This window comes from Ruditapes philippinarum, unplaced genomic scaffold, assembly GCF_026571515.1.
Source record: "Ruditapes philippinarum isolate M1 unplaced genomic scaffold, ASM2657151v2 ctg862_1_1_1_1, whole genome shotgun sequence".
NCBI lineage: Eukaryota > Metazoa > Mollusca > Bivalvia > Venerida > Veneridae > Ruditapes > Ruditapes philippinarum.
Window position 1 is genome coordinate 313 of NW_026864928.1, and position 144,179 is coordinate 144,491.

General features: G+C 32.9%; 7 protein-coding genes, 1 long non-coding RNA gene and 1 pseudogene across 8 annotated transcripts in view; 5 read left to right on the forward strand and 4 right to left on the reverse strand.

The window, feature by feature from the left end:
• Positions 1–1,317: 1,317 nt before the first annotated feature.
• On the reverse strand, positions 1,318–7,750 carry LOC132727296 (polycomb protein EED-like; annotated as a pseudogene).
• Positions 7,751–7,786: 36 nt separating this feature from the next.
• Positions 7,787–63,045, forward strand: LOC132727303 (epithelial cell-transforming sequence 2 oncogene-like). The gene is made up of 24 exons (XM_060712734.1): positions 7,787–7,885; positions 14,095–14,401; positions 14,732–14,767; positions 15,112–15,351; positions 15,717–15,848; positions 16,484–16,568; positions 18,124–18,365; positions 19,237–19,385; positions 34,244–34,376; positions 47,912–48,027; positions 48,414–48,598; positions 49,221–49,310; positions 51,205–51,387; positions 52,040–52,143; positions 52,370–52,450; positions 52,751–53,038; positions 53,875–54,020; positions 54,390–54,458; positions 54,785–55,009; positions 55,484–55,640; positions 55,907–55,972; positions 56,641–56,732; positions 57,402–57,574; positions 57,917–63,045. Exons 2-24 carry the CDS (start codon positions 14,186–14,188, stop codon positions 58,042–58,044), a joined length of 3,336 nt encoding a protein of 1,111 aa, XP_060568717.1. The 5' UTR covers positions 7,787–7,885; positions 14,095–14,185; the 3' UTR covers positions 58,045–63,045.
• LOC132727305 (uncharacterized) lies at positions 8,646–10,380 on the reverse strand. The gene is made up of 4 exons (XR_009625332.1): positions 9,923–10,380; positions 9,292–9,369; positions 9,022–9,123; positions 8,646–8,793 (listed from the first exon to the last, which is right to left on the reverse strand). It is a non-coding gene; the product is annotated as an uncharacterized LOC132727305 (long non-coding RNA).
• Positions 63,046–66,561: 3,516 nt separating the features above from the next.
• LOC132727297 (uracil phosphoribosyltransferase homolog) lies at positions 66,562–75,934 on the reverse strand. Its single transcript, XM_060712729.1, has 7 exons — positions 75,714–75,934; positions 73,240–73,282; positions 72,904–72,973; positions 71,573–71,635; positions 70,810–70,971; positions 69,850–69,948; positions 66,562–68,987 (listed from the first exon to the last, which is right to left on the reverse strand). The coding sequence occupies exons 1-7, from the start codon at positions 75,839–75,841 to the stop codon at positions 68,881–68,883; spliced, it is 672 nt and encodes a 223-aa protein (XP_060568712.1). The 5' UTR covers positions 75,842–75,934; the 3' UTR covers positions 66,562–68,880.
• A 1,832-nt stretch (positions 75,935–77,766) lies between these two features.
• Positions 77,767–90,260, forward strand: LOC132727299 (iron-sulfur clusters transporter ABCB7, mitochondrial-like). The gene is made up of 15 exons (XM_060712731.1): positions 77,767–77,817; positions 78,357–78,422; positions 78,760–78,960; positions 79,473–79,602; positions 79,814–80,000; positions 82,253–82,334; positions 82,612–82,700; positions 84,849–84,936; positions 85,365–85,539; positions 86,554–86,711; positions 87,274–87,437; positions 88,170–88,299; positions 88,874–89,048; positions 89,517–89,620; positions 90,017–90,260. The coding sequence occupies exons 1-15, from the start codon at positions 77,767–77,769 to the stop codon at positions 90,257–90,259; spliced, it is 2,043 nt and encodes a 680-aa protein (XP_060568714.1). The 3' UTR covers position 90,260.
• Positions 90,261–95,031: 4,771 nt separating this feature from the next.
• Positions 95,032–97,197, forward strand: LOC132727308 (histone deacetylase complex subunit SAP18-like). The gene is made up of 3 exons (XM_060712739.1): positions 95,032–95,187; positions 96,020–96,126; positions 96,500–97,197. Exons 1-3 carry the CDS (start codon positions 95,110–95,112, stop codon positions 96,786–96,788), a joined length of 474 nt encoding a protein of 157 aa, XP_060568722.1. The 5' UTR covers positions 95,032–95,109; the 3' UTR covers positions 96,789–97,197.
• Positions 97,198–98,369: 1,172 nt separating this feature from the next.
• Positions 98,370–124,756, reverse strand: LOC132727307 (actin-related protein 6-like). Its single transcript, XM_060712738.1, has 11 exons — positions 124,638–124,756; positions 122,068–122,185; positions 121,539–121,607; positions 121,147–121,270; positions 120,722–120,860; positions 119,383–119,538; positions 118,903–119,023; positions 116,853–116,979; positions 115,379–115,454; positions 100,710–100,772; positions 98,370–100,031 (listed from the first exon to the last, which is right to left on the reverse strand). Exons 1-11 carry the CDS (start codon positions 124,706–124,708, stop codon positions 99,902–99,904), a joined length of 1,194 nt encoding a protein of 397 aa, XP_060568721.1. The 5' UTR covers positions 124,709–124,756; the 3' UTR covers positions 98,370–99,901.
• A 2,377-nt stretch (positions 124,757–127,133) lies between these two features.
• Positions 127,134–133,099, forward strand: LOC132727298 (zinc finger protein ZFP2-like). Its single transcript, XM_060712730.1, has 2 exons — positions 127,134–127,217; positions 128,055–133,099. Exons 1-2 carry the CDS (start codon positions 127,154–127,156, stop codon positions 129,764–129,766), a joined length of 1,776 nt encoding a protein of 591 aa, XP_060568713.1. The 5' UTR covers positions 127,134–127,153; the 3' UTR covers positions 129,767–133,099.
• A 2,419-nt stretch (positions 133,100–135,518) lies between these two features.
• LOC132727306 (bcl-2 homologous antagonist/killer-like) overlaps positions 135,519–144,179 on the forward strand; it is a 19,178-nt gene continuing 10,517 nt past the window's right edge. The window contains exons 1-3 of the mRNA XM_060712737.1: positions 135,519–135,637; positions 140,560–140,692; positions 142,943–143,118. Of these exons, the coding sequence (XP_060568720.1) occupies positions 140,630–140,692; positions 142,943–143,118 (239 nt within the window). The 5' untranslated portion in view covers positions 135,519–135,637; positions 140,560–140,629. The remainder of the gene's footprint in view (positions 135,638–140,559; positions 140,693–142,942; positions 143,119–144,179) is intronic.

Genomic DNA, 144,179 nt, shown 5'->3' on the forward strand with positions numbered 1-144,179 from the left:
GTCATCCCTTGGAAGCATTAAAAACAGCAAAATTACATGAAAATTGCAGACTTGGTTTGATTGAGTCTGTACATGAGGGATTATGAAAAAGTGCAACATCCCTCATGTCCCCTAGCATCAGCTTGAGTGGTACTAATTCTCAACACTTAAACATGCTGAAGTCAACAACATTAACTAATGGCCACAGACACCCCTTCTGGAAGACATGTACTATACAAAATGCTTGAACACAAAGGGCCTTTCAGTCTTAAACTATGAACTTTCAAAGAGATTTTTGCAGGTTCAAATAAAGATATTTCCTCTAGTATTAGCATCATTTATATAACCATTCCTATGTTAAAGACATGAAAAACAATAGTCCTAGATATAGCAAAGATAGTACTGATTTTTGTTAAAGACATGAAAAACAATAGTCCTAGATATAGCAAAGATAGTACTGACTTTTGAATGTTTGAACACTGACATTAAGAGATTCCTTAAATTTTCCATAATATAACAAATTCTTGTACTTCAAGTAGTCACAATGATCTTACATGTACAAACCATATCTTTAAAACTTGAAAATATGATGAACATAAAAATGAGATATGATTTATTTATTACCTTGGACAGCACAAAGTTGCCCCAGCCATCTTACACAGTCCACATAGTTTCTATGGATATCTCTTGTTGAAAAGTCAGGGAAGTTCTGGTTATGGTGTGGGAAATGGTCTGAAATATTAACAACATTGCCAATACTGAATGCTTAAAATTGCAAGAAAATTTAAATTGCATCAAGAGTACATTTTTAGAAGATAATTACTAATTTTCAATTAATAATTTTTTTATTCAATTTCATGTGCATTCCAATTACATATGATGATGATGATGTGAAAATATGTGCAACAAACCTTTACCCTACCTAATCTTGACCAAATTTATATTTCTGAAACATTACAACTAAAGTTCAAATTTTTTTCATGTTAGGGTTTTTAGTCACTCCAACACTGTAAAGATCAAATGGTGACTTTTTACCTTTACTGGTGCAGGAAGACCTGAGACCATGCCCCCATCCCTGAGCTTTACTTCAAGCACAAATGGGTAAGAACAACCTTCTGAAAACTGGTTTGATATTTTCTTTCATTGAAAGAATTCTTTGTCACTGGTAGAACTCCAATTTTGAAAGCAGTGTTAGTAATGACTTTTAAGTAAAATTACTGTTTAAATATAAGCATTCTAATATAGCTAGCAGGAAAATGCAGTACTTATTGCACTTTACAATTTGTTTGGATAACAATGAAAATTTCTCTGAACTGTTTACAACTTTTCAACACTTACACATTCATTTGTTTAGCATTATATGTGTAGGAAGCTTTCATGGCATCAAGTATACTTCTGTGTCTGTTTTCCACATCTTGAGAGAATGGTCCATACCACATGATATAAGTTTTGTACCATGTATGTTGAAATCCTGAAATATATATATTTGCTAATGCATTTACTGACAGCATGAATATAGGGAGCACACTGGTCCAGAAGTAACATTGTCTGGCAACAATACTAGCAGGTTGTGAGCTTGGTCCTACTACTTCTAAATAAAATGACCTTTTGATTTTGTACTTTACATTAAAGTATGTTAAAGAAGCAGTTATAATATTCTTTTTTTAAATGGAAAATCTTTGTACTATTTGCATAATCCTAAGAAAAAAAAATACTGTATTGAGAAGGCAACTTCAATGTGAGTAGATTAAATTGTCCTGTTAATGCATGGCAAATAAATGTAAAGCCAGTTTAAATCTTTTAACAGATTAATTGACAGGTTTTAGCTGTGGAGCAATAAATCTAATCGGTTTACTAACATACTAAAGGCTTCAGACTTGCCACTGGGGATTGTCACTTGTTTGAGTCGCAGCCATGGTTTAGACCTGATAGTGGTGTATTGATTCTCTCATGAGAATTCACACAAAAGTGTGCCAGTTTTTTATCAATTTCATTCACAAATTTTAGAAATATTACAAAACTGGTTTGTAATGAAATTGTTTTTAACCGCTGATCATTTTTTGAAATAAAAGTAAACTTTGTCTAATATGACAAATTATTAAAAGCTGGGTATATTAAACTTTTAAGCTGCATGAGTACTGTGTTTCATTTATCTTATCTATGGATGCAGGAATTTGTCAATGACAGGTTTAACAAAATAAACCATTTTGAGAGAAGAATGGTGAAAATGAACATTAATTGTAGAGTATAAAACTTACAGCACTAAGAACTTCATCTCTGTGGCCATCCACACCACCAAATATTATAACACAAGTTGACATCTTAACATTCCATAGTCGCATTGTGTTGTCTAAAAATTAGCATTAACATTTCTCATCATAAACATATATGTAAATAATAACTGTAACTTTAACACTATGCAAAAGCATATCAGTACAGCATTCCTAGAATATCTCCAATAAGCAGTTTGACAGTCTTTACCATCATACTCCTTCATGAACATATCCCACATGAACTGAAGAAATTTTCATATTGAAAATTTTTTAAATTAACAATGTGAATATTTCAAAATTCCAATCTAAATAAGTTCATAAAATTATTATAATAAAGTAAATAGTATCTTATTAACTTAAAATGATGACTGTACCACCTTGTTAAAAATAACATTAAGTTACTGTTAGTAAAGTTTTTCTGTATCTATGTTTTCTGTTATTAGTAATGACAATGTTTGGTGAGAATATACAGAAGAAAGACTACCTCTGGATACAGATAATAACATATTGTGATCATTTGGATGAACTTTCAACTCATTCACTGCAGCTCCATGACCAATGAAATGCTAAAAATACAGACATTTATAAATACCATTAGTTTTTCTTATTCAAATCACAATACAAAACCTGACAAAAAATCTAAACTCAGACCCTTGTAGTCTATAGACCTTGAATCACTAAAGTTGAAACCTCAATAAATGTTGACCCAGTAAATATTTTGAAGGGAAAACCCTGACTTTATTTTTACTAAATCGTGTACTAGGGTATATAAATCAAACTAAAAGTTATAACACTATGAACATATATAAATGTAGCAAGCTAGAGTGTATTAATAAAACTCTTTACCTTAATACATTGTTGTGCAATAGGGCTGATCACTCTAACAATTCCTCTCAAGCCTGCCACACAAATCAAAGGTTGCTGAGTTTCATCATCATAAGTCCATGCACCACAGTAATAATTCTCATCTTGCTTGAATTCAGAGTCAAGGTTTTTTGCTTCTGTTTTAAATTTTATTAATAACACCTACAGTTACCATCCATCACATTTTAGGTTGCATTTAAAAGGTTAATATATTCATCAATTTCACTAGAACTATAACAACAATTCCTATCCACTCGTTCTCTGCACAAAATTTTGTACATATAAGATAAATATGTATGGTCAGGGATTTCAACATATATGATCTAAAACTAAGCAAAGATACCTCAGCTAATATTTTCATTTCACAAAATAGTCTGCTGACAGAATGCATTAGGTAATTGATAATCATATTATACGGTATTTCACAATGAAAAAACCTCAACATGTAGTTGTGAGATTTATTAAAATAATCTGTAAAATAATTTATATTTTTTATTTAATTGATCAATTATCATAAACAAGAGGGCCATGATGGCCCTGGATCGCTCACCTGACACAACCACATCCAAGCAATGTCTTAAACAAGCATCATGACCAAGTTTGATGACAACTGAGTCAAACATGTGACCTCTAGTGTGTTATAAAGATTTTTCCATATTTGGGCAATGTGACCTAATTTTTGACCTAGAAATCATCAAAACAACCTTCCTGACCAATTTCCAGGAAATTTGGATCAAAACTGCAGCCACTAGAGTGTTAAAAAGATTTTTCTATTTTTAGCTCCTGTGACCTAGTTTTTGACCGGACATGACCAATCTTAGCACTTGACCCAGAAAACATCAAAACAACATTCTTGACAAATTTCCAGAATATTTGAATCAAAACTGCAGCCACTAGAGTGTAAACAAGCTTTTTTCTAATTTTAGCTCCTGTGACCTAGTTTTTGACCTGAGATGACCCATCTTCGAACTTGACCCAGAAATCATCAAAACAACCTTCCTGACAAATTTCCAGAATATTTGAATCAATACTGCAGCCACTAGAGTGTTAACAAGCTTTTTCTAATTTTAGCTCCTGTGACCTAGTTTTTGACCGGAGATAGCCCATCTTGGAACTTGACCTAGAAATCATCAAAACAACCTTCCTGATAAATTTCCAGAATATTTGGATGAAAACTGCAGCCCCTAATGTGTTAACAAGCTTTTCTATTTTTAGCTCCTGTGACCTAGTTTTTGACCGGAGATGACCCATCTTCCAACTTGACTTAGATATCATCAAAACAACCTTCTTGACAAATTTCCAGAATATTTAGATGAAAACTGCAGCCATTAGAGTGTTAACAAGCTTTTTCTATTTTTAGCTCCTGTGACCTAGTTTTTGACCTGAGATGATCCATCTTCGAACTTGACCTAGAAATCATCAAAAAAACCTTTCTGACAAATTTCCAGAATGTTTGGATGAAAACTGCAACCATTAGAGTGTTAACAAGCTTTTTCTATTTTTAGCTCCTGTGACCTAGTTTTTGACCGGAGATGACCCATCTTCGAACTTGACCTAGATATCATTAAAACAACCTTCCTGACAAATTTCCAGAATATTTGGATGAAAACTGCAGCCTCTAGAGTGTTAACAAGCTTTTCCTATATTTAGCTCCTGTGACCTAGTTTTTGACCCGAGATAACCCATCTTCGAACTTGATCTGTAATTTATTGAGACAAACATTCTGACAAAGTTTGATGATGATCCAATCAAAACTGTGACTGCTAGACTGTTAACAACCCAATTGTTAGAGTGTTAACAAGCTTTTTCTATTTTTAGCTCCTGTGACCTAGTTTTTGACCGGAGATGACCCATCTTCACACTTGACCTAGATATCATTAAAACAACCTTCCTGACAAATTTCCAGAATATTTGGATGAAAACTGCAGCCTCTAGAGTGTTAACAAGCTTTTTCTATTTTTAGCTCCTGTGACCTAGTTTTTGACTTGAGATAACCCATCTTCGAACTCGATCTGTATTTCATTGAGACAAACATTCTGACAAAGTTTGATGATGATCCAATCAAAACTGTGACTACTAGACTGTTAACAACCCAATTGTTGACGACGCACGACGCCGGACGCCGGACATAGCCCCATCACTTTACCTCACCTTGACCACTTCGTGGTCAGGTGAGCTAAAAAATGTAATTGTGTGAGATACAGGGTTCTCACTAGGACTTTTAAACATGGAGTCCATGGACTCCCAACCCTGAAAAAGTTGGAGTCCAAAAGCGCGTCGCAATTAATATGTTTACAGATTAGTCATTCAATTGCTGATATTTTGAATCTTCAAGAGACTTCCAAAGTTTATAGTTATTCAAAAGAAACTCTGAACTACATAGTATAATTATTGTTTTGTTGTTTTGTTGTTGATATTTATTATGAAATTATTTCATTATAATGCATCAACACATGGAAATCGTTTTTGTTTGTTTTTTTTTCCACTTTTATACCAAATTAAATTTCATTCTGGTTAAATAAGTCCACTCTAAAGACAAAAAGTTTATATTTGTAAAAAAAACGTAAATGTATATAGGCAGTGTTTAGCGGAATGAATAGGAAAATCGTGTACAGCTTCAAACAGTGTGTAAGAGATTCATCCGATCGACAATTATTTTAGCAAATATCTTCAAAAGGGGGCAAATTGAAGATCGATATTTAAAGATTTAATGTTGATTAAATAATAAAGGAACAATTCGTTCGCATGTTTGGCTTGGAAACCGAGAATTTTTGCGATGAAATCGCCGATGTACGGGATCAATTTTCGGATAGAATCTAAATATCAAAGAAAAGCGTAATGTGTATTTTGGTTTGTTGTCCTGGCATTTCGGCACAATATCTTAAATTCTAAATAGCCTTATCGAAAGTTTTTGCAAGAATGAAACTAAAGCAAAATTGTGCATAGAAAATGCCGAAAATATTCGACAATCATTCAAAATTACACTCATTTGTCATTTGAGAAACAGTCTTTAAACTTGCGGCGTAATTAGTCGATAATTTTATCCTTTTGTCGGTAAAATTTGCTAATTTCCAATCAACTGCATGTTGATCAAAGATATAAAATTATCACCTCGTGTTATATCTGGTAATTACATGTACTGTACAGCGCGTGTATACATTAGTCTGATCACTATTGCGTGATAAAGATCGTAATTGTTATCGCTGATTGGCTAATCGCTTCACGGGTCGATGTGCATAGGACCGCCTACCTATAGACTGACACGCGCTGACGCATTTGTGTATTGTTTCTGGTTGTAAACAATCGGTAATGTTTATGCGTCCCCAGGCAAAATTAAGCGTACGTGGAATCCTTGCTCTGAAATATTTGCGTCCAGCTGTAATAAACATGCGTACCGGGACGCCGAAATAAGCGTCCCCGAGAACCCTGAGATAGTATTGGTAAGGATACAGAAGGATCTGCATATGCCTGAAGTAGTTTGATATGTCCCTCTGGCTTACTTTCATACAATGTCACCTACAATAAAACATGTATTAATTAATATATCAATGAGTAACAGAAGTGGGCACAATGACACAAATAAGATGTTACACCTAATGTGTTTTGAACTACTAAAGGGCTGATCTTTAATAAAATATTACTTAAAATAACTACAAAAAAACTTGAAATAATTTTAACTAATGATAATGTTTTCAATCTCTATTGTAACATGTATTACTTACAATTTCATTTGCCTCAACATGACAGAAAATTACATTTACTTACTCTGTTATGTCCTACTGTAATAAAAAGAAGAGGATCTTTTTCTCCATGAAATGTGTTGAACAATACTCCAAATATTGGCTTTTTGTGATCCTCCTGAATGAAATAATCTTATTGTCATGTAAATTTTTCATTATTTTTAATATACCATTACTAGCTTCAACATACATTTTGTAATTAAATCAAATGAAAAAAAAAATGTCAACAAACATTAAGACTTTTATAGAAATTAATAAATAATCTAAATAAAAATTCATCTTAATAAGATGTATTTTTATTTAGATTATTTATTAATTTCTATAAAAGTTGCCACTTTAACCAATTTAAAGCTATTAATTATAAACCAATCTAAAGCTATTAATTATTAACCAATTTAAAGCTTTTAATTATATGTTTAAAAATGGATAAATTAATACCTTAAGCCAGTTTGAACATTTAAATTTAAGTTTTTGTTTTCCTTTCTTATTCTTTCCCGTTTGTTTAGAACCTGGTAAATTTGATGAATCAGACTGAGTGTCATCTTGTAGTGTGCTCACTGTACTAGAAACGTCGTCCTGAATAAAGGGTTCAAAGTAATCATTAGTAAAACGATATCACTATGGATCAATGTGTGTTAAATAATTTGGACCTAATTAGTTCGAGTACGAATCCATAAAAAATCATTTTCTAAGTTTTATAGAGTTTATAAAATACAAATAATATTATGGAGTATATCATCAGGAAGCTTAATCATTTGTTAGTACCGTATCATCTCCTGATCCTTCATTTTGCTGTAAAATAGACAGGCGTGGACGTTTGTTTATAACCGGCATTGTTTGAGAGTTTTCGCCTATGTCCGACATTTTGAACAGTATATTAGTCACGTGATTTGCATGTGCTTTCTAATATTTCCCGCCAAACGTTGCCAGCGGTGATCCGACACGCTACGCTTGCGCAGAAAGAAAACAATCCAATATGTCTGACACCTGTCAAAACAACAATTGTCAATAATCCGGTAATTGGGACAGGTGATTAAAATTTTATCCTTACATCTTTATTGAATTACATATTGTTGTTTTACTGGTTATTGAGAGTCTCATGTTGCAAATTATAGAGGGAGCAGTTCTTAAATTTAACTGCCTTGCACAAAAACTGATGAAATTGAAAAAAAAACTTGCCATTCATGATTGAGCAGTGTTGGGGATTTTGTATTAGGAGCTTATGTTTTAGAATTATAAGTTGCACTTAAAGGCTGACCATTGTCTTTATATGCAATATTGATTATGAATAATACTGATTAATATTTCCCTTATAAACAAGTTGCAGCTTGATTCATTTATTATATATACATGTCTAGCTAGGTTATTTAAATGTCTAACTTTCTAAGTCACATATCATAGACATGTATGGTTTTTTATAATGCAGGACAAATTTTGCACATGAGACAAATCGTAATTACGGAATCAAAGGACTCAAACATTACAATGAAGTAAAGTTTCAGGCTACATACTGCACTAGTCCTATCCCAGCAGGCACATCAACGTTGTTTCAACGTTGAATTATGGTCAGATTTCAACGTTGAAATAAGGTTGGATTTATATTCGGATTTGAAAGTTGAAACAACGTTGAAATTTCAATGTTGATACAACGTTGCAGCTTCAACGTTGGCACAACGTTGAGGTTTCAATGTCATTTCAACGTTGAAAACCCACCATACTTTAATTTTTGGATATAAAGCAAAGTAACCAAGTTTAACAAAATATCAAGACAATATTAAAAACTTCTTATATTTTATTTCAAAAATACAGTTCAAGTGCAGCTTAAATTCACTTTAATACTTTTAACAATTAAGTTACAATCTGTTCCAATCTTTTCTTCTAGGTCTTTCTGGGTATGTCAAGTGTTTGAGTACTTCTTTGGCTGTCTCTTACTGCTTCTACAAATAAAAATAAGAAGTTTGTAGTTAAAAGTGACTTGGTCAATCTCAAATTATACATATAATTACTCAACTTAGTGATTTGTTTTTATCTTAAAATGCTTTTCTCTAAGATTTACATCATAAAACAGCATAGAAATTGAAACATAGCTAAGTTTGATATTGACAGCAAATAATGTATATAAGACAACAAAATCTTTTTAAAAAGAAGCTATTTAAAAGTCTCACCTATGATTGGTAAGAAAAACTGCTCCCCGTCAGTTCCTTGCAGCATATGGACCCAAGAAATTAACATTCTAGGCTCTAGCTAAGACCATTTTATGCAGCATCCTGAAATCAACAAACATATAAATTTTATATTAATAATGTTACAGGAATATTCCGAAAAAAATATATTTTAAGATAAGATAAATATCCAGTAGTTGAAAAATTTATACTTTGTATTGTAAAGAAATTCAAATATATAAATTAATAAGAATAAATTTCAATTTAACAAACCTGACAGTCCTTTTCATGTTGAATGTATGGTGTACAGGCTACAGCTGCAATACTCTAAATTTCAGCCAGGACCAGGATCTAGAATATAAAATAATATCTAATTAAATAGAAATAGATTTATTATTCCCCTTAAATTTACGACTATTAAACTTTAAAGTTTAACACTCAAATTTGTTATTTAACTTAATAATAATCATTATAATGTGTTTTTATCAAACTAATTAACACTGTATTATACTATCAATAAAATATAAACATAGTTATATATATTGACGAATCGTCTTGGGACGTAAATTAAGTGGGCCAAACTACTTTATTGGTTTCAATTTTAAAATTGATTAAATTCTAAATAGGATATAGTACAGACAAATGTTTAATAATATGAAAAATAAATTAAAGAAAGACAAGATTTGTAAAATCATAAATTGCCAAGGACATCAATAACTTCATGCTTACTAGGCCTACTGAACCCAAATCATTCAATTAGGTCGCGAAAACGTGTTAAATCAACTCAATCATGTGTTTATATCTCTCATTTATTTCATAAAGTAAATTAAAGTAGAATTTAAAGAATAAATGATAATATTTTAGAAAATAATCAGTAAACTAAAGTAAAACATAACGGTAATACCTTCGAAATCCAAATAAATTGCCAATCGTGTTGTTTTCAAACTTTCCAAACTGCGCCACCATTTGCACGAACGATAATCATAGACAACAAACAAAATCATAGACCGCAACAATTACTTCCCCTGACCAGCGTTATTTTATAAACGGGGTTTTGACTAATACCAATTTATTAATTAATATTATTCATAAAGAACTAAAAAATAAAAAAACAAACAACAAAACATATTAACTAATATTTAAAGCGTTAATAGAAAGTGAAAAATTATTTCCAACTTTATTTGTTTAAGCGCTATTTTTGAATATACGGAAAAAGATTGTAACGCAAATTTTCCTGACAAAAATCACTTACAGACTAATTCAATAAAGGAATAATATCACAAAATTAGTGGTATAAAAGTTTATATAATGATTAAACTAAATGTAAAACTTCGACCATAAACAACGTTGAATCAACGTTGTATATATATTGGCAATATATCCGTATGGTCGTCCATATATATATAGTTGAATATTGGTTGAACAACGTCACGACCATATTTCAACGTTGTTTCAACGTTGCCTGCTGGGATAAATTTGAGATATGGCCAAAAATAAAATTGGTTTCCCCTTCCCAACCCATTAATATTAGGGTTGGGTAGGTAGGTAGGAAAATTATTTTTATGCCCCCGCCATGTAATGGCCGGGGCATATATATAGTGTTACCCTGTTCCGTCATTCCGTCCGTCCGTCCTTCCGTCATTCTGTCATTCCGTCATCATCAGTTTCCGTTCATTATCTAAGAAACGGTTGCACACATTCAACTCAAACTTGACATATGGATATGTCTTGAGAAAATACAGGTCAAGTTCGAATTTGGTCATGGTTCGATGATTTTTGGCAGAGTTATGCCCCTTTTACTTTGAAAATAATATGAAATTTTCAGTTTCTGTTCATTATCTCCCCAACTGTAAAACACATTCAACTCAAACTTGACATATGGATATGTCATCAGAAAATACAGGTAAAGTTCGAATTTGGTCATGGTTCGATGATTTTTGGCAGAGTTATGCCCCTTTTACTTTGAAAATAATATGAAATTTTTAGTGTCCGTTCATTATCTCCCCAACGGTACAACACATTCAACTCAAACTTGACATATGGATACGTCAAAGGAATGCGCAGGTTTAGTTCAAATTTGGTCATGGTTCAAAGATTTTTGGCAGAGTAATGCCCCTTTCACTTTGAAAATAGTATGAAATTTTCAGTTTCTGTTTATTATCTACCCAACAGTGTTACATATTCAACTCAAATTTGACATACAGATATGTCAAAGGAATGGGCAGGTCAAGTTGGAATTTGGTCATGGATCAATGATTTTTTGGCAGAGTTATGTCCCTTTCACTTTGAAATTAATATAGATACATCTTAGGAATAAGCAGGTTAAGTTTGAATTTGGTCGTGGTTCAATGATTTTGGACAAACTTATCTTTCCTGAATGTTGGAAAAATTTTGAACTTTCAGTTTCAGCACTCATACTTTTGTGGAAATGTATGTAGCCATTATTTTGGCTACAAATATGCAATATGCTATTTTCAAAAGGTTAAGACTGAATAATTTCAGTGCCTTGATTGTATGAAAATGGTTCAACTGTTTGTGTTAACATTGAAAAGTTTTAAGGGCTTTGAACTTAAAATGAAAAAAAAAAATTTGGAACTAAATATTATAACATCTGAAATTTTGGCTGCATGCGGGGGCATCCATGGCATGATGACACATTTCTAGTTTTTATAGTGCATAATAATAAATTATCTGCATATATGTATAATGAACTATTAAAATTAATTTATTAAGTACAATAGTATATGTACATGCATTACCATATTCACAACTGACATATGCAACAATTTATTAACTATGCTAGCTGTCTAAAATATCAGATAAGATTATACCTATTGTACTCTGAAAGAAAAAAATACTTTCATGGATCCCCTAAGAAGAAAAAAATCTTTTGGGTAGGGGCAAATTTGTTGGGTAGGTAGGGAAGGGGAAACAAATTAAATTTTATTTTAGGCCTTTTTTTTTTACTTACAAGCCCTATATTGGACTACATTTATTGGACTACATACTGCACATAATCTATTGTCCTTACATTGGCTCAGAAGCTCTTAAACCATGTCTTGGTATCTTCAATTTTCCCCCAAAGTGTCCAAAGAAAAGAATCCCATTTGATCAAGCTTTCATGCTTGCCTCTTCAACCGTTGTTGACCAGAATTCAGTTGTATAGGCTACCCCTCATCTATAAGTTTTACTATGGTTTGGTTGCTATCCCAATCAAAGGGTACTCTAAACGCATCCCTAAAGACATACCATAGCCATCCCCTGAGTGATAGGTTATTTACAGCAACTTCAAACTATTTCCCTATATATAAATGTATTCTATTAGAAATACTTACCAGTAAGGCCTCCACGGTTACACGTTTAAACGGATTCGTTTCGATTTTCATTCGTAAACGTTTACGATATTTTTTACTGTTTAATCGAAATGACCATATTGTCTTACAAAATCTTAATCATTGCCTGTAATCATGAATTCTATTAATTCTAATTGATTTATTCCAAAGTAAAAAAATGAAAATGGGTGTTTACATCACCCACACACACGGCATTATCGAGCAATAATCACTTGTGACATAATACATTTTTTGTAAAGTTGATTTTCCTTTGATCTTCAAAATGTGTGCCGACTCAATTGTAATGAGTCCTTAACATTATTTATTTGTATGTGTATTAAAATTAGAATATAAGTCATCATTTGGCAACTCGAATACATGGTGTAGTATAGTACATAGAAGTACCACTATTTAAACGGTATCGTTTCGGTTCTTAACAATCATGTAAACGTTTACAAAAAGTTTTAAACATGAGAGCCTAACTTACCACCCACAGTTTTTCCTTTCCCTACCCTAGAGCAGCTCAGACTGCAGCCATATCTAGCATTTAAAACATGTTCTTTAACTTGCTTGCAATTTTGACACAGAAACAAGGATACATATCTGCAAGGGATTAGATATTGCTGGGAGATATAATAATAATAATAGGATAGTAATAAAATATATTTTGCTACAACCCTTACTGTGATGTTTTAGATTAAGGATCAAAACCAAAACTCTATGTATGTATGTGTATGTGTTATGGCATAGAACAGTTTACTTATTGGGGCAAACTTTTTATCTTAGAGAGTGGGCATTCAATACTTGGCAGAGCCATACATTTATAAATGACACTAGTTGTTTTCTTCTTTGGCTTTGAGTGAATGGTTGTAGGATTGAATTTGGTCACTAAATGTAATATTACAGGTTGGGGTATCATGTTAACATTTCTATAAAATGATACTTCAGTGAAGCAATACTATAAAGGTAGGCTTGAGGCAAATTGCACATTATTATTGGAAGACATTTATTATATAAAAGACACATAAATAAAATGTTATTAATGGTGATTCAATTTTAATCTTAATAAAACTTGAAAGCTGTTCAATAATGCTTAAAATTACATGTATTATACTATTTATTTGATGTATTTAGGATAAATTAATAAAATGGGAGCGGGGGTGCACAAGTAATATTTTTTCTTTGATATATGTTTAATCACTGTATTGATTAATATTTGCTTAAGTTTCTGAGGCTGTCAAAGATTTTAGCAATTTTTTTCCTCTGGTATCAGAAATGCTGATGCTGCATTATTAGCTTTAATTATTAATGATTGTATACAGCATATCTTAGCAACATGACTCTACAGAGATTGTTGCAATAATTGAATCATACATATTAATGACTTTGATTATGATAAGAAACAGCAGTATCTACCTTACTGTATTGATTTATTTGATTTTATAACAGGCATGAAAATATACTACTATAAGTATATGTATGTGGATACTATTTTACTTCTGGAAATAAGTACTTAGCCGTAAGTTTAATTGTGTATATAAGAAGCTTGATTTTTAAGGTGCTGGGAAGCTTATGAATTATCAACTAAAATCAGGTAAAATGGACAAAAATACTTATTACAGATAAAAGATTTTGAGTAATGTGACAAAAAGAATCTTTAAGACTTTTTAAACTGTAACCAAACTTTTGCTTTTCAGAGGAAAAACAATATTTGTGTTGATGATTTTTTTTGTTTTCATTTCAGGTATATTAGAAGTTTCAGGACTTATACATAGGAAAAAAAGTAACAACTATTTATAGATATAAAGTTTGATAGATTTACACAAAACATCAAAATGGCTGAAATGTCAAGGTTAGATACACTGTTTAAAAACAGGCACAAAATGAAACATTCAAAGCTTGCCATTACTGGAGATAATTCTAAGGTGTTGGGAAGGATCACTGACATGCGGACGGAGAAAGTTCGGGACTCTGAGAAGTTTCATACCAACAAAATGAAAACACACAATAGTGCCTGGACTCCTATAGTGAATAAGGCATCAAATGAACAGGTACAGTTGATAGAAGCTGTTTTCTTTTTATAGGATAAAATTATTAATCCTCCTTATATATTGTTTGTATAATTGACTTGAAGTTCATATCTTATATTATAACTGTAATGTAATAATGCAATACAGTTTTATCGTTAAAAGTCTTTATGTCTAATTGACAGGCATTGAAGATATTTTGAAAACACATTGAAAGGACATTCTCAAGCAAAAGGATAAGTAACATATCAACAGACTTTCACATAAAAATAATCTAATCAATTAATGAAAAGGGTTGGAAAAAGGCCTCATATTGACAAATGCTGTATTTCTGTATCTTTTCTACTTTTTCAGATATTTTTAGAAAGGAGGGATCTTGTCTCCAACTGGGTATGTTCTTTTTACTTCTTTGAAATAATTTTATTGTTAGGTATGAGAGAACATATTGTTCAATTACTATAAATTTGACCTCTCAGACAACTGCTTCAGGGAATTGATTCTAATGATTTAAGCCAGTCGTAAAGATATGTTTTTCCTCCCATTACCCATGCCATGAAGGGTTGGTTTAGAGTATTTTTTGTTGTTGAAAATATTATTCTATATCAGAAGAATATGGATTTGAATGCTATATTTTATTACTGTCTCCAATATGGGGGGAGGGGGTAATGATTTGTTCTTGTGTAATACTGATATTGTTTGCTATTGTTTTATTTGTGTACATTTTATATCTCCAGTTTGATTTATGGACAGACTCTCAGAGAAAGCGATTCTTTGACCTTGTGTTCCGTCAGTGTTCACGTAGACAGTATAAGTTTATACAGGACTGGTTTGAGGAATGTGTGCCCCTACAGCATCTAGATTTCACTACTGTACTGCCCAGATTTCTTGCCCTCTATGTGATGTCATTTCTTGAACCAAAAAGTCTTAGTCGCTGTAGTCAAGTGTCATGGCATTGGAAGTTTCTTTCTGATCAGGTAATAAATAACACTTTTACAAAGCAATTATCTTATGAATGGGTATTTTCATTTACAAATAGTGCCCCTTTGTCAAAAATGTGTGTCAAGTTATGTAAAGGTGGTTATAAGGTTGCATGAATGTTGTACTTATTTCCATGTGTTACTATTATTGATCGTTTAAATACATTATTTCAATTTAATAAATCTATTTCAATATGATATTGTAAATATATGTTGTGTATATGTTGTGTACATGTTAACTGTTTATTCTATTGTAATTATGTTGTGTACATCAGCTCTGGCCCACATGGAAGATCAGGAAACCGAATTTGTAAGCCTTGTTACTTACTTACTTACTTACATGTATCATGTGACCATTTTAGGATGTATTGTGGATGCCAAAGTGTATGAAGTATGGCTGGTTCCTACCTTATTCACCATCAGAATATGACTATGGTTGTTGGAAGAGACATTATATAGCATGTGTGAAAACTATGGACTATGTCAATGCCAATGTAAGTTAGTGATATACCTTTATTTATTTTATTCGCACATTTAGCCGAAATGATAATTTCATAATGTAGCTGACTAATAAATTCATGAATCACACTGGGGATTTTGAATTCTTTATGTGAAAAAAGTGTGAGCTTACTTGCTTAGACCAGAAACTACACCTTGAGGTTTGCTTAAGAGTTTCCGCAACAGTTGAGAAGGAAAGTCAACATGTGTCAGTGTCAATTAAAATGCTACCAAGTAAACATGCACAGATATTATATAAACCTGTTATCAGTACAATCCACTTTTAGAAAGTATTGTTGAGCTGCCCTTGTTTGTTGTAAATGTAAGAGCTTGATATAATAATTCATTAATATAGCTTCTTTATTTTCTTTGTCCGCTTTGTAATGCAAACTTATATTAGCAAGTTGACATTGTGTAAAAGAATTTGTAAGGATTGTATTTTATGTAAAAATAATTATGTCAAAACTTTAAAATTGATTTTATATGATCATATTTAATAAGCAATATTCACAAAATTAAGAACTGAAGAATCAACTAAATTAAATATACAAAAGATTATTGCATTGAAAGTAAATACAATGCCTATAACAAAAATAATAGTATAATGAACATATATATATGTCTATGACAGAACTCTATGTATGGTATGAGAAGTGATGGAAGGGCATTGATGCCAAAGAAATCAACAAAGAAGGACTTAAGTCTTGTTGAAAGCAGTAAGTATCATAATGGAGAAATAACTGAAAATGACATAATTACGCCTTTAAAGGACAAAACTCTGTATAATTTATGTTTAGCAGAATACGAATAAGATTTGTACACACATGGCACTTTAAAATATTTTTAGAAGATTTTAGTGTTTTTATGCTCCCAGACGAAGAGTTTATAGTTGCCGCCCTGTCTGTCTGTCTGTCTGTCTGTCCGTCCGTTGTCTTGTCTGGAGCATAACTTGAAAACCCTTGGAGATAATTTGTTTAAACTTCACACAGTGGTAGAGGGCATTGAGGCGGAGTGCAGTGTCAAAGAACTGTAACTTTATTTTGCACCATTTTTGAATTATCTCCCCTTTTAGAAAAATCTTGTTCGGGACATTTTTGGAGAAATTGCCCTTTGTTCATTTTTACACTTTGAACTTTGTGCAGAACATAACTCTAAAATTATAAGAGATATCAACATGAAACTTTGTAGGTAGATAGATGTCATTGGGTAGAAGTGCAGTGCAAAAGAATCATAACTCTGTTATAACTCTGTTTTGCCCCATTTTTTGAATTATCTCCCGTTTTAGAAAAATCTTGTCCGGGATATAACTCTAAAAGTATTAGAGATATCAACATGAAACTTTGTAGTTTGATAGATCTCAATGAGTAGATGTGCAGTGCGTAAGACCCCTAACTCTGCATTGCCCAATTTTGGAGTTACTGCCCTTTGTTTATTTTTACACTTTGAACTTTGTCCGGAACATAACTCTAAGATTATAAGAGATATCAGCATGAAATTTTGTAGGTAGATGGATCTCATTGGGTAGAAGTGCAGTGCAAAAACCATAACTCTATTAAGCCCCGTTTTTGATTTATCTAACCTTTTAGAAAAATCTTGTCCAGGACATAACTCTAAAACTATAAGAGATATCAACATGAAACTTTTTAGGTAGATAGATCTTAATGGGTAGATGTGCAGTGCACAAGAAACATAACTCTGCCTTGGCTTATTTTGGAGTTATTGCCCTTTGTTCATTTTTACATTTTAAACTTTGTCCGGGACATAACTCGGATACCATAAGAGATATCAACAAGAATCTTTTTAGTTAGATAGATCTTATTTATTTGAAGTCCAGTGCAAAGAACAGTAACTCTGCCTTGCCTAATTCTGGAACTATCACATTTTGAACTTTGTTCAGGGACATAACTCTGAAACTACAAGAGGTGTACTTTCCTGTGTCAAAAACCTATTTGGGGAGCATCACCCGGTTCAAACTGGGCTCTTGTTTACATATTTGAAATAGGGGACAGGACAATATTCTATATTATCTTATGGGCATGAAAGCTTTGTACCTAGGATTTTTACAATGGATTATGATAATTTCAGATGAAAGTGACTTACATGTGATTTGAATTGTTTGCTTCTATATTAAATTTCTGTATTGTATTAGAATATCAGAATTTCTGTATTGTATGAGAATTTCTGTATTTCAAGCTGACAAAAAAAGAAAATTTGCAATTAAATTATCATTTACAATTAAGATTATCACTGCTTTTGTAACTTTAACCACAGATAAAATGTTGACGTCACGACCACCATGGAGTGGACCAGATTATCATCCCAAAGATTTAGACAAGAATATGTTTGCATTCTTACATGATTTTAATCCTAATGAACCGAGTATGCCCAAATCAGCTTTATTATTCCACAATCGTTGGGGTATACTAAAGAAGAAATCCAATGTAACGACTACACCAGAAATGGAACTTGGTCTGACAACACAGAGAAGGAGAGAAAGACATAGAGCCCTAACTGTAAGTTTAAGTATCATTGTAAGGGACTGAAAACTATAGAAGCTATAAGATGTTTTGATTTACAAATTGGATGGTTTACTCATTAAGTTTTAATTGTGAAACACTTTTATCACTAAGATGTTAATAAATTGTACATCTTAGACTGTTTACCGTCTACTAGAATAGCTTTTGCTTACGGAAACTTCATAAAGTGAATGCTGTTAACATCAATGTTTAAAGCATTATCAAGTTTTATGGTTAACATTTTCTAGAATTTAGAGGCACATTATGCCTCAGAAACAAGTTTTTTTATGCCCTCACAAAGTGGGAGCATATAGCGTTGCACTTGTCCGTCTGTCCATCCGTCCCGAAATATTGTGAACGCAACTCCTCTTAAACCGGATGGCAGATTTTGCTTAAACTTCCAGGAATGAACAACCTTAATGTGTAGATGATAGTAAAGGAAGAAATTTTCGCTGCGACCAAATTTAACAGAATTATGGCCCTTTGTTGATTTTTTCACTATATACTATGTAGAAATTTTGTGAACGCAACTTCTCTTAAACAGGATGGCAGATTTTGCCTAAACTTCCAGGGATGAACAACCTTAATGTGTAGATGGAAGTAAAGGAAGGAATTTAACAGAATTATAGCACTTGTTGATTTTTAGTTTTCAACTTGTGGCACATGTAGTCCAAAAAATATTTGACCTAGAGGGGCATCCGTGTCCTATGGACACATTTCTAGTTCCTCTCTAAAACGGCCAGACATGACTTACATAATGTTAAAGTAATGGTACTAGTCAATATAGTCAAGTTGGCATTGTATGGTTAAAATTTTCTGGAATTTTCTAGTATACCTAAAATCATTGACAAATTTTATTTTATTTCAGTCAGGAGAAGACTATGATTTACTACAGACAGGCAGGTCAATGACCTTGACAGAGAGTCTTAGAGATGATCTTGTCAATCTGAAGGAGCAAAGAATGAATGAACTGGTCAACACACAGTGGTATCCTCCTAGCAGAACTACACAGAGAAGGTAAGCTGAGAACTGAAAATAAAAACAAAAAAAATCTTCTTTGGGCATATTTTAAAAAGCTGAGGAAAAAAAGATATTTTTGCTTGTTTAAAGTTTAACCTAATATCCAAAGAAGTTAAATTGAAAAAAGAATTTTCATTGATATTTATAAAAAAAGATAAATGTCAATAGCTTATGTAAATAAACCCTAAATTGTTTTGTTTTTATTTTTTTCAATTGCATGTTTTCTTGCTTAGAAACATATTGAGAAAACGCAAAAAAAAGTCTAAATTTAAGATCATCAGATAGTATATGTTTATAAATCAAGTTTCATGTATACATTCTAAAGTTGAGTACAAAAGGTAAAGAATCTGAATAGTTTAAAGTGATTTCTAACCAACTCTATTAAAATCAGTAATTAAAGTTGTAAATTGACAGTTCGGATGCCGTAAGGTTTGTACCTATACACCAACCTGCATGTTTGTTCGGGTAAAAGTATATTCTGTTTCTTTCTGTAGTTTTTCAATAAGGGCAAATTTATTTTTGTATCTTTCTTGGTAACAAGGTCTGAATGATGTTTATGTTACTCTTGGGCTTTTACATAAAGCATTATATATTAAATAAAAACCAAGATGTTGGGTTCACTTCTAAGTTCTCTTCTTTATTTACATATCTGTCACAAGCAATTACAAATGATGGTTGACAGCTACTTGCAGTTACAACAACAAGTGACCTGAAAATACATTTCATCAACCAATTACTATATAATTAAAATAATGAATTACAAATACATATTACATGAGCAACATTTTAACAAGATCATCATAGTATGAGTAATACAATTAATTCCTCAAATGCTAGTGGCCAAAATACATTAATACTTAACCTTTCATAAATGTCACAAATCCTAATACATATAAATCACATGTCAAACCTGTATTCAACATAAACATAGTACAAAACATAACCACAACATGTACACTCACCAGTATATGGTACCAATCACATTACACTGCATCTGCATAAAACTCTCTCTCTCCAGTGTGTGCTGCTTAGTCTGTAAGTTAAAAATAAGTATTGTGCACAAAAGAAATATATGTGACAGTAGTAATAGTTAATTTACCAGATTATGCCATTTCAATTTCATGTACACCAAATGTGCAATATTACATATACGTCTAAAATATCGCCGAAAACAAAGAAACGAATGTAATACTCATTTCAACAGAAGCTCATGTAATACAACAAATACTAAATATACATACCAAGATATATTTCCTTATAACAAGAAGACAAACTTTCAAAAGTTTACCAAGACACAATCTCAACTACAGGTTACACAGAAAAACGTAGGCGGCACTGAAAACCCCGCGAATCAGCACGTGATACAAAGAAATTACTAACAACCAATCAAAACAGAGTATGCCAACAATAAAGTTCAAAGTGCATGGCAATGACTAAAACTCTTACAAAATACATTGAAATCACAGTCAAGACGGTCTGGTCACACACTCCCCCACCTTACAAAAATGACGTCTCGTCATTAAGTCACAGTCTTTAAGTCACACGTCATAAATATGTCATGTCAAAGAACAACTACACGACGCTCCTACTCAAAATACACTACCTTAACCTTATATACTATATACTAGATATATGAATCATACTCACCCAAATTTTACATAACCACTATCCATTAAGTTGTAACACACCTTACTCAGTTGACTTAATATCAATTCAAAATCAACAAAAAAATAACTTACCACTTTCCGCCCCCACAGTTCTTAATTGCGGCCTCGCAATTAGCATTATAGAAGCAAAATACAAAAGAATAATTACTTATACATTGTTATATAAAAAAATAAAGTAAAAACATATATCAAATGACAAATATATTAATTGACAGTATTAATGACATATACATATATTGACATTTTTAAATGACAATATCACTTAACGAAAGCTCTGACAATCCTATATGCAGTCACACTATCTACGTCGTCAAGGATTCCAGAATTCATTAATTTATCTAAAACCTGAAATTTATTGTCTCCTGAACACTGCGCCATCTGATTCATCTGGTATTCTCCATATCTGTCCGGTGGTCTTCTAGCTCTCCCAGTTCTTCGAGGCATTGGTACAGGTTTAACTTCATTATTAGTCTCATTATTTTGTTTCTCAGTTGCATCTTCTATGTTTGCACCATCTGTTGTATGTATTTCTATTTTAGAGGTATCACCAAGACCATCTGCATCTTCTTCATGACTGTGTATATCACCATCATCACCAGAACCATCTCCTGCAATATTTTCTTCTACCGTGTCCTCAACTTCAACAAAATCATCCTCTGCCACATTGTCTTCTACTGTGTCCTCAACATCTTCATCAACATTTTTCTTACTTGTGTCAGGATTACAGGCGTCCCCGTACTAGTCTGTTATAGAAACAGAGCTCTGTCCATCTTCACTTTCAGAATCATCACCTGTGACGTCACAGTTATCTTTCTTCACAACTTCATCGATCGCATTAGCATCAGACAACACATTATCCTTAATACTTCCATCATCCAACTCTTCATTAGTGTCTACATCATCTTCCTTATTATCCACCAGAAACAAGTGATTTCTGTGCAGAATTTTCTCTGTATGTGTTTTCTCGGACCTTACACGGAAAACAGGGATGTCTGGTCTTGGTTGTTCTTCCACATGATACAACTCTTCTTCAAACTTATCATCTATCTTATGCTTTCCATCAAATGCGAGCTTCTTTACCAATACCAAGTCACCAACCGTTATCTTTGCAGCTTTCGCCTTCTTGTCATAATACTTCTTCTGTTTTATTTTTGACCTGTCCAAATGCTCTTTAACTATCTTTTGTGTTCTTCTAATCCTATCCTTCATTTCAATAATGTAATCCTTTGCCTCTTTGCTGTTTATTTCCTTTTCAGTAGCCTTTTCAAATGTTAAATCAACTGGAAGTTTTGGTCTTCTAAGAAACATGATTTCGTAAGGTGAAATTCCTAGACTTTCATGTGGAATACAATTGTAAGCATAAACTAGAGGATTTATGTATTTCTTCCAATCTCTCTTTTGATGTGGCTCCAACGTACCAAGCATGTCCAAAAGCGTCCTGTTAAATCGCTCTGGGCCCGAATTACCTTGCGGGTGATATGGTGTTGTATGGCTCTTCTTGATGTTCATGATGTTACAAAGTTCTCGAATAAGTTCACTCTCAAAATTTGCCCCTTGGTCCGAATGAAGGCGGGTTGGAATTCCATATGGTATAATAAAATTATTGTAGAAGGCTTCAGCAGTAGTTCTGGCTGTCTGATTTTTAGTTGGGATGGCTACAGCAAACTTTGTATAATGGTCAGTGACAACTAATATATTTCCTATTCCACCTTTTGAAGGCTCCAAAGTTAAATAATCGAAGCATACTAGCTCTAATGGATAAGTTGTGTTGACGTTAACAAGAGGTGCTCTACTATGAACAGATGACTTCCTACGCAAACATCGATCACATTTCGTCACATACTGGTCTATATCAGTCGACATTCCTGGCCAATAAAAACGTTCTCTCACAAGACGAAGAGTTCTTTCTCGCCCCGGATGACCAACCTCACTATGGAGACCACGTAGTACCTCCTCTTTAAAACATTGTGGTAACACCAACTGTTCCACCTCTCTGTCCTCATCCTTGACATTCCTAAATAAAATTCCTCTTCTCATCTTAAGCTTCTGAAATTGCTTCTTCATGGTCAAGTCGTCCTTTGTCATATAAGTATTTAGTACTGTCCTATCAATTACCGCTTTTCTCCATCTCTCTATCAATGGGTCCTGTCGTTGACTTCTTCGAATCTCAAAAATTTCCTTCTGTGCCAATACTTGACTCTCATCATTAACATCAATTGTTTCCAATATGCTTAACGTAGCTACAGGCAACATCTCAATAAATGGTGATATTACAATACAACTGCATATAGCCTTCACAGTTTTGTCGTCTATTCGAATACATTCTTCAGCTCCCTCCAATAACTTCTCGTGTGGATATCGACTCATGCCATCCGCGTCTGCATTTCTTAATCCCTGCTCGATACTTGATATCAAATGAAAATTGTCCTAGTTGGGAAGCCCATTCGCGTTGACCTGTGGCATCTAATTTTTGCGCTGGTTAATATATGTGTCAAAGGATTATTGTCGGTTAAAACTGTGAAATGTTTTTCCACTCAGGTAATCTTTAAACTTGTCTGTGATGGCCCCATTTCAATGCTAAGTATTCAAGTTTGAAAGCACTGTAGTTCTGTTCAGCCTTGGTACAAGCCCTGCTGGCATAAGCAATCACCCTTAACACCTTCTTGTTCCTGGTACAATATGGCTCCTAACGCTTTGGTCGATGCATCTGTGTGAACTTCAAAAGGCTTGCTGAAATCAGGATAGGCCAATATTGGTGGGGATGACAGTATCTTCTTGAGATTATCAAAGACTTGCTGTTCCACTTCAGTCCACTTCCATTCCACTTTCAATCGCTTATGTCCCTTCTTGGTGGATGTAGGCGGCAGCAATTCTGACAGAGGTCTAATTAACTTGCTAAAAGTCACGGATGAATCTCCTATAATACCCAGCAAAGGCAAGAAATGATCGTAATTTCATCGGAGTTGGATGGAATTGGCCATTTTTGTACCTTATTAATCTTTTCTGGATCCGTCTCTATACCAGCTCCACTGACGACATGTCCTAAAAAATTTACCTTGGGTTTAAAGAAGAAACACTTCTCTGGAGCCAACTTCAAATTACAGTCCTTCAAGCGCTTCATGATAATGTCCAATCGTTCGAGATGTTCCTCAAATGTTTCTGAAAATATTATTAAATCGTCCAAGTATATGAGACATATCCTAGTATTAAGACCTTGTAGACATTCCTCCATTAAACGCTGATAAGTAGCAGGGGCATTTGTCAACCCGAACGGCATACGGTTATACTCGAAAAAACCAATTGACCCAACTGTAAATCCTGTGCGTTCTTTATGTAGACAGTCGAAAATTTCCTCTATTCTTGGTAAGGCGTAGCTATCTTTCACAGAACGATCATTCAGCATTCGAAAATCAACACATAAACGTAACTTGCCATTTCGCTTTCTAACTAAAACCACATTAGACGTCCAAGGTGACTTTGATGGTCTAATTATACCTCCAGCTAAAAGTTGTTCTATGTGTTGGCGCACCTCTTCCAACATGTTTGGCGGTATTCTTCTATGTCGTTGTTTGAAAGGAATACTATTCAATAATTCAATGCGATGTTTTACTTTGTTGCATAATCCAATGTCAGTATCACTGGTAGAAAATATGTCCTTGTGCCTTGTAAGTAACTTCTTTAACTGCTTAATCTGGTCGTCATCAAGTATGTGTTGTCGTCTATGTTCAAATTCGTTAATAATGTCATCTGACTTTTTGATCATCTTCTATCTTGTCAAAGACCTCTTCTGCCACAGTCACTGGTTGCAGTTCACAAATTACTTGCCCTTGGAGGTATGGTCAAAGTATGTGTAGTCAAGTTTGACACATTAATCTTCATTTCTCCATTATTGTGATAACAATATTGAACTACAGCAGGATTGATGTCTATATTCGATGATATGGTACTAAGCGGAGTTTCCTGAAGAATAGCAGTTGTAGAAGGATAATCAATCTCCTTATCTGTATAACCTTTGACTTCTAAAGTCTCATTTGGTTTCAAAATAATCTTCTGTAATGCTGCACTCCTAACTATGGCCAATCTATTCTTGTTCCTCCTATGTCCATTTTCTCTTATAACTATTGCCCTAAAACTCAAATACCATGGTGTAAACAAGTCCGCCTTCTGTAAAAATTGATCACCAAAGTTGTCTTTACATTCTTTAAGAAGCTCCTGTAGAATATTGGTTCCCAAAATTACTGGAGTTTTTGATGAATACTTGGTATCAGGTGTAACTAGAAGTAGGCATTGATGTGAATTTGATTTAGGTAATCCCTCTACTACATCCAATTTAACTTCAACGTATCCCAAATATGGTAACCTGTTTCCATCTGCGCATTCAATATTGAGTATGTCATTTATAGGTTTAATTGATGTACCGGTTAAAAATTCCTGTTGAAAAGATTCTGATATTACACTTACGCAACTTCCTGTATCAAGCAAGGCTGTGACTGGAGTATCTTCAATACAGATTTTAACTTCGTTGGTTTCACCTACTAATTTTGGATCGTTATACTTACCTGTGCCAAAGTTCGATCCTGTAACAGAGGCACTTACACTTTTGGGCAATCTCGTTGTCGGTGGCCTTTCTCGTTACACTTGAAACAGGTGATGTCTTTCAATAAAGTTGGGCAATCTCTCCTTAAATGTCCTGGTTTCCTGCATACATAGCATTCCCCTGGATTACTACTTCCTGTGTATGATCCTCTATATGCTCCAGTACCTCTATATGCTCCAGTACCTCTATATGCTCCATTATATGTTCCACTTCCTCTACCAGCATATCCGCGGCCTCTTGTCATCCCTCTTCCTCTATGATAACCTCGGCTGTTCATCCAATATCTCGGAACATTTGCACCTCCCACTGCTCCTTCCTCTTTCTGCTTCTCTAATAAGTCTATCCTATCATTCAACTTCTGCAGCAACTTCTTCACTTCTGTCATCTCATTGGACTCTGTATTCACCGCCACTTTACATGTCTTCTCCTTCATGTCCTTAGGGCTGCCACTATCCTTCAAGTCAGATTCAATCTTCCTCAATTCTCTTTTAAAGTCATTGAAGTCCTTAATCTTATCCATTTGGTATACTGTCATATGTTTAAGATCCTTTTAAAGTCCATTATGTAAAACTTCCTTCAAAATATCTGTATCTGTTCTTTTAAGTGATCCCAATTTCACGGCTTGATCAAAAAAGCTCTTCTAACCGGGAAGCATACTGTTCAACAGATTCTCCTTGTTTTTGTTTACTTGAATAAAACTTCCTCATCACACTTTTCTCTAGACTCGACTGTGCCATAATCATTTTCCAAGTTTATCCATAACTTCTTCAAGTGTTGCATCTGGTCCGAGTCTCCTGACCTTATCACTGGCACTCCCTTTCAACGCCCGTCTTATTCCATGTATATCTGTTCTTGCTTAAATATACCATCAGAACGATACGCATCTACCTCATATTTAAAACTATCCCATGTAACTTCACCTTTCCCTTCTTCACCAAAAAATATTGACAAACGTGGATATTGATACTTTCCTGACTTAGGTGCTGGCTCAGGATGTCCTGTTGCAGTAGCAGTATGCTCATCATCATCATCCTCTTTAATATCACCAAACAATTTCATAAATTTCATTAAATCAGTAGCTGATCCTAATTTGGGCTTAATTTTCAAAGTCCTCAAAGCTTCAATCAATTTAGCTTCGTCTGCAGTTATTTCCTCTCCCAAATCTTTCTCCTCTTCCTCAGGTGAGTAGGGATCTTCCTCAATGCTACTTAATGTCGTCATAATGAAAACTATTCACTATTCAATTCACAATGTCTAATTGTTGCTTCACAAATATCAGAAATCAATAGTCAATCAGTGATTTACACTGTAATTCACTTTAATTCACAATAGTATTACTTTTCAATCAATACACTATATCATATGAACATTCTCAAATAAAAAATCTCATATATATAATATGGACACTATATTGTAGAACTATAGTCACAGATCATCAGTACTTTGAATTATCTAACCCATATTAAGACATAGTAAAACCATCAATCACTTAACGTTAAGCCGCAGTAGAACCATTATCATACATATCCAAGTTCAAACCTTTAATTTAAATAGTCTTTAATTTACTTGTCTATACGGATGTTAAATTGTAAATTAATTAACAGTATGTTACTGTCACACTAGGTAAACAATCAAAAAGTAAAATTTAAAATCTTTAATGTCAATTGTATTAAATTGTAATTTAATCAATCAATGACAAATGAAAAGTTTCCAATATCAAATAAACTAATATCTAACTGTGTATTGCCTAAAGAAAAAAAATATAATAATGTTTACATAAAAAAATAAAGTATGTCAATCTGTTTAATTTTATTTAATTGACAGTAAATTAATTTAAAATTTCCTAAGTTTTTATTTATTTTTTTTTTAATGAAAACAAATAAAATGTCAATCAGAAATCAGGTCTAAACACTATATTTTCACACACAATCAATTAAATTATTACCGTTTGACCTTTAATGTTCGGGGTTAAGTATGGTTCAAGGTCAAATAAAGTTCAAGGTCAAATATGTTTCAATATAAAGTATGACAGGGACGTGCAATTCAATAACCCGAAATAAATTTCAGCTTTGATGACAATATATTTTATCAAGAAAATATTATATTTATTTTACATCTATTTATTTAAATCACAATACAATAATCAATATCTCCACAAACTATGCAATCATCTGTCAAATATATCTATGATGCTCAACTATGACTGAAAACAGCTGTTTTAAATTGTTTATTTATTTAAATATATATTTAATTTTTTTTTTTTTAAATCACAAAGGCCTTCTGAACAATATGGACACTAAATAGTACTTTGTCACAATATCAATCTGTAATCATGACACAGTTTTAGTAGCGACTGATAATTGTTACAAATTCCCTGTTACCTACCTTTCAGAAGAACAAGGTCACATGTTTTGGACGAAATGAAAGTAACGAAACCGAAAGTAGAACCAAGTGCAACTAACTGCACATATTTTCAATCAACAATAAACACTATTTACTCCTCGTACCTAAATATATACATAAACACTAAAGATTATTACTATCTAAATCTATTACAAGTACAAGCGCCGCAAAAAACTATCAAAATATTTACCTATTTCAATCCTGTCGTCGAAAATGTCAGAATGTAAACAATGTAAAGGTCAATGACATACACAAGGGCAAACGTGAATCAACGAGACTATGCCGTGTGTAATGAACTAAATTTAGCAAGAAAATGTATTACGTCAAAGCCCACAACCCGTAACAACCAATGAAATTGTAGAGATTTTTGGCGCGCTAATTACGCATTCATAAGACGGAAGAATACAGTAAAACGGAGCACCTGCTAAAGAAAATAGTCCCAAATACGAACAAAATATTGTTTACAGTCAGCGAATGAAAATCACGGACAATTTACCAAAAACAAATTATTATTCAACCAAATAAATCGTCAGAAACCACAGAGCAACCACTGTCAATATAATCAAGAGAAAATGACTCGATATAAAGTTAATGTAAGAGTCAACAAAAACCACGTGACTTATCGAATCAAAACAAACACATGTGCTTCTGTTAGAAATGAATATACATGTTTCAAAAAATGGAAATGAATGTTTTTATATCTGTTTTCTTTTTCCTATAAACTTTGTAGAGGAAAAAATCGAAATGGCACAATATTCACCAAATTAGATAGTTTTACTTTTGTTAAAAAGACTGAAGATAAAGAAAAAGATAAATAGATTTACTTATGTTAAGAGACTGCAGATAGTCTATTAGAAAAGCTTTTAGAGACAGAGTATTAAAGTGTGCAGTGAAATCTTTCACATCTTTACAATATCACACAGTATTACCTTTCAACAAAAACTGCAGTAACACTTTAATGATTAATAGAGAAAAAATATCAAAAGAATGAAATTAAGTAAGAAAACTTCTATACTTTACACAAAAATATAATCTATTACTGCAATTTATGTATGAAAATAAATGTTGTACTCACACACTCCTGAGAACTGTAACAAATTGACCTGGGTAAAGACTAAACCTTGAATATATGTTAAATGGCCACTAGCGCTTAAAGTTCCAAATTGATCACTAAATAAATGTCCCAATGTCCAGCACTGATAAGCGATATCCTGTGACAATTAACATCCTCCTCCTGCGAATCCTTGTAACATGTATCCTCTGATCCAAACGATAAAGAGTATCATCATGTAAAGACCCCGTCTACTTCTCTCCTCGGATCGTACCAATAAGTAATACTACAGCATGAAGTCCTCTCATCCTTTGATCCAAATGACAAAGGGTTAAAAGTCCACAAAATGACTGCTACCCAAAATAATTCCAATGTTCACGAATAATAGTTGAACATATATAAATCCACGCACAAAGAATAGTGCTCTTCACAATAAAGTACAGATAAAAATGTTAAGTTCCATACTGTATCTTTCTATAGGCAGCTAAAAACACTGTATAAAATCCATATGATACCACGTTGGGCGCCAAATGTTACTCTTGGGCTTTTACATAAAGCATTATATATTAAATAAAAACCAAGATGTTGGGTTCACTTCTAAGTTCTCTTCTTTATTTACATATCTGTCACAAGCAATTACAAATGATGGTTGACAGCTACTTGCAGTTACAACAAGTGACCTGAAAAATACATTTCATCAACCAATTACTATATAATTAAAATAATGAATTACAAATACATATTACATGAGCAACATTTTAACAAGATCATCATAGTATGAGTAATACAATTGATTCCTCCAATGCTAGTGGCCAAAATACATTAATACTTAACCTTTCATAAATGTCACAAATCCTAATACATATAAATCACATGTCAAACCTGTATTCAACATAAACATAGTACAAACATAACCACAACATGTACACTCACCAGTATATGGTACCAATCACATTACACTGCATCTGCATAAAACTCTCTCTCTCCAGTGTGTGCTGCTTAGTCTGTAAGTTAAAAATAAGTATTGTGCACAAAAGAAATATATGTGACAGTAGTAATAGTTAATTTACCAGATTATGCCATTTCAATTTCATGTACACAAAATATGCAATATTACATATACGTCTAAAATATCGCCGAAAACAAAGAAACGAATGTAATACTCATTTCAACAGAAGCTCATGTAATACAACAAATACTAAATATACATACTAAGATATATTTCCTTATAACAATAAGACAAACTTTCAAAAGTTTACCAAGACAACAATCTCAACTACATGTTACACAGAAAAACGTAGGCGGCACTGAAAACCCTGCGAATCAGCACGTGATACAAAGAAATTACTATCAACCGATCAAAACAGAGTATGCAAACAATAAAGTTCAAAGTGCATGGCAATGACTAAAACTCTTACAAAATACATTGAAATCACAGTCAAGACGGTCTGGTCACATTTAGGGACATTGATTTTTATAATGTGATGGAGCCATTCAGTTACCCTTAGAGAGGCCATGATGGTACTACCCTGGTACTTGCATGTACCTGAATTTATGCTGAAGTTGTGGATTTGACATTTAAAAAATGTTGCTCATTCATTAACGCAGTAGTCTCTATATGACATTTAAAATGTCAGTGGACCTAAATCAAACCATCAAGATAACCATCTGTTGTATTACTTGTTTATATATCTTGTAGATTTATTTTATCAACATTTTGACTACTTGATATTGTAAAATTAATCATCTTTATCTAGTCATGTATCAGGGCAATATATTTCTTGGTCCTGTGTCAATCATACTATTTACTAAAGCATTTATTCTAATGTAGACAAGAAGTAGAAAATTAACATATGTATTACATGAATTGTATTTGTGCAAGGGATAATAATTTGTAAGAAAAATTCTTACTAAATGTCAAATCCCTTGCATAAAACAGTATTTTTTGTTATTTTGAAACACACTTCGTGTTTTCAACTTTCTAACAACTTTTTCTTTTGTAGATTCAATCATTTACTTAACAAAAGTTTTGTTCAATTTTGTAGAATCGGTTATCATTGAATATAAAAAGTAGACAAAATATAAACCTAGTCACATAAATACATGTAGGATATGGTATATTGATTCAATGATTTTTAGCTCGACTTTTCTATGAAAAGGGGAGCTATCCTACTCGCCCCGGCGTCGGCGTCGGCGTCGGCGTCACACCTTGGTTAAGTTTTTCGTACCACCCCACTTTATTTCAGAAGTATTACAAGTATGGCTTTGAAACTTACCATACTTGTTCACCATCATAACCTCCATCTACAGACAAGAGTACATAACTCTGTCAAGGTTTTTGACAGAATTATGGCCCTTTTTTGACTTAGAAAGTGTATTGAGCTTGGTTAAGTTTTTTGTACCACCTCACTTTATTTCAAAACCATTGGAGGTATTGCTTTGAAACTGACCATACTTGTTTACCATCACGACCTTCATCAACAGACAAGAGGACATAACTCTGTCAAGGTTTTTTGACAGAATTATGCCCCTTTTTGACTTAGAAAATACATTGAATATGGGTAAAATCCACTTATTGCCTTAACCCTTTGAGATATTGCTTTGAAACTTTTAATGCTATTTCACATCATTACCCCCATCTGTACGCAAGAGAAGGTAACTCTGTAAGGATTTGTTTTAAAAATTAAGGCCTTTTATCGACTTAGAATCTTGGTTAAGTTTTTAGTACCAGTCCACTTTTTGACTGAACTGTTTGAGATATTAATTTGAAAGTTGGAATACTTGTTTACAATCATGATTCCCCAAACATGTCCAGGAGAAGGTAATTCTGTCAAAGATTTTATTTGAATTATGGCCCTTAACTGTCAATGTTTTGTATTATAGGCAAGCACTAAAAAACTTAAAAAATCTAAAAAAATTCTTCCTATCCACTTGTTCACTTTACCATAAATTATGTCATATAAACATTGCTGTAATATTCAAGGGTATCAAACAACTAGTTATTTTTCTCTTTTTGTACTTGAAATTAAAATCAGTAGTATATGCATATTTCACATTTTATCTCGCCTATTTGATTGGCACAATTCAGTAAAATAATTCTTCACTAAATATCTTAATGCTCATGGCCATTGTTCACTTTAAAAATACAGAGATTCTTGTATTGCCTTTTACTGCAAAAACTTTTTTTATTGGCAAGCAATAAAAAAGTCGAGCGCGCTGTCTTACGGACAGCTCTTGTTTTGTGTGTTTTTAGCTCACCTGACCACGAAGTGGTCAATGTGAGGTATAGTGATGGGGCTATGTCCGGTGTCCATCGTCATGCCTCGTTTGTTGTCAACAATTGGGTTGTTAACAGTCTAGCAATCACAGTTTTGATTGGATCATCATTAAACTTTGTCAGAATGTTTGTCTCATTGAAATACAGATCAAGTTCGAAGATGGGTTATCTGGGGTCAAAAACTAGGTCACAGGAGCTAAAAATAGAAAAAGCTTGTTAACACTCTAGTGGCTGCAGTTTTGATCCAAATATTCTGGAAATTTGTGAACAAGGTTGTTTTGATGATTTCTAGGTCAAGTTCCAAGATGGGTCATCTCCTGTCAAAAACTAGGTCACAGGAGCTAAAAGTAGAAAAAGCTTGTTAACACTCTAGTGGCTGCAGTTTTGATCCAAATATTCTGGAAATTTGTCAGGAAGGTTGTTTTAATGATTTCTAGGTCAAGTTCTAAGATGGGTCATCTATGGTCAAAAACTAGGTCACAGGAGCTAAAAATAGAAAAATCTTGTTAACACTCTATTGGCTGCAGTTTTGATCCAAATATTCTGGAAATTGGTCAGGAAGGTTGTTTTGATGATTTCTAGGTCAAGTTTGAAAATGGGTCATATGCGGTCAAAAACTAGGTCACTGGAGCTAAAAATAGAAAAATCTTGTTAACATTCTAGTGGCTGCAGTTTTGATTTAAATATTCTGGAAATTGGTCAGGAAGGTTGTTTTGATGATTTCTAGGTCAAGTTTGAATATGGGTTGTCTCCGGTCAAAAACATGGTCACATTGCCCAAATATGGAAAAACCTTTTTAACACACTAGAGGTCACATTTTTGACTCAATTGTCATCAAACTTGGCCAGGATGCTTGTCTAAGACATTGCTTGGATGTGGTTGATGGGTCAGGGGAGCGATCCAGGGCCATCATGGCCCTCTTGTTTTTAAGACTGATCATTTACAAATATGTTATACATGTATAAATGGAAAGGAGTAGCACATTATCTTTATCCACCACGCCTAAGGCAAAGGGGGAATTGGAAATGGTCTTCATTTGTGCATCCACAACAAAATAAATAAATCACATATGAGTTACTAGTTATACTTTTCCTGGTACCACTTCATTCTTCCTTTTAACAGTAGTTAAATAAAACTTTATCATTACTGTACTGAAAATAAACATTAATTTGCAAATATTTTTGCAAACTTTCTCTTCATCACCTTATCTATGTCCAATGACAAGAATGTTCTCAGCATGACCATAACTGTACGGCTTTTCAAGAATTTCCTCTCACTAATTAAAATAATCAAAAAGTACAACCTTAAGGTAACTTTTTTTGGGAGATAGGGATTAACCATGTTGTTCACTTTGATATTTTGACACAACAAGTTGATATGCAGTTATATGTGTTGTTAAAATGTCAAGAGTTTGAGCTTGAAGTCATATATTTATGATAATTATGCTGTTACAAACCAGTATTTTTTGTTTTATAACATGTCGGACACTTAGTTACAATATATTGAAGACTTGTTTTTGGTTTTTCCTGATACTGATTAAACATTTCCAGTGGATTTCTGGAAAAAAACATACATATTAAGCTCATTTCAAACACCAAAGGCAATATGAAATTTAAGGATTACGAACCAAAGTAATCATGTGAAACACAATATTGTTTGTCCAAATAATGATGTGATAGTGGTAACACTCTTTCTTGTAACAATAATATTCTTAAAGTAGGTAGTTTGAAAACCATCCAAAGAAGGTCACATTAGCTTTGGATTTACTATGATATTACCTAAAATTTGTCAATTATTTAGTGATAAATGATGGTCTGTTATTGTTGAATAACCATATGAATTTCTATACTTTATATTTAGACCAAACCTTGCTGGCAGTCAGTCTGTATACCCAGGTACATTAAAGGGGACAAGAAGAGCCTCGTTACTGGGTACAGAACGTCCACAAAATCCAAGGGTCATCTTTATATCATCAAGAGTACCTGCTAGCGAGGTATATTTTCTATTTGTTATACATTCAGTACAATTACAATATCTTTTTGTGTCGCCTCTACGGAGTAGTGGCGACATATAGGGATCACTTCTCCCGTCTGTCTGTCTGTCCGCCTGTCTGTCTGTCCGTCACAAAACTTGTCCGGACTACTCCTCATAAACTACTGGTGCAATTTCATCCAAACTTTACAGGAATGATCAGTACCAAGTCTAGTTGTGCATATTGTCAGCATTTTCCGGTTCAATGATTTTTGTCAGAGTTATGGCCCTTTAATTATTTTTAGCTCACCTGTCACAAAGTGACAGGGTGAGCTTTTGTGATCGCTTTTCGTCCGGCGTCCGTCCGTCGTCCGTCCGTCCGTCCGTCGTCCGTCCGTAAACTTTTGCTTTAAATGACATCTCCTCATAAACCACTGAGCCAATTTCATCCAAACTTCACAGGAATGTTCCTTTGGTGGTCACCTTTAAAAATTGTTCAAAGAATTTAATTCCATGCAGAACTCTGGTTGCCATGGCAACCGAAAGAAAAATCTTTAAATATCTTCTTTTAAAAAACCATAAGAGCTAGAGCTTAGATATTTGGCATTAAACATCTTCTAAAGAGTGTCTACCAAGTTTGTTCAAATAAAAGCCCTGGGGTCAAAATTGGCCCCGCCCAGGGGGGTCATTGATTTTCCCTATATGCATATAGTAAAAACTTAAAAATCTTCTTTTAAAGAACTGTAAGAGCTAGAGCTTAGATATTTGGCATGAAACATCTTCTAGTGAATGTCTACCAAGTTTGTTCAAATAAAAGCCCTGGGGTCAAAATTGGCCCCACCCCAGGGGGTCATTGATTTTCCCTATATGCATATAGTAAAAACTTGAAAAAATCTACTTTTAAAGAACCCAAAGAGCTAGAGCTAAGATATTTGGCATGAAACATCTTCTAGTGAGTGTCTACCAAGTATGTTCAAATAAAAGCCCTGGGGTCAAAATTGGCCCCGCCCTGGGGGGTCATTGATTTTCCCTATATGCATATAGTAAAAACTTAAAAAATCTTCTTTTAAAGAACCGTAAGAGCTAGAGCTTAGATATTTGGCATGAAACATCTTCTAGTGAATGTCTACCAAATTTGTTCAAATAAAAGCCCTGGGGTCAAAATTGGCCCCACCCCAGGGGGTCATTGATTTTCCCTATATGCATATAGTAAAAACTTGAAAAATCTTCTTTTAAAGACCAGTAAGAGCTAGAGCTTAGATATTTGGCATGAAACATCTTCTTGTGAATGGCTACCAAGTTTGTTCAAATAAAAGCCCTGGGGTCAAAATTGGCCCCGCCCCAGGGGGTCATTGATTTTCCCTATATGCATATAGTAAAAACTTAAAAAATCTTCTTTTAAAGAACCGTAAGAGCTAGAGCTTAGATATTTGGCATGAAACATCTTCTTGTGAATGGCTACCAAGTTTGTTCAAATAAAAGCCCTGGGGTCAAAATTGGCCCCGCCCCAGGGGGTCATTGATTTTCCCTATATGCATATAGTAAAAACTTAAAAAATCTTCTTTTAAAGAACCCAAAGAGCTAGAGCTAAGATATTTAGCATGAAACATGTTCTAATGGGTGTCTACCAAGTATGTTCAAATAAAAGCCCTGGGGTCAAAACTGGCCCCGCCCCGGGGGTCATTGATTTTCCTTATATGTGTATAGCAAAAACTTAAAAATCTTCTTGAAAAAACCCAAATAGCTTTAGTTTAGATATTAAGCATGAAACATCTATAAGTAAATATCTACAAATTAAAGCCTGGGGGTCAAAACTGGCCCTGCCTCAGGGATGTCATTGTTTTTAACTATATGTGTATAGTAAAAACTTAAAAAATCTTCTTTTAAAAAACCCAATGAGCTAGAACTTAGATGTTTAGCATGAAACATCTTCTTATGGGTGTCTACCAAGTTTGTTCAAATAAACAAATAAAAGCCCTTGGGTAAACATTGGCATGGGGGGGGGGGGGGGGGGGGCTATATACAGGTGAGGGACCTCAGGGCCATCATGGCCCTCTTGTTATTTTTAAAGTTTGTCCGGACTACTTCTCTTATACCACAAATGCAATTTCAATGAAACTTTACAGGATTGATCTGTAGCTCAAGTCCTTGCGCATATGCACGGGTTTTCTGGTTGAATGATTTTTGGCCGAGTTATGGCTCTTTGATAAAAAGGTGTTTTTTTCTGTGTGTTGCCAGATACACAAAAGCTTGTCCGGACTATTCCTCATAAACTACTGGTGCAATTTCATCCAAACTTTACAGGAATCATCAGTACCAAGTCTAGTTGTACATATTGTCAGAATTTTCCGGTTCAATGATTTTTGTCAGAGTTATGGCCCTTTAATAATTTTTATTTTTAAAGTTTGTCCGGACTACTTCTCTTATACCACAAATGCAATTTCAATGAAACTTTACAGGATTGATCTGTAGCTCAAGTCCTTGCGCATATTGCACGGTTTTTCCGGTTGAATGATTTTTTGCCGAGTTATGGCCCTTTGATAAAAAGGTGTTTTTTTCCGTGTGTTGCCAGATACACAAAAGCTTGTCCGGTCTACTCCTCATAAACTACTGGTTCAATTTCATCCAAACTTTACAGGAATCATCAGTGCCAAGTTTAGTTGTACATATTGTCAGAATTTTCCGGTTCAATGATTTTTGTCAGAGTTATGGCCCTTTAATAATTTTTATTTTTAAAGTTTGTCCGGACTACTTCTCTTATACCACTAATGCAATTTCAATGAAACTTTACAGGATTGATCTGTAGCTCAAGTCCTTGCGCATATTGCACGGGTTTTCCGGTTGAATGATTTTTGGCCGAGTTATGGCCCTTTGATAAAAAGGTGTTTTTTTATGCTCCCCGAAAAATTTCGGGGGAGCATATAGTCAGCGCCTTGTCCGTCTGTCCGTCCGTCCGTCTGTCCGTCCGTTTTCTTGTCCGGAGCATAACTTGAAAACCCTTGGAGATAATTTGTTTAAACTTCATACAGTGGTAGAGGGCATTGAGGGGGAGTGCAGTGTCAAAGAACCATAACTCTATTTTGCCCGGTTTTTGAATTATCTCCCCTTATAGAAAAATCTTGTCCGGGGCATAACTCTAAAACTATAAGAGATATCAACATGAAACTTTGTAGGTGAATAGATCTCAATGGGTAGATGTGCAGTGCATAAGAACAATAACTCTTTTTGTCCGAATTTTGGAGTTATTGCCCTTTGTTAATTTCAACACTTTGAACTTTGTCCGGAACATAACTCTAAAACTATAAGAGATATCAAGATGAAACATTGTAGGTAGATAGATCTCATTGAGTAGAAGTGCAGTGCAAAAGAACCATAACTCTGTTAAGCCTCATTTTTGAATTATCTCCCCTTATAGAAAAATCTTGTCCGGGGCATAACTCTAAAACTATAAGAGATATCAACATGAAACTTTGTAGGTGAATAGATCTCAATGGGTAGATGTGCAGTGTCAAAGAACCATAACTCTATTTTGCCCAGTTTTTAGCTCGACTATACGAAGTATATGGAGAGCTGTCCTACTCACCCCGGCGTCGGCGTCCGTGTCAAGATTTCAGATTAAAGTTTTGGTGCAGTAAAATATTTTTCACTATAACTTTGTCATTTCTTAAGGTATCAACTTCAAACTTCAAATATATGTTCCTTATCATCAACCACATCTTATGTGACAAGGTTCATAACTCTAGCACCAATATTTTCAGATTTATCTCCCCCTAAACTTAGAATTTTCCTTAAAAAATACTAATTTTTACTGTTACTTCTTTATTTCTTAAGGGATCAACCTCATACTTCAAATATATGTACCTTATCATCATCCCCATCTTATGTGACAAGGTTCATAACTCTAGCACCAATATTTTCAGATTTATCTCCCCTTGAACTTAGAATTTTCCTTAAAAAATACTACTTTTTACTGTTACTTCTTTATTTCTTAAGGGATCAACCTCATACTTCAAATATATGTACCTTATCATCATCCTCATCTTATGTGACAAGGTTCATAACTTTAGCACCAATATTTTCAGATTTATCTCCCCTTGAACTTAGAATTTTCTTTAAAAAATATTATTTTTTACTGTAACTTATTTATTTCTCAAGGGATCAACTTCATACTTCAAATAAATGTACCTTATCATCATCCACATCTTATGTGACAAGGTTCATAACTCTAGCACCAATATTGCAAGAATTATCTCCTCATCAACTTAGATTTTTTTACTAGAAAAATGTTATTTTTTATTATAACTTTTTTAGTTTTAAAGGTATCTACCTCAAACTTCAAATACTTATTCCTTATAATAATCAATTATATTTTATGTGACAATGTTCATAACTCTTGAAGTAATTTTTACAGATTTATTTCTCTTTGAACTTAGGATTTTCTTTAAGAAGTATTATAACTTTGTTACTTTTTAAGGTATCTACTTCAAACTTCAAATATATACTTCTTATCATTACATACATGTTGTGTGACAAGGTTCATAACTCTAGCGTGACTATTTCTAGAATTATTTCCCTTTATCTTGGAATTTATTTTAACAAATGTTATTTTTTTACTATAACTTAATACATAATTATACATAATTGATTTTTCTTTCATAGTTTTGTCCTCCTTACTGCTTCCAGTATTTTATCAGTCGAGCTTTGCTGTCTCCTGTGACAGCTCTTGTTTAATTATCTCCCCTTATAGAAAAATCTTGTCCGGGGCATAACTCTAAAACTATAAGAGATATCAACATGAAACTTTGTAGGTGAATAGATCTCAATGGGTAGATGTGCAGTGCATAAGAACAATAACTCTTTTTGTCCTAATTTTGGAGTTATTGCCCTTTGTTAATTTTAACACTTTGAACTTTGTCCGGAACATAACTCTAAAACTATAAGAGATATCAAGATGAAACATTGTAGGTAGATAGATCTCATTGAGTAGAGGTGCAGTGCAAAAGAACCATAACTCTGTTAAGCCTCATTTTTGAATTATCTCCCCTTATAGAAAAATCTTGTCCGGGGCATAACTCTAAAACTATAAGAGATATCAACATGAAACTTTGTAGGTGAATAGATCTCAATGGGTAGATGTGCAGTGCATAAGAACAATAACTCTTTTTGTCCTAATTTTGGAGTTATTGCCCTTTGTTAATTTCAACACTTTGAACTTTGTCCGGAACATAACTCTAAAACTATAAGAGATATCAAGATGAAACATTGTAGGTAGATAGATCTCATTGAGTAGAGGTGCAGTGCAAAAGAACCATAACTCTGTTAAGCCTCATTTTTGAATTATCTCCCCTTATAGAAAAATCTTGTCCGGGGCATAACTCTAAAACTATAAGAGATATCAACATGAAACTTTGTAGGTGAATAGATCTCAATGGGTAGATGTGCAGTGCATAAAAACAATAACTCTTTTTGTCCTAATTTTTGAGTTATTGCCCTTAGTTAATTTTAACAGTGAACTTTGTCCGGAACATAACTCTAAAATTATAAGAGATATCAAGATGAAACATTGTAGGTAGATAGATCTCATTGAGTAGAAGTGCAGTGCAAAAAAAATATAACTCTGTTAAGCCTCATTTTTGAATTATCTCCCCTTTAAGAAAAATCTTGTACTGGACATAGCTGTAAAACTTTAAGAGATATCAACATGAAACTTTGTAGGTGAATAGATCTCTAGGTAGATGTATCTCAATGGGTAGATGTGCAGTGCACGAGAATCATAACTCTGTTTTGCCTAATTCTGGAGTTATTGCCCTTTGTTTATTTTTACTTTTTGAAGTTGTCCGGAACATAACTCGGAAACCATAAGAGATATCAACAAGAAACTTTGTAAGTTGATAGATAACAGTGATTAGAAGTGCAGTGCAAATAACAGTAACTCTGCCTTTCCTAATTTTGGAATTATTGCACTTTGAACTTTTTCCAGGGACATAACTCTGAAACTACAAGAGGTGTACTTTCCTGTGTCCAAAACCTATTCGGGGAGCATCACCCGGCTCAAACCGGGCTCTTGTTTCTGTGTGTTGCCAGATACACAAAAGCTTGTCCGGACTACTCCTCATAAACTACTGGTGCAATTTCATCCAAACTTTACAGGAATCATCAGTACCAAGTCTAGTTGTACATATTGTCAGAATTTTCCGGTTCAATGATTTTTGTCAGAGTTATGGCCCTTCAATAATTTTTATTTTTAAAGTTTGTCCGGACTACTTCTCTTATACCACAAATGCAATTTCAATGAAACTTAACAGGATTGATCTGTAGCTCAAGTCCTTGCGCATATTGCACGGTTTTTCCGGTGGAATGATTTTTTGCTGAGTTATGGCCCTTTGATAAAAAGGTGTTTTTTTCTGTGTGTTGCCAGATACACAAAAGCTTGTCCGGACTACTCCTCATAAACTACTGGTGCAATTTCATCCAAACTTTACAGGAATCATCAGTACCAAGTCTAGTTGTGCACTGTCCGTCTGTCTGTCCGTCCGTCACAAAACTTGTCCCAACATGAAATTGGCCATCATGAGGCGACACATGTAATCACTGATCGCTCTTGTTTTTTTTTTCTAATTTACCCAAAAAATTGTTTTGTTAATGGTTCAAATTGTATAGGAAAACTTTAGTGTAGTGTAGTCATTTTAGTGTAGTGTTCTTTTACAAGACAAATTTCCTCTGCAGAGACTAAGTTTTCAACAAAGATGAAAATTCAAAAACATTGTGTATACAACAATTTGTTAGCTGTAATATATATATTTATCATTAACTCCTTTAATATCTGAAATGGACTTGTCCACCTTTCAGTTTGAACTTAGCCATTCATCATTTTTAAGGTACATGTATGTACTGTCTGAGAAGCATACAGTGCAGACAATAATCAGACAGCATCAATGAGCTGCACTGGTTGCATGGGGAGAATCTGTTGCTGCCAAGCTTAGGATTAATTATTTTAATTTGTTCTTAGAAAACCTAACAAATGGTTCATAACATGTCTAAAATATTGTAAACTAGTTTTAAGAAAAATTTACTTAGGTATTTCTATAAATTGTTATTCCCTGCGGTCTGGAGACCGCAGGGTATTGATACGCGTTATACTTTTGAGGCATGGAGGAGCACGTGACCTGTTTTCGGTACATGGAGGAGCATGTGATCTGTAAACCGTACATGATTGGTTAATCGACCTTTTCGAAAACCTGGCTAAATACCGTTTGCCGGTACATAACAGATAATCCTCTAGGGAATAAGTCAGAATTACACCTAATTAAGAACAAAAAACTATTACGTGATATTTTTAATTTTCTATAATTATAATACCGTTTGTTGTGTAAGCACTAAATAATCAAAAGATTGCACTGGTTCTTCAATAACGTTGTTTTATTTCGATTACCGGAAGTCAACTCATATAATGACGTCAATACAATAACATATAAAAAGGCGCGTCACGCTAAACGTGACGCTAATATTGGCGCAATAACTCTGTACATACATACATATTTACGTAACACTCCGGGGGCCACAATGCTTGTTCAAGATCATATTAGATAAAATAATAATTGTACAAACTGAAATTCAATGAAATGAAGTATTGTAACTTAGAAACTTTGAAATCAGATATATCTAGTGAATTAAATTACAAGTTCGATCAATCAATTAAATTCATAAACTGTCTCTGATAGTAAACCACTATAGCAATTAGTTTTAAATCATTGTTACTGTATTATACTCTTATTGTAATTAACCGGTAAAGTTTCACTGATTATATATAACACATTGCAAATGTCACTTTATGTTTTAAAGGCATGCGCGAAAAATTGGTGCCGGCAATGCACGTGAATCACGTGTACAATGTTACTTAAGTTCTAGTGGGTACAGCTTGGCAATAGGTCGTGTAGTAATTCCTCGTCTGGATCTAACACGGGCTGCTCGAATATGTCCATCACCGCCAGTTGCTACATCTTCTATAATTCCTAATGACCAGCGATTCCTTGGTAAATACTCGTCATGTATTTGAACCACGTCACCAACATTGATATTGTCACCATGGTTACCAGATTTTCTGTGAAACTCTCGCAACGATGTGAGGTATTCGTGTTTCCATCTTGACCAAAAATGATCAAGCGTTGCAGTCTTAAATCTGAACAATTTACCGGCCGATTCTTGGGTTAATTCCTTTGTTGTGGGATCTCTGTCGTCTGGATAAATAGGGGAGGTAATCCTTCGTCCGTATAGTAGATGCGATGGTGTTAATGGTTCTTCATCTTTGGTATCTGTATATGTATATGTAAGAGGGCGGTCATTGATAATGCATTCTATTTCTGTTACAAGTGTACGAAGAACTTCCATGCTTATTAATGATTTCCAAAGCACTTTTCTGATACATGTCTTGGTAATACCTATAAGTCTCTCCCACCAACCACCATACCAAGGGGCATGTTGCGGGATAAAAGTCCATGAAATATTGTGTGTTCCAAGAATCTCGTCCTTCAGGATTTTGGCAGTGGCTATATATGTAAGGGCGTTATCCGACATTATAATTTTTGGAATTGATTTTCTACTGAAGAAACGCCGTAGAGCCAAAATGAATGATTCCACAGTCATATCTGGCACAATCTCTAAATGGATAGCTCGTGTATTTGCGCACGTGAAAAGACAAATATATGCCTTTTGTAGATCTCCATGAGGTGTTTTTACTGTCAATGCTCCAGTGAAATCTATCCCTGTCACAGTGAATGGTTGTGCTTGTTTCAATCTGTTGCTCGGTAAAGGTGGGGCGTCGGGAATACTATATGCTTTACTTGTTACCTTGCGGCACGTGACGCACGAGCGAACAATTTTCCGGACACGTTGACGAATACTTGGAATCCAGGACTTTTGAGGAAGTGACAGTACTTGCTGTTCCGGAATGAAGCTGAACAATATGTGCGTCCTTTATGATAAAGTCTGTAAATTGATGTTTTGACGGAAGAAGGTACGGTAATCTCGTGCTTTCTTGTAACGGTGCATTATGTAATATACCGCCGCAACGAATTAGCTTGTCGTCATCCATGAAAAAAATCTAGCTGTGTTACTATAGTTGGTCTTCTTGATCTGCTAGATTTGTTTTTTTAACAGGTACTTTATCACTTCTGGGAAATTTTGTCGATGCAAGTGTATTATTAGTTGTCGGGCTGCTACATCCAGCTCGCGTGTTTCTAAAGGTCCACGTATTTTCTCTGAACGTCTACAATTGTTAACAAATCGGTTGACGTAGGCCGAAACACGTAATAGTTTCATATATGAATTATATCTCTGGAAGTCTAGAATCTCTGTAATATTTGGTGTTTGTAATGAGTATCTTGAGGCTGTCAAGACAGTTATTTCACATTTAGGATTGTCACATTCAACAAACTGGTAATCGTTCCTTGGAAATGCTCTCTCATCCGTTAGCCATGTAGGGCCATGCATCCACAATGGATTATTTTGAATTTTTTCGTAGGTAAGTCCTCTCGATAAAAGGTCTGCAGGATTCTCATGAGTCGGGCAATATTGCCATTGAAAACCATTAGACATCTCTTGTATTTCATTTACACGATTTGAAACAAATATCGGTTGTTTCTTGGCTGAAGAAATCCAACTCAACACGATTTGACTATCGCTCCATAGAAATATACTTTTACAGTCAATAACTGACTTTATATGTTGACAAAGTCTTGCTGCAAGAAGTGCTGCACAAAGTTCTAGCTTTGGAACTGTAAGCTGCTTAATTGGGGCTACTTTACTCTTCGCCATGATGAGTATGCTTTCGTTACCGGAAACGAGATATGCGCATGCTCCATACGCTTTAATGCTTGAATCGGCGAAAATATGCAGGCTTTCATCTTTGTGTGTGGATTTTGGGAAATATTGTCGGCTGAATTTTATTCCGGTGGCCTTGACTAAATCTTCTCTTATCTTTATCCATTCCGTAATTATTTCTTCGGGTAAAACCTCATCCCAGTCGAAGTTTTGTTTCCATAGCAACTGTATCAACATCTTTCCTCTAACAGTAATTGGACAGAGCAATCCCAACGGATCAAAGATTGATGACGACTCTTTCAAAATCTCCCTTTTAGTTAATAATAAGTCATTACTTGGGTTTGAAATCTTTGGCGAATACGACATTTCATCGGCTGAAGGATCCCAACGCATTCCCAGGATCTTTGTGACTGTATCCTTGTCGCCGACTTCATCGGACTGGATAATTTTACGTAATTTTGGGTTGTTTGAGCTCCAGGATCTCAAATTAAAGCCTGCTTGCTGGAACAGGTGTCTGCTGTCTTTGTAGAAATCCAACAGTGAATTCTCATCTGGTATACTTGCAAGAATATTGTCTACATATAACGCTTCCTTGACTCGGTCTGTAATGTTACATTGATGTAAATCTAAATGTTTCATAATAACTGCGTTCAGAATGAATGGTGAGCACGTTGCTCCAAAAAGCACTGACTTGAAACGGTATATCTGAAGAGAACTATCTGGATCATTTGGATCTGATAGCCAAAAGAAACGGGTGACGTCACGGTCGTCTTGATGTAGGCTGACGTTTAAGAATGCTTTCTCAATATCAGTGCAGACAGCAAATTTGTTGTACCGGAAACGCAGTAATATTGAAGTCAAGTCGTTAAGTTGTGGTGGTATATTCATCAGACAATCATTTAAACTTGGAGAATTCTTAGATGATCTGCAACTGCAATCATAAACGATACGAATGGGTGTGGTTGCCGAGTCTTTTCTCACAGGATGATGGGGAATGTAGTGTACTTTTGGTCGCGGTAATAATGGGGTCGGGACTAATGTGTCGTCTATACTAGGAGATAATGGCTCTGTAACCTTCTCTATAAATCCTCTCTGTTCCTGCTCGTAAATAATATCTCCATATTTCTTTAGAAGTTCTGGGTCTTTTTTCAATCTATTTATAACATTCATAGTTCTTCGTCGGCTTATGTTCTCGTTACTTGATAGAAAGGGATGGTCATCTTTCCATGGTAATTTGGCAATGTATTGTCCATTACTGTACGTAATACTTTTGTCCTGATACTCTCTTGTTTCTTCAAAGTTTAACTGTTGGTTTGGTTTCTGTTCAACTCCAATGGACTCTACCTCCCAAAATTTCTCTAAATTTACAACATCTTGTGTTTTCATAGTAATAACGTTCATCATGGATACGGGAATCGACGTAGAATTTATTATAGTACCTGTTTTCAATGGTCCTGATAGAAGGTATCCGATTTTAGACAGTATAGCTGTAGGCCCGTCTCCTCTAATAACTTGATCTTGTATAACGTCCCAGTAATGATCAGCACCAATAAGAATCTCGATATCAAAATCTTCATCTCCTGAGACTGGATGTGCGAGTTTGAGCCCTTTCAGGTAAGGAAGGTGACCAGCATGTTTGTGATAAGATTTCAGTGGCATGGAAATTTCAGGCTCTATCAAAACATTTATAGGAATATTTTCTTCTGCTGTTTCTAAATACACGGTTGCTCTGCTTAAATGTCGCACGCGACGCTCTGTGTCTCCGAAACCCGACATGTATAATGTTTCACTTCCGGTGGGCTCCAATTGTAATTTTTGGGCTAGGTGTTCACTTATAAATGAACTCTGGGAACCTTCATCAAATAGGAAATTGGCAGAAATGGAGGTACTTTTTGAGGTTACCATGGAAACTGCTGTCTTTAATAATACAGGACCTGGTGTGGTAGAGTGAGCAGAATGTAATACCGAAGTGGAGTTCTTTTTCTCATTGTTGATAACAGGATACTTATCTGTAGATTTGGCTTCTTTTTCTACTCCACAAATACTAGTATGATGTCTGCGTGAGCATATTTTACACTTGAATTTAGATTTACAGTCTGTAATCTTGTGGTTTCCCAGGCAATTAAAACATAGCCTTCTTTCCTTCACTATCTTCATTCTCTGTTCACGATCTTTACATTTTACACAGTCTATACAAGAGTGATCTCCCTTACAAAACACGCATCTTTGTCTATGTGATCGTAAGTTGTTTGGTATGGGTGTATTTTTTCTTTCTGTTCTACTAGAATCAGATTTTGTTAGAAAAGTTGCTGTCGGAATTAAGTCTTGAGGGGTATTCAGCAAATTTCCAGCGTCTAAAATATTGATTTCATTCAGTATACATTTCATCAATTCGCGCAAAGACCACGACTGTATCCCGTGCGCACGTGTAATGTTTGTTCTGACCTCTGGCGGTAGTTTTTGAAGGATAACAGGTGTAAGTAGTGAACCGTATGTGGTCTCATTCTGATTCAGTGAAGCTAATGCTCTGATATATGTCTCTGTTGTATCATAGAATTTTCTAACACTCTGTATAGTGTACCTGGGTGCTGGAACTTCTAGTAATGCTTTCATGTAAGTTTGGATAATTCTGTCTTTTTGACCATATCTCTCATGTAACAATGAAATAGCCTGTTCATAATTAACATTAGTTAAGGCAAATCCAGCTATTGTTTGCAAAGCCTCATTTTTAAGACACGACTTCAAGTAATTGAATTTCTGTACTCCGCTAAGTGAAAGATTCGTGTGTATAGCAGACTCGTAGGAATCCCAGAATGAACACCAATCAAGGACATTTCCGTCGAACTTCGGCAAATCTAACTTTGGTAATTTGTGATATACTGAGCTTTGAGATAAAGACGGTAAGAAATGCATCTGGGAAGTATTCTCGCTGATACCTGGCGCACAAATCTCGGATGTTTCGCTTGATACGGACGCTTGAAATGGCTGAGCATTAGGGTTAAGAGCTGGGGAATTGTAGTTCAAATTTGAAATTGATACCTTCCTAAAATCATGTATCTTCTGTATCTTGGTCTTTAACATGTATATATACTCATCATGCTCAAGAATTTCTGTTTCTATTTGTTCTTCTTCTTCGTCTTGAAAAGAATCAAGGATCTTTTCGTGAATCTCCGTGATCGTCTGCTGTTTCTGTTTGAGGGAATCAATGATCGTCACAAGTTCCTCGTAATCGGCTGCCTCCCGCTGAATTATCTCGAATTTGTTCAGGAGTCGTGTAACTGCGCCTTTGTGACCCTTCTGTATAGAACGTAATTTTGTTGCCATAGTGTTATCCGGTTCGCGGGACCAAAATGTTGTGTAAACACTAAATAATCAAAAGATTGCACTGGTTCTTCAATAACGTTGTTTTATTTCGATTACCGGAAGTCAACTCATATAATGACGTCAATACAATAACATATAAAAAGGCGCGTCACGCTAAACGTGACGCTAATATTGGCGCAATAACTCTGTACATACATACATATTTACGTAACACCGTTTAAGGTGGAAAAAGACCTTCTTCTATATTGATCGATTATTGTCAACTATATTCCTGATACAAACGTTTATTTATCCACCCACCCAAACAATGTTGAAGATAGTTAAATGAAATATCTTTATATCATCAAAAAATGTTCCCCGCAGGAAACCATTTTACTTGTATTACCAATGATTGTGTTATTCTTTACATTTCAGTTACTGTTAGATGCAGTTCTGTTTGGTGTCATCCCTATAGTGTATGAGTATGAAGGTACCAGTCAAGAGACTCTCAGTCTTAGGCTGGAACAAGTTCTACAGGGCAGAAATGCACAGTGAGTTATTATTAGATTCACTTTATGTTTGATAGAAAACCAGTCAAAGTTTGATAATCAAAGTCATGGATTTTGAAGAGATTTTAATCACAAATGATAATCTGTACTCTCAGCTACTTAGATTCACAAAAAATGCTATGAAGAACTATTTTTGTTACAACAGAGTAGTTAAGTTAGTGTATGTAAAGGTTGAGAAAACAAAGATAATCTTTTATGTCTTAATTTCCTTTACCTCAACCAGTTAGATCAGCAAATTCAATTGGACTTGCAAAAGTTTCTAAAGTTCTATCATAGATTATAAAATCTGTTTTAACACATGACATACTTGCATTAGAATAGAAGGTATATGAAGTATTGTTCACATGTCATTATCATGCACATTTTAGGAGTATAGGAATATTTACACATGCTGAGTTGCCAGGGGAGATTAGACTGGCACATGGATGTAACATCAGTCTAGAGAACATGGATTACCCAGAAGCCCGAGAATTCTTTGAGACTGTGTCTAGTCATGTACTTCCTTCAGAGATGGGAGGACAGTTTGATATATTTGCACCTTTAGCTGCTTCAGGTAAAACTGTGTTAAATTGTATAAGTGTTTAAACTGTTTAAGTGCTAAAGTTTGTGATGTGTAAATATTATGCTCTGTATATAAGTAAATAAACATGGCCCAACAGAAACTAATAATATAGCTTTAACATACAAATATGACTTACTTTTTTCATTTACTCCATGACTCCTATTCAGTTGCTTAGTAATAAAAGATCTATTTATACTTCAAAATAGTAAAAAGATATTATATTACTTATAAAGATTTTTGACAGGTTATATGATCTAATAGAAACAATTGTAAATATAACCTTAGCCGTTACATAAACAACTGTTAATATAAAGCCATAAAACATGTCAGGAATATTTATAAGGAATTTATAATACTGCAAACTTCCTTTTGTAGAGTAAAAAGTCAGATTTCTTCATAAATTGACAGCAGCAGGAATATAAAACTATATAAATGTCATGATTATCCAATAAAAAGCGACATTACAAACTTGCTGTATGATAAATAACTTTATAAATGTGCTTTGATTTTACTTAGGAACTTATATTATTCATAACATTTGTAGAACTGTATTAAAAGATAATCTGGCACTTATGTTATATGTTATTATAAAAAGTTTTGATTTACATATTAGAGTTAGGTATGGAGTTAATGGTACAGCTAACTGTCCTGACTGGAATTCAGTTCTCAAGTCCTACAGGCATCATAGGGCAATACAATCATGGTAAGTCATTTGTGAAAACACATAGTCATTAAAGACCCTGTATGTTGTGATCAAATTGGTTATAAACCAGTCAGTCAGTTGTTAATGCTTAATGAGGGTCCATCCGCCCGTAAGGGCACAAAATGCAGCTTGCGCTGTCGAGTACGGACCCCGGACATGTCACCAGTCATGTCCTTAAAGAGTTAATTTTGAAGCACAAAGTGGTGATAATTTACCTCCATGCAATTTCCACGGAGTATTAGCCAAAGATATGAATTTTGAGCCAAAAGTAGGTCACTGTACGGCGGTCAATGAGAACCTAAATGTACAGTAACCTGTGACAATAGGAAAGGTGTTTAGCCCTGAAAAGGGCTGTTTGTGCCAGCTATAGGCCTGCCTTTCAAGCCGTCTAACCGTGCTAGGGGCTCACGCACCCTAGCACACCATCCTCGTCGACCCAAGCGCCTACTTTGTAGGGCCACTCCCCTCGGCATTAGTCAGGACACCGGCAGCTAACTTCATGAAGTCTATCTAGTTCGTGCCGCCTTAAACGTAACCCCGAGTAGAAGAAACCATGCGAATTTGCCGCCTTAAACGATACACAATCCTTCAATCATCTGCCGATGCCCTGTGCCTTCTCAGCGACGTGCACGCTCTGAGGGGAAGTGAGAAGTGGTTATAAACCACACTAAGTAAAATTATATATATGTACATAATTATGCAAATAAAACAATTTTCAAACATCGAAGAATATGTAAAATATGTACTGCAAATATTTGTGCATTTTATATGTAATCATTTAAATATATGCATTCATTTCTTATTGTAAAATTTGACTTAAACTTTATAGAAAATAAAGTTTTATTACCTCCCTTTTTTTACATGAAATGTTAAATTCGGTAATATCTTGATAAATAAGGCTTTTTGGAACCTACAATGTTGATAAATCTTAATTTGAGCATCATATTTATGATTTAAAACCATAAAAAATTGTGTTACAGGATCTTTAAAATGAAAGTTGACCATTCCTTATATCCTTTACTTTGAAAATATATTGAAAACAGTTACATGAAAAATTCCATAAGATACATGTATGTTTAGCATTAATTTAAAATAAACAAATATAGGGCCTTAAACTGGTTATTTTGCAGTCAACCAGAATCTTGTATATATATGTAAGCTGACATTAAAGCTACATTAAATAAATATGTTAAAATATTTTTGCCATTGGCCTAAAAACCAAGCATTCTACAGTTTCATTAACCTTTTTAAAAGTTAAAGTTTTAAATCTCATCAAATATTGTTCATAAATTAGGATTTTAAATGGAAAACCCCACGGTAACACTAAAGTTTGTATACGAATTTTAACATGCAAATGAAGACTATATAATCATCTTGTGTATGCGCTACGTCACGGTGTTATAGTTGCTATCCGGAACACAGCAAATATAAGATTTTCTTGTGCAAACACACTTTTAAGCTTCACGGTGCACTAGGCCTGTGGTTCAGAAAAAATAATCATCTCATAAAAAGGATTAAATTTGTATGAAAATATCCGTTACAATGCGGAAATATACCGTTAAATAAGGACTGCTACTTATAGTCATGTTTGTTGATTTAATATTGATGTACGGATGATCTGAAGGCGGAGTTTCTAATGCAAACAGAAATTGTACTTCCGAATTCGCCACAATGAGGTTGCACATTTGTATGCTCATTAAACTCATTTTGGTTGTCTGGACACCAAAATAAGATCTGGAGTCGATATGAAACCCAATTTATCAATGAAATGTCGCTATTTCTTTTTGTTATGAAATTTATTTAATGTAACTTTAACTTAGCTGAAATTATTTCACATGAAATTATTTTACATCTAACTTTGTATTTTAGTATAAAATAATTGTTTTGTTTTCAGTGAACACAGAATGGTGTTTACCATATAAAGAAGGTCCCCCACCAGAACAATATTTCTGTACTAGTAAGCTCAATGTCTGGGCAAATACAGCGGACCAGGCACTGGAAGCTTTGGGAAAATGTAAACAGGTTCTAACACCTTACTTTGAGACAGCACATAGAGATATAGCGGCACAGTTAGCAGGTATCTGTCAATGTTGACTTACAAAGTTCTAACATTAAATGTTGGTTTAAACGTATTTATTTAAGCCCAACAAGATCTTGCAACTTATATTAATCACTTTTGAGTTCCGTTCCTGGAACCAACCACTACTGGGGGTCATATGAAGAAACATTGCTGTGACCTGTATAGGGCTCAAACCCATGATCCCTGGGTTGAGAGGCAGACACCCTAGTCACTAGGCTTCGCTCCCCTAACATAAAATGTTGATTATAGATATTTTAAATATGCCTTTGTTATTTATAATTAAATGTGTGGTAAAGCAATTTCAAAAATTATGATTTATGAACAATGAAAGCTTGTTAGATGCAGTTTCAATACTTTAGACATAGCACTGCAATGTAGATATCATAATCATATTATTGAATAGGATTATTACTCCTAAAGTTGCAGAAGGGCACCTGAGGTCTTCCTCTACCAGTAAGCTGGAAAGCCGCCACATGACCTGTACTGCGTTGATACGACTTAAAATGCAACAAAAAAGAAATATTAATAAAAATATGTTACCATTAAAATTAGCAAAAAGTGTTTTCATTAAAATAATTGGACAAAAAAATACATGCCTTTTATGTAATATTTAGATGACTATTTAGTTTATCATTTTATTATTTTCAAGGTGAAGTTATATTTGGTGTTCTCGGGCAAACAGACATACGAGGGGTGAAAAATATTACTACTGCACTGACAGAGGGACTGTGTGAACTTGGCAACCAAAATGGGGTATGCATTTAATATTTTCATTCTTGTGTTCTTAATTAACCAGCAACGAAAATTTAAACATATCAAGTATAAATACAATATTTTTAATAAATCGAAAAATTCTGATTATTGATTCTGTCCTGACAAAGAAAATTGTGATAATTTCTAATCTGATATGTCATGTTCACTGCCAAATTGAATTTTATTTATTTTGTTTGCTATATAAACAAGGAGGTTTATTTTTCAGGTAAATCCATTGGAGTTCCTAGGTGAATATCTTCTACAGAAAGCAGGTGTAAATGACCTCAACTTTACCAGTACTAAACAGGTAAATAATAATATATGCCATGTATCTTCAATATTTCAAGTCTCTAGAACTTAAAAAAACTTTGACTTTTAAAACTTTAAAAAATCTTGTTGTAGGAGAAAAATTTAGAATTTCTCATATATTCAGATACATTGATTAACAAATGTATGTACCTTGATTTACAAATTTATGTACCTTGATTTACAAATTTATGTACCTTGATTTACAAATTTATGTGCCTTGATTTACAAATGTATAAAAAAATTATCCTTTGTATATATGAATTATTTCACACTAATGGTTTAATATGTTATAATATAGAAACTGCAGCCACTCAAGGACAGTTATGATGATGATGAGGAAGAAGTGGAGGAAGAAGAAGAGGATGAAAATCGGGACAAGTTTGATGAGACAACAAGAACATACGCACAGACACGAGACTGGGACCAGGATGAGGATGCCGACGGTGAGGCGAGGAAAGACGAGGGGTCGGAGAAGGAAACAAAGAGACATAGACATAAAGATGAGAAGAGAAAAGTGGTGTTGAGAACACAAGAGATGAGTCAGAAGTTTGGTACTTTGAGAGCTACTGGAAAATTAGAAAGATTGGTAAGTCAGCAGTTATCTAAAACAAAGTCTATACTGCTGCTAATGCTTTTCTGAAAATAATAAGAAGTGAAGTAGGAAACTTAAAAGTTAATAAAAGTTATTTTAGCTGGTACAACCAGCCTGGTGTCATTTCTGTTTTAATTTACAATAGAAACGTTAAAAGTTTAAATTTTTTCTCAACAATCTACATGCATTTGGATAAAAAAGGGGGCTTATATTGTTATGCAAGATAAAACGTAACTTTGTGAGGTTTTGCCCAATTTTAATGGCCTTGTAATAGTGGCGGCATATCACATTACCCTTATCTGTCTGTCAGTCTTGGTGTCCAGGGTGTGTGTGTTCAAAAAACCTTGTCTGGCCACTTACACCTTTAGCCATCAAGGGATTTCAAAATTACTTGGCACAAATGTGTAGCATGATGAGATATGCAAGACCAAGACCCCTATCACCAAGGTCAAGACGTTTTTGGGAGTTTTCATATAGACATATAGGCAAAACAAGAATGGTGATCCCATTTTTTTTTCTCAATTAAAATGTTTCTGTTATCATATTCTAACAACATGCCAAGTTTAAAGAAATTCTATTGAACAGTTTTTAGTTTTGCCTATATGTCTATATGAAAACTCCCGAAAACGTCCTTAAAGATCAAAGGTAAGCAGTTAGAAAATCTTGTCTGGTCCATAACTCTGTCATGCATCAAGGGATTTAGAAGTCAGTTGGCTAAAGTGTTTAGCATCTGTCCTATTGTAACATCTTAATTCATATTATTTGATGTCTTAATATATAAAGTGGTAGTTGTGTACACTTTCTTTTATAAATTTTGTATATTTTCACAGACAACACAGAAATATAGTGATCATCCTGAGAAGAGAACACCTATCGCCATGGAGATGGTCTCTAGTGAAGTGGAGTACAACAGAGTACTGACTGCCATCAAAAATGTCTACTTTAAACCTCTAAATGCTGCTCTTAGATCTAACAGGTCGGTATTTTGGTCAGGTCAAAAAAAAATATATATATAGTCATATGATCTACTTGGAATTAAAGGTAATATATTAACTGGTCATATGTGCAGTTGTTTCATACACCTTTTAAAAATATATAAAAGGAAAGGACATTTGTATTCTTTTATATGTTTCTTGTCCTTCTGTAACATCGGATCAATACTTTAAATGTAGAGGATTGAATATAAACCTGAGCAGAGAATATGAGAAATGTTACCATTATCTTCAATAAACAGACTAAAAAAGAATTGAGTCTGTGATTTTTCCTTGTTGACAGGGGATTTCCTCGTTCTATAATTTTTGTTTGAATTTTCAATAATAAAAAGGTTTTATGGTGTGTATTTCAGAGCAATTATCAGTAATCAAAATCTACAGATTATTTTCACGGATGTATTGGCTATACTTGACATCAGCAAGTAAGTTAACCTTTTTTCTCCATTTACAGTTTTGAGAAAACATTATCATTTTTGTACCTTGTAAATGATTTGTTAAAAAGATAGACATCAGTCAACTGATTTACTACTATTATCTCATAATGAGGGTAGATTTTTTTTATTGAGTTTACAAACAAGTTTAAATACTTGATATACGAGTGAATTTAAATATTAAAAGTATTGCAGCATGGAAATCATAAACTTTGATATTTGAAGTGTACTCATTCTTTATTTGTTAAAATATTTCTGTATGTTAAAAGAATTATTACCATTTATGTCTTTATACTTGAAATTATGAACATTTTCAGTGATTTAAAGGACAATCTTCAGAATCGTTTGTTAGAGTGGGATGCCCAGGAAACGTGTGTTGGAGATATATTTGTCAAGTTCTGCACAAGGTTGAAGGTTTATACAAACTTTGTGAATAATAACGAGGTTATTCTCCGCTGTATAGAGAGATCTAAAGAACAGACACCTGCATTTAGAGCTTTCCTGGCGAGAAATGACAGGACACCCGAGACTAAGATGTTAACGTAAGTATATATTGTTATAACTACGTTGTTCTGAGTTAGATTTTAAAATATTTTTGTCATAAACTTGTGTACATAGAACACAGTCATAAAATTCTTGCACTCTCTTTACTTAGCTAATTAATTTGTAAGGCTAAATATAAGTTAGATATTTTACTGAAGATGTATATGAATAAATGTATTAAGTACTAAAATGTATCTTAAACATGACTGTATTCTTTTGTTTTCAGAGCTTAGTATGAAATGTAAAGAAAGATTTAATTTTATAAATGCCAGTTACATCTTGCTCAAAAAGAAAGAAAAAAAAAAAGACTTACAAATTATATTAGTTTCATTGCTTATTTTCTTTTTTCAAAACAATTTGTTCCGAAACATTATTTCTCAGTAACTTACTTTTAAGACACATGCTAGATTTGCTTCATAGATAATATAATACTGTCAATTTATATGTAAATATAAGAAATATTATATATTCAGACTACAGGAGATGTTGTTACTGCCATCAAGGAGGATAAATGAGTATGTAACATTATTGAGCTGGTTCGAGCTTCACACGCCCAAGTCACACCAGGACCGAGCTGACCTCGCCGATGCTATAAGTACACTCACTGAACTAGAGAAATGTATAAATGAGGTACACCTAAAAATTTGTTCATTCATATTGTCACTATAGAGTATTGAAGTACACAAATGCCAATAAATGACAAATATGGAGCAAATGTATCATAAATATAGGAAATAAGTTTGTAATAGTTATAATGCCTCTTTACAGGATCTCAGCAGCGCAAAATGCCATCTTTCTATGTCTGTTTAAAGTTACTTATAGCAGTGGATGAATTAGTGTTTATATGTATTTGATACAATGATTGTATCAATTTACTTACCATTTGTATAATACAGTGTAAAATGAGGATGGAGAGAGACAAGGAGCTGATAGAATTACAGAGAAAAATACAAAACTGCCCGGTAAGTTCACCTCTGTCTGATACTTACTTAAACTCTTTCAAAAAACAACAGCATAGAGCTAGAACAGCCTGCTCTTCTTTGCAATCTAATGAGACTTTGTACTACTGGCAGTTTCAGTTTAGTGTCTTGGTTTTTGATATAACCCCTCATGTTCACAATTAGAAGATCCAAAAATATCAAAGCAGGACAAGTCCATTTTGTAAATTCAGCAAGTGTTAAACTTGTTCATTTAAGCTGCAACTGGTAACATCTTACCAAATGTTGCTTTGGGTTTATATTAGGATTTCCTGTGCTAGTACTGCTTCTGTTTGTTACTTGATATGTTGTCATAATTTGGTAAGGTGCTCATAAATGAATGAAGATCTTTTGAATTAAAACTTTCAAGGGATTTAAAGTATTAGTGATGAGGTAACCGCAGTCATCAAAGAGAACATTTTTTCTTTTTAACAACTGTTAGATTTTAACTTCCATCTTCTTACAAGGAGTAAAAAAAGATGTAACTTTGATATTAAAGATTATGTTCAGCTTTTAAAGAAGCTACATTGCAAACCCTATTCATTTTGCAAGATTTTGATACATCGTAATTATACTTTCCTGTGATCCATTATCTTAAGTTTAACATTATTTCTGGAAAAAAAACAGTATTATATAGCATGTATATATTACAGGCTTTGTTGGAAGCTAACAGATACCTGATTAAACATTTAGATGCAAAGCAACTGAATCCACCAAAGAAATCTTCAGAAATACCAGAATTACAGTAAGTTTACACTCATGATAATTGTTACAAATTAAAGTAATGAAATATTTTTGTAGGAAAGACTAGTTGAAAATTTTTTATTTTTTCTATTCTTTAAAACACACAAACAACATTTAATCAATGATAGATATACTGTACTTGAAGTTTTGGTGTATGATAATGGATTTAAACATGACGTGTTTATGAATGTATATGGCATATAGCCCCAAGTACATTTAACTCTCTATATATAACAAGATTTTATATATAGGGGCGGCCCTGGCCAAGTGGTTATGGTCCTTCAAACCACTTGCCCCTCACTGCTGTGGGTTCAAATCCTGGCAGGGACTTTACATTGTTTTATGCAGGGAAGCTATCCAGACTAGCTTACAGAACGTTGGTGGTTCTTCTCAGGTGCCCGTTTATGCCTGAAAAAATACACGGAAAGGCAACTGAGGTCTTTCTCTTCAAGTATAACTGGAACATCGCCATATGACCTATACTGTGTTGGTGTGACGTAAAACCCAATCAAACAAACAAACAAAGACATTATCTATGTGTACAAAAAATAATAATAAACTTAACCTCACCAACAAGAATAGTATTTGAAAATCAAATGGTTAAGAATGTATAAAAATTTAAGGTCAGTAATTGGAACATATTTTTTACATTTTTCTATATATATCATAGGGTTTACCAGCATGCTGCTATATTTGGATTGTTTTTGTTCAATGATGCGCTTGTGTTGACACGAAGAACATCTAAAAACTTTCCGTTCAGTCGAGCGATTGAGTACAACTTCAAGTTTGAGGCCAGTGTCTCCCTCAATAGACTGCGTGTACATGACATGCCAGATTCTAAAGGTTTGTAATGAGTTACTTCTGGTGAAATATACAAATTATCTTGACTATCAAGCTTAAACAAGTAATATTTAAATAAATGAAATTCGAAATATATTAGTACAAAATATATGTGTATATTGTAAAACATGATTTGGCTTCATATTTGCTTATATAGATCAATGAAAATAAAGTCCATGCATTCTGACTTATTTACTTATATCAGTTCAGTCTGTTTTCTTAAGAGTTGTCTGATTTGTCATACCCTATAAGTAGATTTAACATTAAAATGCCCAACTGTATCAGCATTTATAATATAGTTACAGACTCTTTCCTGAATTAGCTGTGTTTTGGTATTTGTTTCAGACTTGAAGAATGCATTCAAGATGGAAACCCCAAAACAACAGTGGGTATTCTCCACAGAAACATCAGAGGAGAAATTTAACTGGATAAGCTTAGTGGAACAATCAGTGCGCGCTGCCTTACAGGGTTAATCCAACATGTCAAATAGAATCCGGTGTCTGAATCTTGCAATTATTTAATTTGAAAACATTGTACAATTTTAATTACGCATAAAAACAGTTATCAGGGATTTTATTAATCTTAACTGCCATACTGTCCTAGATATGAATATCTATGTTAATTTCCTGATGTTTATACCTATAAAAAAGGTAATATATTTTTAGATAGTAAATTATTGCATTACATAAATGAGTGGTATTTCGTAGGGCAATCGCTTGAATTAATAACACACAACTCATGCAATAAAGCTGTAAGTGGTAAAGTTATGAGTATTTATGGCAATTGCTGTATAGTTTCAAATCTAATGTAAGAATGATTCTTTTTAGAAAGGGCTGTCACCTGGGCTTTTCAGCTTTAAAAAGAATCTGTGTCACTTCAAAAGAAATCTTATCTTCATTATTTGAATATTCATGTGCTTGTTTGTTTTCTAGGTTTGTTTCCAAATTGACATTAGTTTCTAGCTTCCAGCTGGCATATGTTTTTGAAGTATGAAGTCCATTGTAATAGTTATAACCATTGACGTTAGATAATAGCTTTCTCTACTGTATTATTTTTGAAGGCTTATTGAAGATAGACTGTGATAGTGTTTAGTGTGATTTAAGTTATTTGTTATGCAATGCTACATATTATATTTACTGCCAATTAGTAATCCAGTATTAAAATTGTATGTAGTTTTTTTCTGTCATTTACATGTATTTATATAAATTTGCACATATCATTGTTTGTTAAATGTAGTGTCCATTGACTATTGTCCTGTCTGAAAATATTTTGTACAATAGTTTACAAAATGTGTAGTTGTATATAATTAGAATTATTCATATTTAGCTGTGATATGTTTCAATGTAACAAAACTTACAACTGTATGTTAATTGCTCTTCTAATAAGCTTTAACTAATAAGCAAAAAACTCCAGACAAAATTCTATAATCCATTTCCACATAATATTTATATGAAACATTTTATTTAAAACAGCATGCCTCCAGATTCATGCTTATTATCATGAAAATTTTGAAAATGTACCATAGTTACACGCAAAATATTTCGAAAATGAACAAAGGAAGTGACTGACATTGCAGTTATACCTACAATCCACACTGCAGTAACAATAAAATCTGGTAGCTTAGTTTCCCTATTATCATAGTCTCTTGTCTGGTTGTTTAGGTTACAATATTGTTATAGGTACAAAAAGTATTTCTATAAAGATGAATTTTCAATGTATACCATAGCTATTTGACAATATTTTGCATTATGTTTTATTTATTATGCCACCGCAGCATCTGCAATGTGGTGGCATATAGCAATTCACCTGTGTGTGTGTGTGTGTATGTGTATTCTATAGATTATATAGTGAACTTAAAAAATCTTCTTGTGAAAAACCACTAGTCCAATTTCAACCAAACTTGGCAGGATTGATCCTTGGGTGAAGGGCTTCCAAAGTTGTTCAAAGAATTTCATTCCATGCAGAAATCTGGTTGCCATGGCAACCAAAAGGAATTATAAGAATAAATTTAAAAAATCTTCTTGTAAAGACCCAAAAGGCCTAGAGCTTAGATATTTTTGCATAAGGCATTGTCTGGCAGACCTCTACCAAGATTGTTCAAATTATAGCCCTGGGGTCAAAATCGGCCCCGCCCCGGGGGTCATTGATTTTCACTATATGTACATATAGTAAAAACTTAAAATACCTTCTTGTCTGAAGGTACAAGGCTTAGAGGTTTGATATTTGGTATGTGTTATTATCTATAGGTACTCTACCAAATTTTGCCTCTATTGTCAAAATCAGCCCCGCCCCGGGGGTCATAGGTTTTCCTTATATGTATATAGTAAAACTTTTAAAAAAATTCTTCTAGCAATTGACAAATGCTAGAGATTAGATATTTTGCATGAAACATTGTGTAGTTCACCTCTACTAAGATTGTTCAAATTATAGCCCTAGGGTCAAGATTGGTCCCACCCCAGGGGTTATTGATCTTCAATATGTACATATAGTAAAAAATCAAAAAATCTTATTGTCTGAAGGTACAAGGCTTAGAGCTGTAATATTTGTTGTATGATATCATCTTTAGGTACTCTACCAAAGCTGTTCTAATTTTACCTCTAGTGTCAAAATTAGTCTGCCCCGGGTTCATAGGTTTTCCTTATATGTATATAGTTAAAACTTAAAAAATCATCTTCTCTAAATTGACAAAGGCTAGAGGTTAGATATTTTGCATGAAACATTGTGTAGTGAACCTCTAGCAAGATTGTACAAATTATAACCCTGGGGTCAAAATTGGCTCCACGCCCGGGGGTCATTGATTTTCATATAGTAAAAAATCTAATTGTCTGAAGGTACAAGGTTAGAGCTCTGATATTTGGTATATAATATTATCTATGGGTCCTCTACTAAAGTTGTTTTAATTATGCCCCTAGTGTTAAAATTGCCCTGCCCCAGAGGTGATGTTTTCCCTCATATGTATAAAGTAAAAAACTTGAAAACTCATCTTCTCTGAATTGACAAAGGCTAGAGGTTAAATATTTGGCATGGGACTTTGCGAAGTGAACCTCTACCAAGATTGTTCAAATTATAGCCCTGGGGTCAAAATTGGCTCCGCCAAGGGGTCATTGATTTTTATTATGTACATATAGTAAAAAAATAAAAAATCTTTTTGTCTGAAGGTACAAGGCATAGAGCTTTGATGTTTGCTATATAATATCATCTATAGGTCCTCTACCAAAGTTGTTCAAATTTTTCCCCTGGTGTCAAAATTGGCCCTGCCCGGGGGCATTGATTCTCTTTATATACACAAAGTAAAAACAGAAACTAAAACAAATGTTTTCTGAATTGGAGAAAGCTACAGCTTAGATATTTGACATGAAATGTTGTTTGGTGGACCTGTAGCAAGATTGTTTTGAATTAAACCTTTGGGTCAAAATTTTTCCTTGCCCAAGGGAACAGTGACCTACTATCTTGTCCTTGGATGTACAGCAATGAAAGTTTGACCATTTGCACAGTTTTAGTTGTAAAATTGAACTTTGATATCAGGTGACCTAGATTTTGATAATGTGACCTACTTTCTTGTCCTTTGATGTACAGCTATGAAATTTGAACCATGTGCACAGTTTAAGATGTAAAGTGAACTTTGATATCAGCTGACCTAGATTTTGACAAAGTGTCTTACTGTGTTGTCCTTTGATGTAGTCATGAAATTTAGGCTGTGTGAAATATGACCTTCACCACCCAATTCACTAGACTGAACTGCATTGATATATTCCTACTCTGATCTTTTATTTGAATAACAATAGATTTAACCACTAATCTGATAATAAGAATTAGATAGGTCTGGGATCTATGCATTATGACAATCTTCAATTGTATAGAAACAAAAAAATCTGTTCCTACACTACTATTTAGTGTAGTATTAATGCGGTTGCATAGCATTTTTCACAAATGCAATCTTGTTTTGCTTACTATTATTGTATGCATGTTTTATAAAGCACTCTGTGATAATAATTTGCACTTTTAACTGTCTAGATACATTGTGATGTATTTAAATTCTTTGTAGTGCAATTAATAAGAATCTTTTATATTTTTATTAACATTTTCATTTAGAATTCCATGTTATTATATATGCAGAATTTGTTGTAGCTTGAATGTGCATGGTCTCCTAGCACAGTTATATACATGTAGCCATTATTCTGGTAGCAGGAATAATGACTGTGAATGACACAAGAAAAGAGCCATGTCAGAATTCACATCTAAAGCCTGACAGACTCTAGTTGGTGGTATTGGTAGTTTTTACGTAATCCACATTGAATTTATCAGAGCACATTTCAGCTACCACACCATTCCTGGGCAAGCAGTTTACCAGTACTCGTTGCCTTCACTTTCGCAAAGAACTGAAACTTTTGTACATGCCAGAGCAGTCAGGTTCAATGCAAATGACCATAGAAAGGATATCATGATCAATCACAATGAAAGTGACCTGCAACGTCCGGAAATTGAACTTGGATCGCCCGATTCACAGACCAACGTTCTACCTATTAAGCTAACCGGACAGCTCTATGCTGTTGGCGAATCTATTATGATATAATCTCCATTCAAAGAGACTCCACTTACTTTATTTGTCATGATAGGACTGGAAACAGTTTTTTTTTTTAGATTTGCGTAGCATTTGATGTAGGTTTGGACCAATGACTTTCTCCCAATAGGCAATTTTTCAGAATAATAATTTTTATTATGCAAAATTATCCCAAAAATGTAAAGCATTGCAATGCTTTTCAACCAAATTGGGCCCAGAATCTCTCAAAGTATGAATTTCAAATTTAATTTTTTAGGCTTTTTGATGTCATTGGAGCTCTTCAAGATTTAGTGTTATTGTTGTTTTTAGTGATAATGTTTTCAGCCTAGCAATATATGAAATGAAGTGATATTTATTTATACATTTTGTGTATTTTGTTTTGCTTCTGTTCTTATGATTGTTATTATATAGGGTGCTTGTTGGTTTGTTATGTTTGAATCCATGATTGTTTTGTTTGTTTTTTTATTTAATATTAAAGAAATTAAGTTTACACAGACCATCTCACAAATCACAGTTTCATTTGTTGTTTTTTTTCATTTTTACAATTATGAAAAAAAAAATGTTTGTTTTGGAAGAAGTTGATCATGATTTTAGCACTGTTGGTGTTTATACTCTTTCCTTATTATTTCCATATTATCTAAATGTGTCAAGCAAAATGCATTTGAAAGACTTTTTGTTACTGATAATGTTTTAATGCATTTATTGCAAAAATTGCTTTATTGTGTTAAAGAATTTACTTTATCTCTTTAGTTTGATACTGAAAAATTTCTTTAAATCAATTTCTGGCTGCAAAAAATATGCATATGAAAAATTAAGCCAGACTGGCATACACAATTCACCTGCACTACTGGTTGCTTTGATATCGATAACTCAAACAAAAAAACAGGTCAAAAACATGTATACTCTCCTACTTTTTATTGTGTCGCCTTGAAAAGGTGACATATAGGGGTTACTTTTGTCGGCGGTGTCGGCGACGTCTGTGTCGGCGCCGTTGTCGGTGTCCCCTAAAGCTTGTCCGGAGCATAACTCAGGCACTATAAGTCTGATTGACTTCAAACTTGGTATGCATGCTTCTTTCAATAACCCGAAGTGCAGTGCACAAGGACCGGTACTCTGCAGTTCTTATTTTTTGAGTTATTGCCCTTTGTTAATTTTCATACTTTAATTTTGTCCGGGCCATTTCTCTTCAACTAAAAAAGCCATGGACTTGAAACTTCATAGGATGATAGATCTCATTATTAAGAAGTGCAGTGCACAAGAACCAGTACTCTGCACTTCCTAATTTTTGAGTTATTGCCCTTTGTTAATTTTCATACTTTATTTTTGTCCGGGCCATTTCTCCTAATGTATAAAAGCCATGGACTTGAAACTTCATAGGATGATAGGTCTCATTAAGAAGAAGTGCAGTGCACAAGAATCGGTACTCTGCATTTCTTAATTTTTGAGTTATGGCCCTTTGTTAATTTTCATACTTAATTTTTGTCCAGGCCATTTCTCCGAAAGTATAAAAGTTATGGACTTGAAACTTCATAGGATGATAGATCTCATTAAAAAGAAGTGCAGTGCATAAGAACTGATACTCTGCATTTCTTATTTTTGAGTTATTGCCCTTTGTTGATTTTCTTACTTTATTTTTGTCCTCATGGTCATTTCTCCTCAAGTATGAAAGCTATGGACTTGAAACATCATAGAATGATAGATCTTATTGATAAGAAGTGCAGTGTACAGAAACTGCTGCTCTGCACTTATTATTTTTTTAGTTATTGCCCTTTTTTATTTTTCATATTTCATTTTTGTCCTGGCCATTTCCCCTAAACTACATTGTTCACAAGGCGACACATCCGACTCGCGGAGTTCTAGTTAGAATATTCTCTTTTTCCTTTTCAATGAAATTTATTCCTAGGAGTGTGATGGGACTTAAACATAAATTTTTTTAATAAGTTTATGGAATAAGCTTATAAGAAAACTCCAGTTATTATCAGAATTACTGAAATTCTTCTGCATAAATTGTAACATACCAGTAACTATATTCTTATATTTTCATTCTTTATAAATTGTACACCTGTAGAATCTTTATACTATAATGTATTGACCTATTAAACACTTTATAACTGTTTGTTGTTGTTTCTGTTGTGATATGTAGACCCAAATAGCCGAGAGCATTAAGAAAATTCCCCACTTGCCCCTCACCGCTGTGGGTTCGAATCCCATTCATGTGAAAAAGCTTTCCAGCTAGCTTACTGAACATCTGTGGTTCTACTCAGGTGTCTGTCAGTGCCTGAAATAATGCACAGAAGGGCACACAAGGTCTTTGTCATCAGTAAAGCTGGAACATTGCCATATGACCAATACTGTGTTGGTGTGACGTAAAACCCAGTCAAACAAACAAGAAAACTCCAGTTAAAGATAAAGAAAACCCTTTTCTTTAAAATGCCTGCTAGATGATCTCCAGATAGGTTTTAAGAGGTATGAAAGATATTCTAAATTTATTGTCACTTGGCAGTCACTCAAATTGCTGTTGATCTGTATCCAGAAAGGGACAATGATTTTGTTTCATGTGAAGATCAGTAAGCTTGAAGGTATGCATAAACACTGTTTCTCTGTGACCTTTAAGATAGCTGTGCAAGCCTTGATAAGTTATTGTTAAATCTTTAAAAAAATTCATAAAAGAATCCTAGTCCAGACAGAAGTATGCCTGTCAACATTTAAAAAGTGTGACTTTATCTTTGACAGAAAACAACAGAACTTCTACACATCTGTACAATGGTTGCTTCATTTAATTTTAAAAGCCCTAAACACACTAGAAAAATGACAGAACTAACAAAATGATGGCATATTTATAGGAGTTAGTATCCTTTGCATTAAATTTCAAAATAGGGATGTAAGTTTGGCACACATTTATCTTCATGTGCGGAACATGCAGTTCTTGAGATATGAAGCTGCATGCAGAACCTTCTCAGGTAAGCAGAATGCCCTTGCATATCAGACAGGTGTTACAACTAGTTTTACCCTTGCTGGAAATTTCATATGGCATGTGGGTGCAAGATAAGTTTCATGCTTTATGTCATTTCAATACATTTTATAATGTAACCTACATCATTTCACTGTTGTAAATCCATACACATCTGTAAAGAAAGTGACAGGTGAAATGACTTAAATTTCCATGAAAACTTAAATTATTCAAATAGCCCATTATTTCAAAATATGCATGAAAATTACCAGCCTAAGTCTTGTTACTGTCTCATAGGTTTGTACCTTCGGGATGGATATTCCCATTTGAAACTTCAAAACACAATACATGACAATTATTACTATGAATAGTTGAGCTTAAAATGCTCAAGAGCTGGAAATTATTATATTACGTCGGTGAATATCACATCATATTCAATATCTCACCAGTCAATAATTATATAGTATTAAAAGATAACAAGATTTAATTGGTCAGAAATGTTTATATATACATTAATAATACATGACCTGCATTATAAATTTACATAATAAATTTGTAAATATGAACACATTTCAAAAATTCAGTAGCAATACAATGTTGTAAAATCTAAAATAAAACTGTACAATGTATGTTTTATAAATCCCCATAAACACTAGAATGAGAAGTATGAAAGAAACTTTGTAAATCATATGTGTGTAATATATAATGTTGCTAAATGATGATACTAATTGTCCCAAGTTTGAAATGAAATAATCTAAAATATGTTATATTAATATATTACGTTAGCAAAATTCAATTACTGTGGAGAAAAATAAAATATAAACATGATCATTATTTCAGATTTGTGTACAACATGATATTAAATACAACAATATTAATATTCAATATGTAACCATGAATTATTTACATACTCCATATATGTCTGGGTTTCTTGCAATTACAATCTTTTTCTGTTGCAGGGCTATTAACCAGAGTGTCTGTAAATTTGGTAATAAATCAGCTGTATTAATGGCCAGACATTGGTCTGAGGTAAAGATTTCATAAAAACAAAATCATCATCACTGCAGTGATGAGACATGATCCTCTTAAAAATTACCTAATTCTGATCACATTTATTAATAAACTAACAGTTAAAGACCAATGGTATTAGGCAAAGTGCCTTCAATTAAATCATCAAATAAAAAAACACATACCTCAATGGTCACCAAATTAAACTTTTCAATAAAGCTCTGTGTACAAAACTAACCAAGCAAACCCTTTCATATAAAATAATGCATATATGTACAAATATTTACAAAAAAAGCCTGTCAATACAGGAAAATATATATATTTAGAATTCTTAGAATTCCATACACTCCCTTAAATCACTAACACATAACCTTCAAATATGAAACAGAATTTCAAATAAGCTGTCATAAAAGTGGGTTTTTTTTCAATCATTACAAAAAAAGAAAGAAAACAAAATGTTGTATTTTGTTAAAAAAAACTATTTCACGATATAACTCTGAAGTTTTTATAGATCATGTAAAGAAAGCAGAGAGAGTACAAGTAGAATACATGTATATTCTGAAAAACAATATTTAAAACTGACAAATGATATGTTCATTTTTTGTGTCCATCCTGCTGAATATGTATAATGCACTTGTCATGTATATAATTTTGAATTATACATTGTTCATTTAAATTACCGGTAATTACAAAAATATTTTAATTGAGCAGTAAAACTGGCCAAAGTACAGGCTACCCGGACAATATATTTAATGACACACACCTTTTATTTCACGGCCTACACTTAGTGTACAACACTATACTTTTGCTCTATTTTAAGGATCATAAATTCACTGTCAAAAACAAAGAGCATAGTTTATTACTAATAATGCTGATTTATAAACATGAAATGGATCAACAATATTAAAATGCAAATGGTAATAAAGTCACTTATTTTAAAAACATTAAAAATGAGCATTATGAGATTCATTAGACAAGATCATGCATAAAATAATTATACAGGTACCGTTTAACATTTTCCAGATATTATGGTATAATGAAGAACATCATTATTAAATGTATTTCAAATTGTAAATTCTAACACTATCTGGAATATTTTTTATATGAACATATTCAACCTACACTTTATTCTAAAATGAAACAAGCAATTATCATAGTATTGCAAGCAATCCATAAGTCCCCTACCGGATAGAACCCCATCAGCATTCTGAAGGGCCATTGGCCATTCACTAATGTGTAAATTTTTCTCTATTTTAAGTAAATTTGTTGGAAATGTTCTTTAAAAGTGATCACAGGAAAAAGTTTTTATGAACAGACAGACAGACGGACTAAAGGACACTCTAAAGTTAATATTTGAAACATCCCTGTTACCAAAATATAACATTTTAAAAAGCAAAATTCTTAAAGAGGAGATAACTCTGGAATTAAAGATGCAATTTCATAAAAAGTTTCAGCTCTTTTTGACTAATCACAAATATTGTTATATTTGCCATGTTTTAAGCCTATTTGTTGCCAAGGCAACCAATATTTTTTCAAAATAGGAAGAACAGATAAGACATGCATAATCTCAATACTGCTATCTACCCACATGTCAAGTTTCATAAAAATATTTCCAGTACTTTTTGAGTTATCACTGGATTCAGTTTATGTGTAAAATTTGCCATATTTTCAGTCTATGTGTTGCCATAGCAACCAGAATTTTCAACATAGGAAGAAACGAAAAAGACGTGTATAATCTCCAGACTGCCATCTACACATATTACAAGTTTCATAAAAATATTTCTATTACTTTTTGCGTTAACATTGGATCCAGTTTATGTGTAAAAATTGCCATATTTTCAGTCCATTTGTTGCCATAGCAACCAGAATTTTCAACATAGGAAGAAAAGAAAAAGACGTGCATAATCTCCATACTGCCATCTATCCATATATCAAGTTTCATAAAAAAATTTTCAGTACTTTTCAAGTTATCGCGGGATCCAGTTTTGTGGACGGACGGACTGACGGACGGACGTTCTCACAGGAGAGTAATTATGTGGCTACTCTATTGTTCTCTCTATTGTTCTTTTTAGCCACGCAAAAGAAAATAGCCACATAAAAGCATTACGGAATGAATGACATCAAAGAGAACCTATTGTCCCTCTAGCCACATAATTACTCTCCTGTGAGTGCGGACAGACAGACGGACGGACGGACAGACGGACGGAGGGTAAACCTAAAGTCCCCTCCGGTAAACCGGTAGGGGACTAATAAAGCTATCATTATGTATACATGTACTTAAATATAAATGTATATGCAAAGTAATTACTGTATGGTTGATAACATAAGTTAGTATGTGTAAATGTGGGACCATCAAGATTTCAATTAGAAATATTTTGCAAGTTTTTAATTTCTTTTCCATTTAAATATTTGTGATAACAAAATGTTAATGTAAGGAAACAAGATGAATGATTATCTTATATATCAATATTTGATAGACTAAAAAATCTTTAATCAACATTAACATAAACATGTTTTAATAAACATTCTGTACAAATGTTCATACCAAGAGAAGTGGGATGCCACTTCAGCTTCAAATTACATGTATTGCAACACATCAAGGCAATATTAAAAGGAAACTTTTTTTCACTAAAATTTTGGCTAAAACCCAAGTTAATACCCTGTAAAAATGATTATGTCTCATTGTGTACAAGACGAAGCATAAAATAGACTCAACTTTGCATTCTTAATGCAAAAATTGAATCAATTTAATACAGCTGTCTCTCATTGTATATAGAATGTAACCAGTAACTAGGATGTACCAAAGTATTTCTGTCCAAAATGGTTAGGTGCAACTGGGTGAACCTCTGAAGTCAAAATTGATAGATCTGGAAATTTTGAAATGATTGCCTTGGCAGCTGAAAAATAAAAGACAATAAACTATTGTTTAAGAGTGAAGAGTTTTTTTAAGCTAAAGCAAAATATCTTATCTAAACTCTACTTCAGTTTCAATGTTTTGCCAAAATTCAACATTAAATTAAAATTTTGACTTTATTGACCAGAATGTGGTAAAGGTGAATGTGGAAAAAAAAATAGTGTGTACATACAAAATAACTCTATACATTCCATACACATTACTATAAACATTTTTTCTTTTTGTTGGCTTTCAAGTCGCACACTACAATAGTAAGGTCATATTACAACTTTACAGCTTTACTGGTAAAGGAAGATCTTAGGTGTTCCCCTCTACACATTATTAAGGCAAGAGCAGGCATCCAAGGATGACCTACGACCACCCATAAGCTAGCTGGATAGATTTCTCACAATAGCTGTTACATGTATTTGAAACAGTGAAATGAAATAAAACTGCACAGAATATTAAACTTTTATGTTATCTTTGTGCTTGAGCAGAAAGTCATGCTTGTTAATTGGCAGATTTCACATCATTTTCTATAAAGTATTATATACATGTAGGTGTGTCAGTATAAATTGTACTACTGAATATTCCTAGTGTTTTTTATACTGGGACTCACCTGGTTTTCTGAGTAAGGAGAAAAAAAACAACTTCTCAACATATTAAAATCATTAGAATAATATAGCTGCCAAAAACAGACTAAGAAATGTTGCTTCAAAGCAAAACATCTCTTGAAACAGAGCTCAAGAATTTAAGAACATCCTGTATTACAAGGTGTTTCCCATATGAAACAAAATGCAGGATCATAAAGAAATGTATCATTACACTGCTTCAGTTAATGACTGAAATATTTAAATAATTTTTACCTTGTGGAGTAATGAAGAGATTCAATAAAATGATATTTTTCTCTTGTACTTTACTCTGCTTCAATACATTGAGAGCTTTGATCACAGTGTTACCAGTACCTGTAACAAAAATTAAAACATGAATATAGGCAGCGAACAACATAACATTAAATATAATTTTGTGAATTAACTAAACTTCATAGGCATGAAATTTTGTGGTTTTGCCACAAAGAACATTTTCACAGGTTATTAAATTTGTGGACTGTCTATTTTTCCAAAACATTAAATGTAAATAATGTGATGCAGCAGACAAAATGAAACTGACCTATCCTCTAAAACATTGAAAATTAGTGCCCCATGAAAAATAATGATGTTACAGTATACAAATACATGTACACTGTGAAGGAGATGTTTTAATCTGTTTAGTATTTAGATATGATTGATGGGTTTACTCTGGCTTCTTTCCTTTTCCTAAAGATTAACACTCTTATAAATATATCATTGTTTATAACAAAACATTAATGTGCTGAAGAATGTTATCTACATTACTATCTATCTACATTACTGTCTTTTTTTACAAATATCTAGCAGCCCTTCCAAATGTTTATAAATGTTAGTAAAAATTTAAGTAAACTGGAACAACATAAAAGTTTAAGCAAAATCTTTTAAAGACAGCACTTCATTATAGAAGATGTGGTTATCACATTTTAAAAACAATTTATACTTTATAATAATTTTATAATACATTTCTTTCTTTTAAAAAAAAAATCCAATGATGCCTTATATAGTCATCACCAAAACCCTTTCAAATCTTGTTTCCCCCAGTCTCTCAAATACTGATGCCTCAAATATTGTCGTCATCATCAAATCTTTTCAAACAAATAATCTTATTTCCCAAAGTCTCTCAAATATTGTGAGTAAAAATCTCTTCAGATTATAAAGAAACACACTGGCAATGAGAAAATATGGTTCAATACTCACTCATAATAGGATACATAAGTAGAACTTTTCTGTTCTCTATGTCTGGTGGTAACTTGGAATAAACAACTTTAGCATCATGAGTGTCCTCATCACTATGTATCAAGATCTTTCCTATCCTTATTGATCTACAACAATCCCTTAAACCTTGCTCCATGGCTTCCCCTGAAGTTATACAATCTTACATTTAAGTAAGAATACTTGTGACCATATTCTTATCTCTCTTCATTTTAACATATACATTGTATTATTTGTTATAAAGATTTTTTACTTATTTGTTATAAAGGGTTTTGGCAAGTTATATTTCCCAGTGTAAATGAATGCACGCATATATAACACAGGCCTTTAAGGAAAGAGTTATATAACATACAACCATTTATACATAGCCATATAACCTGTCCAAGTCTTTAAACCAATTTATAATACTGCACAATACCTCTGATTACAAAAACAATATACTTCATAATATTTGTTTAACAATACATGTACCTGTAAATTAATAAAAAAACATGATAATCTGTTGACTATAAACATTAGAAATGTACAGTATTATAAAAAACTATCTAAGACATTGCTTTTTCACTTAGATAACATAACAGAACAAAGTCTTAGTCTTATTATCTCATCCATCACTCTTCTATTTTCATTAAAACATTCACGACTGCCCATGTACACTACATGTATAAGAATTTCGCATTACTGCATCATAAATTGTATTACTAGTTTAACATCACTTCATTAAGAAGGCATAATTCAACAAACTTACCACTTCTCATTATGCTGACACAACAATTGCCTTTCTCGTATACCAGTCCATTATATCTGTTACCTTAAATAGAAAACAAGTCTTACATTTTTTTTACTTTTTTGGCAGTAAAACATTTGTCTGTACTGTTTGTAATTCTAGCAGCCATTATAACAGGCATATTCCTTCAATTTTAAGCAATACAAGTCTGCACCATTTTCTGTCTACCCAAATTTCTATAATGATAAGTTAATTTTCATACTGAAAAAAATCTAAATCAATATTAAAGAATTATATTCAATAGTTGCATAATCAAACCCTGAGAATGCTATCATTAAAAATTAAATCAACAACTATAGTCTATAGTACACAGGATTAACTATAAATATAAATGTATATTCAATGCCACTTTAATTAATGCAAGAAATGTTTATCAGAGCAACAGATAAGCTTTTAAAGTAAATTGGGTATTACTCCATCATTTCTTTTGGAATTGGGTATTGGCTCCATTTAATTGGGTATTCCAAAACTCGCTCACCCTATGATTTCAAGATCAAATTGGGTATTTAATTATGAAAATATGAATTTTAGGTTTCAATATCAATAAAATTTAAACTGTTTTAAAAAGAAATTAGGATTATCAAAAATGAAATTAGGATTAACAATTTAGATCTACTAGAATATTTCACAGTTGTTTTATTTTTTATATAAAATGCTCATGTTATATTTCATAATATCTTTTAACAAGTTCGTTTTCTAACTGACTTTTTAATATTTACGATTTTTTTGTTTCATATCACTTTCCTTTTTGTACAACGTCATATTGCTTTCAAAGCGTCTATTGATACAAGTGGGACCTACTTATTGACAGTCTCCGCAAAATCAACGGTCTCTGCCGGTCTGTAAAGACCGTCAACCTGAGTAGAAAAATCAACGGTCTCATGCTTAATTGATATGACTTAGTCGGTCTTTGGAGACTGACGACTGTCGAAGACCGGAGACCGTTGATTAGTTAGCATTGATTCGGGAATATTCGGATAGCATGCACATCGATATAATTTGTCCAAAACTACGAGCGTACGACAGATTAATTTTGTGGTGATGAAAATGACAATACGCACGGGTTTTTAAGACAATTGCGTATTTTATTTTTTTAATGGGTTTTGATACCCATTGTTAAAAAATCAATTGCGTATTTTATAAAATTAATTGCATAAATACGCAAATACGCACCTTATCTGTTGCTCTGTTTATACAACTTGTTGACAAAAAAATAAGTTTGTTCTATAAGAATAATTCTGAGCAGTTACACAACTTGAATCTAAATTATAATTCCATGATAAAGAACTAACCTGTGGGTGTAGTAATCTCACATTCTTTGTATGGTAACTGATTCAAACCTTCTTCAACAATCAGTCGAATCTATAAAATTTCAATGAAAATTTTGAAATTCCAGGAAACAATACCAAAACATGGTCATGTATTTTCTTACAAATCTAATCTTCATACCATTCTACCTTAATTATATCATTATTATGGATTCATAATATTAGATCTAGAGAAATTAAACTTATAATGTATATTGTCTAGTGACCTGTGAAAATTTCTTCAGAGAAAACATCACAAAAAGTAGAGAATTATACCACTGAATAAATAGAAAAAATAAACATATATTTCAAACTTCATACCAATCTGTCAGCATAGAATACAAAGTCACTTCTGTTTGTCGTTCTGAAAAGTAAATGCATGTGCTACAGACAATTTTATTCTAAATGTATATAAAAATATTATAATTTATGACCTTAGTGAAGTAACTGATTAACTCTTATATAATTAAATATGAGTTAACCTGTTACTACACTCTTTTGAATTATATAAGTGAACAATGTTATCTAATAGCATTGATTATTCTAAAAAAATAACCTCTATACCCATACATGTGAACTTTTTTTGATGAACAAGTGGGAGATTTTTCTTCAAAAAGGGGGAGATTTTAGAATTTGCAATAAACAAAGAAGAAAGTTCCAACATCAAAAATAGGGAGATTTCATTTATTTGTGAAAATGCCTTTATTTTAAGAAAAATCTTTGAAAATAAGCTGCAGAAACTTTCTGTCAGAAAGTGGGAGTCTCCTGCTAAAAGAGAGTTCATATGTATGTATATCTAATCTAGTCATGAGAGTTACCATTTGTGTTACAATCAATAAATGATAACTAAATGGTCCCTAAACACAGCTTCATATTTTTATCTGACTTTTGACCTCTTTGTGTGACACTGACTTTGGTCATGGGGACTTCAATTTTGCATGTGACACTCTGCCTCACAATTAAACATTTGTGCCAAGTAATATCCTAATCTATGAATGCATGAGTTTTGCTCTGGACAAACCTTTTTCAGTTAGCTCTAAATCAGTAAATGTGACCATGACCTTTGACCTAGAGACCTGGATCATGCATGGAGCAATATGTCTCATGGTGGTGAACATGTCTATGAAGTAATCTAAAAATTCTTTGATGCATATAGGAGAGAGATATGCTCTAAACAAAAACCTGGATATTCAATCATCTTTAGTGACCTTGACCTTCCATATTTTAACCTGAATTACATGTGTCACAGCGAAAGTCACGATAAGAAACAATAACAAGAACTGTCACAGGAGACAGCAAAGCTCGACTAATAAAATACTGGACGCAGTAAGGAAGACAAAACTATGAAAGAAAAATCATAAGTTATAGTAAAAAAAACATTGTTAACATAAATTCCAAGATCAAGGGGAATAATTCTGGAAATAGTCAGGCTAGAGTTTTGAACCTTGTCATACAACATGTGTGTAATGATAAGAAATATATATTTGAAGATTGAAGTAGATAACTTAAAAAGTAAAGAAGTTATAATATTTCTTAAAGAAAATCCTCAGTTCAAAGAGAGATAAATCTGTAAATATTGCTTCAAGAGTTATGAACCTTTTCACATAAAATGTAATTGATGATAGGGAATAAGTATTTGAAGTTTAAGGTAGATACCTTAAAAACTAAAAATGTTATAGTAAAAAATAACACATTTCCAAGGAAAAAAATCTAAGTTGATGGGAGAAATTCTGCAATATTGGTGCTAGTGTTATGAACCTTGTCACATAAACATGCGATTTAATGATAAAGGTATATAATTTGAAGTATAAGAATTGACCCCTTAAAAATAAAAAAGTAACATTAAAAAAATTTTTTTTAAAGTAAATTCTAGTTCAAGGGAGATAAATCTGAAAAAATTGGTGCTAGAGTATAAACCTTGTCACATAAGATGTGGTTGATGATAACGGTACATGTATTTGAAGTATGAAGTTGATCCCTTAAGAAATAAAGTAAGTAACAGTAAAAATAGTACTTTTTTAGGAAAATTTCAAGTTCCAAGGGAGAGATAATCTTGAAAATATGGTGCTTGAGTTATAAACCTTACACAGTTCCATTTGCGGCCTACATTGCCAAATAAAAGACTGATCACAGCTTAAACTTTTTTAAAAGTGAGCAGACCACAGTTTAGTCAAACCATGCAAGAATATACTTCAGCAAAACAACAAAGGGCCTGCATTTTTCAATTATAGTCACCTTGCTGTCAATAACAAACAACATAATCTTGAAATCCCTATGTCAAAATAGGACAATCACATGTACATGATTAACAATCAATCCTGGAAGCGTGTTTATATATTATCTTCCAGCAAATGTCAAACCCCTCAGGGATGTTAAATGTATTACATTGAACACAGGTTTTTGTAGATTTTTATGTTGCATTTTAAATGATTTTGTATTTTACGCGAGAAAGAATGTCTGAAAATTTAATACTAAAATAGGAATCTGGACAGAGCGAATATCCCTAAAATTTTTAATCCAACCAACAACACAATTTGTTCGAAGTTAAAACAATCCCGAGGGTCCTGTGGTTATAATTTTACCATCTTAAGCAGATGATTTTGGATGAATTGACACCAGCTGTTGGGGTGAAAGTTGGTATTTATCTTTACATCAGTAAAACAACAATATAAAAGCCTCCAAAATATTGTAACTTTATGTTTAAAAACAAATATCTGCTTTAACCTATTTCTCTACATCAGTCCAGTAAAGTAAAGTAAAAGTGCATGATAATAAAGACTAAGAAAAACACTAACTTATCGCGGAGAACTGTCTGAAGTTCTCGCACATTGTCATTGACCACTAATCGTTTAAAATTTGGTCCAAAATCATAATCTTCAAAATTTTCCTTTTTAAGTGAATCTTGAATCAGATCTGGTTCCATTTTCTGATATGTAAAGTAATCAAAATAAAGCGTGACTTTTTTCACAATATTGCATGGAAAGTGCCTAACAACACCGGATGTAGTTTTGTTTGATAGAAAAAATAGTTCGCAGCTTGGCATAAATTGCTTACGACTAATTTCCAAAACAGATAATTCTTTATTATATCATTATAATGCCTGATGAGGAAATAATTATTTTCGCTACTTATTTGATGAAACGGTATTATTTTGTGACTGACGGTAAGCGCCATTATACACAACCGAAAATAGTTCCAAATGTAAGGGAAGTTACTCTTACAGAAATGGCACAGCTACTGCTTGGCAGATGTCATCTGTCATCCAGTAGATTTATTGTTGATTTATCCCCAAAAAATTTTTTTACAATTGTCAAAATATTTCTCACAATTTCTCAAAGTCGAGTTTAAAACATTTTATCAAGTAAGTTTTGTATGAAACATTTTCAATTTTCCAATCCATTAATAAACAGATATTCAATGTGATATTTGCTCTTTTAAGCTTTGATGAAATCGGCATCTTTAGAGTATGATCTTAACTTTGTATGATGTCACAGACCTGAAATTTTGTTAAAAGTGAAAATTGAAAGTGACATCAGATTGTTCTGAATCTTACCATGCTCATACATTTAATCATATAATCAGTAACCTTATTTTTTATTCTTTTAAATCTGCGGTTTTGAATTTTAATATGTGTCATGGTTCAGAACTGTTCACTATTTAGGGGAGATGATGTGTAAGCGGCGGATAGCTCGGTCGGTAGAGCCGCGGAACGGTATTCCGAGGGTCCTGGTTTCGAGACACGGTCAGGCTGCACATTTTCACACCCTGTGACATACAACTTCAACTATTTTCTTACTTAATGTTTGTTAATTTACAGATAAAAAAATCTATAAAATTATCGATTGTCCAAAAATTTACAGACTGTCCATAAATGTCACGATCATATTCTTGTTAAATAAGTCTTACAATTTCAGTGTTCAATCTAGAACAAATTTCCAGAGGGCCCTTTGGGCCCATCAACTTTTCAAAAGGGGGTCATTTGAGAAAAAAGGGGGCCCACATTTAAAATGAACATCAAAGTCAAATAAGGTATTGTATCTTTTAAATTTAAATTACTTGTTCACATACTATATATAGACTAAACACGGTTGCAAAATTCGATAACAATCAACTCAACTAAAAAAAATGACATTATTTGGACCTTTTTTGAGAGTTCTGTTAGCGTTGATGCAGGCTCAATTTTAAGAACTGATTGGTAAAGAAACAATGACATAATGTTCAAAGAAACATATGAATCTTATTTTATTGTTACCAGGGATATTTGATAATAATGTTCAGTTTTTTAATCAGCGCCCAATATATAAAGGAAAATTATATTTTGCAATTAGCTTTGTTGATGAAGAATATAATCTTACAATAGTCGCTAAAAACATTTACCCTTCTCAATATATCCAAGCGAAAAACAAAGTGTCAACAGGTGCTAAGAGAATGTATATTGACATACCGGTACCTTTGATCTTTTGTCAGGGCAGCAGTTCTTACGTCGCGCTTAAGATGTCTGTATTGATTAATGATATGCACAATGTTTTAGCGCCGACCAGCCAAAGACCAATCAAAGTTAATCTAATCAATTGTCAGACACTCCCTAGCCAATCATGTTTGATTAGCTCCATCTTTAAGACTAATGTCACTTTTTTAATTGGATGAAGGCATGTTCGTAATAATTTATGCACACTTCTCTATAATTAGCTCGCACCTTTTCACAAATATAGTTTTTTTTCCTCCGGAAAGTTATGACATATTTATTTGTTTTTACCGTGAAAAAACTATAACTACACGCATGTATTGGTTTATCTGTGACAATTTGTTTTGTTTATAAAAACTGTGACTCAAAAGTAAGTTATAGTTATGGTACAAAGAACAGGTCTGCATAGTATTTTAAAAGGGTTACTGAGTGCGGTAACTATCTTGTTATACTTTTGTTTTTCTATACAAACTTCAGTTTAGAATTCATTATTTATTAATATTATTCACAAGAATTTTTTTATGTACTTAATCAGGTTTAAGAAAGCATTCTAATGTCATGTAGGGCATTTTCTACGAGTGCGCCCGTCGGGCCCACGGCTGAATTTGTTTTGCGCCGGCGGTCTTTTCAGGGGGTCACTGGCGCAATGGCACCCTCTAGATTGAACACTGCAATTTCATGGAGCAATACCTAGGATACCTGTAGGATGACTCTTGGCTCTGATGGAAGGGCCAAGCCCTTTTTAAGCCCCTCTTCTTTTGACAATCTTTCACTACTTCTTCTTATTGCTTATTATTCACACCCTTCTGTTGCTAAGATATAGAAATTATTAAACAAAGAAATAATAAGAAAAAAAAGATTTTTTATCAAGTTTTCAACAATTAAAACTTATGTGTCAGACTGGATTGTATTGTGTTTACAAATCATTCTTGTCAGTCATTCTTTGCATTATACATGTATAATTTTATTTTAGAGAAAACACAGCCCAGTCCTGAATAGAAATGGTTTGCCTTCACCAGCATGGACTTTTACAGATGTGGTAAGACTCTGCTATTTTTCTGCTTCTTGTTTCAGTAGGAAGTTATTGTGTTACTCTGTGCACTCTTAAGTATAATTTATCTCTTTTGAATTGAATAAAAAAAAAAAAATTTATGTAGAATTCTTTTTGAATGTTTTTGTCATGTCAGAAATACATGTTCTAATATTGGGGCTGTATTAAACTGACTTTGTTTAATATGGATTCTCTTAGTTATTCGATAAACTTTGTTATTTAATTAACAAATAGTTATTCTTTGGGATATTAGTTTGAGATTTTTTGACACTTGCACATAGGCAATTAAAGTTTGCTTTGTCATAGATCAAGAATATCATTGTAGAAATTCCCATGGCGAATAAATTCACGATCATGTTTTCATCCTGGGGCCTCAACCTTTGCTCCAAATGAGTTGAAAGGAGTGAAAGATGAACCACATGCGAAAGATATAATTAAGTCCATGTTTTCATACCTGTGGCCAAAAGATAAACCTGAAATTAAAGCAAGAGTGATGTTAGCACTTGGTCTTCTTGTTGGATCAAAGGTAAGTTTGATGTGAAACTTAAAGTACATAAAGTGAAATCTCAAGTTATGTTGTTTTTCATTTGTATTATAATGTAATGAAGCACATATTTGTTAATGTTATAAGGTTCTTCACCTGATGAAATTTTTGTATTCTTATTGAAACTTTGTAACTGTTTTATGGAGAAAATCTGTGCATTGTTATTGACAGTAAATGTTGAAATTAATATTCAATATCATAAATTTACTAAAACATTATATATTTGAATGTAAATGTTGTAAGATATATTATGTTTAAACATATTTATTAGTCCTATTGCGAAAAAAGATCTTGTAACTCTTGCCACATTCAAGTCTGCTTCGTGAAATTAACCAATACTGGTGACCTATGAGGAAACCTGGTCATGACCTGAGAATGGATTGAACCCATGATCCCTTGGTTGAGAGGCAAACACCTTAATCCCTAGGCCACTGCTTCTTTTTGAAGATTTTTTTTTAAGTGGCCTTTTAAATGTTATTTTTTGTTTCTTTCAGGTTATTAATGTTCAAGTCCCATTTATATTCAAATATGCCGTAGATTACCTCAATCATCCGGAAAACTGGTTAAATCTGGACAATCCTGCTAATACAATAATGACCACAGCTACAGCAATTCTGATTGGTTGTAAGTGACAATGCATTTTGAAAAATTTGATTGTAAAAGAATTTTTCTAGCATATTTTTCCTATGAAATATAATGAGGAACTTTCAGCTGAACCAATTTAATAGTACATGTACATGTATATTGTGTGGAGCAACTGCATCGTAATTAATGGATTCATACATAACATTACAATTGTGAAATGAATACATTGTTTATTTATCTTTATAACAAGATGGCGTTGGAAGAGCTTCAGCCTCAGGTTTCCATGAGTTACGGAATGCTGTGTTTGCGAAAGTAGCCCAGAACTCTATACGAAGGGTGGCTAGAAACGTATTCTTACATCTCCATAACCTTGATCTCAGTTTCCATCTCTCCAGGCAGACTGGTGCTCTTTCCAAAGCCATTGACCGTGGAACAAGGTATTTCATCTGGGTTGTTGTTTTTTAGCTTTTGTGATCGCTTTTCGTCCGTCGTCTGTCCGTCCGTCCGTAAACTTTTACTTTAAATGACATCTCCTCATAAACCACTAAGCCAATTTCATCCAAACTTCACAGGAATGTTCCATTGGTGGTCACCTTTAAAAATTGTTCAAAGAATTTAATTCCATGCAGAACTCTGGTTGCCATGGCAACCGAAAGAAAAAACTTTAAATATCTTCTTTTAAAAAACCATGAGAGCTAGAGCTTAGATATTTGGCATGAAGCATCTTCTAGTGAGTGTCTACCAAGTTTGTTCAAATAAAAGCCCTGGGGTCAAAATTGGCCACGCCCCAGGGGGTCATTGATTTTCCCTATATACATATAGTAAAAACTTAAAAAATCTTCTTTTAAAGAACCCAAAGAGCTAGAGCTAAGATATTTAGCATGAAACATCTTCTAATGAGTGTCTACCAAGTTTGTTCAAATAAAAGCCCTGGGGTCAAAATTGGCCCCGCCCCAGGGGGTTATTGATTTTCCCTATATGCATATAGTAAAAACTTAAAAAATCTTCTTTTAAAGAACTCAAAGAGCTAGAGCTAAGATATTTAGCATGAAACATGTTCTAATGGGTGTCTACCAAGTTTGTTCAAATAAACTCCCTGGGGTCAAAATTGGCCCCGTCCCGGGGGTCATTGATTTTCCTTATATGTATAGCAAAAACTTAAAAATCTTCTTTGAAAAAATCCAAATAGCTAGAGTTTAGATATTAAGCATGAAGCATCTTCTAGTAAGTGTCTACAAAGTTTGTTCAAATAAAAGCCTTGGGGTCAAAACTGGCCCCGCCCCTGGGGTGTCAATGTTTTTAACTATATTTAAAAAACCCAGTGAGCTAGAGCTTAGATATTTAGCATGAAACACCTTCTTATGGTTGTCTACCAAGTTTGTTCAAATAAAAGCCCTTGGGTTATATGTGTGTAGTAAAAACTAAACATCATGAAACATCTTCTAATGGGTGTCTTCTAAGTTTGTTCAAATAAAAGCCCTGGGGTTTAAACTGGCCCCGCTCCGGGGGCCTATATACAGGTGAGCGACCTCAGGGCCATCATGGCCTTCTTGTTTAGCTCACCTGTCACAAAGTGACAGGGTGAGCTTTTGTGATCGCTTTTCGTCCGTCCGTCTGTAAACCTTTTCTTTAAACGACATTTCCTCATAAACCACTAAGCCAATTTCATCCAAACTTCACAGAAATGTTCCTTTGGTAGTCAAATTTAAAAATTGTTCAAAGAATTTAATTCTAAGCAGTACTCTTGTTGCCATGGCAACTGAAAGAAAAAACCAAAGAGGGGAGGGAGGAAAGGGGGGTGGAGGTATATAGTAAAAACTTAAAAAATCTTCTTTTAAAAAACCCTAACAGCTAGAGCTAAGATACATGTATTTAGCTTGACATATCTTCTAATGGGTGTCTACCATATTTTTCTTCTTTTAAAAAACCAAAAGAGCTAGAGTTTAGATATTAAGCATGAACTATCTTCTAGTGAGTGACTACCAAGTTTATTCAAATAAAAGCCATGGGGACAAAATTGGGCCTGCCCAGAGGTGGGGGGGTCATTGTTTTTCCCTATATGTGTATTGTAAAAACTTTAAAAAAATCTTCTTGTAGCTAGAGCTTAGATATTTATCATGAAACATCTTCAAATGGGTGTCTACCAAGTTTGTTCAAATAAAAGCCCCTGGGTTAAATTGGCCCAACCCCTGGGGCCTTTATACAGGTGAGCGATTTCAGGGCCATCATGGCCCTCTTGTTTAAACAAATTTACAATATTATATATTATATTTTTTAACAGAATTTTACAAAGATAGTGTGTATAATACACTTTGAATGCTGTATCTGAGATTGTTATGATAATTAAGATTTACACATAATTTTTTTGTCATGAAAATAAGCCTGATGCTTTGATTTAGGCAATGTATAAAAGTTTTTAACACTGTCATCTCAAATTGGGATGTATTTGTGCATAATTTTTGCTCTGAAATTCATAAGAACAACAGTTTTGAGGAATTTTCAAGTAAATACCAATTTTTTCAATGATTTTAGAAAGTTGTTTCTAACAAGTCATGTGACCATGTACCTGCCAGGTAGGTATTGTACAATAGGACTTCTCCTGTATATGAAGTTATGAATGATACACTCTTTCCTAACTTTTTATCATAATATCAAGTAGCTATATATTTTGATGTACATTATATTTCAGAGGAATAAATTTTGTATTGACAGCACTTGTGTTTAATGTGGTTCCAACAATATTAGAAGTGTCACTTGTAACTGGTATTCTGGTATGTATCATAGACAACATCACTTGTTCATATGACATCATTAAATAAGTCTGTATTGTATTTTAATGACACAGATATTTGTTGATGTTTATTTAACAAACCTATATTTTGAAAGACCATTTAGAATTTAATAACCAGCAAGTTTTTATGACTGTTGGTATAATGAAGCAATGCAGTTTAATTATCATGGTATGGTTTTACTTCATGATATTTTATTTTAACCTCTCACCAAATCATGTAGAATGTGCAAAATATAACATAAGAGGTTATATTTCAGTGGTATAAGTGTGGACCAGAATTTGCGCTGGTTACCTTGCTTTGTATTGCCTCATATTCCACATTCACTCTGGCTATAACACAGTGGAGGTATGTTTGTTTGACACATTCAAAGTTTGTTGTTATTTTTAGTTTCCATAGACTCTTCCAAGAAAAGTAAGTGAACTGTATTATGCACCCTAGTGTAAGCACCACTGTGACACTTTTTTGACACAAGTTTTTGCATTCAAGTTGATATCTCCAAAATTACTGAAGATAATGGGTTGTGCATGTAACCCCTTTCCTTACAGTCAAGCCAGGGCTCACGCTGTCAGTCGCCATAGTCGCCATTTGCGATTATTTTATAAGATTGGCGATTATTTTTGCATTTTGGCTACAAAATCTGGCGATTATTTTTTACTTCCAACAGTGTTTACATAAGGTGTAAAAATAGATAATGAATGCAGTAGACCCAATTAACACAAGCGGGGTAGATTTAATTGAGTGTCAACTTTTTATCGGTCACGCATCGGTTACATGAGAGCATTATAATAGCCATCAAATATCTGTCAATCAGCCACAAAATAATCTTCTTAAAGTTGATAAACTGGATATTAACCAACCCAAAATTTACCGTAAATTGCAGTAATGGCAAATTTTTATTTTTTTTTGTTTAAAGCTGCTTGACTAAATCGCCAGTGGAAAACAAAAATGATAAAATATTTAAAAAGTATTTACTTCCAACCAACTTTTTGCACAACAACCAAAATGGTGAATATTTCTTCAGAAAACAAAAAATCCTATTGTCACATATTTTCGCGACACTGATAATTTTGATATTTATTTAAAGGTGAAAATAAGCTATGTTCTGTTTGAAAATCTTTACTGTTATGACAGCTTATATTGCATTAGTAATAATGACATTTTTCAGTTAGTTACTAAGTTTAAAGGCTGCATTCTGTGAATGAGTTTGCGAGTGTAATTTATATAGCCTAATATGACCTACTCTAGTTCTGTGTGAAATGTAGAAATTGACTGTGGTTACAGCTAACACAATTTGAATAGAACAAACAAAATAAATTGTCTGATAACAACATTATGTAAAGTTATAATGAATCTTTAATTTTATTCTTATACAGTTATAATACAGTTATTATACTATATAACATTTTTATTTTGTTCTATAATCACAATTAAAGTTGTGGTTCTATGTAAAAAATGTAGTTATCAATATACACAAATGTATCAGTTTATTTGAGAATCTTTATAAAACTGAAAAAGTTTTATATGTAATGATTATTTAATCAACTGCTTATGTTGTTGATCGCTAAATCGTGCGTAGTCTGCTGAACTTTTGGCTATTATTTTTTTTAAGTAAAAAATATTGGCTATTATTTTATTTGAGCCAGTGTGAGCCCTGCAAGCAATGAGAAAAGTCTTAGTGTCCTGTCTCACAGACAGCTCTTGTTAAGATATAAACTGCATATTGTTAATTTGGAAGTACTGTAACCCAATTTATATTTGCGAATACAAATTTTCGCGTTTTGCCGAGGTCGGACATATTCGTGAATATTAATTTCCGCGTTTTCTTGATTTCCGAAAAAAAATATTCGCGGATTGGAAAGTCTGATGGGGCCGTTAAATCCATTAGCCGACTATTAATCTTCAATAATTGAAGTCATTATTGGTGTCTTAAATGGGATTAACAATACGCTAGCCTTATATTGTTTTGGTAAGTGAATTGTGATCACAATTCAGCAAAACATTTTCCCTATATATGTACATGTACGCATCGTTCATCTCCATTTCTTAACATGTCGTTAAAAGGGCGGTTGATAAAAAATAAACCCTCAGAATGCAGGGATGTTTCGGCATCGTTTTAAAATTCGAATATATCCGGTCAAGTAGTTTTGCATGAACAACGTCTAAAATAAAAATTTCTCTCCAATTTATTGCGAAATTGTGCGGACTTATCCGCGCAAACAAATATTCGCGCTTCGTGGCCATCCGCGAATAAAGCGAATATTAATTGGTCGCAAATATTCGTTGGGTTACAGTAAACTGCATATTGTTATTTTGGAAGTAAACTGCATATTGTTATTTTGGAAGTAAACTGCATATTGTTATTTTGGAAGTAAACTGCATATTGTTATTTAATATAATATATACCAAGTTTCCTGTCCTGTGCTATATTTAAAGTCAAAGTTTCACATATGATATTATACAGGACAAATTTTTCTGCATTATGTTATTTTTCAGGACAAAGTTTCGTGTACAAATGAATAAAGCTGATAATGAGGCAGGAAACAAAGCTATAGATTCCCTCATTAATTATGAAACTGTCAAGGTATGAACCTTTAAACTAATAACTTCCCATAGCATACAACTTCAAAGAGTACAATTATAATTTTTTAGATAAAAATCTTTTTCAATCTTCCACCCTTTGTCTTTAAAGAGCTATAGGTATCAATTTTGTGATTTGAGTCACATGAAATGTTTTCTTAAGTTTGTGCAATATAATATTGCCAAATATTTTCTCTGCTAAAAAACTATTTTTTCCAACTTATTTGTATGCTAAAAGCTCAATCCAACCTTGATATAATATAACTACCTTACCTGTTGGTACAATTTGCTACATTGAAAGTTTTTTTTTACAAACTAATGCATTTCCATTATTTGTCATTTAATATACCTGTATATATTCTTTCAGTGTGACAAAAATGTTTATGTCATTTTGCATGTTTTGTGTTATTATAGATATATTCGCAATTTTAGTATTTCAACAACGAACAATTTGAAGCAGAGAGATATGATAAATATTTAGCCACCTATGAAAGTGCCTCATTGAAGACAACAACTAGTCTGGCATTATTGAACTGGGGTCAGAATGCTATATTTAGTGTAGGTCTCACAGCAATCATGGTGTTAGCTGGTCAACATATCATGGCAGGTTAGCATTTGTCTATTTCATTTGGATTAAATATTCAAGACAAATGTTGCAGTCTATTTAGTAATACTTTGTAAGGAAGCTAATCAGTTATAAGAGATTAGGTGACATTACTTACATAGAGGATATTTGTTTGTTTTGCATGTAAGATTGAAATATATTTCACTGAGTGAACCACAAGTTCGCATAGCCACAAGTGAAAATAGAATAGCTGGTTAACGAATGAAATATATTTCAATCTTTATATGTTAAATAAATAAATTTTCTTTTTATTTAATGCTTTTTCAGGAATTTTAAGTATTTTTTACTGATTTTTCTGCATAATGTCGAGCATTCTCCTTATGACGTCATCACATCATGATGTCATATTATCAATTTTGAAATATAGTTCTGTTAAATTTTTCTAATTTTGTTACATTTTTAACATGATGTATGATGACATTGACTTTCTTTTCCTAAAGAAGCAAAATTTTCATATGACAGCATTTATTTCTGCTTATTATTCCTTTTAGTTATGATATTCCTTTCATCCGCATTCAGATAATAATAGTCCGGCTTCAGTGAAAATTATATTAAATAAATTTCAGTAGTGGTTTATCAAATTTTAATCATCTGTTATATTACAGTAAAACACTGGAAAGCATGAAATAATATCAAGTATTTTCCTCCAGCAGTGAATAAACTTTGACCTTAACTAGTGTTTTCAATTTGTTTTCATGTAAAGGGTTCCATATGGAGGAGGGGGGACGGGAGGGGAGTTGCAGGCTAGCTAAAAGGGAATATTTAATTACATATAAAAGTACTTAAATATTAAAATATAACCTGTTTGAGCAGTTTTATCAACAGTTTAATAATAGTAAGGTTAAAAATTAATGTTACCATGAAGGAGGGAAAACAAAAAGAATGAGGGGGAAATATATACTCCAAATAACAATGTGAATGCCAGGTTAACCCGACCTAAAGAACATAACTATGGATATAATTTTGCAATTTTACAATTTCACTATTATATTACAGGTACAATGAGTATTGGAGACCTGGTCATGGTGAACGGTCTTCTGTTTCAACTATCATTACCCCTCAACTTTCTTGGTTCTGTATATAGGGAAGTTCGCCAGTCTCTCATTGATATGAACGCAATGTTTAACCTTCTCAGCATTACACCTAAAGTCATGGTGAGCATTTATACTTAGTTTAATAGTAGCTTGTGAAAGTATTTAAACAAACATGTGAAGAAATATTACTTAATGAAATTGAATGAATGAATGGTTTTTGTTTTGCTTCTATATTTAAATGCAAAAGAAAAATTTATGAATGAAAGAAGGTTAAACTTACATAAGCGGAGAAATAGCTTATCTTATTCATAGTTGTTAATTGATGTCATATTTGATATATGTGTATACATACATGCTTCCAGTACAGCACCTTGTTTAATATTCAATGTTGGTTATAAAATGCCTTTAATGGTTAAATTATAAGTATAGTATATTGTAATGTTAATCATTGCATTGATATTGAATGTTTATAGGTCAGATATACATGTAATTTCATAATTATGACATAATTATGTGAAGCGCCTTTAAGTATTTATTTCATTAAATTAATAATAAGTGTCAGTGAATTTTTTCACAATATATATATTCTAACGAAAAATCTTTTATCACTATTCATAAGCCTAACCAAACATTCAAACAAATGAATAAACTTGGTCAACTAAACATGTACATGTTATTTCAGGCAGACCCAAAAGCACCAGAGTTGAATATAGTTGGGCACGAGGCAGCAGTTACTTTTGATAATGTTACATTTGGTTATTTACCTGAACAGAAAATACTCAATGGGCTATCTTTCTCTGTACCAGCTGGGAAAAAAGTTGCCATCGTTGGAGGTAGTGGTTCAGGGTCAGTGTTAAGTTAAAATACTGTAAACCACCATTTAAATCACGTATAATCCCTTAATATACTAGTATGTCCCCTTGACTTTTTCTGTTAAGGAAACAATGCTTGCTTGCTAAATTCTTCCATAAACAGTTTAAAAAGCTGTAAAAATAAATCCATAGCAGTATATATGGAAAAGGATATACATGTATTGTAGTTTAGAGCTTCAAATTGTTCTGTGGTTACATGTATATGGTTTAGAGCAATATTCTGTGTTTTATAATGTTTGTCCAAATCCCAAATGAGTTTATTCTTCAAGCTTGACCATGATTATTTCTCACATGAAATTGAAATTATTTATAAAGAACTTGCAGTCTGCTGTTTTCTAAATTGCACTGAGGTAACCTAACTTTGAAAGGAAAGATGGTAAAGACTTTGAAGCCTTTTATCAATGGATATATAAATTAATGTTCTCTTTAAATTTGTTTTCTGCATTTATAACAAGAAGCTAAAGTAATATTTGTTTAACTAGTTAATCTAGAAAAATGGATAGATAGATCAAACTATTTTACATTTGTTAAAAATAACACAACATACCTTAGACATATACATGTAATTGATACACCTCTCTTGTTGTGATGTTATTATCTAATATACCAAGAAATTCTTTGAAAGGTGAGATTATTTTTAGACCTTTTCTTTCTACTTTTGAACTTTGTTATTACTCTCTTTGTTATGTAAATGATATATTTACAGGAAGTCTACAATTGTTAGGTTGTTATTTCGTTTCTTTGACCCTGATTCTGGAAACATCACAATAAATGACCAGGATACAAAACTTGTTAATCTGGACAGTATGAGGCGTTCTATAGGAGTTGTGCCACAGGTAAACAATACTTCTTTATACTAGTGAACCTAGCAAGATTCCATATGATCATGACTTTAAACATAACACTATAAATGATGGCACTAGTTCCCATAGTTTGTAACCTCTAACATGCTGAATTTCTTAAATTAGTTTTCCTGCTTCAATTTTTTGGAACTGTCCATTATCAGTTTTTGGGGATATCAAGATGAAAATTAAAAGTTAATGAGCCAAGAGTGTAGAGCCTGGTCAGACTGGAAAGGTGTGCAGGCTGGCCTGTCTTTACACTGGTGACATGAAAAAGCTAGCTCTTGAAATAGCTAAATTGTAAGAGCTTTATTTATCTATTTCATTGGTCTGTAATTCAAAACTTTGACAAACCATATCTTTTGAATGTTGTCCAATAAGTGTATGATTTTAGACATAACTCCTTTGATATGCAGACAGTTGCTTTTAGGAAAACTGTTTAGTGCTTATGTACAGAATCCAGAAACACTGAACATTATATCAATTATTTTGTGTTTGATTGAAAATTGTTACAAAGATGCACAGTTATCAAAATTTATGATATTTTGCGGTATTGAATTTTTTTCAGGACTGTGTATTATTCCATGATACAGTGTTTAACAATATTCTGTATGGAGATCGTAGTAAATCAGAAGAAGATGTTTATAATGCTGCCAGAATGGCTGAAATCCATCATACTATCATGAATAGATTCCCCAAAAAATATGAAACAGAAGTTGGAGAAAGAGGATTGAAACTCTCAGGTATAGTCAATGATTTAAATAACTAACTAATCATTGTGAAAAATAAACCAGAAAGAAAGACTGACACAATCTCAATATATTTTGGGGGGGGGGGGGGGGTGCAAGTCTCTGTTTAGAATTATGCATGCAAATGACTCATTTTATAAGTGATAGGAATTTATCTTTCTAGCAGTTAATCATATACAGAAAACTGTCTATTATTTTCACATGCTTTCATTTTCATGGCCATTTGGTTCTTTGATGAATTTACTTAAGATGTATGCTACTGAAACAGAATGAAAACTGTAAAATAAAATTTATTTAAACTTTGCATGATTTTAGAATATGATTACAGAAACATTTTAAAAAGATGGTTGTCTACAGAGCTCATTTTTGACTTATCTGCCATGAATTTGAATTTTTCTATCAAAATAATTCTAATGTTTTATTTATGAATTTAATAGCATTTATATGATGTTTGACCTTTAGGTGGTGAGAAACAGAGGGTGGCTATAGCACGAGCTATAATGAAGGATCCACCTATATTTGTGTATGACGAGGCAACATCATCTCTAGATACCATTACTGAACAGGTAATACCATCTATAATACTATTTATCAGTAGACACTTCTCATTTCACTTGCAAGTTGTATTTAATTTGGACCAATTTGTTCACTATGAGATGAAAAAATAAAGTGCTTTATCATTTTGTAGCTATATCATGGCAATCACACATTGCAATTTTCCTTAAGATTCCTCACTGAAATATAATTGTAGCATTTTGAAAATTAAACATTTCAAAACAATAAGAATTTTATTGATATCTGGAATTCCATACAACTTCTCTCAATTTTATCAGTTTTCTTTTCTTATTGCTAAAATAATAGGGTAGAGGCTTGAATATTAATACACATTTTAAACATGTATCAAATTAAGTGGAACAAATGTTATGTCAGATAATTGATTCATTACATTGTTTTCCTTCCAGAACATTTTACGTGCATTACGCAGTGTAACTAAAGGTAGAACTACAATAGTAATTGCACATAGACTGTCGACAGTGGTAGATGCTGATGAGATACTAGTGCTGGAACAGGGCCATGTCGCTGAACGTGGCAACCATTTTGAACTTATGAATAAATCAAACAGTTTGTACAAAGAGTTATGGGAGAAACAAAGTTCAGCCCACTTGCAAGCAGAGCTTGACCTTGCTGAAGAGATTAAATCATAGTGAGGAGATAGTTTAGAATGTGATATATTGTTATGAATTGATTTTATAATCAGTGAATGATTTTTTCTATTTCTCAAATATTCTAAATTATTGCTAGACATGATACATTAAAAATTCAGGAATATTCATTTATTGTTGATGTTGTTTTGATAGAGGAAAGAAAGTATTTTTTAAATATTTTTATCTCAACTACTCAATAGTAGAAATAAGTGCTCACCTGTGAATTGGAGTCAGCTAAAAGTTTAGTTTCAGTTTTGTGTGCTACTTTACACATTATTAAAACTGTAAGTTATTATTTGAAACCTCACACATGTCTTAGGGATCATAATTGCCATTCAATGTCCAAGGTGTATCTCTGTAGCATTATATTTCACTGAATAACTTAAAGATTGTGTATGCCAGATCAGTGTCTACAGCTGTTGAAGAAATGCACTGTACAAGACCCATTACTCTAGCATGGATTGCATTAGAATTAAGAACACTGTTTACTTAGAAAATTCCTGGTTTATGTTTTGCATACCTGACTTCTCTTCACAATCACTGAAAGTAATTCCAGGTATTTCCAAAAGACTTGAGGATAAAATTTTTAGGTCATTTCCCAGATCCAAAACTATGCCTAGGATTATGACAGAATTATAATGGTTTTTGAACTTTTAGATTTCTTGTCAAAGTTTTATAAGATTTATCTCAACAAATGCCATAGGTGTTTTTTTACTTGAAACTTTGTGTCTCCTGAGTCACCATTGTAGGTTACAGTCCAAGCTTCAAGTTCTGATTTGGGCTGACTAGACCTAATATATTCTTAAGATTTTTAGCTCGACTTTTTTTTTTTTGAAAAAAAAAGTAGAGGTATTGCTATAGTCAACGCCGTTCGCAAACTTGTACCTGGATCATAATTTTTTTATTTCTTGTTGTATTGTCTTCATACTTGGCCACAACAACCCGTGGGACAAGACCTTTCAGTAGACCACACTAACCTTGACCTCCATCCATAAATGACCTTGACCTTCAAGGTTGAAAGTCAAAATTTTGCTTGTTCATGCTGTTATTGGCTGTAACTTTGCTATTTTTGAATAGATTGTCTTCAAACTTGAACATAATAATCTTCAAGGATATCCCTTAAAAATAACCAGACAGACCTTGACCTTCACGACACCACCATGTGTCACACACGTGACTCCACCACGTGTATCTATTTATAGAATTTTCTATTGATAGAATTGCGTGTTTCTATTTATAGAATTTTCTATTTATAGAATTTGCGTGTTTCTATTTAAAATATACAGACAAAACTAATGTGACAAGACAGACTGATTAAAAAGGAAACGTTAAGATTTTGTTCAAACATTTCTTTGTTTGCTTTTAGAGAAAGTAAAAAGTCCAGTGTTCTCATGATGAATAATAATATTTTGTTCTACAACAATTTATAGATTTGTAATATTGGATATCATGTATCTCACAATTGCCAACAAGACACATTTATTTCATGCTTTCCAGTGTTTTATTGTAATATATCAGATGATTATATTCTGATAAACCACTAGTGAAATTTATAAAATATAATTTTCACTGTAGCCGGACTATATCTGAATGTGGATGAAAAGAAAATTAAACTAAATGGAATAACAGACTGAAATAAGTGCCGTCATACGTAAATTTTGCTTCTTTAGGAAAAGAAAGTCGATGTCACCATACATTATGTTAGAAATGAAGCAAAATTAGAGAAATTTAACAGAACTATATTTCAAAATTGATGATGTGACGTCGTGATGTGATGACGTCACGCAGGAGAATGCGTGACGTTCCGCGGCAAAATCAGTAAAAAATACTTAAAATCACCTAAAAAGCATGAAATAAAAAGAAAATTTATTTGTTTTTCATATAAGATTGAAATATATTTCATTCGTGAACACCAGCTATTATATTTTCACTCGTGGCTACGCCACTCGTGAAAATATTGCATCTGGTGTTCACTCAGTGAAATTATATTTCAATCTTACATGCAAAACAAACAAATATCCTCTATATATTTCTTACATTGTTTGTTGTCATGTATGACGCTTAACATTTTCAACATTATTGTTTATAGTATATAGGACATTCCATTATTGACCAATTCACTTTAATAATGCATACATTCATAGATTGATTCTAACAGTTTGAAGTACTTAGATTAATTTACATAAAATAGAATTTAGTGTATGAAAACAATAACTTTAATTAACCCTAAAATCATGTTTAAAAGGAATGTACTTTGTATCAATATGTACGTATGTAATATGATTCAGATTAAAAGTTTTCGATGATATTTTTTAGAAAAAAAAGTTGTGAACCTAGCAAACCATTTTGAGTATGGATGATTGTTAGTTTCATTTGGTCACTTTAATCAATCATATTGAAAAACTATTGGAAAGAAGAAGCCTAAGTATTGTTAAAATCAAAATAAAATTCTATGAATTAAGACAGTAACTGATTTAAAGAAAACCTCTTGATTTAGAAACATTCAAGGAAAATAGGCTTATATTTAAGTGTAGTTGTTAAAAGTTGTATTTCTAAATTGTGCGTTAGTGATATGTTGTTTTTATAAATATTTTAGTTTTAATGCTAACAAGAAAATAAAATATTGCCATTTTTGTTTGTCGTATATTATTTACAATTCACCAGTATCCTATTTATTGACTGCTGGAACATCTCTTTCTAATTGTTCTTTTATATCACCTGTCCCTACCAGAAATCTTGGAAATTTTATCATATGGTTTTGTCTGGAGGTGAAATTTGGAGAGCATATTATTTGTTGTGTTAGGTACCCGTAGCCTTATTAAGCAAAGGCCACCAAGACTTGAGAAATTTTTTACCTTACAAGCTGTCATAGGAGACATTTGCTGAACTAGTCAACATTTTTACACCACATAACATGTATGTGACCATCTCATTCAAAGTGAAACAGAAATCTTTATGCTCTAATGGAAGACAACATTTAGATATCTGAGGTCAATCCCTTCAGTAGCAAAGATGGTAAGAGTAAAAACTATATAATAAATTTCATAGTTCAAAGATGAGAATAAGAACTCTTAAAGATGCTAGTTATGAAGATTGCCATACATTATGTGAGTGATGACAAAGAACAGATATATAACATAGATATCTTATATAGGAACAACAAAGGAAAGTAACAAAACAAAAAGAAAATAAGCTCAAAATGGAAATAATTCTGGAATAACAAGAACACAACATTACACCAGTCATAAACGATCACAATACTGAAGAGGACATGGCCTTGAATTCATTGTGCCATTCTGTGGAATAGATTACTTTCACTTCCTTTTCCCTTTAGCAGTATGTCTGTGGAACAAGATCCCAGAGTACCTAGCCACAACCCTGAACTGAAGGGACTGGAAGCCTAATTGAACAAAACCGCGATATAAATAGTTTTAATCTACACCAATCTTTGCTCCATAGCTCAATAGCTTGAGCGTTGGACTGTGAATCTGGCGACCCGGGTTCGATTCCAGGACGACGCAGTTCACTTTTGTTGTGATTGATCATGAAATCCTTTCTGCTGTCATTCGCACTTTACCTCTACTCTGGCATGTACGGAGCAAAACTGAAGGCAACTAGTACTGGTTAACTGCATGACTGCCTGCCCAGGAATGATGCAGTGGCTGAACTTTGCTCAGTGTAAATTCAATGAGCCGGAGTGAAAGCTAACAACAACACCACCACCACCAATCTGTGCATACCTCACAACTCCATTGTAAAGTCCCAATGTACAACAATGCTCCAGAGTTATCCCAGTAAATTAAAAAGAAGCAGAAGAAGAGCAGCCAGATGTTATGGAAAATTAGGAGGTGAAAATTAGCTTTTCTTAGTGACAGAAATTTATACTTAACAGTATTGTGAGGATGAACATGATATTGTTTCCATTTATTGGTTATTAAATCTTTCTGGTATAAACTTAGTACTACTACATGTAGTTCCTTACTGAAAATTAAGTCTTCCATCTGTTTTGTGTTTTGCATTTACAGTAAAATGAAAAAAATTAATTTCAAAAGTATTAATTTATTGTTCTGATTTAAGGTGTGCTATGTTAATTCATTTTTTAAACTAAGGAACATTGTGACAAACCACATTGTTTTTGTAGGCATATTCTGTCTAACAAAGTCTGTTGCATTTTTTATTGTGGTGGTCAAGATGAGGTATTACTGATGGGTCTATGTCTGGCATCATTTAGGTTTTTAACACTCTAGCAGTCACAGTTTAAAAATCAAACTTTGTCAGAATGTTTGTCTCAATGAAATACAGGTCAAGTTTAAATATGGGTAATCTTGGGTCAAAAAGGTCACAGGAGCTAAAAATAGAAAAAATCTTGTTAACAGTAGTGGCTCAACAGACACTTGGGGTTTGGAGCTCAAAACACCTTTAAAATCCAAATAAAATGCATATTTGTCAATCCCAGCACATGTACTGATCATATATATCAAAAAAACTTAATATAAGCCGTTTTGAAAAAATTTCATATTTCAACATCTATAATAATACACTATTATAGATGTTGAAATATGATTCTTCACATAAATTATCAGGAGAACGATATAAGGACTGCCATGGCCCTCTTGTTTACTTTCTTTTCCTTACTTAGGAGTGCATGCTTTTACATGTTATCATGTAGCTAAATATAAATTGTATGTATATCTGTATTTTAGTGCATTAGATAACCCAAATATTAGGAAGAAAAAATAATTTGGTTGATTTGTTCGATTAATTTAGATGAAAATTTCAAAATAACAGAACATATTCACAAGGAATACAATCAAGACGACCGTAAAGCCCCCCAAAAAAAAACAATCGCAATGGCACTGGAATCAACTGTGCAATTACAACAGAACGACAGAGAAAAGACGCCTGAAAAGCCAGTTGATAGAGAAAAGGTAAACTAAGGAATATGGTTGTATATCGATTTTATAATGGCAAATAATTCTTGTAGTATATCATTTGCAACATGTTTTCGCGATGTAAATTAATTTACGACTGTTTACGTTTCACTTTTGACTCGAAGGGATATATATTATTTTCAGTGTATGAATAATATAAAAAAGCAATCTACTGCACTTCTGTTTATAAGATTCATTTTACACGGCATACCTCAGTGACTAGAAACTACATGTAGCTATGAAATGTTTTATTACATTCAGCAGCACAGTCGTTTGGCACATTTGGCATGCCTATTATAGTCCAATTATCATAAAATAAGCTCCCCTTGATCATCAAGAGCATAATTACTATCCAGCAACGCTTATTATAAAATATATACAAGGTATATAATTCGCCCTAGCGTATTCCCCCTGGCACAATCAACATTTTGCTCTTGCATTTTTAAAGTGTCCGTACGTCCCGAAATCTTGTGAACGCAACTCCTCTTAAACTGGATGGCAGATTTTGCTTAAACTTCCAGGAATGAACAACCTTAATGTGTAGATGGTAGTAAAGGAAGGAATTTTTGCTGCGACCAAATTTAACAGAATTATGGCCCTTTGTTGATTTTTAGTTTTCAACTTCTGGCACATGTAGTCCAAAAAATATTTGACCTACAGTCATAAGATTGACAGAACAGTGGCATGTGGGGGCATTCGTGTCCTATGGACACATTTCTTGTTTATCATAAATTGCTTATGAGCTGAAAAGTTTATTAAAATATTACTTTATATCTTGATTGTTAAAAGAAATTATAAATATGTTTATAGTATTTCCTATCTGTTTTAGACCTGCCCACTTCTTTTGAGAGTGTTCTACAACACTGGAAGACATAGTCCACTAAATGAGTATGCTAGAGGAAATGTTCCATCAAATGAACTTCAGATATATACCTGGTTTGTTGTTTAATTTAATAAATCTTTCCACTGTTTCTTAAGTGTGCATTTTCTAGAAGCAGTTATTTATATTTCTCTCTGCTATTAGACCTTCCAGGCCACTTTTCTTGTTTTCCTTAATATATGCATATGTTCATGTAGTTATTAGAATATTAGGGGTGCCCGTGGCCAAATGGTTAATGTCGCTTGCCACTTGCTGCTGTAGGCCAAAGTCACGTCAGCGTCTCGGACTTCTTTCATGAGAAAAAGCTATCCAGCTTACTTAGACACCTGAGGTCTTCCTTTCTATTAGTTACTCTTAAATTCCCAATCTTTGACTTTTTCCCAATTAGCTTTACTTAGATGATCTGAAAAGCTATGATACATTTTATAGGTTGGATGCATCACTTAAAGAGCTGACCAGTTTGGTTAAAGAAGTGAATCCTGATGCACGCAGAAAAGGAACTTTCTTTGACTTCTCAATCGTATACCCAGACTCGAGAGCCCCAACCTATAGAATGAGAGAAATTGGCACAACTTGCTCAGGACATAGAGGAGCTGATGATACTGTTAGTTTAGCATCAAAGAAATTTGTGATCGGAGATTATATTGACATTGCCATAACACCACCTAGAGGACCAATGCGACCAGGAAATATGGGGAGACGTGCAAGACCATACTGATTCATTCATTGTCAAGTTTCATTTCTGTACAGTATATTTCTTTCATAACATAGGTCATTATAACTTTATTTTTATGTTTTTTACATGTTACTTACTGAAATTAAGTCAAATAACACACATGTGTAGTAATTTGTATGAGTAATGTTTGCAGCAAACTAATGGGATTCTGTATGTGAAAATTATGATTTGTGATAAGCAATCTTGTTTTATTCAAGATAACTTAATTATGTTATTTCAGATGTTCATTTCAAAAGTTTTATTGATGATGTCTTAACCATACGCCTTTAGAGATCTTTTGAAATAGATATATGTTCACCTTTTTGCAAAGCTTGTTTTAAAATTTAATACATGTATGTACAATCATGGTAATTGTAAACAAAAAATATGGAAATAAAATTATAGAAAATTAGCAGTGAAAATGTTTTCAATTTTGTATTGCAGAATTTAGATAATGTGTGTCTATCTGTCAAACTTGGGTGTATTACATGCTTAATTTAATGCATCTCATTATATTAAATAAATTTACTTATACATGTATCACCATACAAAACACAACAGTTGATTAAATCAACCATGTTGATTGTTCAGAATTGCCTGTCATTTTAGGAATATTAATAAATAAAGTTGGTATACTACAACATATGATAATTCCACAAATGGTACTTAGTACTTACATACAAAGTAATGCATTTATAAATGATGGCAAATGCAACAGTTAAAAGAAGGGTAAAAAGCAACATTATGTTTTCTTTAATATTTCTTTTTTATTGTGTCGCCTTGAAAAAGGCGACATATAGGAGTTACTTTTGTCGGCGGCATCCACGTCCCCTTAAGCTTGTCCGGAGCATAAGTCAGTCATTATAAGTCGGATTGACTTCAAACTTGGTATGCATGCTTCTTATAATGACCCGATGTGCAATGCACAAGAACCGGTACTCTGCACTCTTTAATTTTTGAGTTATTGCCCTTTGTTAATTTTCATACTTTATTTTTTTAGGATGATAGATCTCATTAAGAAGAAGTCCTTTGCACAAGAACCAGTACTCTGCATTTCTTAGTTTTTTGAGTTATTGCCCTTTGTTAATTTTTATACTTGATTTTTGTCCAGGCCATTTCTCCTAAAGTATAAAAGCTATGGTCTTTAAACTTCATAGGATGATGGATCTCAGTAAGAAAAATGCAGTGTACAAGAACTGGTACTCTGCACTTCTTTATTTTCTTCATTTTTTTCCTGGCCATAAATTCTTATAAACTATATTGTTCACAAGGCGACACATCCGACTCGCGGAGTTCTAGTTGGAGTTTAAAGAATAGATGAAAATTTGTAAAATCAGAAATCATTGTACAAATGTTGAAAAATAAATACTAAATTTTTGAGGTCCAAGTGTTGTGTAATCTGACTTGAACTCAGATCATCTAATGTTTACATATATTGCATTAATCAAATTGAGTGTTATGACTCTTGCCATAGTACATGATGTATATTCAGCTTATCATTACTCTACATTCAACCATAACAACAATTAAGGATGAAGGGCATAATGACTCACTGAACTAAGAAATAAACAAATATTATCTTTGTAGATATTTTATTATGATAGTTGTCAGCAACTCATAAGAATATTTAACATATCATTGAGGTTATATACAAAGACAACTGACAGCTTGTAAGATGATGTCTTTCTCTCAGAAATAAGGATGTCAACAGTTAATACATTGTAACATTTCCCTTGTAAACATCACTCTGGGAGTCTGCCTTTAATAATTTTTCTAAAATTTATTGATTTTGCAACAGGATTTCTGGTAAATACAGAAAGGCCTCATGCCACGTATTTTACTCTTTGACCATCAAGAGCTATCAAGACACCAAGAGTGGTCAAGACATCAAGGGTTGACTGCAAAACTGCAGTCACTTATATAAAATAAACAGTTTTGTCGCAAGTGTAAGACAAAAGCCCTCCTGTAAAAATGAATGGGCAGAATCAACGAACATTACCAAAAAGACGGTCAACATATGCAAAAACAGCCCTCACTGCTTTACGCAGTAGAAATATGGTGACAAAATACTGCAAAATCAGCCTTAAAAAGCATATAACATGTAAAATATAACTTGGATCTTGAAAGTTTTTACCTTTCTTAAAATTTTAGTACATTTTTCTCAATATTGATTTTCTTGAAATATTTTGGCTCATCTGGAGGTGTGCAGCTTTAAGAAGTAAAATGGGGGGGGGGAAACTTCACTAAAGTGTAATATTGAAGTATTACATTAAAGACCCAACATGAAATTTTCCAGCCCGTTGCAACCAGAATTAAAGTAAACACAAAATATTTTGTCATTATAGAAAACAACTAATAATGCCTTTAATATTTCCATAGGCAGTGGAAATGGTTAGCAATAATGTATACAGCAACCTTAAAATAAAATCAAAATAAAATCATGTAAATGTAGTGGAATAGAACAAACAAAACATTGGCAGGTGTTGCTGACAATGATATTATAGTAAACTGAACACATAAGGTGGATTGAAGCACCATTGTCCTTTTTCTTACTTTCTCTTACTGATATAATAAAATAGCAGCAAATATCTGTTGCATCAGTTTTGCCACATATCTTCAGTGTCTTTTTATTGTATACCCTGCAACTTCTATATAGCATTCACTTGGTGCAAAGAATTTGATGCATGTATGTTGTCAGCAAATTTGGTTAACAAACCATAGCACCTTTATTCCTAAGAATACCATTACAACATTTGTGTTACACAAACATCACAGGCAGTGCATCTTTTTGCAAAAACAATATGTCTTTCCGGCAATAACTAATGAGTCCTCCAGGTGTACCACACTTTTATCAATGAGACATTATTTTGCAGTGGCCAATAAAGTATCCAAAAGAGCTTGTATTTGTCCTGTGTGTAATAACTGGTATAATCAGTAGTCACAAAATCATAGTATTACATTTGCCTAATGTGTCACCTTGTGTCATATGCTACAATTGGTTGTGTGTCACAATTTGTTAGGTATGTCACAATTTGTAATGTGTCACGATTTGTTACATGTCACAATTTGTTAAGTGTGTCACAATCTGTTAAGTGTGTCACAGTTTGTTAAGTGTGTCACAAATCAAATCTTTCATGACATATACTGTGTCCACATTCTTCATATTCATCTCTTGATACTGTCAATTTATGGAACTCTGGATCATTGGCTAACTGTACACCTCCTTCCCATGCATATGTGATGGGACTGAAAAAAACATGCATATTTATACAAAATTGTCCAAATCACAATGAAAGATGGTCCAATATAAAAGCTCTTACACTTAAGTTCAACCTACATGTACTTAGTACATGTATGTTTAATTGATTCTTAATTAATAACTAATCTGTACTTTGTTAAAATCACATTCTTTTCAACAAGGCAATTTATTACCATTTCAGCAAAATATCTGAATGTTTAAGTAAACATTTCAAAGGTACTAGGTTGCTTATTGTTTAAGAGATGACGCATAATCTTAATAAATGACAAATAAATTATAAAGAAAATCATAATTTTCACTAACCTGACCTTATCAGATATATAAATTGAGCAACTTTTGTATTGCAAATTTAACTTAATCTCTATTTATGAAGACTGTAAGAGATTAAAGAAAGGCTCATTGAATCTGCACCATATGGTTGTACAATATGACTCCTGAAAATATGGTAAGACTCTCCTCCAAAATGAATACTAGTATTTGAAAAGTATTGACAACTTCCTTTCTTATTTTTAGTTGAAACAGACTGCCACGAGACAGTGAGCAATATGAAAAATATAGTCAGAAAACAATTACTGAAAGTAAGAAAAAACAAAAGGCTTTATGGATGGCACACCTTCAAGACAACAAAAGCAAAATAATAAAGATTGAGAAGTTCTAGTACTTACTTGCTGGGTGTAGTCACAGAGATCTCATAGTCATCAGGAGCTTGACTTCTTACATCTATTAAACTGAAAATGAAATAAAAGTTTATATAATGATAAATACAATAATGTTTAAAAGGAACCATCCTCGCCAAGTGATTAAGGTTGTTGACCTTACTTGTCCCATGAGGGTTCCAATGCTGCCAGTGACTTTGAAATCTTTCCCACTTAATATGCTTGAAGGTAGGTGGTTCTTTTCAGGTGCCTGCTTGTGCCTTACATAATGCAGAAGGGCTTCTAGGGTCTTCAGTAAAGCTGGAATGTCGTTATACATTACGGCCTTTGCAAAGTCTGATTTAATTAAAAACACATTATGCTCATTTATTTCTGCTCTTCAGGTTCAACCCTAAAAATTATTCATAAACAAGAGCTGTCTCAGAAAGTGACAAATGCCCCCGAAGGATTCTCATTATAAACCACCTATTACATGCTAGTTTTTGTTTGTTTGATTTGGTTTTACGTCACACCGACACAGTATAGGTCTTTTGGCGATATTCCAGCTTTACTGGTGGAGGAAGACCTCAGGTGCCCTTCCGTGCATTATTTCAGGCACGAACGGGCACCTGAGTAGAACCACCGACGTTCCGTAAGCTAGCTGGATAGCTTCCTCACATGAAAGAATCCAAAATCCCTGTCAGGATTCGAACCACCAGCGGTGAGAGGCAAGTGGTTTGAAGTCAACGACCTTAACCACTCGGCCACGGACGCCCCTACATGCTAGTGTGGGGGTAAAAATTGACAAAGTTCGAACTCCAGCAGTGACCTTTATGTTAGACAAAGAAACCTCCGTCTTGTTCACAACACATTGTCCATCTATGGTGACTTTATATTTTTAAATAAAAATTGAAACTTTCATGTATATGGAAGTTACAGAGCAGACACAACAACCACCATTTATATGTATGTAACATAAATATTGAAAAAGGTTAAATCCCAGCAGTGACCTTGAACTAAGGCGTAGGAACACAGGTCTTAAGGGCAACACATCATACATTTAAAAAAATAAAATCCTTTCATGCATACTGGTTTCAGAGCAGACAAGACCATCTGTGCCTATATGTATATTAACATCAAAATTGACAAAGTTTGAACCTCCACAGTGACCTTGACCTAAGTCATAGAAATCAGTCTTGTTCACGACACACCATACATGTATGGTTATTACATATTTGAAAGAAAAATTAAAATCCTTTCTTGCATACTGAAGTTTCAGAGCGGACACGACCACCACCATCTATAACTATATAACATGTTTGAACCTCAACAGTGACCTTGACCTAAGTTGTAGAAACACGAGTCTAGTTCGTGGCACACCATATATCTATGGTTCTTTAATGATCAACATTATTTTTTGTCCAATCACATTGTAGTATTTTTCAAATTTCTGCTAAGTCTAACTTTGGTTAATGTGTACTAACTAAATAAAATTTACTTAATCAGTCTAACAAATTTCAGTAATGCATTATATTAGGGAGGAGCTAGAGGTGTGGTTTGCACTCTGAATTGTAAAATATAAAGGTTAGCAAAACAATGCCTTCTAAATGTGAGGATACAATACATTGATTTATTACATAGATAATACATGTGGGGCACGCAGAGACAAATGATTACATAGTAACTTTTTTATATCCTTTTAACTGAAAAATGTCTGTTATAAATTGCTGACTGTTTTAACTTTATATTTTCTAGAAAAAGTAACCAAAAAATTATTTTCTGTCACTTAATGATCAACATTATTTTTTGTCCAATCACATTGTAGTATTTTTCAAATTTCTGCTCAGTCTAACTTTGGTTAATGTGTACTAACTAAATAAAATTTACTTAATCTGCCGGCTAACCTGAGTCTAACAAATTTCAATAATGCATTATATTAGGGAGGAGTTAGAGGTATGATTTGCTCTCTAAATTGTAAAATATCTAGGTTAGCAAAACAATGCCAAAGTAAAAAACAATTAGGCAAGGTCAGGTGTTTCTAATTGTGAGGATACAATCAATTTATTTATTACATAGATAATACATGTGGGGCATGCAGAGACAAATGTTTTTTTATATCCTTTTAACTGTAAGAAAAATGCCTGTTATAAATTGCTGACTGTTTTAAACTTCTTTTTTTTTTCTAGAAAAAGTAACCAAACATAATTTTCTTTCAGTCGATAGGAATGAACTGCATTAACAATCCTTGATAATAAGAATACAATGATTATAAATACATTTTTTGACTGGAAAACTCATGGTAAATGGACCCCCTCCACCTGTAAACCTAGATTGACACACAAAAAAGCTGTTTTTCAAATGAGCAAATCAATAGGGATTTTAATGTTAGTGAATAACTTAAAGCTTATAATGAATTTGTATAAATTATTAATCTAATGCATTTTCTCACATTTTCCATTTATTTATAAAGGATGTACACATTTCATTAATTCCATTGTTTTTACCGAATTGCATCATTTTCCTCGCGCTGTTTTTTTTCCAGCATGATAGTCTTACTGTAGATAAAGGTATAAAGTCTGTGACATTTCAGTAAAAATGTGCCTGATTATTTGTTGATAGGGCCATTTATGTAGCTTATCTAAATGTGACATGTAGAAACTTAACAAGGTGTAGACATCTTATAGAGCGAAAGGGCGGAGCTATCTGTGATTTAGTGAGATGCCTTGTTTTTGGTTGAAAAATTATTTTTATATATATATATTTTTTTACCAATTATTTTTGTTAATACATATTATTAAACACTAACCTATACTTGATAGGAATTAACTGCCATTAACAATCCTTGATATTAAGAATACAATGATTACATTTTTGGCTGGAAAACTCATTATTAAACTAACCCCCTCAACATGTTAACCAAAATTGACACATAGAAAAAAACAAGAGGGCCATGATGGCCCTGAGGTCGCTCACCTGTATATAGCCCCCCCCCCCCCCCCGCCCAATTTTTACCCAAGTGCTTTTATTTGTTTATTTGAACAGAGTTGGTAGACACCCATAGGAAGTTGTTTCATGCAAAACATCTAAGTTCTAGCTCATTGGGTTTTTTAAAAGAAGATTTTTTAAGTTTTTACTATACACATATAGTTAAAAACAATGACACCCCTCGGGCAGGGCCAGTTTTGACCCCTGGGCTTTTATTTGAACAAACTTTGTAGATATTTACTTAAAGATGTTTCATGCTTAATATCTTAACTCTAGTTATTTGGGTTTTTTCAAAGAAGATTTTTAAGTTTTTGCTATGTATATAAGGAAAATCAATGACCCCCGGGGCGGGACCAATTTTGACCCCAAGGCTTTTATTTGAACAAACTTGGTACACACCCATTAGAACATGTCTCATCCTAAATATCTTAGCTCTAGCTCTTTGGGTTCCTTAAAAGAAGATTTTATAAGTTTTTACTATATGCATATAAGGAATATCGATGACCCCCTGGGGCGGGCCAATTTTGACCCCAGGGCTTTTATTTGAACAAACTTGGTAGACATTCACTAGAAGATGTTTCATGCCAAATATCCTAGCTCTAGCTCTTACGATTCTTTAAAAGAAGATTTTTTAAGTTTTTACTTTATGCATATAGGGAAAATCAATGACCCCCTGGGGCGGGGCCAATTTGGACCCCAGGGCTTTTATTTGAACAAACTTGGTAGACATTCACCAGAAGATGTTTCATGCCAAATATCTTAGCTCTAGCTCTTACAGTTCTTTAAAAGAAGATTTTTTAAGTTTTTACTATATGCATATAGGGAAAATCAATGACCCCCGGGGCGGGGCCAATTTTGACCCCAGGGCTTTTATTTGAACAAACTTGGTAGACATTTACTAGAAGATGTTTTATGCCAAATATCTAAGCTCTAGCTCTTACGGTTCTTTAAAAGAAGATTTTTTAAGTTTTTACTATATGCATTTAGGGAAAATCAATGACCCCCTCGGGGCGGGGCCAATTTTGACCCCAGGGCTTTTATTTGAACAAACTTGGTAGACATTCACTAGAAGATGTTTCATGCCAAATATCTTAGCTCTAGCTCTTTGGGTTCTTTAAAATAAAATTTTTTAAGTTTTTACTTTATGCATATAGGGAAAATCAATGACCCCCTGGGGCGGGGCCAATTTTGACCCCAGGGCTTTTATTTGAACAAACTTGGTAGACATTCACTAGAAGATGTTTCATGCCAAATATCTAAGCTCTAGCTCTTACAGTTCTTTAAAAGAAGATTTTTTAAGTGTTTACTATATGCATATAGGGAAAATCAATGACCCCCTTGGGCGGGGCCAATTTTGACCCCAGGGCTTTTATTTGAACAAATTTGGTAGACACTTACTAGAAGATGTTCCATGCCAAATATCTTAGCTCTAGCTCTTACAGTTCTTTAAAAGAAGATTTTTTAAGTTTTTACTATATGCATATAGGGAAAATCAATGACCCCCCGGGGCGGGGCCAATTTTGACCCCAGGGCTTTTATTTGAACAAACTTGGTAGACACTCATTAGAAGATGTTTCATGCCGAATATCTAAGCTCTAACTCTTAGGGTTGTTTAAAAGAAGATATTTAAAGATTTTTCTTTTGGTTGCCATGGCAACCAGAGTTCTGCATGGAATTAAATTCTTTGAACAATTTTTAAAGGTGACCACCAAAGGAACATTCCTGTGAAGTTTGGATGAAATTGGCTCAGTGGTTTATGAGGAGATGTCTTTTAAAGCAAAAGTTTACGGACGGACGGACGGACGGACCCCGGACGAAAAGCGATCACAAAAGCTCACCCTGTCACTTTGTGACAGGTGAGCTAAAAATGAACTGTTTTTCAAATGAGCAAATCAATAGGGATTTTAAATGTAAGTGAATAACTTTAAGCTAATAACGAATTTGTATCAATTAATAATCTCTAATTTTTCTCACATTTTCCATTTATTTTAAAAGGATGTACACATTTCATTAACTCCATTGTTTTTACCTACATGTAATTACTGTAGATAAAGGTATAATTTCTGTGACATTTCAGTAAAAATGTGCCTGATTTTATGTTGAAAGGGCCATTTATTTAGCTTATCTAAATGTGAAATGTTAGAACTTGACAAGGTGTAGACATCTTGTAGAGCGAAAGGGCGGAGCTAACGGTGATTTAGAGAAATGCCTTGTTTTTGGTTGAAAAAATAATGTTGATCATTAAATAGGTTAATGTTTAATAATACATATTATTAAACACTAACCTATACTTAATATGTGAAAGAAAAATTGAAATCCTTACATGCACACTGAAGTTTCAGAGCGGACAGGACCACCACCTTCTATATTTATATAACATAAACAAGAGCTGTCGGTAGGACAGCAACACTCGACTATTCTTAGTGCTTGATAGTAAAAAAAATGCTTGATACAGTTACCGCCTCCTGTTTACAGGTTGGGGTCATGATGGTGAACAAGTGTGCAAAGTTTCAAAGCCATATGTCAATGGACTTTGAAAATATTTGAACTATTACAAAAACTTTAAGGTAAATTCTAAGTCGAAAAAGGGGCATAATTCTGTCAAAATGCTAGATAGAGTTACCTCCTCCTGTCTACAGGTTGGGGTCATGATGGTGAACAAGTGTGCAAAGTTTCAGAGCCATATGTCTATGGACTTTGAAAATATTTGAACTATTACAAAAACTTTAACGTAAATTCTAGGTCGAAAAAGGGGCATAATTCTGTCAAAATGCTTGATACAGTTACCTCCTCTTGTTTACAGGTTGGGGTCATGATGTTGAACAAGTGTGCAAATATTCAAAGCCATATGTCAATGGACTTTGAAAATATTGAGGTATTACAAAAACTTTAACGTAAATTCTAAGTTGAAAAAGGGGCATAATTCTGTCAAAATGCTTGATAGAGTTACCTCCTCCTGTCTACAGGTTGGGGTCATGATGGTGAACAAGTGTGCAAAGTTTCAAAGCCATATGTCAATGGACTTTGAAAATATTTGAACTATTACAAAAACTTTAACATAAGTGGTTACGCCGACGCTCGGGTGACTACAATAGCTCTACTTATTCTTATCGAATAGTCGAGCTAAAAATGACAAATTTTGAACCCCCACAGTGACCTTGACCTTAGTTGTAGAAACCAGAGTGTTGTTCACGACACTATACATCTATGGTTAATTCATATGTGAAAGAAAAATTAAAATCCTTTCATGCATACTGAAGTTTCAGAGTAGACATTACCACCACCTTCTATCTTTATATAACATAAAAATTTAAAATGACAAAGTTTGAACCCCCAGAGTGACCTTAACCTTAGTCAAAGAAACCCAGGTTTTGTTCTCGACACACCATACATCTATGGTTATTTAATATGTGAAAGAAAAATTAAAATCCTTTCATGCATACAGAAGTTTCTGAGCCTACACCACCACCACCATTTATATTTATATAAGAGAAAAAATGACAAAGTTTGAACCCCTACAGTGATCTTGACCTTAGTGGTAGAAACCCAAGTCTCGTTCGGGACACACCATATATCTATGGTTATTTCATATGTGAAAGAAAAATTACAATCCTTCCATGCATACTGAAGTTTCAGGGCGGACACGAACACCACTTTCTATATTTATATAAAAATAAAAATGAAAAAGTTTGAACCCCCACTGTGACCTTGACCTTAGTTGTATAAACCTGAGTCTTGATTGTGACACACCATACATCTATAGTTATATCATATATGAAAGAAAAAATTAAAATCCTTCCATGCATACTGAACTTTCAGAGCAGACACGACCACCACCTTCTATATTTATATAACATTAAAAATGACAAAGTTTTAACCCCCACAGTGATTACAATCCTTCCATGCATACTGAAGTTTCAGGGCGGACACGACCACCACTTTCTATATTAATATAAAAATAAAAATGAAAAAGTTTGAACCCCCACTGTGACCTTGACCTTAGTTGTATAAACCTGAGTCTTGATTGTGACACACCATACATCTATAGTTATATCATATATGAAAGAAACTAGAAATGTGTCCATAGGACACGGGTGCCCCCACCGCGCCACTGTTCTGTCAATCTTTTTACTAAGTCAAGGGAAATAACTCTACAAATACTGGATAAATCCACAAGCGAAACCCCAGGTGCAAATCTAAATATGCTCAGCAACCTGCCCATAAGGTTTAATGACTATGTCAAATCCTTTTTGAGTAACTTGCGACACAAGTTGAAAATTGCATAAATTTTCTAAGTGAAGGGCAATAACTCTAAAAATACTAAATAAATCCAGACAAAAATACCTGGTGCACAACTGCACATGCTGATCAATATTCCTGTAAAGTTACATGACTCTAGGTCAAATACTTTTTGAGTTACGTGCGACACATGTTGAAAATTGCAAAATTTTACTAAGTCAAGGGCAATAACTCTGAAAACACTAAAAATATCCAGACGAAAATACCCAGGTGCACAACTACACATGCTGATCAACATTCCTGAAAAGTTTCATGACTCTAGGTCAAATACTTTTTGAGTTACGTGCGACACAAGTTGAAAATTGCAAAATTTTACTAAGTCAAGGGCAATAACTCTGAAAATACTAAAAATATCCAGACGAAAATACCCAGGTGCACAACTACACATGCTGATCAACATTCCTGTTAAGTTTCATGACTCTAGGTCAAATACTTTTTGAGTTTCATGCGACACAAGTTGAAAATTGCAAAATTTTACTAAGTCAAGGGCAATAACTCTGAAAACACTAAAAATATCCAGACGAAAATACCCAGGTGCACAACAACACATGCTGATCAACATTCCTGTAAAGTTTCATGACTCTAGGTCAAATACTTTTTGAGTTACATGCGACACAAGTTGAAAATTGCAAAATTTTACTAAGTCAAGGGCAATAACTCTGAAAATACTAAAAATATCCAGACGAAAATACCCAGGTGCACAACTTCACATGCTGATCAACATTCCTGTAAAGTTTCATGACAATAGGTCAAATACTTTTTGAGTTACGTGCGACACAAAAGTGAACGGACGGACGGAAGGAGGGAAGGATGGACGGACAGACGGACGGACGGACAAGGGTAAATCTAAATGCCCGCCACTAACGTGGGGGCACAAAAATTAAAATCCTTCCATGCATACTGAACTTTCAGAGCAGACACGACCACCACCTTCTATATTTATATAACATTAAAAATGACAAAGTTTTAACCCCCACAGTGACCTTGACCTTAGTGGTAGAAACCCAAGTCTCGTTCGGGACACACCATATATCTATGGTTATTTCATATTATGTGAAAGAAAATTAAAATCCTTTCATGCATACTGAAGTTTCAGGGCGGACACGACCACCACCTTCTATATTTATATAACATTAAAAATGAAAAAGTTTGAACCCCCACAGTGACCTTGACCTTAGTTGTATAAACCTGAGTCTTGATTGTGACACACCATACATCTATAGTTATATCATATATGAAAGAAAAAATTAAAATCCTTCCATGCATACTGAAGTTTCAGGGCGGACACGACCACCACCTTCTATATTTATATAACATTAACAAGAACTGTCGGAGGACAGTAACGCTCGACTATTCGAAAATTTGTCACAAGGGTGTTTCATTGAGTATAATAATGCTTACCTATATGAATACATAAAATTGTCCGAAAAGGTACAAACTCTTCAAGTTTCAATACATTCCCTTCAGTAAGTATGGAGATACAAGCTTACATATGCACAAAAACTTAACCAAGAATTCATGAGTCGAAAAAAGGGGCATAATTATGCAAAGAAGCAAATCAGAGTTATGGAACTTGTGCTAATCATCTTAAATAATCACAGAGAACAAGTGTGTGAAGTTTCAATCAAATTCCCTTCAGTAGATATGGAGATACCAGCTTACATGCAAAAACTTAACCAAGAATTTCTAAGTCGAAAAAGGGGCATAATTATGAAAAAAAAAAAAACCACAGTTATGGGACTTGTGCCAATCATCTAAGATAATCACAGAGAACAAGTGTGTGAAGTTTCAATCCATTCCCTTCAGTAGTTATGGAGATACCAGCTTACATAAAAAAACTTAACCAAGAATTTTCTAAGTCGAAAAAGGGGCATAATTATGAAAAAAAGCAAATCAGAGTTATGGACTTGTGCCAATCATCTTAGATAATCACAGAGAACAAGTGTGTGAAGTTTCAATCCATTCCCTTCAGTAGTTATGGAGATACCAGCTTACATACAAAAACTTAACCAAGAATTTCTAAGTCGAAAAAGGGGCATAATTATGAAAAAAAGCAAATCAGAGTTATGGGACTTGTGCCAATCATCTTAGATAATCACAGAGAACAAGTGTGTGAAGTTTCAATCCATTCCCTTCAGTAGTTATGGAGATACAGCTTACATACAAAAACTTAACCAAGAATTTCTAAGTCGAAAAAGGGGCATAATTATGAAAAAAAAGAAAATCAGAATTATGGGACTTGTGCCAATCATCTTAGATAATCACAGAGAACAAGTGTGTGAAGTTTCAATCCATTCCCTTCAGTAGTTATGGAGATACCAGCTTACATACAAAAACTTAACCAAGAATTTCTAAGTCGAAAAAGGGGCATAATTATGAAAAAAAGCAAATCAGAGTTATGGGACTTGTGCCAATCATCTTAGATAATCACAGAGAACAAGTGTGTGAAGTTTCAATCCATTCCCTTCAGTAGTTATGGAGATACCAGCTTACATACAAAAACTTAACCACAGGGAGGCCGACGCCGACGCCGACAAATGGGTGACTGCATTAGCTCGATTATTCTGCGAATAGTCGAGCTAAAAATGACAAAGTTTTAACCCCCACAGTGACCTTGACCTTAGAGATAGAAACCCGAGTCTTGATCGTGACACACCATACATCTACGGTTACATATTATATGAAAGAAAAATTAAAATCCTTCCATGCATACTGAAGTTTCAGAGAGGACATGACTACCACCTTCTATATTTATTTAACATAAAAAATGACGTTTGAACCCCCACAGTGACCTTGACCTTAGTCTTAGAAACCTGAGTCTTGTTCGCGACACACCATACATCTATGGTTATTTCATATATAAAAGGAAAATTAAAATCCTTTCATGCATACTGAAGTTTCAGAGCGGACAGGACCTGTATAGAGCGGGACGGACTGACGAACTGACAGATGGACAGTTCGATTTTAATATGCCACCCTTCTGGGGCATAAAAAGTGAAACAGTCCTCTTAGTTTATATTTAAGTTTTTAAATGGGAAAACTTTGAATTAGTAATATATTTCAAAAGATTGATTATCATAACAGTGATTGACCAATAATTGTTCATGAAAAATTAATTCAACGGTACGAACAGAAATTTCTGTTGGTCATTTGAATTATTGATTAATTTTGCATAGTGAAAGATACAAGAGCTGTCACAGAAGACAGCAAAGCTCGACTAATAAAATACTGGATGCAGTAAGGAAGGCAAAACTATGAATGAAAAAAAATGAATTATGTATAATTATGTATTAAGTTATAGTAAAAAAATAACATTGTTAACATAAATTCCAAGATCAAGGGAAATAATTCTGGAAATAGTCACAGTAAGAGTTATGAACCTTGTCACACAACATGTGTGTTATGATAAGAAATATAATATTTGAAGTTTGAAGTAGATTCCTTAAAAAGTAAATAAGTTATAAGTAAGTTATAATATTTTTTAAAGAAAATCCTAAGTTTAAAGAGAGATCAATCTGTAAAAATTGCTTCAAGAGTTATGAACCTTGTCAAAACATAAAATGTAATTGATGATAAGGAATAAGTATTTGAAGTTTGAGGTAGATATCTTAAAAACTAAAAAAGTTATAGTAAAAAATAACATTTTTCAAGTAAAATAATCTAAGTTTATGGGGAGATAATTTGTGCAATATTGGTGCTAGAGTTATGAACCTTATCACATAACATGTGGTTAATGATAAGGTACATATATTTGAAGTATAAAGGTAATCCTTAAAAAATAAATAAGTAGCAGTAAAAAATAATATTTTTTAAGGAAAATTCTAAGTTCAAGGGGAGATAAATATGAAAATATTGGTGCTAGAGGTATGAACCTTGTCACATAACATGTGGTTGATGATAAGGTACATATATTTGAAATATGAAGTTTATCCCTTAAGAAATAAAGAAGTAACAGCAAAAAATAGTATTTTTTAAGGAAAATTTTAAGTTCAAGGGGAGATAAATATGAAAATATTGGTTCTAGAGTTATGAACCTTGTCACATAAGATACGGTTGATGATAAGAAACATATATTTGAAGTATGAAGTTTATCCCTTAAGAAATAAAGAAGTAACAGTAAAAAACAGTATTTTTTAAGTTCAAGGGGAGATAAATATGAAAATATTGGTGCTAGAGTTATGAACCTTGTCACTTAAGATGTGGTTGATGATAAGGAGTTTGAAGTTGATACCTTAAGAAATGACAAATTTATAGTGAACAAGAGCCATGTCAACATGGCCATCCCCCGCCGAATGTGTTTGCTCATTGGAAGAATGTATATGTAGTAGAGCGGAATAATTCTATTTAGAGCGGAATAATTCTATTTTAAGAGGTCTTTTGGTAATGAAAACGGATGGCTATAGTGATTACAGATTTGAAACCTATGTGAATACTGATGGCTGAAAATAACAAAGGGCAATTACTGAAAAATAATGCAGGGTAGGTTATCATTATTGTGTTGCTGCATCCCTCCTCAGTAAAAAATCTATCCACCTATGAAGTTTCAAGTTGATACCTCAAATACTTTTTGAGAAAAAATTAAAGTATGAAAAAGAACAAAGGGCAATAACTCAAAAAATTATAAAAGGTAGAGTTATCATTCTTGTGCAGTGCACACCTCCTGAGTCAGAGATCTATGCACCTATGAAGTTTCATTTTGATATCTCAAAGGCTTTTTGAGTTATGCTCTGGACAAAAATTAATTTTGAACAAGAGGGCCATGATGGCCCTGAGGTCGCTCACCTGTATATAGCCCCCCCACCCCCCCCCCACCCCCGGGCCAATTTTTATCCAAGGGCTTTTATTTGTTTATTTGAACAGACTTGTTAGACACCCATAAGAAGATGTTTCATGCTAAACATCTAAGCTCTAGCTCATACGGTTCTTTAAAAGAAGATTTTTTAAGTTTTTACTATACACATATAGTTAAAAAACAATGACACACCCCTGGGGCAGGGCCAGTTTTGACACCCGGGCTTTTATTTGAACAAACTTTGTAGATATTTACTTAAAGATGTTTCATGCTGAATATCTAAACTCTAGCTATTTGGGTTTTTTCAAAGAAGATTTTTAAGTTTTTGATATACACATATAAGGAAAATCAATGCCCCCCCGGGCGGGGCCAGTTTTGACCCCAGGGCTTTTATTTGAACATACTTGGTAGACACCCATTAGAAGATGTTTTCATGCTAAATATCTTAGCTCTAGCTCTTTGAGTTCTTTAAAAGAAGATTTTTTAAGTTTTTACTATATGCATATAGGGAAAATCTATGACCCCTGGGGCGGGGTCAATTTTGACCCCAGGGCTTTTATTTGAGCAAACTTGGTAGACATTCACTAGAAGACATTTCATGCCAAATATCTAAGCTCTAGCTCTTATGGTTCTTTAAAAAGAAGATTTTTTAAGTTTTTACTATATGCATATAGGGAAAATCAATGACCCCCGGGGCGGGGCCAATTTTGACCCCAGGGCTTTTATTTGAACAAACTTGGTAGACACTCACTAGAAGATGTTTCATGCTTAATATCTTAGCTCTAGCTCTTTGGTTCTTTAAAAGAAGATTTTTTTAAGTTTTTACTATATGCATATAGGGAAAATGAATGACCCCCTGGGGGGGGGCCAATTTTGATCCCAGGGCTTTATTATTTGAACAAACTTGATAGACATTTCACTAGAAGATGTTTTCATGCCAAATATCTAAGCTCTAGCTCTTTATGGTTCTTTAAAAGAAGATTTTTTTAAGTTTTTACTATATGCATATAGGGAAAATCAATGACCCCCCCGGGCGGGGCCAATTTTGACCCCCCAGGGCTTTTTTTAAATTAAACTTTGTAGGCACTAACTAGAAGATGCTTCATCCCAAATATTTAAGCTCTAGCTCTTTGGGTTTTTTAAAAGAAGATTTTTTAAGTTTTTACTTTTGGTTTCCTTGGCAACCAGAGTTCTGCATGGAATTAAATTCTTTGAACCTTTTTAAAGGTGACCACCAAAGGAACATTCCTGTGAAGTTTGGATGAAATTGGCTCGTGGTTTATGAGGAGATGTCATTTAAAGCAAAAGTTTACGGACGGACGCCGGACGGACGGACGGACGACGGACGGACGCCGGACGAAAAGCGATCACAAAAGCTCACCCTGTCACTTTGTGACAGGTGAGCTAAAAATAACAAAGGGCAATAACTCAAAAATAATGCAGGGTAGAGTTATCATTCTTAAGCACTGCACTTCTCCTCAATGAGATCCATCCACCTTTGAAGTTTAAAGTTGATACCTCAAATACTTTTTGAGATAAGCTCTGGACAAAATAGCATGAAAAAAAAAAGGGCAATAACTCAAAAATTGTATAGGGAAGAGTTATCATTCTTGCGCACAACATTCCTCCTCAATAAGATCTATCCACCTATGACATTTCATGTTGATATCTCAAACACTTTTTGAGTTATGCTCCACTCAGGTGAAAAATTAGGTATGAAAAATAACAAAGGGCAATAACTGAAAAAGTATGCAGGGTAGAGTTATCATTCTTATGCACTGCACTCCTCCTCAATATGATCTATCCACCTATGAAATTTCAAGTTGATAACTCAAACACTTTTTGAGATATGCTCCGGACAAAAAGTATGAAAAATAACAAAGGGCAATAACTCAAAAATTATAATGGGGAGGGTTATCTTTCTTGTGCTCAGCATTCCTCCTCAATAAGATCAATCCACCTATGAAGTTTCATGTTGACATCTCAAAGACTTTTCGAGTTATGCGTCACTCAGGAAAAAATTAAGTATGAAAAATAACAAAGGGCAATAACTCAAAAATTATGAAAGGTAGAGTTATCATTCTTGTGCACTGCACATCTCCTGAGTGATATCTATCCACCGATGAAGTTTCATGTTGATATCTCATAAGCTTTTTGTGTTATGCTCTGGACAAAAATTAAGTTTGAAAAATAACAAAGGGCAATAACTCAAAAATTATGCAGGGTAGAGTTATCATTCTTGTGCACTGCACTCCTCCTCAATGAGATCTATCCACCTATGAAGTTTCAAGTTGATACCTCAAATACTTTTTGAGATATGCTCCGGACAAAAATGTCGGACGGAAGGACGGACGGAGACTATTTCTATATCCCCCGCCGCCTTTCGGTGAGGGATAAAAGTATTTTACAAAACTTTAATCTGAAATCTGGACACGGACGTGAATGCCGACGCCGGGGCGAGTAGGACAGCTCTCCATATACTTTGTATAGTCGAGCTAAAAATGAACACAATTATAGCAAAATTAAGTTATTCTGACTTATTTCTGCACTCACCATTTACTCTTGGATGGGTATATAAGAAAATAACAACTTATTACGTATAAAAATGTGTGCAACCACTTACAATCTTTCCTGAAAACCAGGTATGAGACAATTTCCTCCTGTTGTTAAAATATTTCTATACAGATGTGGATGCATCTCTGTAAATAAACATTGAAATATTTCCATGATTTTTAGCACAATAGAGCATTGAAATATATCAAAGTTTTAGAGTAGGCACATTATGCCTGAGAAACCCATAATTTTTTTAAATCTTTGAAAAGGTAAAACATGTATTTAGTAATATTTTAACAATGGCTTTAGAGCATAATTGATAAAATGTTTAAAAACTAAAGAAAGTAGCGATGAAAGTGCAATATTGTGTCAATAAGGTAGCAAAATGTAAACAAAGTAGTATTTTGACTTCCATACAATATACTAATTTATTACAATTATACCAATTGCCAACAGAGCATAAATAGCAAAAGATACTTAGTAGTTCATTTAAATGGCAAATGAATATTTTTTTGCAAACTGCATTATTATTTCAAAAATAAAGGTTTTTGGGAAACAAAAAATGGATAGCATTTCTGAGGCATAATGTGCCTTTAAGCATCAGGATATTTCAATGGTTTTCAGCATAAATATATCCAGGATTGTTTGGATTTTTTTCACCATTGAGTAATTAGTAATTGTTTCTGTTAATTTCAGCACTTACCTTTTATTCTATTCAGAGCATGTCTTTATCATTTCAGTTGTCACTGTTAATGCTTTTTACTGCATTTACACTTGATAATCATGCACATGATTTACAACAAAGTTTGTTACAGTATTTAGTCTTGCTCAAAATGGCAGTAATCAGACATGAGTTCTTCCATTCTGAACAAGTCCCAAAGTAAACTGTTCAACAATACGAAACTGCATACAACACAAATTATAATTTAAATCAGCAACAGGTGATGAAAAGCTTAGTAATCATCATGCAAACTAGAAATGTGTCCATAGGACACAGATGCCCCCACATGCCACTGTTCTGTCAATCTTAAGACTCTAGGTCAAATATTTTTTCGGACTACATGTGCCACAAGTTGAAAACTAAAAATCAACAAAGAGCCATAATTCTGTTAAATTTGGTCGCAGCAAAAATTCCTTCCTTTACTACCATCTACACATAAAGGTTGTTCATCCCTGGAAGTTTAAGCAAAATCTGCCATCCGGTTTAAGAGGAGTTGCGTTCACAAAATTTCTACATAGTATATAGTGAAAAAATCAACAAAGGGCCATAATTCTGTTAAATTTGGTTGCAGCAAAAATTCCTTCCTTCACTACCATCTACACATTAAGGTTGTTCATCCCTGTAAGTTTAAGCAAAATCTGCCATCCGGTTTAAGAGGAGTTGCGTTCACAAGATTTCGGGACGTACGGACAGACGTACGGACGGACAAGTGCAAAGCTATATGCTCCCACTTTGTGGAGGCATAAAAAATAAATAAATAAATAAAGTAAGAACATCCTTAAAATCGGATTTAGACATATGATATCATTACAGCAATAGTTACCTTCAGGTTTTGTGGAACTAACAGAATGTATTAATGCCTCTGCAATGCCCATTTCTTGTACACCAACATCACATGGATGGAACAATAACTCTGGCACTGCAAATCTTTCATTGTTCATCCTTATAATCTGGGAAATAGTAAAACATTGTTTTACTTTGATTAATATTATAGCTACTTCCTGTAAGAAGTTGAAAGCAATATTATCATCAATTGGTAAAAAAAATATTGGTAATATCATAACCAAAACAATTATAGTAGCAATCCAATTAAAACAAGGAGTATAATTGTTATAACTAACAAGTTATTACATAAACATATATTTCAAACTAGAAATGTGTCATTATGCCACGGATGCCCCCGCATGCAACCAAAATTTCAGATGTTATAATATTTAGTTCCAAATTTGTTTGCACAAATTTTTTTTTTTTTATTTTTAGTTCAAAGCCCTTGAAACTCTTCAATGTGAACACAAACCATTTTTATACAAAGTTCAAGGCACTGAAACTATTCAGTGTTAACTTTTTGTAAATTGCATATGATGCATATTTGTAGCCAAAATAATGGATACATACATTTACACAAAAGTATGAGTGCTGAAACTGAAAATTCAAAATTTTTCCAACATTCAAGAAAGATAACTTTGTCCAAAATCATTGAACCACAACAAAATTCAAACTTGAACTGCTTATTCCTAAGATGTATCTATATGTCAAATTTGAGTTGAATGTGTACAACCATTGGGGAGATAATGAACGGAAACTTAAAATTTCTGATTTTTTTTCAAAGTTCAAGAGGGATAACTCTGTCAGCTATCATCAAACCATGACCAAATTCGAACTTGACCAATGCATTCTTATGACATATCCATATCTTTAATTTGTTGTTGAATATGTACAACTGTTGGGGAGATAATGAATGTGAACAGAAAATTTCCTTTTTTTCAAAGTTAATGGGGCATAACTCTGCCAAAAATCATCGAACCATGACCAAATTCGAACTTGACCTGCGCATTCCTTTGACATATCCATATGTAAAATTTGAGTTGAATATGTAACACAGTTGGGGAGATAATGAACAGAAACTGAAAATTTCATATTTTTTTCAAAGTGAAAGGGGCATTACTCTGCCAAAAATCATTGAACCATGACCCAAATCAAACTTGGCCTGCGCATTCTTTTAAAGGGACTCCACTGAGGTTTAAATGCCTAAAAACAGATCATTTGAATTTCTTACATGAATGAGCTGGGGCACTTAAAACAGAAAAATATGCAAAGATAGTTAAGAAATATACTATGAAATAAATTGGTAATCGTATTTTTATGCTTTTTATATCCCGATTTGAGTGAAAAGCGTTTAAACGAACTTGACCTGCGCATTCCTTTGACATATCCCTATGTCAAGTTTGAGTTGAATGTGTAATACCGTTTAGAAGATAATGAATGGAAACTAAAAATTTCATATTATTTTCAAAGTAAAAGGGGCATAACTCTGGCAAAAATCATCGAACCATGACCAAATTTAAACTTGACCTGAGCATTCCTTTGACATATCCATGTCAAGTTTGAGTTGAATGTGTAAAACCGTTTAGGAGATAATGAACGGAAACTGAAAATTTCATATTATTTTCAAAGTAAAAGGGGCATAACTCTGCAAAAAATCATAGAACCATGACCAAATTCGAACTTGACCTGTATTTTCTCATGACATATCCATTTGTCAAGTTTGAGTTGAATGTGTAATACCGTTGGGGAGATAATGGACGGAAACTGAAAATTTCATATTATTTTCAAAGTAAAAGGGGCATAACTCTGCCAAAAATCATCGAACCATGACAAAATTCCAACTTGACCTGTATTTTCTCATGACATATCCATTTGTCAAGTTTGAGTTGAATGTGTGCAATCGTTACTAAGATAATGAATGGAAACTGATGATGACGGAATGACAGAATTACGGAAGGATGGAATGACGGAACAGGGTAACACTATATACCCTAGCCATTATATGGTGGGGGCATAAAAAGACGTAAGTAATCTATTTAGATTCATACTTGTTCATTTCCCTGTGCACGACCTGTGGTTTCTTCTTGAGGTCTAACATATCCTCGTTTTATATGAGTGTAATCAGGTAACACATAGTCTCGCATTACAGTATTTTCAGCGCCCTTTTTCCTGTAAATTTTTATATAAATAATACACAAATATAAGCTGCTCCGAAATAATTAAGGGTCTAATAACATTATTTTAAAGGTAAAGTCTAAATCTCCAGTTTTTAAGGCTTATTATTGTATGTTTTTTCTGTAGTGCTCTAGGCTCTTTCCTTTGCCAACAAATCACATACACATGATATACAACATATAAGTGTTCATGTACTGTTGAGTTAATATAATTATGCTTATAATACTGAAGTTCATAATTTCTTTTAGTAAATCAATGAAGATTGTTTTCCAGCAATGTTAAAATTGTATCAGGTCATAACAGAATCAACACTTCCCATTACCAAACTTGTAAATTAATTTCTATATCTTTACCTGGAAGTTTTCATATCTGTGTCATACTGAGTAGATACATAGCAAACATCTTCCTTCAGTTGGTTGATAACGTATGTTTCATCCATCACCATTAATTGTCTGTATGAAATTACTTCCTTAAGATGATTTGTTAATACTTTACCACCTATGTTTATTCTGAAAGAAAAGGGATGAATAAATTAAATAGATATATTCCTGTAGAATTAGATCTTTAGAACAAGACAAATAAATATAGACTTTATTTTAGCATAGAATACATGTATTTCAAAATCACAATCCTAAGTTATTATACAAACAATAAAATCCAAACAAAATAAATTACATTATGTATGAATCAATTATCATAGTACACTTAAATATTATACATGTATTACATGAAGTTAACATAAATAATTGAATACTAAATTACCACAGAAAACAATTTAACAAGCCCCCACAACAGGAAGAAACCACAATGGATATCTTTTCATCATATAAATCTAAAATAGCCTTGTAAAATTAATGTGGCCATTTTAATACATTTTTTTAACTTGCTCTTACCATTTCAATGAAATAATTCTTCGAATTTCCCCGATTGCTAAACTGTGCATTTCAATGAGATCAAATAATAACTTTTTGCTATTTTGAATCATTAATTTTACTATGCCTAAGCTCAATACAAGTAATGAAACATATTAACAAACAATACAAGTACACCATGGCAGAGTAAGATGTGTTTGTAAAAACAAAAGATGCAACACATTCATTTGTGAAAATTAATTTTAAAATCTATTCATGAATGACAGTTCTGATGACTGAACACAAACATTGATACACTTTAATGAATAATATCCTTTCAAGTTAAGTCTGACCTTGAACTTTGAGCTGCCAGGTTTCGCATAAACAGCTGCATGTGCCAAACATGTATACATAACTATTTCAAAATCCATCAATGAATGAAAAATTCTGGACCATCTACATTTGTATTCACAATCATATTTTGACTTTGGACATGCAAGTGTCATCTTGACATAATGCCAAACACATTTATGCCAAGTTATTTTATTTTAAAATCCATCCAGGACAGACAGAAACGTTGTCTGGGCACCATCATCAATCAACTTCTATGAAAAAATATTCTAAGGCAAAGTGTGACCTTAACCTTTGCCTTTCAAACCTGGGTCGTGCAAAAATATGTGCTACATATTTATGCAAAATTACGGTTCAGAAAATAAAAGGGAAAGACAGACCATTCAAAAACTATATGCCACCCTTTGGGGCTTTATAAAAGTGCAGTTATTGATTTATGACTTAAATTAATTAAATTTTTGACCTTATTTTCATATGTTACACAACTTACCTTACAATGGAATCTTTCAATTTTTTCCCCATACAATATGGTATAATATGTGAGAATGAATATCCAGTATCTAGTACAAGAGAGCACAGTTTCTTGTCTGGGTTATCATGACTTAATTTATACTGGCTTAGATAAGATGCTGCAAAAAAAGTGTTAAAGTATTAAATAAGATCAGAATTCTAACTAAAAGAAAAATATAATACCTGAATTTAATTTGAACATTTAATGACATTAATTACTTTGGGTAGGCTTCTACCTTACAAAATATGTGTCCGCCACCAGCAGTTCCACAAAGAGTAAAAAAAAAGTAGATTCTTAACACTGATTTCTGGACTTAATGATTTCTTAAACTCTTTTTATTAACGACAGAATTATGAAATGTGTCTCACAAGAAATATTGTATGACGTAACAAGATTCCACTTACGGTTAGTTCTCAGTGCAGACTTAAATCCATATTCTTCAAATAAAACTTCATTCATTCCTTCTTGTATTGATGTGAAATTAAAGTAAGGCTCTGTTAGAATAATGCTTGTATCATTAAAATCAACCTGAAAAAAAAAATAGTAATGTCCTATCAATTCAAAAATTTATAGTTAACTTTTTGTGATATAATCTATATAGTTTGATATAAAATCAAAAATTCATATACATGTATTATCATTTGTGTGGAGTACAAATAAAAATTCTTCAAAAATATAAAAAAATTAAATATCTGTCTTAAAAAAATAGAATTCCAGCAGATGAATTGAGTTTATAAGCAATTTTGCTTATGTTATGAAAACAAGTGAACAAAAAATATTTAACATGACAACTTACTTTCATTTTTTCTTTACCAAACATATAATCCCACACCTGTTTCTCAACCTCCCAGTTTACCATATATCCCTGTAAAAAATAAAATAATGGTTCTGAATAAGATTATTTCCATTAAATTGTTAACACTTCAGAGAAGTTTTATGTTAGAACTTATCCAAAGTACGACAGAAAGGGCTGAGAAGTTGAGGTTGATTCTGATGGAAATGCACTACATTGTTTCTGTAAACATCTCTATAAGTTTAACTTCAGGGACATAATTCAAGGACAATAGCTATTATAATTGTTATACATTTATGAATAGATGATTAATTAATGTATACTTCTCACTTAAAAATGAATTTGTAAGATGAGAAATTTAATGTTTTATGCAAAGTCAGATTATAAGGTACCAACTCATTTATTTACAGAAAAAAGTTTTCATGCATAATTGATAGGTTTTAATTCAGAATTTATCTTAAATGAAACACAAACCAACCACAATTACTTAAGACACATTACAATATCTATATGTATATATGGTCGTCCTTACCTTCTGGAAAGGAAGTAAGTAATAAAGTCCTGAGAGATCTTTACATTCATCTATTTGGTCACCAATAAAAATTCTTGTCCTCACATTCTTTGCTTTTGAGACACAATTTGGAATTATTCTGAAATAAACGTTTATTTTAAACAGACTTGCATAGTTTGTCTCCTACATTTACTAAGCAATTTGTTCATCAATTCATTATGAGCAGAGCTTAATTCATACATAGACATAATGATAAGGCCTAAAAAATTGTTGGACACATTATTTCTATTTTCTAAATGTCACTTATTTTTATGTTATGTGTCATGTCTTTAACTGCTCACTAATTAGGAAAGAAAAATTATTGCCATTCAGCATAACAATATCCCAATTCTGGTACAGAATGCTTATGGAACAGATGGCTTTTACATCCCCCTGTATAGAAAAAAATGGCAGCCCATGTTGTTATTTATCTTCAAATGATCACCACAAACTGCTGAGATTAAGAAGATAGAAATAATTTTAGTACTGATTTTACCTAGGATTATTATATATAACCGGAATTTCTCATAATTATGTAGGGGTTGTTAATCATTTTAAATAATTCAGTGAAATACAACATAGATGCAAAATGGTGAACGAATCTTAGCATTTTCAATAGCACATTTTGTTATTAATATTCAAATGATCACCACCACACTGCTGAGATTAAGAAGATAGAAATAATTTTAGTACTGATTTTACCTAGGAAAAAGACCAAAGGTGAAACGTCTAGGAGGTGTAAAGTCCTGATCTATACAGTGTTTGGACTTTACACCCCCTGGATGTTTCACCCCTGGACGTTTCACCCTCAAAACCCTGGTCTTTTCACCTCCACTTTTTAAATTTGATAAATAAAATGAATAAAAAAGACAAAAAATGAAGATGACAAATTGACAGTTGAATATTTAGAATAAAATATGATACCATTTTTATTTTCTTATTATTTTTTATAAAATAGGAAATAAAATTATATGATGAAAATAACAGTGTTTATTTTCATGTTATGTTATTGTATAGTGCATACATTGTAGATATAGTAATTGACTCTGAATAAAATTTAGTAAATCTGATCTTTTTGTTTTTATCTGTTTTTCATACATTGATACATATTTAGAAATTTTATTTGAACAAGAATGTCATTTTTTATATAAAATTTCTTAATTATAAATTTTAAAAAACAAATATTCTCTCAATGTCTATCATGTAAATTTATATGATATTGAGTTATCTCAATTATCACTGAATAGTATCCAATTTAGGTGTAACAACTAAGGTATGTCAAACAAGTTTACTGAAATTAATCCATACAGTATTCAATATTATTTATAAAAAAGAAGAAGTAGCCGAAACGTCTAGGAAGTGTAAAGACCAAGGCCGAATCGTCCAGGAGGTGTAAAGACCAAAGGTGAAACGTCCAGGAGGTGTAAATTCCTGAAATCATTCATGAATTCGAAATCCTAGCTAAACGCCATTTTCTGGTACTTTCAGTACATAGCTCTGGGGAATTCACGTAATGGAGTGTATAATAGCGAACTCGTTGTTTTCGGCCTTTTTTTTAAATTAAATTGAAATTATACAGTTATTTCTTTATAAGAAAATATTTGAATATCATTGTATGAATAATTCCATACAACAAATGAAGTAAATACAAAGTTTACGCAGAAAATAACCTTATTTATTATGGGAGATTCCACTACGTCTGTTTAAATTTTATTGATTTTCATTATAAACAATTTATTTTTTACAAAAATTTGCATTAGATATTAAAGGAATATTGATAATTTTCAAAATCATCAATTTTTTTAACCTTAAACGGTAAAATATTGATAGTAAAATAGAAATATCATGTAACTGTGTTATGTACTTCATTTGGTGTAATTCCCCAGAGCTAAATCCGCAACGTACCGGAAAATGGTGTTTAGCTAGGTTTTCGAAAAGGTCAATATATACACAGCCAAGGAAATGTTGAATTGAAAACTTTCAACAGGACAAAACAGAACAAACCATGACATACCTAATCTTAGACAGCAAGTTGCTTGAAGAGAACAGTTTTTATGAAATCTCATTAAATGATTAAAATGACTTTCCTGCTGCAAGTCTAATGAAAATGTGAATTTTTTTGTACTTTTTTTTCAAAAACAGGGAAATATTTTTGTGAAGCAGACATTTCTCTAGAAGCACAGAATTATGGTTATGACCTGCATCAAGTAACTGAAAAATATTTTAAGAAGATCTATCATTGTAACATGCAGGGATCCTGAAAAGATTATTACCATCTGTAATGTCATTGAATTGAGTGTCAGCCTGATTTATTTAAAGTGACCAACATCCATTTTCTAAAATTAAACAATGACATATTCTCCAAATTCAGAGAAGAAAATGTGCCACTTCAAAGTCTTTTACACGGGTATGAAGTTGTTAGAGAGCGAAACTTCGTACTTTATCCAATTAATTCCTATTTAAAAAGAGTAATTAACCATCAATTAAGCAACACAGACTAGACAAAATAGAACAATAAATTCTCAAAGTGTCAGGATGTTAAATAATCATACTTTGGCTCCGTGTCAGTAGAATACCCAACTTTAGCGCAGCCGGCTCCATTATCTAAAACTAAAACCACCATTTTTTAGATCTGTGTGACCAAACGCTTTCTGATTGGGTACGGGTAAAAACTACACAAAACACGTTTCAAGCAGTGCTGCAATGACATTTTTTTTTTATTTAAAACTGAAGCTAAATCTATGTACTTTTCAAAGGAGTCTTACGATATAAACAACAATATTACAATTAAGTTAATCCATTTGACACAAAGTAATTCTTATGTTACAAGTTTTCACGTTTTTCTACCGTGCCCATTCTTACAAAAAGTGATATTACTAAACTGATGTTTAACGCATGTGATAATATTTTACATGTTGATGTTGTATTTGATAATGTATTAACTTATACTGTACAGAATTTAATCGATTTAATTGAGTTTGATTGTGTAGATAGATTATCCTTGAAACTTTTAGATGTTTAATAAATTTTGACTGATGTGAATCAGAAAAATAGAATATTTTCATCATATAGAGAAAAATCTAAAAAGTATTTGTGTAAAAGTGTAGTAATTGAATTATCACGTCAAACAGTAGTAATATGCGTTCCATTACATTAACAGATCTATCGATCTCTAGAGAGACAATTTTGCAGAATTGTTCAAAATGCGTGTTTTACATAATCTGATAACTTTAGAACACTGCAGTACTGTGATAATAGAGAGCATATTAGATATTCTTCTTTAAGTTAAAATTACTTAAGGCGAACTATAAAGTTGTTTTGATGCCTAGTTTTCTTTTCTCAAAAAAATGGGTTGTTTGTTTTCTTCTTTAAATTTCAATATAACTGTGTTTGTACAAAATATGCATAAAATCAAGCGATCCATGATAAAAAAAATGCTTTCACTTTTCATCTACAATGTAGTTGTTTTGGTGACTGTGATAAAAGAGGGCATTATATCCATATAAAGTGACATCATGGATAAAGGTTTTGCACGTGCTCGTGTTCAGCGGGCCTATTTGGATCCCGCATTTTTTGCCCCGGGCCGAAACTTCATAATTAGTCACACATATGAAATCAGTTGAAATCATGGGCAATTTGAAGCTTTTTGTTTACAAATGAAATCGTTAATTTTGGAATATAACAGGAAAAGTTCACATTTAGAGAATATTAATACATGAAAGGTGACCAATTTGATTAAAATCAGCTCCTAATTAATGATACGCAGATCTCTATTTTAGCCAGATTGGGTAGGATACATAAATAAGAACTTGGTGTACCTATTTGGGTGTACCTAGACATGTGCATTGTCCGTGTAACGTCAGCTAGGAGACTTCGTACTGCGCTTTGCTAATAACATTTTTGACACCATTTTGGACTGTTTAAACCACCAACCAACAGATATTTAACAAACATTTTATTATTTCAAATATTTGTTAATTTTAAATATAATATCACAGATACGATACAATAATTTTAAGTGTCAAATATTTGAACGCATTGTGTAGTTAGGTTGATCATTTGATTCCCTTAAACGATTCAAAAATATAAATAACATAATTACAATATTAAGTCAAACATGATAAATAATATAAAAATAATATAACAGCATTTGAAAGATGTGAATAAAAACAGTTTCGTTTTAAAATAATAAATGGGATATTTAAGTAACAAACCAACGTGTCTTGAAAGATTAAGCAATAAGTTAAGATTCGAAGTAAATTCTGTATGACAAGGAAGTTAAAATTGGACAAAATTCGCGAGATTAAACTGGAAGAGCAGTTGGTGCGAATTTTGAAAGGAAAAAATATAAAACACAAACCTTAAACCCTCTTATATAAACATCTGTCATGCAACGTACAACACGATTACACGCACACAAACGCACATGCACGAGAAACATTCTCTAAGTATCCGAAAATGTTACCTCACTCGTTAGCGTTTAATATACAGTACAGTACAGTAGGTAGCAAAGCAATTTGCTAATTCTGCTAAAATAGTATAGGCGCATAGGCTAACATATGTACTGATCGTGTAATTAAACAATTCAAAAACAGCAAATTTTCAATAAAAAGTAGCAAAAGATGTAGACAACAATTAATAAGTAGTTACCTTTAAAATTGATGTATCATTTATTTAAATGTTTTTTATCTGCAGCCATAGACAAATGCATAAGCTTTCAGAAAATGTATTATTTTACTGATTTTGATATCTGGTTAATAAGTTTTACTTGCTACAAGTTTTAAGTTTAGCAAGCACGCCTGATATCTTAACTGGCTAGGAAGTTGCCTATCTCATGTATCTGTTATCTATGTCTCTGAAAATAGTTTGCCACATAAAATCTCGATTAGGTCAAAATGTCTCAATTTCAATTAAATCCAAATGTTATTGTGAATAAATACCCTGTCACGAAAGGTTGTCCATGGACAATGAACTCAGGATCATTACAGTCAAAGTGCATGATAGAAGTTTAAAACGAAGGAAAGTTACTTCCCCTTTTCATAAAATATTCATTTGTAGCCCATCAAATATGGAAGAAGGAAGAAAAGTTACTGAAGAAATAAAATACAAATGTGGCGGATGTTTGTTTATTTGTAAGTATAAGACTCGGGCATATTGTAAACTCATTCTTGCAGACCAGTAAGGTAAAAGTTGCTTCCATGCGCGTGATGAAATGCACACAGACACTGCGTAGGGGGGGGGGGGGGTCATTACCCCAGTTGACCAGTTTACACCCCCTTTGTCAACTATCCAGTCTTTTGTGAATGGGTCCGAGATCCTTTGAATTGAGAAAATTAGCATCATGATGAGCAAAGTCCGTGTGTAACACAAAGTTTCTGTTAAAACTGAGTTGACAATAAATTAAATATCCAGGACATTCAATTTACAATGTTGGTAGATCTATTGGCATGCAACATCTAATGGTCTAAAGTGTTCATTTTACAAATCACTTTCATCTGTGTGTTGTCAAAACGTGACCTTGTAAACCTTGGGGTTTTTCGTCCTTGTGCACATGGACATAAATACAAACATTATATGAAGCTTTTAAAAGGGGTTTTCAATAATACCACTTCTGTACAAATTATGAGATAAGTTGGCAATATGATGAAAACATGTTTAGGTAACAGAAATTTGCCGCATATTACCAAATTAAAAAAAAAATATGGCTTTGATGAGTAAGATATCATGCACAAAAGCACTTCATTGGGGGTGAATGCGTTGCGGTAATGGTACTTGGTAAATAGTACAAGCTAGTGTTTAGTCCACATGTATTTGACTATTTCCTTTTTAGCAGTGAAAAATTAAGCCCTTTTCAATATATTTTAGGTAAACTGCTCACAACAGTATAACAACAAAAACATCTACCGGGTAATATACTTTAATATTATTACATTTAATGAACATTTAACATTTCTTCTCTTTACTTTCAGGCACCACTATACTGGACCTACACTTCCATTTAATTGAGCATATTGAAGGTGGCAATTATTTCTTTAATAATGCACTAAAAACGGCTTACCCCAAGCACAAAAATAGAGATGCTGACTGTCAAACCTCAGAAAAAAACATATTACTTATCAACAATATCAAACAAGAGTTTGTTGAAGAATCTGAGAATATTGAGACAGTTTCAACAGCAACACAAACAGAAGATCATGCAAGTAATCAGGATGAAAATGTAGACACTATTGATGATGATAAAAGTGAAGATACCAGATGTAGTTTGAAGTTTGGTAAGCTGCAAGATGAGGAAGAAAAAGACACCTTACAGTCAGCTCAGTATTCTGATGATTTTGATGGAGAAGAAAGCAATGAGGAGGCGGTATATGATGAGAAATTGGTGAAGGTGGAAGAAGCTGTGGACTACACCAAACTTATTTCTGTAAGAAAAAGAAAAGCTTCTGGTTCACATAAACAGAGAAAAAAGAAGAAAAAAACAGTGAAGAAAAGAGCATGTAAGAAAAATAAAACTGTTTTGAAGGAAACAGAAACTTTAGATGCTGATAAGGGAGAAAACACATCAGAGGAGACTGAGCAATTGAAACAGGAATCTGACCATGATAGTGATAAACCTTTTGATGACACTGTTACACCAGAGAGAAAGATGTTTTCATGTTCTGTATGTAATAAACAAATAGGGTCAAGACAGGCTTGGGAAATTCATATAGAACATTTACATTACCATGTGTATCCCTGTCAGTGTGAAATGTGTTACTTCCCTTGTCAAGATCAAGATGAATTGGCTGTACACAATTGCTCTTTAGCATCAAGTGAATATCATGAATGCATACAGTGTCCTGACAAAAAGCATTTTAAGTATAGATGTAATCTTGTGGCACATATTGAAGTGGTGCATGATCAAAATTATCCCTTGAAATGTGAAACATGTGATTTATCACTGATCTCAGAGTTAGAGAAGAGGAAACATATGACTAAACATGACCCATCTTTACTTGTATGTGGGTATTGCAACAAGAAGATGAGAACAATTGGTGAATTAGAAAGTCATCTTCCAAATCATACTGGTGAAACCAGATTTCATTGTCACATTTGTGATAAAAAGTATAGAAAGAAAGCATACTTAAGGGACCACATTTTCAGAATACACAGTAGTGAAGAAGAAAAACAATGCATATGTGAAAAGTGTGGAAGCAGTTTTGCACATTCAAAAGTACTTTATGATCACAGGAGGTCCTCATGTGGAGAACCTATATACGAATGTGATTTATGTGATAAAAAGTTTTGTCAGAAAACAAGTTTGAAGTATCACATACGTAACCACACAGGAGAAAGACCGTTCATTTGCGATTTCTGTGGGGATTCATTCATGTATAGAAATACATTATCAAGTCATATAAAGCATCGTCATACAAATGACAGACAGTTTAAGTGTAGCATGTGCGAAAAGTCATTTGTCAAACTCTGTACTTTACAGAGGCATGAACGTGTTCATCTCAAGATTAAGATGTTTTCTTGTGAATATTGCAAGAAGGAGTTTTCTACAAATTGGAATCTCAAAGCTCACATGCGGCAACACACAGGGGCTACTCCATATACATGCTCTTCTTGTGGGCTTGGTTTTGCTCACAATGTTGTACGAAAGACACATGAAGCTAAATGTAAAGGAGTTACTTTCTCGTAGAACAAAAGACACATTATTAATTCCAAACATGTAAACTAGCTTTTTTGTACCACTACATAGCTTGAACAAATTCAATATTAGCCAGGGTTTTCCCTGGCACTTGTTTGTGTGTTTTAGCACAATTTTTAGCTCGACTATTCGATAAGAATAAGTAGAGCTATTGCAGTCACCCGAGCGTCGGCGTCGGCGTAACCACTTATGTTAAAGTTTTTGTAATAGTTCAAATATTTTCAAAGTCCATTGACATATGGCTTTGAAACTTTGCACACTTGTTCACCATCATGACCCCAACCTGTAGACAGGAGGAGGTAACTCTATCAAGCATTTTGATAGAATTATGCCCCTTTTTCGACTTAGAATTTACGTTAAAGTTTTTGTAATAGTTCAAATATTTTCAAAGTCCATTGACATATGGCTTTGAAACTTTGCACACTTGTTCACCATCATGACCCCAACCTGTAGACAGGAGGAGGTAACTCTATCAAGCATTTTTACAGAATTATGCCCCTTTTTCAACTTAGAATTTATGTTAAAGTTTTTGTAATAGTTCAAATATTTTCAAAGTCCATTGACATATGGCTTTGAAACTTTGCACACTTGTTCACCATCATGACCCTAACCTGTAGACAGGAGGAGGTAACTCTATCAAGCATTTTGACAGAATTATGCCCCTTTTTCGACTTAGAATTTACGTTAAAGTTTTTGTAATAGTTCAAATATTTTCAAAGTCCATTGACATATGGCTTTGAAACTTTGCACACTTGTTCAACATCATGACCCCAATCTGTAAACAGTAGGAGGTAACTCTATCAAGCATTTTGACAGAATTAAGCCCCTTTTTCGACTTAGAATTTACGTTAAAGTTTTTGTAATAGTTCAAATATTTTCAAAGTCCATTGACATATGGCTTTGAAACTTTGCACACTTGTTCACCATCATGACCCCAACCTGTACACAGGAGGAGGTAACTGTATCAAGCATTTTTTTTACTATCAAGCACTAAGAATAGTCGAGCGTTGCTGTCCTACCGACAGCTCTTTTTGAAAGATCATTAATAGGAGAAAATTAGTCTTGATCAAATTTTAGCATTTTTCTTTAGGTATATGACTTATGGTCATTTATAGGAGAGTATAATATGTACCGTTTGATTTGAATTGTTTAACTGAAAGAGCTATTAAAGGATTCTTGACATTGACTCTATATAAAAGAATAACATTTTGTTTAGTTTAATGTTTTTTATACCTACATGAAGCGTGGTTGTTTGTACATGTATTCAGCTATTTTTAGATTGAAATTTTTTTATAAAGTGGACCATTTATTACATACACAATGTGTATGGATTTTTAGCTCACCTGTCACAAAATGACATGGCCAGCTTTTGTGGTCACAATTCATCTTGCATCCATTCGTAAACTTTTACTTTAAACAACATCACCTCATAAACTGCAAAGCTAATTTAATCCAAACTTCACAGGAATGTTTCTTTGGTGATCACCTTAAGAATTAAATTCCAAGAAGAACTCTTGTTGCCATGGAAACCAAAAGAAAAAACTTAAAATCTCTTCTTTAAAAAAAAGTCACGAGCTAGAGCTTAGATATTAGCAATGAAACATTTTCAAGTGGGTGTTTACCAAGTGTTTTCAAATAAAAACCCAGGGGTGAAAAATTGGCCCAGATCCATGGAGTAGTTGACTTTCCTTGTATGTACACATCTTTTGGAACTGTTTCTTTTTTTTGTTAGCAATAGCAACCAGTAATGTTTTTACACTTGCACTATTTCAGTTACAAATATGAACTTTGTGATATCAGTTTAAGGTTTAGATTTTATATCTGCTTTTGTCTATAGTTTGCAATATTACTTGTTCCTTGTCAAGGAGAGTTTTTTTTATTCAGGTGAGCGATTTCAGGGCCAAGATTCATAAAATCTGATTCATATAGCATTTGCAAACTTGTAGTTGATATAAATTTACTTTTCTACTGAAATCACCAATGAAATAACTATAACTCTATAGAATGTTTTCTATTGATTTTTTGTGTGTCTGCTATAATAGTGCTTTATTATATGTTTACTTGTTGTGCTGACTAAATTAGGAAATTTTGATACTTAAACATCATTTTTCAGTTCATATATAACTTTTTTAATTTTTCTTACGCGGCAGTCCTGATTATAAAAAAAAACGACAACTAAACATGTCCGAGAATACAAGAACAAATTATAACCAAAGAAATTTATATTGGTAATCGCCCAGCTTTTTGTGTCAGTCATCTGTCACTTGAAGTACATGTACTTATTTATGCTTGTTGCTGGAAAAGTTAGTTATAAATGAGTGTATGGTTTTTACACCGATTGTGATATTTTGTTCCATTTTACATGTTTTATGTTGACATTGTTTAATTTATATCATTGGAGAAAGTATTAATATGAAAAAAATATAAAAGTGAAAGTTTAAGAATTAAGTATAATTAGAATATAATAAAAAATATAATCATAAATGCTTTCACGCCACAAGCATCGTGAATAATTGCAAAATATAAAACACTAGTTGTTTCACCACATGAACAAAAAGATTTTGAACATAGTTATATCCCCTAGTCTTGTTAACATATAACAATGTTAACTTGTAGTACCTGAAAATAGAAAGAGTCCAAGTTCTTGCACACATGTTTATATCTTGATATAAAGAGTCAGCAGTCAATGATTCCCTTGGCAACACCTTTCTAGCCACAGATTAGGGAAGATTGAATGTATATAAAAGTATGTTGTTATTAACTTACACTTTAAATCAGTGAACAAAATAAACGTATATTATACTAATCATGACTTAGTTTATAACTTGACATTTTAGCTCACCCTGAGCTAGAGCTCACCTAAGCTAGCCCAAATAAAATAGAGCCTGCATAACCAGGTGAGCAATATAAGGGCCATCATGGCCCTCTTGGTTAAGAAATAGTGGGCCCATTATACTCGCCCCGGCGTGAGCATAACACTTTGGTAAAAGCTTTACATGCAACTTCTTGCACAACATCATATCACATCAACCACTAAAGATATTGCTTGTACCTTCACAGATGTGTTTGAGATCATGATTATAGAATACAATCCATAGCCCTTTATTCTGGCATGGAATTTATTGCCCTTTGTTAACCTAAAGAATTTATTTCTCTTATTCTTTGTTGTACATTCAAAGAGCTTACATCTAACCACAACATTTTTGTATCTTTATCTTCAAAATTACTTTTACTGGAGAGGAATTGATGTAAGTATTGTTTTACTTGTTTTCCAATCCAGTCTGAATTACATTGTTGTGCAATGTTTGTAAATGTCCATGTACAATTTATTGAATAAATAAAGTTTAAACTTACCTAAAGAATTTTAATTTTAATCAGTCTGTAAAACTACTGAAGGTATTCACTTGAATTCCTGGAAAATGGTTGTTGTTATGATGATTTCTAGATCAAGTTTGAATATGGGTCACTTGGGTTTAGATACTAGGTCACACAGCCCAAATATGGAAATATCTTGTTAACATTCTAGGGCTACTGTTTAGATCCAAATATCCTGGAAATTGGTCAGAAATGTATTAGTTTTTAATATTCATGCAAGCTCATTCCTTTTTACTCTTGACGAGACCACAAATTAGAGTAACAAACATGTTTAGACTGTAGTTAAGGTCAATATGACATTTGAAAGACAGTTTGAAAATATGACTGTACCTGAGCAAGCTTGAAGTCAAGGTGATACAACTTGAAAAATCAACTAAAATGTTGATAAAATGTCAGTGACATGCAGTTCTCTTTTAGATTTTCTTGTCTGAGTTGCAATATATGCTCTGCTTGTACATATGACAATTTCTGGGGGCAAGGCATTCCAGTGGTAAACATCTGTCTTTGTGAAGAATGATATGTTGTTGACAGTTGCATGGATTTGTTGTATTGAAATAAAAATGTTGGGCCAGTTACAGGTTTAAGATAATTGGCTAAAAGAATATCTATGTCTCTTTTGATATTCAAGAATATCTTCATTGATCAATACATGATGCTTGATGTAGTCACATTTTACCCAGCTGGCAGCACAATGTGCTGCAAGGACACAATATAGGCGTTCAGAGCTCCAGTTAGTGTATGGTGACCAGACACTGGATCTATACTGAAGCTGTGGATCCACAAGTGCCATGTTTAATGTTGTGTTTCAAAAAACCTAGCATTTTATTCCTTTTTAATTTCGTCTTTTTTCCAAAGAAAAAAGAGAGGTATTGTAACATTCATGCCTTTGCAGTCCCCAAACTTTAACCTTGATCATAACTTTTTAAGTTCTTGGTGTATTGTCATCATACTTGGCCACAACAACCCTTGAGACAAGACCTTCAAGTAGACCAGACTAAACTTAACCTATATTCATAAAGGACCTTTAAATTGCTCAAATTTTACTATTAGTGGCTATAACTTTCTTATTTTTGAATATATTTGTCTTCAAACTTAAACCATCTTTTAGGATAGACCTTCAAATATACCAGACAGACTTTGACTAAATGACCATAAAGATCAAATTATTGAAATTTTCTCCTTTTTTGCAGAAACTGGTTACAACATTTTTTATTTAAATGAAGGGACAACTTCATATTAAGACACAACAATGTTTAGGATAACACCTTCATGACTAAGTCATACTCAAATTGACCTTGAGCCATTCATGATCTTAACCTTGTAAGTTAATTAAGTTATTGAATTTTTACTGAATTTTGCTATATTGACTAACTTGGTAATTAATGAAATTAATGGATTATCTTCATACTTGGACAAAGCAACCTTTTGAACCTTGTAAAAGGTTGAACTGACCTTGACCTTTAAATGACCTTGACAATCAAGATCAAATTATTTCATTTTGGTGAAATTTATTGTCATATTTTTTATATATATACATGGACAAAACAATATTGAATAATTGAATAATTTTGACCTTGACCTTTAAATGTTCAGATGATTGAATTTTGCTTACATTTTCTTAACTTTGTCATTTACATTGTATTTATGGAGATAATTTATACTTGGACAAAACAACAATTGTGACTTGACATACAGACCTATTAAAATAAAAAAGGAAAAACTTATTGTTTTTCTTTAACTTTCTTTTGAAAGATTTGTTTAAATCTTTTTTATATTTGTTTGCTTTTAGAAAGTAAGGGTTGCCCCCGCCAGGGTCTTTCAAATATTTGAAAGACTCTGCCCCAGTCCAGCGGTGGCCCTTGTTTAAAAATGTCGGTTTAAAAATGTTGTCAATCTAGGCTAATTGATTATTTCAATAAATTTTTAGATACTCCCACATGCAGATGAAATAAAGATCTGATCGTGTGTAAGTTGAGCTATTTGAGTTTTTTTCGTCTTGTAATTTGAATGAACTGATGTTTTCAAGAATTGTATTGTATTTCAAGTCATGTTTTGATTCGTGTGCATCAAGCTGTTGTAAGCTGTAGGAATGAGAGGAGGATAATTATACACATTTCTGTCGTCTGCAAAAATGTCTAACTTTATCTTCCATTAAAACACCTGGCGGGGACATAAACATGTAAGAATTATATGCTCACCTGAAATCATGTTTTATAGAAGAAGTGAAAAGCAAGATACCTTTTTGTTATATTGATTTTAAAATAATACCTGTGAATTATAAAAAGAACGGCTTAATTATAAACATCCATCCAGTTACAAAGTTTCACAAAAATCTCAAGATGACTCTTACGTTTATCGTTCGTGTTTAGACCGGGCCATACAGTAGCTTACTTCACTTCCTGCAAAATTGTTGTTGAAAGTTATTGTTAAAAAAAACTTACTCATTCCGTTGATATATATAAAAAGAGAAAGAGATTGATTTTAAAAGTAAGTTATTTTGTTGTTTAGAAACATAACTAAGTTTTTAGAGATTAAACTTAAGAATCATTTACTGATTCGTTTGTTAAATGTGAAAAAAAAATTATGTCAATCTCCTGGATAATTTTTTTTTTGAAACTGCTAAAGATTTTTTTATTATTATTATTTTTTTTTTTTAAAGAAAACGGAATGACCCTTATAAATACTCCTGGTTTAGACCCCGGGTCTATTCCAGGATATAGCCAAAAGTTACAAGCCGAATGCTTAGTCCAACTATCTAGACTTGCCAAACAGACATCAATATAATTTTGGACTGGCGAATAAGTCCAACCACTGCATTTTTCTACACGGATGCTTGCCAATTAGAAGTTGTTGGGAGCGAAAACTAGAAAAGTTAAGAAGAAACAGCCTTCATTACCTGAAAGAGATACGGTTTTTATACAAAGTTCCAAATTATCATACTTCAAAGTCAAACAGAAGATAAAATATTCCACTTTTTTTTTTAATTGTTGAAACTCTTGTGTAAGCAGACATATTGGAAATAGAAGGAATGACATAGGCGGTGTATGAATTAAAGAAATCTCCTATTTTTGATGTCAGAACTTCTTTGTTTTTTGCAAATTCTAAAATCTCCCTCTTTTTGAAGTAAAATCTCCCACTTGATCATCAGTTAAATTTTCACGGTGTAAGACAGGTATCCGTGACATTCTGCTGTATTTGCCAAGCTTAAATATTAAATTTTATTTGTTAAATTGTTATTGGTGTGAATTTAAATGACAGACTTAAATAAATAAATGTTAAATTTTAATGCGATGTCAATAGATTGAATTCTCAATTGGAAAATAGAGAAATCTTTTTTAAAAAATACTTAAATTATCATAATAACAATTATCTATCGAAGAAATTTTATCATTTATACTACATTCACTGACTGACTGAGTTATGATCTGTCAAAGGTGAGAGAAATAGTTTGATATAATGATGACTGTAGTCGTCTGTTAGAACGACTTCACAAAACAACATCAAAACCTCTGATACCCGTTTAAAATTGTATTGCCGCTTTTCATTAAATGGTACCCCAAATGTGTCACATTGAAAGTTCCATGATTACCGCCATAATTTTACGGCATCTGTGGCTGTTAAATTCAAAATTTCAACATTATTATGTTTAAGTGATGAATTCTATTTAAACCAGCGCACTAAGGGAGCACTTGCACTTACCAGTACTGTATGGTGTCAAAACATTTTTTACTAAACAACAGTACTTGTACAGAGACTATTTGCAGCAATTGCATTTTAGGTTAAACACATTGGTACTTTTCAATAGTATTTAGTAATACACAAATTTTATTAAAAAATAATGCATAAATTTATTTCGCCGATATTTTTAAAAAAATTTAATCTTCATGCACAACCCACCCATATCTGCTAGACACACTGATAGCTACTACCAGCTTTCACAGATTTGATTATTTTACGACAACGTCATAACATGTCTGCCGAAGATATTGTAGGCAGTACAAATTTCAATAAATGTATGTATGCGTTTACAGGGCTCATCCGGAAGGGCGATTCAGGCGAAAACTTCGCCGTGTATATTCCAATTTCGCTCTCCCGACTAATCAAAGAGAAGTCAACATCGCCGATAAAATCTTAATTCCCACATAGTAATTACTTAGCGATGTAAAGAGCAGAGATTGTATCCGCCCATATGACGACCGCTAATTGTCATTATCCAATCAGAGCGTCGCTTTATACTACCCTTCTACCTGTAAGCGAAGCGATAGACCGCCTACTCTAAACAGTAAATAATGAGAGCATCGGCCCGAAACGGTATATAGTTTTGCGAGTTTAATACGGGATTAGGCGATAATTATATACATTGTTTTTTCCCCAATTATCTAAACACGTGCAATCTTCCCTAATTGATATACACGATGCACTTCGATGGTGGGTTTTTAACCCGAGTAAAGGCGATGTGCAATGGATTTTTCACGGCTATCACAAAACTCTTAGTCAATTAAAAATAATCAATTTTATTAATGATCAGCGACCGGATTAAAAACTTAATCATAGTTTTGAATGATTTCATAAATTGTTATGTCGCTCACGTCATGGCTACAAGGCGAAATGCCGAAACCGAGCAGTAAGAAAGTTACTGATTCTGATAGCTACACCTACGCAAAAATTTAAGAAAGCCGAATTCGCAAAAATCTTGCGAATGGTATGTTGTAGACAGTGGGGGTGTTTGACATTGTTCTCTTTGTAAAAATGCAAAATTTGACACAGTTTACGCACGTGGGTAAGACATCCCGGCTAAACTACATATCGGTCGTATATCATGACAACAAAATTTGTCAGGAAAGAAGTGTTCTTATTGTTTCAATATATATATTTGTTTTAATGTGGTAAATATGACGCTCAGATTAAGATTTATCAATATTGTAAATTTAAAAAAGCATTATTTATAAAGATATTACCGAATTTAACATTTCATGAAAATAAAGGGAGGTAATTAGAAATTAATTTTCTACAATTTCTCAGTCAAATTTTTCAATAAGAAATGAATGTATGTAATTTTAGTGATCAAATATAATGTGCACAAATGTTTGCAGTACATATTTTACATATTCTTTGATGTTTGAAAATTGTTTTATAAGCATAATTATATGCATATAATGGTGACATTGCAACATTGTATACATTGTAAGAAATTTCTGTTACCAGAACAGAATAGAACAGATATTATTAGTCAATATCCAATGTGACTTCATCTTCTTTTAAAGGTGAGGAAAGTATTAAAAGTAAAAAATATGAAATTGATTTTATCATCATATCTAATCTTACACATTATTATCAACAAATGTACATGAAAATATATAAACACATATTTAGAGAAAGCTTATAAATAGCTGATCAATAGATATCAAAAATAATTTTTTATGTTCATATTTGCAGCTCAAAAACATTTAGATGCCATTGCCAGATCTACTACTAAATAATTAATCTACTTTTAAATTTATACTACCATGAATTAATCTACTATTAATTAATAAACTGGAGAAATATTATAAGTGATGTTAATTGTGTTTATATTATAATTAAAGGATGTATAGCCAATACCCTTCTCCCTAATTTTCGCGAGGTCGTCACTTCTCCCTAAAATTTCCCCCCAGGATGAGCCCTGGTTTAGACAGGGACAGTTTAATTTTTGGGGAGAGAAATTTGTACTAGAATTTATAATCTATTGATTTTTAGAAGACCTTGAAAGTTGAAGTTAAGCAGTAAAAATTAGTCCAAAGTATCGATAGTATTACCTGCAGATTTTCTGTGCGTAAAAATGACAGTTAAAATTAGGCATAATGGTATATGAACAGATATGGGACAACTATCTAACTATAAATGATGTGTTTGTAATCAACTTGACGAGAAATTCACTAATCACTTGAATCAGCTAGATGTAGTAAAGCTCAGAGTCTCAGACATTTATATAATTATGTCAGTTTTATATGTCTAATATGAATAAGACAAAGCCTCAAAGTGAGCTCTTTGACAGAATTTGTAATACATTTCACTATTATAACCGTATTTATTGAACCCATTGGCAAGTACGTCACTACAGACTATTCACTTAGAGCTGCACACTTTCGTCCGCACTATTTACTCAACACTCTAAATTTTTACTTTCAAATTACAGTCATTTTATGTCTTATATGATATCTAAATTGAATCCATCTGTCGGAGAACATAAATTCACTTAATTAAAATCAAATTTAGGGATTAATAATTCCATTTTGCGAAATGGCCACCTACCAGAAGTTGTTAATTGTATAAATGTAATAATTTTGACTGTAATTTATCAAAAATAGTACAATATAAATTAAGTGAATCAGTCAAAATTTACTAATTTATGATTTATTCATCAGTAGATCATGATGCACTAAGAGTCCCATTTTGGGAAAAGTTCTTTTGCGAAACTTTTTATTTGGATTAATGGTAATAAGGAAGGGATTCCGAATGTAATTCTAAAAAACTGATTCACGACGTGCTTCAAAAGATAATAGAAATTGAGTCCAAGGGGTGGCAGAAGTTTTGGGTTCCAAAGTTTCATTATCAATATGGTCTGTTCACACAAATAGATGTTTCATTCCTAAAGTGGGTGTGAAACCTCTTGAAGACATTTGACTTAACAATTTCACACCAAGTCACTATTAATATATTGCTTTAGTATTATTCATCTTTTTTGAACAGTGGGATTTAAATTCAGTAAATGATGAGGAGAATCTAGTTTAGTGGACCCTAGAAATAATCAAGTATACATAGGTTTCAGGTTTCTGTTACTATGCTCTTATTCTGTTGCTAGGTGCTTTCCTTATTTAAGAAATAAATGTGTGAAATAGTAGTGATGTGGGAAGTGATGTTCATCTCTTTGATCCACAATACTAGACATGTTCCTAAATGACAATCGGTTAAAAAAATTATTTAGGAAATATTTGTGGCATTTTTATCAGTACTGACATTAATTTAGTTAAACTGTCACTTAATTCATTTTTTCTTTCAAATCATGGTTTTATTAAAATTGTAGAGTTTAAATTCAAGAGATTGAATCATTGAGTTTTCAAACAGGAATCAGTTTTGATTGGATAATATATTGATTTTAACATGATAATTTTGATACTTCTTTATTCAATCAATAAGTTGTTGTTATGATAAAATATTTTTTTATCATTCTTTAATCTATTTAAGTAATCAGAATTAAATTTGAGGAAAAATAATTATTTCTTTGATTCATACCGCAATTGTCATAAAATTTTTTTAACATCTTGAATGTTTCATACAAAAACTTAAATTTCATGGTCTCTGTGACTTCCCTATATTAACTGAGTTACACAATGTATAATGTAAACAAGTTATTTAAACATCTTTTTCAGATTTGACTGATGTAGAGTATATTGTGTAGCCTAAATACTTAACCTCATAGAGAAGGCTTTAATTAAAGAGATGGCCTCCAACAATGGAGGAGGTGATATTCCACACAGGGCTGGACCATCAGCTCAGAAACAGGTAGGCTGGTAGCTATTAAACAATGTTCTCATTCACTTACAAGTATGATCTATCTGGTATATATACAGAGTTGTTACTGAGACTGTGCATGTACATCACAACTTATTTGCAGGGCTCATCCGGAAGGGCGATTCAGGCGAAAACTTCGCCGTGTATATTCCAATTTCGCTCTTCCGATTGATCAAAGAGAAGTCAACATCGCCGATAAAATCTTAATTCCCAAATAGTAATTACTTAGCGATGTAAAGAGCAGAGGTTGTATCCGCCCATATGACGACCGCTAATTATCATTATCCAATCAGAGCGTCGCTTTATACTACCCTTCTACCTGTAAGCGAAGCGATAGACCGCCTACTCTAAACATTAAATAATGAGAGCATCGGCCCGAAACGGTATAATTGTGTGTTGAATACGGGATTTTGCAATAATTATACATTGTTTTTTCACCGATTATCTAAACACGTGCAATCTTCCCTAATTGATATACACGATGCACTTCGATGGTGGGTTTTTAACCCGAATAAAGGCGATGTGCAATGGATTTTTCACGGCTATCACAAAACTGTTAGTCAATTAAAAATAATCAATTTCACCGGATTAAAAACTTAATCTTAGTTTTGAATGATTTCAGTCTGTTAACATCAATTTTAACTGTAAATTTGTTACGTCGCTCACGTCATGGCTACAAGGCGAAACCGAGCTGTAAGAAAGTTACTACAGTACACCTACGCGAAAATTTAAGAAAGCCAATTCTCAAAAATCTTGCGATTGGTATGTTGTAGACAGTGGGGGTGTTTGGCATTGTTCTCTTTGTAGAAATGCCAAATTTGACACAGTTTAGCCCGTGGGCAAGACATCCCGGCTAAACTACATATCAGTGGTATATCATCATGTAACGTGTACATGTATATAACAACAAAATTTGTCATGAAAGAAGTGTTCTTATTGTTTCAATATATATATATTTGTTTTAATGTCGTAAATATGACGCTCAGATTAAGATTTATCAATATTGTAAATTTTAAAAAGCATTATTTATAAAAGTATTACCGAATTTAACATTTCATGAAAATAAAGGGAGGTAATTAGAAATTAATTTTCTACAATTTCTCAGTCAAATTTTTCAATAAGAAATGAATGTAGACCTCTATGTAATTTTAGTGATCAAATATAATGTGCACAAATGTTTGCAGTACATATTTTACATATTCTTTGATGTTTGAAAATTGTTTTATAAGCATAATTATATGCATATAAATGTGACATTACAACATACAAGACTTTGAAAGAAATTTCTGTCACCAGAACAGAATTGAACAGATATTAATAATCAATATCCAATTCTTTGAAAGGTGAGGAAAGTAAAGTAGAAAATATGAAATTGATTTTATCATCATATCTTTTCTTACACATTATTATCAACAAAATTAATGTACATGAAAATATATAAACACATATTTAGAGAAAGCCTTTAAATAGCTGATCAATAGATATCAAAAATAATTTTTTATATTCATATTTGCAGCTCAAAAACATTTAGATGCCATTGCCAGATCTACTACTAAATAATTAATCTACTTTTAATTAATACTACTATTAATTAATCTACATTTAATTAATAAACTGGAGAAATATTATAGGTGATGTTAATTGTGTTTATATTATAATTAAAGGATGTATAGCCATGCATGTTAATGCATACACATTGGGTTGTTTCCCTTCTCCCTAATTTTCGCGAGGTCGTCACTTCTCCCTAAAATTTCCCCCCAGGATGAGCCCTGATTTGGTTATATTTTTCGTACTTTCTCAATTTTTCACTGAGTCCTTTGAGATATTGTTTTGAAAATGGGACTTTCTGTTTATCACCATCATCTATTTGTATGCCAGTTGCTTGTGTTGAGTAATTTCCCTCAAAAATCTGTAAGAGACTTCTGTCTTATGAGGAGTTCGTCCTGTTTGCTTACAAAAGGTTGATGGTTCTTCATAGATTTCACTTCTGCCTGAGATAAAAACATAAGATAAACCTGATGTATTCCTCCAGTATGGCTGGAAATTCACAATATGATCTTAACAGGGATGGTGTGACTTTCAAAACAACCAGACTTTCAAAAAACATGTAGCAAGAAAGCACCCGCATGTAATAAAGAACCATTTTAAGCAAAATACTATTTTATGTTTTTCTGCTTTCATTTATGATCAATTTATTTAAGGAAAGACAGTGAAAAATTTGACATATGTTTATATTTGTAGATTCCTAGTCCAGAGCAACAGTTTGTGTCAGAACAAAATGTGATAGATCAGACAGAAGATGTCTTTCAGAATTTTATATATGAAAGTTGGACGAGGGACTGTAACAGAGGAGAGTTCATGGACCAGGGAACACCAAATGTTCCACAACTTACAAATTTCACAAATAATCCTCTAAGGTGTGTACTCTTTATTCTATTTTGCTTCAATAGTTATTATTTGCAAATGCTCTGTGTTTTTAGGTGAGTCAATACAAAAATTGAGCTAAAGACAGTACAAGAAGGTTGTCCTTAAAATAGGAAGACTTTACTTGTAACTTGTCAGATGCCTTAACACAAGCAACATCATCATATCAATGGCAATGTAGACCTGCCCTTGGATGTGTTTTACATGACACTTTTAAACTTATAAAGAAAAGTTTTGGTAAATGTTAAAGTGATAAAATTTTCAAAGTGTATCAAGTAGTGTTTCTTTTATCTAAAAGTAGTTATTAAATTGCATTTGTACATGTCATTAAAAGTCCATTGGAAGGTCTACATATTTTATTTTTTTTTGACAACACTGGTAGAACCAGGTTGGACTGCACTGGTGTATTGTATTTTGTTAGGAGGGGTGTAACCTCTCATGAATGATAAACTGGATTATGTAATATTATGCGTATTTTTTTCTCTCACTTAAATGAGCAAGTACATTTAGTTATATACTTGTCTACTGCATTTTCTTCACTTCAGCTTTAGAATTATTTACCATTACTTGTATAAATTGCTAATTGTTCTTTGATTATCCATCATACTATATAAGCAAAAATATTAGAAAAAAAAAGTTCTGTAACTTTTTATTGTCTTCAAGGAATGAAAGCAACATAGTGTACATGTCTGAACATAAAAAAGATTAAATAATTGTCATGTAAAGTAAAGGAAGCAAAATAACTTTGTCAGAGAGAAAAAATAAGATATTTTCACAAAAAAACTGGTTAAATAATTAACCATTTTCTTATTTTGCCTTTTTGTTTAAAAAACATGGGCATAATATTCCAAACATAAGGGATTTTAAGCCAAATTTCAAAATTATTGCAGAAATGTTAAGCATTGATGTTTCCATGGAATTATTTTTAAACAGAATTTTTGTGTATTTTCAATTTGAGGAATTTCTGAAATTTCTTATTTTCAAAAAAAGGTTTATGAGTCAATGTCATATATAAAAGTTTTTTTTTTAAATGTTAAAGAATATAAAAGATGTT

Coding starts and splice junctions, on each gene's coding strand:
- LOC132727303 (XM_060712734.1), top strand. CDS start 14,186: ATGGCTGAAATGTCAAGGTTAGATACACTGTTTAAAAACAGGCACAAA. Junction 15,849..16,483: donor TGGACTATGTCAATGCCAAT/GTAAGTTAGTGA, acceptor TGTCTATGACAG/AACTCTATGTATGGTATGAG. Junction 52,451..52,750: donor ACTTTACCAGTACTAAACAG/GTAAATAATAAT, acceptor GTTATAATATAG/AAACTGCAGCCACTCAAGGA.
- LOC132727297 (XM_060712729.1), bottom strand. CDS start 75,841: ATGGAACCAGATCTGATTCAAGATTCACTTAAAAAGGAAAATTTTGAA. Junction 72,974..73,239: donor TATTCTATGCTGACAGATTG/GTATGAAGTTTG, acceptor GAAATTTTATAG/ATTCGACTGATTGTTGAAGA. Junction 70,972..71,572: donor TGTCAGCATAATGAGAAGTG/GTAAGTTTGTTG, acceptor GTATAACTTCAG/GGGAAGCCATGGAGCAAGGT.
- LOC132727299 (XM_060712731.1), top strand. CDS start 77,767: ATGGTACAAAGAACAGGTCTGCATAGTATTTTAAAAGGGTTACTGAGT. Junction 79,603..79,813: donor TACAGCAATTCTGATTGGTT/GTAAGTGACAAT, acceptor CTTTATAACAAG/ATGGCGTTGGAAGAGCTTCA. Junction 84,937..85,364: donor TTAATTATGAAACTGTCAAG/GTATGAACCTTT, acceptor TCGCAATTTTAG/TATTTCAACAACGAACAATT.
- LOC132727308 (XM_060712739.1), top strand. CDS start 95,110: ATGGCACTGGAATCAACTGTGCAATTACAACAGAACGACAGAGAAAAG. Junction 95,188..96,019: donor AGCCAGTTGATAGAGAAAAG/GTAAACTAAGGA, acceptor TATCTGTTTTAG/ACCTGCCCACTTCTTTTGAG. Junction 96,127..96,499: donor GAACTTCAGATATATACCTG/GTTTGTTGTTTA, acceptor TACATTTTATAG/GTTGGATGCATCACTTAAAG.
- LOC132727307 (XM_060712738.1), bottom strand. CDS start 124,708: ATGGTGGTTTTAGTTTTAGATAATGGAGCCGGCTGCGCTAAAGTTGGG. Junction 121,271..121,538: donor TTGGTAAAGAAAAAATGAAA/GTAAGTTGTCAT, acceptor TTTTTTTTTCAG/GTTGATTTTAATGATACAAG. Junction 116,980..118,902: donor GTGCACAGGGAAATGAACAA/GTATGAATCTAA, acceptor ACTATTTCCCAG/ATTATAAGGATGAACAATGA.
- LOC132727298 (XM_060712730.1), top strand. CDS start 127,154: ATGGAAGAAGGAAGAAAAGTTACTGAAGAAATAAAATACAAATGTGGC. Junction 127,218..128,054: donor TGGCGGATGTTTGTTTATTT/GTAAGTATAAGA, acceptor CTTTACTTTCAG/GCACCACTATACTGGACCTA.